The following is a 144,179-nucleotide window of genomic DNA, read 5'->3' on the forward strand; positions in this document are numbered from 1 at the left end:
CAGCCATCCACCTCAGGTTATAAGTATTGGCACTTTCCTAAATTAGTTCTAGTGAGTGTTCAGTTGGGAGCCCTGGCTCATTCTCTCTCCTCCCTCTGTGAAGTGAGGGCCGCCATCATCCCTCCACCTCATAAGGAGATGGAGGAGGGGTGCACCTGGCGTGTTCTGGGCCTGGCGCCTGAATCATGGAAATGTTATTGAGGAAGCTGATGCAAGAACTGTAACAATTCTGTATAAGATCTGCATGCAATAAAACCCAGAAAAGACATAGGCGTGTGTTTACTGGCTTCTGCTGTGCAAGGAGATGTGTCAGTATAGGCCATTCCCTGCTCAACACCGAGAATCCATACTGTCTGGAGGCGCTGCACTGAGGAAGATCAAGGTAATCTGCACACCTGTCCTGTATCTCCCCACACCATCATGGAGCACTCAGCCCTCCTGTTTGCCAACAGGTACACAACACCTAGAAATAGTCAGAAGAGCATACCCACCCCAATCTCACTTAAGGGGGGGGTACAAGGGCTACATTTGGAGGCATTGCTGAGAACGTGGCTCCCTATGCAACAGGACAGGTTTTTGCAGCAGCAGAATATGGACTTTATTGTATGTGCAACCTGTCACCACGCAGACCTCCACTCTGGCACCAGCGCGTACACGCATCCCGCTCTGTTTACAGAGTGTGTGCGCACGTGCAACTCTTCTAGGCTGCCATGGACGCACCGCGTGCACTCACGTGATGCCGTGCACCGCTCCCCAGCTGCGAGGCAACTAATCAACAGCCACTTGTCTCCTGCAGCCTATCGTGGCTCCCGCTGGGGCCGCACCTCCGCTCCGCCTCCTGTCCTATCGGCCCACTCCAGCTACTTATACCCTGCTCATGCTCAGAGTCATTGCTGAGCATAACTACTTGTAGCCTTGTGCTCCTGCGTCTGTTGTGCTTTGCTCCTGTGTTCTCTTTGTGTTTGGATTCTTCGTGTACCGACCCGGTTTGACTTCTGAACCCCTCTGGATATCGACCTCGGCTTACCCTTGACTCTTCTACCTCTCCAACCCACACCACGGCTCTATAGACTTCTACAATCCTGACCTCTCCAGCCCCAGACCACGGCTTACGGACTTTTACTATTCTGACCTCTCCAACCCAAGACCTCGGCAAGTATCTGGACTAACCCACTCTCTCCAACCAAGACCCGGCTACGTTGACAATCCGCCTGCCAGGCACGCTTCCGCTGCTGTGGGTGCGTGGTTCTGTACTTCCCCACCTCAGTACCGGGCTCCTGTCTTGCTCGTGGGCAGCTCAAGCGTTACAGATCCCTCTGGGAAAATTCCCTTGTGTTCGCTGTGTACTGAGGAGCAGCACATATCTCCAGTACAGCACAGAAGAGGTTAACTCTTGCTGGGAAGGGATTCATTAATCCCTGCTGCTGGCTCTGAGCTCGGTGAATTAAACATGTCACTGCCTATCCCACTCTGCTCTGCTCTGATAATTGCATCAAACATTTGTGTTACAACTCAAAAAGGTCAAATGAATCTGCCGTGTCCTTCAGAGCGTGTGTGCCAACATGCCAGTCATCAGGATGTTAATCCCAGGGGTGACTGAAGTGCAAGTCTCCCCCTGACAATTCTACACTTTAACCTCCACATGCACACAACAAGGTGGGCAACTATGCACACGTTGGAATCTATGGATTAATGTAGATGAAAGATAGACTTGTTGTACTGCTCTGTTATTTGGAGCAGAGCTGAGACTAGAGGCAATCCAAGCCGTTTTTTTTCCCCCTTCGTTTTTTTAATACAGGATTAAAACAGGGGGTCTCCGGAGCTGAACCCTATTCATTTCAACTCCGGGGACCCTCTGCTTCCGAATGCTTACCTCCATAGGGGGTGCTGGTAGCCACTCCAGCGTTCGCATTATGGCTGCTTTTCAAAGCGCCCGGGCCCTGCGAACCAATAGGAAGCTGTGTTGTCATCCGGTGCAGCTTCCTATTGGCCCGTGTGCCGAGGAAGCTGAAAACTGCAGAAAACTGCCGAGATACAGGCACCACCTTCGGAGGTGAGTATCTCCTGGAAGCAGGAAATAATGGCTCGGATTGCTTCTTTAAGAACAATGTCTTACACCTGTTGCAGAATGTGATACATCTTATTTTTATATGTGCACCATATAACTCTTCCCAGGGCTGCAGACAGATTTTCCAGAGTCCAGGATTAGCGTTACGACCGGGGACCCTCGTGTCGGTGGTTTTGTGAGCTTCCCCCCATTTCACACCACACGATCCCCCTCCTCTATTTCCCCCCTCTTCCATGTATTTCTACCCCCATCATACTCTTAGCCCCTCTCTTCCTCACTCACTCACACCCCTTACCTCCTCTCTTAAACCCCCTCTCCTCTCACTCTCCTCCTCCATCAATTACCCCACTCTCACTCAATCTCGCTCCCTCTATCCCCCCTCCTCAAACTCATGCCCTCCCCCCCCGGCCCCACACACACAATCCCCCCACAAAATGCATATCAAGAATCCCGCCCAAAAAAAACACATCCCCTAAATACATACAAACAACCCCAAATACATACAAAACCCCACCTCCCAAATACATACAAAAATCATCCCCCGCCCCTCAAATACATACAAAACACCCAACCCCTGAAATACATACAACCCTCCCCAATACATACAAAAAACTCCCCCCCCAATACATAAAAAAAAACCAGCCCCCAAATATGCGCACCAGCGTCACAGAGGCCCGACACGCGCCAACGTCCATGTGGGTCAGTGTCAGTGAGGGAGGCCTGCAGCTGGAGAGAGGCAGCGCCGGATGGCAACAGGGCAAAGAAGTTGGGCCAGAGTTCGAGCCCAACTTCCAACACCGACTGGACCCTGCTCAGCCACCGGGCCCGAGACACCTGTCCCAGCTCTCCCCCCCCTGTCGGCGACCCTGACTCTCACCCAACTCCTCAAATTGCACACTGGAGCAGAGGGGGTAAAAGTGGAGCAAAACACTTTTGATACATACAGTAGGGGTAGGACGATAATTCCCTGGTTTTTGCACCAACGTTGCCTTGATGCTTAGGGGAAGTTGTGTCAATGTAAAGAAAGTGCACATACAGTAGCAGTTTGTTATGACACTGCTCCATTTTCTGCTCGCGTCTGCATCAAATGTAAGAAACGGTTTCTTACATTTCCCGCAAATTGTTGGCAAGAAAAGTTTACGTAAATACAAGAAACAGAACTGATGCCGATAGATGCAGAGTTTGCGATATCTCATTATAATCAGCGCGTCATGTGACTCCTCCGTAAAACCACGGCCCCAGTGGTCACGGCTGCACGCGCACCGGAGCGTCTGGCGGCGCGTGCACCCGTTTCAGCCTCAACCTGTGGCCTGCGGCTGTGCTTGGAGTGGAGAGCAGGAGATCCGACAGGGGGAGGTGAGGGTGTGTGGTGGGTGTGCGGCCATGACATCACGTGGCTGGTTTGCCCTCATTGGTTAAACGCCGCCGTGACGTGGCCAATGCTCGGCCGCCGCGCCAAAAGTAAAATATCTTGTCTTTTGGACATGGCGGTCGCGCATCGCGCCTTGTGCGTTCGAGCACATGCACATGCCGACTGGAGCCTGCCCATAGAGGGCTGTGCTGTGGAGTGTGGCGCGCACGCCCGAGTGCGCGCAGCAACGCACACTGGGGACCTGGCCTAACTCCTCCTATTGTCACTCGCCAAATCAAAGCAGATCTCCCATTCCATCATAGATACAATCCACGTTTTACTCGGATATCATCCTATGGGTCAGAGATGGCTCACAGGAAGGATTAGAAACAAGACCGGAGAAAGCTGTCATATGTTGGCATAGTGAGTGAGAGCCTAGGACATCTTCCTCATGTCACTGCCAAAGTGAGGCAAAGGAACTTATAAAACCCAGAGCTGGAAATAGACTGACACAGACAGAGCAAGAGGAGCATCAGCTACTCAGGAGAAGGTGAGAGAGAGGCATGCAGTGATATAATGTTCCTCTCTACCCTTCTCACTTCTGTCTATCTCTCTTATTATTTCTCATCCTCTGTCTCTTTCTCTCATTGGGTGTCTCTCTCTCTCTCTGTCAGATTGAGGTCATTTTCTCCCCTTCAGAGGATTTCAGTGTGAAGAACATCTCGAGTTGTGACTACAGCTTCTGTCTCTGCACAGGGGAGAAGAGAACGGCCACCTGGGAGCTAACACCTAACACGATAGGTAAGAACAGGCAGCAGTGCCATATAATAACACCCAGACAATATAATAGCATGCAGGCTATATAATAACATGCAGAGCCATATAATAACACCCAGACAATATAATAGCATGCAGGCTATATAATAACATGCAGAGCCATACAATAACACCCAGACCATATAATAGCATGCAGGCTATATAATAACATGCAGAGCCATATAATAACACCCAGACAATATAATAGCATGCAGGCTATATAATAACATGCAGAGCCATATAATAACACCCAGACAATATAATAGCATGCAGGCTATATAATAACATGCAGAGCCATACAATAACACCCAGACCATATAATAGCATGCAGGCTATATAATAACATGCAGAGCCATATAATAACACCCAGACAATATAATAGCATGCAGGCTATATAATAACATGCAGAGCCATATAATAACACCCAGACAATATAATAGCATGCAGGCTATATAATAACATGCAGAGCCATATAATAACACCCAGACCATATAATAACATGCAGGCTAACTAATAACACACGGTGCGATATAATAACACGCAGAGTGATATAATAACACGCAGAGTGATATAATAACACGCAGAGTGATATAATAACACGCAGAGCGATATAATAACACGCAGAGCGATATAATAACACGCAGAGCAATATAATAACACGCAGAGAGATATAATAACATGATGATTGAGTTCTACAAATAACACGCAGAGCAACACAATAACATGCAGAGTGATATAATAAGGTGCAGAGTGATATAATAAAACACTGCTTGATATAATAACATGCAGAGTGATATAATAAAACAAAGCTCGATACATAATATCCAGAGTGATATAATACCATGGTGAGTGATAAAATACATGTAAAGCAATATATCAATATATTAAAATGCAGAGCAATAAAACAACATACAGTACTGAATTCTTTTTGTATCGGTTTATTTCCAGTGGAGAAGTTGCTACCTGGCAATAAAGTATTAGAGCATGATTGTGTGCCGATAATAACACAGCTGGCATTTCCTTTGACCCAGTCACAATGATCACTGGCTCATCCGCATGTTATAGTACATGCACATACATGCACATACATGCACATAAGATCAGAGACTGCAGACATTTTAATTTTATTGCAGGTGGCATTCATTTCTTTGTGCAGCATAATATTAAGTAACTCCTGTGCTGCCAGAAGAGCTAACACTGCATTGCATGCCACTCTGGCAGTCAAGTATGTTTTATTTGAGCTTATCCATTATCCATCTACAGCCTCCCCGAATGATTCCACAGGAGCTATCAGAGCCTGCACCGAATTGAGAGAAATAGTTTGATTGTGATAAGGAGCAGTTTGTGATAACCCCAGCCCCTTCTGCCCCCCTGTTTGACAGGTGTGGGTAACCCAGCCCTGCTACCAGCTCAGACACATGATGTGGATCCTGTCTCTGCTGCTCTCCCTGGGGGTGTCCCTGGCTCAGGATGTCACAGTACCGTGAGTAGAAAGGATAGTAACTAACCCGTCTCTGTGAGGAGGATTCACAGAGGATAGTCAGATTACCTGCTCAGAATTTACCTATGACCAATTTGTGTGTAATAACAGGGACAATCATTACATAGAATGAATCAGGAATGCATGGTTGAGGTGTTATTTCAGGGGCAGTCATTACATAGGGAAGAGTGAGGAATGAATTGTCTGAGTGTTATATCAGGGGCCGTTATAATATATAGTGAGTAAGGAATGCATTGTCTGTGGGTTAAATCAGGGGCAAACATCATAAGGAGTAAGAAATGCATTGTCTTTTTATAATGATTGAAGTTGGATTCTTTTTTTCTTGTTTATTACCAGAAACTTTGGACTCTTTGTCCCGTCTGTTCTGTATTATCCATCCAATGAGAAATTTTGCATTCACACTGATGGGGATCTTAGGGAATTCTCTGATATACAGATACATTTAGAGTCTTCATCTGGAAACTCAACCCTGAATACAGTTAGTCCCGGACACACCAGTCCACTACAATGTGGGACATTTGAGGTACGTTGCATCCCATGTGCAAAGAGTGACAGTATGAAACCGATTTGTCACTCCGGCTTTTCACTTCTCTGTGTATATGTGAGAGATGTCCGCTCTGGATGTGAGATATAGCTCAGTTGCCTTGATCTTTCATTCTTTACCAGTGGTCAAAACGCCTTAAAAACAAGTAGTGGTTCTGATTTCCAAACCTTGGTCATGTTGAATAGTGGGGGGGAAAAAAATCTTGTTTTAGAAAAGTCTACACAATATTTGTGCTGTAAAAACAGAGATGGAGAAAAGTGTTTTCAAATAAATCCCATTTTAATAAAACAAAAGAAGACTTTAGGCCTGTAAATAAGAATCCTCTGCACCGCTTAATATCAATACCTCCAGCAATTGGAGTTGGTGCAGTTCTTTTGTGCCAGCTCTGCTCCTATTTTGCAGGTGGGAGACATTAGTAAATAACCCCACTTGTCCTCTTACTGCCTCTAGGTTCCAGCCCCTATCGGTATCGAGGAGGAAGCCTTCATCAAGGTCCAGGGACTCAGAGCTGGAGACAGTGCATATCAGTTTAGCAAAAAAACTGTGACAATCCTCAGGAAACAAACTGGGACATTTGTCCAGACTGACAAGGCTGTGTATAAACCGGGACAAACTGGTGAGAGGAGGAGAGAGGAGAGAAAGAGAGAAGGGGTGGAGACAGACAATGGGGGAGGGGTAGAGAGATGGGGAGGAAGGGGAAGGGAAAAGGGAAAGGGAGGAAGACAGAGGGGGAGATGGAGTGGAGTTAGGGAGGAGAGGGAGAATGGAAGAGGTAGGGAGAAGGGAGAGAGGAGAGAAATGTGAGGGGTGGGAAAGAGGAAGGGGGGGGGAAAAGAAAGACATGGGAAAGGGAAAAAGGTGATGAAGGGACGATGGAGGGAGAGGAGGCTGAAGGAAAGGGAGAGACAGGGAGAGAGAAAGGGGGAGGGAGTAGAGATGTGTGAAACATTCACCGGAATTAGCGAATTACACAGCATTTGCGGCCTGGTCAGATTTTGTAAGCAATCCGTTAAGCCTTAAGTCAGGTGTATTGCACTTTTGCTTAATGTTCTAATTAATTAAAATCCTCTCTAGATTTGCTTAATTTTGAAACTTTATAAAGGGCGCACGCCATGTTTCACTCTCTGGCTGGCGATATTTTGGTAAAAGCTGGTAAAATTGTGGCTTGGCAAAACATTTCTCAAGGAAGCAAAACATTAAAAAAATCTTTAAAAAAATGCACAATTAAATAAAATACAAATCAATGTGTATCTTACCCATGCTGATATCAAGATTCATCCTCTTCATCCTGCTGCACCAGCAACTCTTGACCCATGAAGAAATGATCCTCATCTTGAAGAGCAGTATAATGTGCAGAAGTCCACGATACTCAGTTGCTAGATCTTCTTTCTTTTCTTCTTTCTTCTCTTTAACAGCTCCCGGAGATGTTGACTTGCCATCTTCTTGGGGTCAAATGAGACGTAACAGGCCTTATATAAGGCTTGTGATGTCACATTTCACTTACAAATGGTGCATCCACCGATCCGATTGGTGTATGTACCATGTGATGGCTTTCTTTTTTTTTTGTGGTGACTTCACCTTAAAGGGAGGGAAGCATACAGTATGCTACCTGATTGGCTGACTTCCCTCCCTTTAAGGTGACATCACATCCCTCCACAAAAATGGATGCCATCACATGGTACATCCACCAATCGGATTGGTGGATGTACCATTTGTCAGTCAAATGTGACATCACAGGCCTTATATGAGGACTGTCACATCTCATTTTACTCAAGAAGATGGCGTATCAACATCTCTTGGACCTGTTAAAGATTAGAAAGAATAAAAGAAACAAGATAAGAAGAAAATAAAGAAGATTTATTCACCGGGGACTCCTCTGCAAGCAACTGGGGATCGTGTATTTCTGTGCATCATGCTGTTCTTCAAGATGAGAAGCAGTGCTTCTTGGTCAATAGTTGGTGCCACAGTTGGATGGGGAGCATGAATCTTCATCCCTGCAAGGGTAAGATACAAATTGATTGTATTTTATTGAATTGTGCATTTTTATTTAGGATGTCCATTGAGTAGCACATTGGCAATAAATGCATTTTCTGTCAAATGTTTTTTCTATTTCGTTGTAATGTATTTCATTTTTTGGATTTTTTTGTTTTGTTAGATTGCTCATTGGTTGCCAATGTGGTTATCTGTGCCCCGTTGAGGGCATAGATAATCATAGTGACAATCAATGGGTTTATTGCCTACTGTGTATTGAAATGTATTGTAATGTCAATTTTATTGTGTATTTATATTTTTTTCAACACAAATGGGCAAAAGCGCTGTTAGCCACTAGCTACCAGTGCTTTTGTCCCTTTGTATGTGTGGTGATGGGGGTAGAGGGTGTGGGGGATGGGGGTAGTTCCCTGGGGTGGGTGGTTAGGCCTCCAGAGTAGGTAGGGAGGGGGGTGTTAACCACTGTGTTACCATAGCGGTTAATAACCACTAAGATTATAAAGGGGCTACTGGGCAGGAGTTCATTTTTTTATTTTACTTTTGCTGCCCATGGAAGAGAACTAGGAGGATGAGGATGTCCTTCATCCTGGCAGGGGTAAGTACAACTTTTATTTACTATATGTTGGCTGGCAGATCTGGATAATAGGCCTTTTGCTCATTACAGAGAGGGTTGAGGGGGGAGACGAAAGAGGGGTTGGGGGGTTGTTGGATGCCCATTGCTTGCCAATGTTGGTATCTGTGACCCGTTGCGGGCAAAGATTACCATAGTGACAATCAATGAATAAAATGACTATAGTATTTTTTACAGTAATGTATTTTATTGTATTGCACTGTATTGATTATTTTAATGAGCAAAAGCGCTATTAACCATCTTTGGATAATAGTACTTGTCCCCATTCCTATGTGGTGTTGGTGGTAGAGGGGGTGGGTGAAGGGGGTAGTGGGCCTGGCGTGGGTGTTTAGACCGTTGTAACCGTTAAGGTAAGGGAGGAGTTAATCCCTCCCTGGAGGCCTAACTACCCACCCTGGGACAACTATGAAGGTGGTATTTGGCCTGGAGTTTAAGCCTCCCGGGTGGGTAGCGGGAGGAGTTAACCCCTTCATTACCTTAGCAGTAACTACCGCTAAGGTAATGAAGGGGTTAACTCCTCCCTCAACCCTCCTGGTAGGCCTAACCACCCACCCTCAGGCAACTACAAGCTTTACCCACCCCCTCCACTACTAACAAACTGGGCACTGCTATTTAAGCCCTTTACCTTAGTGGTTAGCCACTAAGGTAAGGAAGCTGGGCTGTAAATGTATTTTTGTTACATACCGTAGGATTGAAGTAGGGGGTCTCCGGAGCTCATATTAATGCGAGGCAGCTCCGGAGACCCCCGGCTACAAGCCTATGTAGTAACAATACATTTTTCTTCTTCATATGCACATCGCAGATCCCATCTCACCACCCTTCATGTGGCGAGATGGTGATCAGTGAGTTGCTGCCGGGATGTGCAGCTCAGAGCTACCTGAGTCGCAGTTAGTTTTAAAAAAAAATGTGTTTGGGCATTTTTGGAGCTACTGCTTGTTTGTCTGCGCAAGAGCGCTACCGATCGGGAAGAAGCTATTTTCATGCGAGTTTAGCATGTTCATGCTCTCTGAATAGCTTCACATGCAAGCTCGCTTGAAAAGTGCTCTTACCTGTCGATAAGTCACTTATCGGTGTTTACTTAATAGGCCCCAGGGAGAGAGAGCGAGAGAGACCTTCATCCCAACTGACAAGGGCACAGATAGAAATTATGAAAGAAAGACAGAAAGAGGAAGAAAGACTTATCGTTGTAGCAACATTGGTGCATGTTTCTCTTTTATCGATGTATTAAGACACTTTGCTACAGTTATGCTTTGCGTGCACCCGCCTTAAACATGGTACATGTCAATTAAAGGAGTGTGGGAGTCATATAACGAACATATTATAATGGGATCTTCCTGCTGACAATACCCATATGACAGGAACAAGGGGCAGGTAATTTAAAATATACATTACAAATGTTAGTAAAGATCTTATGTACATAGCGAGTTATACGAAATTCAACCTTGTGGTGTCCACTGAAATCATAAGACGGCTATCTTGGGTTTGGGATGTAATCTCTCTGACATTGGCAGTGAATCACATAGGCTGCAATGCATTGAGATTCATAGGCTTTGACTTCTGCTTCTTCTGCAACAGCACAAACTCTATGTTAATGTTGTCCCCGTCTCGCCGTCTCTTTCCCTCTCTCAGTCCAGTTCCGGATTGTAACCTTAAATCAGGACTTCGAGGCAAGCAGTGAGGAGGTGAGTGGTCACTGTGATCCCAGCACTAGAGATGGGCGGAACTGTCAAAATCCGGTCCACAGAATTTCCTGGGGTTTCCCTTTAAATTCCATTCCGCAGGGTAAAATCCGTCTGCGGATTGGATATTAATCAATCCAAGCGGATTCTTTTGATGGATTATTAAGAATCCACACTCAGATTCCATATAGAATCCTCACTCAGATTGTTCAAAATCTGCACTCTCTCGCTCTGCCCTCGGATTTAATCTGACCGCGGATTAATAACAATCCGACAGCGGATTATTAATCCGCCATGTGGGTTATCAGTGAAAACTAATCTGGAAAAGGTGGATTGGCCTTTTTGAGACTAATCCGCGGAAATCCATATACCAAAGGGACCAGTTGATCTGAGGCGGGAGCAAATCTGTAAAAAAATGTCACCCATCTCTACCCAGCACCCTGACCTGGGCTCACGTAGATGGCCTTAGAGGTAGTGGCAGAGTTCTGTGAGCCTATGCGGCAGGGAAGGGAAACAGAGCAATGTCTGCAGGTCTTCATAGTACAGTATAAGCTTAAAATGATATTTTATACAGGAGTATCTCACTTCCCTGTCTGTCTCTTTTTCTTGGCAGTACCCACTTGTCGAGCTGCAGGTGAGTGCTGTGTAATTGTACTGCATGGATTTTGTAAGAGATACCCGCGGTCTCTTCATAGAGACCACTCACAACCCAGACAGGCGTGTTGTCCTACAAAGAGACTCCACACAGACCCCTCACAGAGAGCTTTAGATCTCACAACAGACACCTTGCAGTGTACCCACAAAGAGCCAGTTCCCAAGATCTGAAAATCTCTCTTGGCCCCTGTTCTGGGGCCCCTGAATACATCCCCTTCCCGACCCCACTCCAGGTATTTGCTCCAACAGGTGAGATTCCAACTTTCATGAATTTTGTCGGACTGTCACAATTTTCTGACTGGTTGGGGCAGCAAAATGACCTGAGGTTGGGGACAGTGTATCTTTCTGTGCTTTCAACTGAATTTTGCGACTGTCTGGTGTAGACTAAAGATGAACAAGGGAAAAGATAGAGAAAAGATGGAACTCCTATTATGAAGTGCACTAACAATACACCATGAGGCTATCTCATCAATAGTCATAAGGGTCTGTATGTCATTTGCTTCATAATTGGTCATTATCTCCACAGGACCCTCAGTTTAACCGCCTGGCCCAATGGACAGACGTCTCTCCCAACAGTGGCATTGTAGACCTCTCATTTCAGCTGTCTCCTGAGCCACCCCTGGGCAGCTATACCATCAAGACAGGGGCAACAAAGCACTACTTTTCTGTGCAGGAATATGGTGAGAGAAGGATGGTGTAAAGGATAAAGGAGAAAGTAGGAGAGAAAGGGGGGGATGGGACAAAGAGTAAAATATTTTTCACGAAAGATGCAGATTTGTGATTTTTTTTAAATTGTTTTTTTAAATCATAAGAAAAAATAAACCAGGTCCTGTCACATGATTCCTTACTAGGTTCAATGGTAGAGACCATAGTTTTCTAAGTCAACACAGCGGGTTCACATCCCTAGGAGGGTCAAACATATTTATTGAACTTGCAACCTGTTTATTGGTTGCCACATAAACTAAAATAAGAAGAATAAGAACAAAAATTGTGAAAATAAGGAATATAAATAATCATCGGTGCATCACTCACTTCTCTGGTAAAGATGGACCGTGGAGAGACAGTAAAACAGAATAGAGGCAAATGCTGGGGAAAGAGAGACAGAGAGGGAGGAACATGGACAAGTGAAGGGAGGGGTAGAGGGAGGGAAGAAAATGAAAAAACTTCCTTCACTGTCAGAGGTGCATGCAAGGTGTACAAGATTAAAGCAGAACCTCACTATGAAGCGTACAGTGCTATGTACTGTAGTGTTTGCGTTTTGGATTTCACCTCTGTAAATTTTAGCAGCTGTCAGAACATTGTGACTGTGATTGTGCATTAGCCTGGATTGAGATATTAATCCAGGAGAGCTTCTGTACACAATGGAGCGGACAAAAAATTACAGAAGACAAAGGGGTTAAGATGGTATGGATGTGTGCCACGTCGACACCTGATCTCTCTCTCGTCCCCAGTGCTGCCTAAGTTTGAGGTGACAATTAAAGCCCCGTCCTCCATGACAATCCTGGATGAAAACGTTGCTCTGACAGTCTGTGCACGGTGAGTCCCAGGGGAGCCCCCACCATCCCAACCAGTGAAATGAACCAATGGGATCTGACAGGCTGCAGACACTGTGACATCATTGACGTGCACCGTGACAGATGAGTCATGTTTGTTGAATGGATAATGGGCTTATTTTGCCGGGTCATTGTAACTTGTAGGCTTAGGAGTTGCGTAGTAATAATATCACTGACTTTAAAGTGTTTGAAGTGGGTGAACCCAGTATGAATGCCAGCGTCCACTCTTCTTAGGACCTTGGACTTTATGTCCCTGTGCCACAGGGAGAAAGAGAGAAGACTGAGAGGCAGAGACAGGACTGGAGGGGAGGGAGATAGAGAGAAGGGAGAGAAAGTCAGGACTGGGAGAGTCAGCACTAATACTGTATATCTATATACATATACATACATACACACATAATATAATTAGATTTTTGGTTTATTATTATCTTATATATATTATATATAGTATAATACTGTGCTATATATGGTTATTATATTTTATTATGTTTATTATATGTTATATTTAGTACAGTACAGTATACTGAAGTAACTAAGGAGAGAGAGGGAGTAAGCAGTATAAATCTTTTATTGGAACAGCAAGTAGTTTGTAACGGACGTGCTCGCCACAAACCAGGACCGGACCGCAGGGCTGAGGTGGAGATAGAGAAACACCGACCTAAGACTGCAAAGCCGGGTCCAGATTGTGGATTCCGTCGTCGTGGGTAGCCAGGTCGGGGTTGGAGATAGATAAAGGGGATATAATCACAGCTCAACCTTAATATTCAACAGTACAAACATAGTGGCGGTGCATGGGGTATAGCATATATGTTTATCAAATGACCAAGAATGGTCACAAAAAAGAAACCCACTCATTTGCACTCAGCCTATAATAAAGCAAACAGTAAGGAGGGAGCTCCCTAGTTACTGTTTGCTTTATTATAGGCTGAGTGCAAATTAGTGGGTTTCTCTTTTGTGACCATTCTTGGTCATTTGATAAACGGGGTTGGAGATAGCAGGGTATACGGCTAATTACCTTAGCGGTTAGTAGCCCCTATAGTAATTAAGAGGTTAACCCCCCTACCCTGCACCCCTCCTGGGACGCCAAAGCACCCTCCCCAGGGCAACTACCCTCACCCTCTACCCAATGATTTGCAAAGTGGTACAACATGCCAATATAATATGGGCATGATTTGCCACAAGGGCAGTCAATGGGCAACCTAAAAAAAAAAACAATCACCAAAAATACAAAGCAATAAAAAAAAACAATCACCAAAAATACATAACCATTAAATAAAAGAAGCATTAAAAATTCATAACAATTAAATAAAAACAAGGATTTGGCAAAAAATGCACTGCCCCTAAAGGGGCATAGATAAACACATTGGCAGTCAATGGGCAACCTAAAACAAAATACGCTAATAAAAAAATACAATCAATGATTTTCTTACTTTTGATGTCTTCACCATCCGATTCCGAGTCATCAAAAACCTTTTCATTCTTGACACAATCCTCCTCAACCTCTGGTAAGTCCTTCTTCTTGCTTCTTTATTCTTTTTTGTTTCTGCTTTATCTTCATCTGTACTTGTAATCCAATCGGGTGGATGTGGTCCCGTCAGCTTCTTAAACTCAAATGGGACGGGTCAGGCCTTATATAATGCCTGTGCCATCACATTTGAGTGTCAGATGGTACATACCCAATCCGATTGGATGATGTACCATGTGACAGATTCTTTTTTTTTTAAAGGATGTGACATCATCAAAAGGGAAGTACGTCACATCATTAAAAAAATGGCTTCCGTCGCATGGTACTACAACCAATTGAACTGTGAGATATACCATGTGAGGCATCACATGGTACACCCCCAATATTATTGGTTGAAGTAGCATGAGACAGCTTCCATTTTTTTTAACAGGATGTGACAAGATATTAAAGGGAGGATGTCACATCCTTTAAAAAAAATTGTTGCCATCACATGGTACTTCATCCAATCAGATTTGGGGTGTACCACGTGGTATATCTCAACAATCCGATTGGTTGAAGTACCATGTAATAGCAGCAATTTTTTTAAGGATGGGACGTACCTCCCTTTTGATGATGTCACATCCTTTAAAAAGAAAAAAAAATCTATCACATGTTACACCATCCAATCGGATTGGGGGTGCATCATCTGACACACAAATGTGACGTCACAAACTTTATATTAGGCCTGTCCCATCTTATTTGAGTTGAAGAAGTCGACGGGACCACATCTGCCCCATTGGATTACAAGTACAGATGAAGATAAAGAAGAAAAAAGAAAGAACAAAGAAGAAGGATTTACCAGATGTTGAGGAGCATTGCGTCGAAGATGAAGAGGTTTCTGCTGGACTCGGAATCGGATGGTGAAGACGTCAAAAGCAAGAAAACATTTATTGTACTTTTTTTTAAATGCAATTTTTTTTTTGAGGTTACCTATTGACTGCCTATATGTTTATCTATGCCCATTTAGGGCTATAGATAAATAGTGACAAGCAATGCATTTTTTTGCAAATGCTTGTTTTTATTTAATTGTTATGTATTTTTGGTGCTTGTTTTATTTAATAGTTATGTATTTTTGGTGGTTGTTTTTTTGTGTTGTTTTTGGTGCTTGGATTTTTTTCATTGTGTATTTTTGGTGCTTGGTTTGTTTCATTGTGTTTTTTTGATGCTTGTTTTTTTTTTAATTATGTTTTTTTGGGTGCTTGTTTTTTTTATTGCTTTGCATTTTTGGTGATTGTTTTTTTTTTAGGTTAGCCATTGACAGCCATAGTGCAACATCATGCCCATATTATATGGGCATGGTGTACCACTTTGCCAATCAATCAATGTAAAAACCTACTGGTTTTGTCAGCCATCCTTCTTTAGTGTTATTCACCCTAAAAGCACTGGGCGCTAGTACATTTTTTAAATTTGGACCTTTTTTTTAAATAACTTTAGGCCTATCTGTGAGAGTATTCCACAGTATCGGGTCTTCTTTTAAAATGTGCCAGTATATATTGATTATATTCTTGATGTCTATTGCTCTTCGATTATTCCTTGTAATAAAGGCTGTTTGAAAATCTTGGTTTAAGTAGGGAGGCACGCTGAAGCCCATCAATTCTTTCCAGAGTCTGTTTGACTGTAGATGCATCATAATTTCTATCTGGTGACAACTTGATTTTCAAATATAATTATTAGCGTCTACGTTTTAAAAAAATGTCCTAGTGTTAATCTTTTGATTTTTGATGTAAATCACCAGGTCTAAAAATTCCACCTCCTTGAAATTTAAGATTTAGGGAGTTCTTATTTGAATATTTAAAAATAAGATTCAAATCAATATGATCCCCCTTCCAGATAAAAAAAGATATCATCTATATACCTCTTCCAGAGGACCAGGTTTGCACCAAATGGGTTCTGGGACCATATGCATTCTGATTCCCAAACACCCATAAAAATGTTGGCATAACTTGGTGCGAACCTGGATCCCATTGCAGTGCCGCATTTCTGCAAAAAAAAGCTGCCATTAAAAAATAAAATTGTTCTCATCTAATAAAAATGTAACCTGTTATTTCAGAAGATTAGGGTCCTTACTTAATGTTTTGCGAAAGCGTCATGCCCTTGAACATCACTTATAGAGGTGTAGAGGGATGTGACGTCTGATGTGACTAATATATAACCTTCTTCCCATTGGATTTTACTCAGAATATCTAATATTTGCATAGTAGCTCTCAGATATGATTTAATCTCTATAACATATTTACGAAGAAAAATATCTACTGTATGTATTCTGATAAATTTTCCATAATAGTGCCAATACCCGATATGATGGGTCTTCCTGGTGGTTCTTGCAAGTTGTTGTGGACTTTTGGGAGGAAATAAAACACCAGTATAACGGGTTTATTCCTCCACATGTATACAAAGTCCTCCTCCGTCAGAAGATCACGTGATTTCCCCTCTGATAAAAGACTATTTAATTCTTCCATAAAGATTTTTGTTGGGTCCCTTTCTAATTTCCCATATGTTTTGTCATCGCTTTGAATCCTCTCAGCTTCTTTTTTGTAGTAACTTTTGTCCATTACTACAACTCCGCCACCTTTATCTGCTTGCTTGATCATAACTCTATCATCTTCTGCTAGTTGTTTAAGTGCTGCTCTTTCTAGAGAGTTAAGGTTGTTATTAAAAGGTTTCTTCTCATTTTGTAGTTTCTCAAAGCTTTTTTGTACTAAATTATGGAATGTCTCTAAATATGTTCCTTTACTAAAACTAGGGTAGAAGGTGGATCTATTTTTTAGATTAGTATGTGTAAATCTCCTTTCTACATCGTCCCTTACATTAGGGCCTATAATGTCCAGATGAATAGTGCCAGTTGTGATTAATTCTCTACTAGATACTTCTGTTTGAAGAAAAAATCTCTTTAGAGCAAATTTCCTGAGATACTTATTAGCATCTACAAACAACTTCAAACCACTAGGTCCAGTGGTTGGAGCGAAGTTAAGTCCTTTGGCTTAAACTGAATTTTGTGCAGAAGTTAAAATGGCAGTGCTAATATTAAAAATACTCATCGATGGTTTTGCTTCTTTGACCTTTTTCCTCCCTTCTTCTCGCTTTCCTCTAAACCTCTTTTCCTTTGGGGTTTTGGTGTCTGATAATCCCATTTGTGATTTCCAGGGCTGCATATGGGTTCTGATTCTCCCATTCCTTGTGATGGGAGACTTTCTCTAAAAAATGGTGGTTGGATGTTCTCCCATTGTCACTCCTGTTTTCATTCCTAGGACTATGAATATATCTACTGGATTTACTCCAAGGTCTCCCTTCATATGTCACTTCTCTTTCTTGTGATCTTTCTTTTCCTCTATATGTCCGAATCTGGGAGATCCTTCTAAAATCTTCTTTAAGTTCTTCTCTTCTCTCAAGAGATCTCCTAGGAGATCTATGTTCTCTTGATATATATTGATTATCTCTGGATGATTTGTGTTTATTTTTATAACTATCTACCTTTCTGAATAACGTGATAACACAAATGACAAACAGTTCGGTGGGGTCATGCCCCATCATTCGAGATAGCAGCAAAGTTCTCAAACCTACTACTGTAGAATAGGCCCCTTTGCATGGCATAATGTCAGCAGGAAATAGATTACCGCTGCAATACCGGCCATGTAGAGTAGTAAGATATTAATATGTGTATTACAGTTCAAATATGATGTAGTCCATTGTCTTGTAAAGCCTCTAGTTAGTCAGAGCTAGTGAGGGCTAATTGACTTAGTTTACACATGGCAGGATTGTTTGATGGTAAATCTGGGGGGCTGACATTGTACAGCACAAATGATTTCATATACTGTAGTTACATTTCACGCTTTAACATGGTTTTTATGTGTCACTGTGTGTTTATGTGACAGCTACACCCACGGACAGCCTGTCACAGGGAGAGTGACAGTCAGAGTGTGTCAGGGGACAAGAAATTATTACTGGAGATGGGCTTTGCCTCAAAATGAGACGGAGAAGCTGTGTTACACCTCTACTGAGCAGGTGAGAGACACATAGAGATGGAGAGTCAGGACTAGAGGAGAGAAAGAGAGAAGAGGGAGAGACTGAGAGGGAGATTCAGAACTAGAGGAGAGAAAGAGAGAGGAGAGGGAGAGACTGTGAGGGAGAGTCAGGACCGGAGGAGAGAAAGAGAGAAGAGGAGAAAAAGAGAGGAGAGGGAGGGACTAAGAGGGAGAGTGTTGACTGGAGGGAGGAGAGAGACTGAGGGAAAGAGAGTCAAGACTGGAGGAGAGATGCTAAGATGGAGAGTCAGGACTGGAGGGAGGGAGAGAGCGAGAGAGAGAGGTAGAGAGAAGGGGAGAGAGAGTCAGGACTGAAGAAGAGAGAGAGAGAGAGAGAAAGAGAGAGAAAGAGAGAGAAAGAGAGCGAGGAAGGGACGTAATGGAGAGAAATGGGAAATGTAAAATAAAGCAGTGGCAATGATATAGGGATGGTAGGACGGGAACGGACAGATGGACAAAGACACTGTGTCTCTCCCCTTTCCACAGAATGACCTCTCTGGCTGCCTTAAATCCACTGTGAACCTGTCCCACTTCAGAGTGAGGAATCCTAACTACAACAGCATCTTGGAGGTGGCGGCATCGCTAGAAGAGGAGGGGACAGGTGAGGGGGCATAGAAGGGAGAGAGGCGAGAGGAAAGAGGAAGGCACAGGTGAGGGGACAGATGATGGTTAAAGTGAGAGGGACAGGTGAGGGGTCAGGTGACAGGGAGGGAGGAGATGAAACAAGGAGGACAGGTGAGGGGAAAAGAGGAGAGAAAAGAGGATGGGAGATGGAAAAGTGAGGGGGGCAGGTGAGAGGACAAGAAGGGATGAGAGGATGGCAGAGGAGGGAATAAGTGAGGGACAGGAGGGACAGGTGAGGGGTGGTGAGGAAAGTGGGGGGAACAGGGGCGGTTGACAGGAGAGCAAAGAGTAGGGGACAGGTGAGAGGTCATGTGTAGGGGACAAGTGTGCAGGTCACGGGGGATATGTAAGGGGTTAGAGAAGAGGCAAAATCAGTGGTGTAGCTAGACATGCGCGGGCTCCCGGGCAAAAAAAAATTCAGGGCCCCATTATATGTGAACGTATACCATAGATTCAGGAGAAAACATTGCCTCGGTATAAATTGGAGGATATCTCTCCTCATCATCTCTGCTCAGCTCTCCCCCCTCCTCTTCCTCTCTCCTCATCATCTCTCCTCAGCTCTCCCCTGAGGACAGATGACGGGGACAGGTGAGAGGAAGGCAGGAGAGGAAACAGGAGTGATAAGGGTAGGAGACAGAGGAGAGTAAAGAGGGTGGGGTTGGTTAGAGGGACAGATGAGGTGACTGGTGATGGGGATATAGGAGAGAGAGAGAGAGGAAAGGACAACAGGGGTGAAAGAAGGCAGGTACGGTCAAACAATAAATGCCGGCACAGCGCACCCATACTGTATGAATTATTTTGGATTTTAACTAAAGAAAATCACTCTCCTCCTTCTCCCTGCCTCTGGCTGATGTAGTATGCCTTAATATGGGCATATCCATGTCACTGACCTGAGCCCGATTTCTGCTGAGAGGCAGAGAGAGAGAGGGGCAGAGACAGCAGCAAAGAGAGGCAGAGACAGCAGCAGAGAGAGGGGCAGAGAGAGGGGCAGAGACAGCAGCAAAGAGAGGCAGAGAGGGAGCAGGGAAACAAGACGGAGAGGGAGGCAGGTTAGTTTTCTTTGATTTCGGTCAGAAGATGAACACTGCGGGGATCCCACTCAGAAGCAGGTAACCCGCAGCATTAATCCTTACTGTTTTTGGGGCTGGTGCCGTCAGACTGCACTAGAGCCGCAGGTGCTCGTGACCCCAAAAACAGTAAGTCAATTTACATCACCCTAGCTTTACTAGTCAAGATGAGTTATGATGTTAATGCGCACCAGTGGCTTCACTGAGTCTCTCTTTTCCGACTGTGAGGAGTCCTGTTTCTTTACGCTTTTGTGCCTTTGGTGCGCAGGCAGCGTAACGTACAGGTCACCGTCTCTCCGTCTCTCGCAGACTTCTGCCGGACGTATATTCTGTGGTCAGTATGTTGTTCAGCAGTATGGATCTATCTACGTGGGGTGTTATTGGTATAAATGTTAAAAAAAAATTAAGTTCAAACTAATCAAGCGTTGGACCTCCCTACACCGAATGGAATCCTACACCCTATGTGCAATCATGGCTACCTGATGGACGTCGGTTTGCACATTCAAATGAGGGCATGGCTCAAAGGGAAAATAAATGAGACCAGGCCTGGCCTACTATGAGGAATTGTAGAAGTGTTTATGCATTATAAATGTTTAGCCTCTTTAGACACCCCAGTCCCCATCTGCAATGTTTTACATTCCTGGGTGAGTACCTGTTAGAATAAAAATCTACTTTCACCACTGGGGGGACAGGTGAGGGGGGACAGAAAAAGGGAGAATAGTGACATTTGGGGAGTAGTTCTTGAAGCACTAACCATAAGACACACAGAAAATAACAAATAGCAGACTAAAGGGAAGAAAGAAAACCCACGAAAAAATGTAGTATGCCTGTAAAATAAAATCTTATATTGTCAAACAGTATCTCACTCTCAATGACAATCAAGAATCACAGCATGTAACACTGAGCTTGGCACCCGGTTTCAAGTCGCCATACAGATATTCCTCAGACCGGGGTGGTACACCAGAGCGTCCGTCCATGGCTTCTACCTCGAGCACAGACCCCCTCCCTAATGAAGCCGCAATTATAGACGAAACGCATTGGAACTCTGTGGAGCCGACAGAACGCTCAGCCAGTGAGACAAGAGCGAGGCTTGACACACGGAAGTCCTTTGGCATGCCAACAGAAGGCGGGCGGAGCTACGTCACCGGAGGGGGCTTTAGCTCCAGGTAGAAGACACAGACGGATGCTCTGGTGTACCACAACGGTCTGAGACATATCTGTATAGTGACTTAAAACCGGATGCCAGACTCAGTGTTATATGCTGTAATTCTTGATTGTCATTGTGAGTGAGATACTGTTTCACAATACAAGATTTTTTTAAAGCCATACTACACTACTTGTGGGTTTTTTCTTTCATCCCTTTTGTTTCCTATTTTTTGTGTGTGTGTGTTATCCTTAGCGATTCCGGGAACTATTGGGATGCAGTACATTGTGGACTACTTTCAACCTATATTGGAAGGTTGAAATTCAGGGAGCAGCTCTCAAAGAGAACTCTATATGTGATAATATGTATATATATTTTACACTTATCATATTAAACAACTTAAATTAAGGTATTTTTAACATAACACAAGAATAATCATTTTATTTTTACACACTTAAAAATATTTTATGTTTTGCCCAAACTGATATATTTTAATACACAAATTCACTTACAGTATAGAATTATTAGATGACTGTTTTCTTTTTTGCTGGGACTAGTTAATCCTTGATAGTACTTTACTAATGACATTGTAATCCAGATTTACACAGCTTCTTGGGTTAAAAACCAGCAATGTGTAATCCATAACTCAATGACCCTTAACTGGATGTCACCCATATAAAACTGAGAATAATTCATCCTTCATTGGTAGTCAGTGACCACTCTGAGAGATAACCAGCCATTACTGGGAGCTAACCAGCCATTACCCAGACTAAGCTGTGAGTTAACAGCTAGAGTGTAGGTTAATGAATGAGAAATACATCCTACTGCTCAAAGTTAGACTCTGCCACATAACCACTAATATTAAAATGACAATTTGTCATCCTTCAACTCTGCCTAGTCTGGTATAAATTATCCACATCACACCAGGGACAATCTTAGACTTCACTCTGTCAATCTCCTGATGGGGATAGGCTGTCAGGTTCAACATGTGATCGTTTCAATGTCATCTGCAGGTGTAATGATCAATGCGACATCGAAGCAATGCCAAATTACATCCCAAATTACAAAACTTTCATTTAAGGAATCAAGGTCATATTACCAACCAGGTGCCTTATACAGAGGAAAGGTGGGTGAGGGTCTCAGTGTCACACACACACACACACACACACACACACACACACACACACACACACACACACACACACACACACACACACACACACACACACACAGAGAGAGGCTCAGTGTCACACACACACAGACAAGCTCAGTGTCACACACACACACACACACACACACGTGGGCTCAGTGTCACTCACATACACACACACAGACGGGCTCAATGTCACACAGACACAGAGACAGGCTCAGTGTCACATACATACACACACACACACACACACACACACACTCACACAGAGGGGCTCAGTGTCACACACACACACACACACACACACAGAGGGGCTCAGTGTCACACATACACAGAAATAGGCTCAGTGTCACATACACACACACACACACAGAGGGGCTCAGTGTCACACACACACAGAGACAGGCTCAGTGTCACACACACACCCACACAGAGATGGGCTCAGTGTCACTCACACACACACACAAAGTGTCACTCACACTCAGTGTCACTCACACTCAGTGTCACACAGGCACACAGAGGGGCACAGTCTCACGCACACATACACACAGAGATGGGCTCAATATCACACACACAGAAAGGGGCTCAGTTTTACTCATACAGAAAGGAGCTCAATGTCACACATACAGAGAGGGGCTGTGTTACACATAAAGAGAGGGGCTGTGTCACACACTGAGAGTCTCATTGTCACACACGTGGGGGGATTCTGTGTCGCACACGGGGAGGGCCTCATTTTCGCACACAGGGAGGGCCTCATTTTCGCACACAGGGAGGGGCTCAGTGGTCTATGCAAAGAGGGGGCCCAGTGTCATATGCAGAGGAGGGCCCAGTGTCATATGCAGAGGAGGGCCCAGTGTCATATGCAGAGGAGGGCCCAGTGTCACACGCAGAGGAGGGCCCAGTGTCACACGCAGAGGAGGGCCCAGTGTCACACGCAGAGGAGGGCCCAGTGTCATATGCAGAGGAGGGCCCAGTGTCACACGCAGAGGAGGGCCCAGTGTCATATGCAGAGGAGGGCCCAGTGTCACACGCAGAGGAGGGCCCAGTGTCACACGCAGAGGAGGGCCCAGTGTCACACGCAGAGGGCCCAGTGTCATATGCAGAGGAGGGCCCAGTGTCACACGCAGAGGAGGGCCCAGTGTCATATGCAGAGGAGGGCCCAGTGTCACACGCAGAGGAGGGCCCAGTGTCACACGCAGAGGAGGGCCCAGTGTCACACGCAGAGGAGGGCCCAGTGTCACACGCAGAGGAGGGCCCAGTGTCATATGCAGAGGAGGGCCCAGTGTCACACACAGAGGGGGCCCAGTGTCACACGCAGAGGAGGACCCAGTGTCACACGCAGAGGAGGGCCCAGTGTCATATGCAGAGGAGGGCCCAGTGTCACACGCAGAGGAGGGCCCAGTGTCACACGCAGAGGAGGGCCCAGTGTCATATGCAGAGGAGGGCCCAGTGTCACACACAGAGGGGGCCCAGTGTCACACGCAGAGGAGGGCCCAGTGTTATATGCAGAGGAGGGCCCAGTGTCATATGCAGAGGAGGGCCCAGTGTCACACGCAGAGGAGGGCCCAGTGTCATATGCAGAGGAGGGCCCAGTGTCACACGCAGAGGAGGGCCCAGTGTCATATGCAGAGGAGGGCCCAGTGTCACACACAGAGGGGGCCCAGTGTCACACGCAGAGGAGGACCCAGTGTCACACACAGAGGGGGCCCAGTGTCACTTGCAGGGAATGGGGCCCAGTGTCACATGCAGAGGGGGCCCAGTGTCACACATAGAGGGAGGCCCAGTGTCACTTGCAGGGAACGGGGCCCAGTGTCACATGCAGAGGGGGGCCCAGTGTCACACAGAGAGCGGGGGGCCAGTGTCACACGCACTCAGAGAGGGGTTCTGTGTCACACACACAGAGGGGATGTGTGTTGCATGCAGAGAGATGCTTAGTGTCACATGCAGAGAGGGGGGCTCTGTTTCGCATTCACTCAGCGAGGGGATCAGTGTCACACAGAAGAACTCAGGGCTCAATGTGGGAGAGTTGCATAGGAATTAGATTGTAAGCTCTTAGGCTGATCTGCATACCTCCTCCCTGACATCAGTTGCTGCTGCAGTCTTTCGATGGGACGCCCCTCAGTGATCAGAAGCTGCACCTCTCTGTGTCGTTCAATGAGGGGAACTTTAAGGAGACATTTATCACCGACTCTAGCGGAGAGGTGTCATTCCAGCTGGACACCTCTAAGTGGGGGACAAATGCGGTCAGTTTACAGGTGAGTAAAGTGCATGTGCTCAATGTGTGGGGCGCAACCGTGTGATACAAAAACTTCAACTCGCCCTCAAAGGAGAACCGCACTCTCCCCATAGCCACCGTCAGCGATAATGTGCAGCAGCAGAAGTCATCAACTTCATTTCATTCTGAACCATCACAGGATAACATCGTCTTATCATAGATAGAGATGAGTTTCCAATAAAAACATATATCCATTGTTAAACTGATGTTCAGTGTAATTTGCTTAGATACTCATTATGTATTTGTTTGATCCAGAGGAAAGCAAACAACAAACATTATCCAATAAAGGGAAAAATAAATTATTTCCTGAGTGGTAATGCAATCCGAGTTCTCCTGAATCAACATCTTTCCTACTTATCTGGTATAGTCCTGTATACCTTTACTGTCTAAAAAGAGGTCTACCCTTTTCTTAAAGATACAGTATATTTTGTACCTGGCATTAAAGTCTCCATCTGTAGTAAATGGCACATTGTAACTGGTCTTACTGTCGAGAAACTCTCCTTTACTGCAGGTAAAATCTCCTTTCCTCCAATCTCAGTTCATGTCAGTCAATGTCATGTCAATCTCAGTTCATGTCAGTCAATGTCATGTCAATCTCAGTTCATGTCAGTCAATGTCATGTCAATCTCAGTTCATGTCAGTCAATGTCATGTCAATCTCAGTTCATGTCAGTCAATGTCATGTCAATCTCAGTTCATGTCAGTCAATGTCATGTCAATCTCAGTTCATGTCAGTCAATGTCATGTCAATCTCAGTTCATGTCAGTCAATGTCATGTCAATCTCAGTTCATGGAGCCGTTTCATTTGCATCCCTGGAAGTTCTTTGTATTGGCCCTAAATATATTTATAAATAGTAAACATATCCCATTTTAGGTACCTCTTTTCTAATATAACAATCTTCATTTAACCAGCCTTTCCTTATACGTCAGATCTTCCATCTCCTTTATTCATTTGGTGGCTCTTCTCTGCACTCTTTTCAGGTCAATAATATCTATTTTATGGAGTGGGGCCCACAACGCCCTATTGAAGGTGTTGTCTTACGAAGGATTTATACAGTGGCACAATTATGCTCTCTCCCCTTCTATCTATGCCCCATTGTATGCATGATTGTATCCTGTTAACTACTGCCTGACATTGAGCACTATTGCAAGCCTGCTGTCTAGAAGTACTCCTAAAACCTTCTCCATCAAGTATTTACCTAATTGTGTCCCGTTTAGTTTGTAAGTAGCATTCTTATTCTTGCTTCCAAAATGCATAACCTTACATTTATATGTATTAAACCTCATCTGCCATTTCCCTGTCCTAGCTCCAAGTATTCCCAAGTCCTTTTGTAGAGATATTACATCCTGTTGTGATTTTACTACCTTACATAGAGTTGTTAGTAAAGATGGAGCCTTTGCTCTCTATTCCAACTCAAGGCCATTAATAAAAACATTAAAAAGCAGGGGTCCCAGTACGGATCCTTGAGGTTCCACTTACAACTTGAATCCGATCTGCAAAGGTTCCATTTATGACCACCTTCAAGTAGCTTCCCCACTATTGATATCAGGCTTACAGGTCTGTAATTTCCTGGTTGTGATCTAGCTCCCTTTTTATATAAAGGCATCATGTCTGCTTTACACCAATCTTGTGGCACTGAGCCTGTGTAAATTGAGCAATTAAATATTAAATATAACTGTCTGGCTATTACTGAACTTAGCTCATTAGCATCACTTGGGTGTATGCCATTGTGGACAGGTACATTATTAATACTAATTGTATCAAACTGCCTTTGCAATTCTTCCTATGTTCGCCAAATGTTAGTTATTGTTAAGGTTGGGGCTTCCTCTTGTAATGTTTTTGCAAGTGACTCCTGTCATGCATGACCAGAACTTAACACCGGGATCAAAGCACCAGACTGGAGCCAGCAAGCACAACATAAAATACAGATCAGAGCCGTACTCCCTAAAACAGGGGAATACTGGGGAATCCTAGCTGACTAGGAGCTGGGTAGGTGACTAGGCGGAAGCGAGTTTATCGTCTTGGAGGGAAATACAAATGAGCCAATGGGAGAAGCACATACCGGATAGGCAATGGCTTCCCCAGCCGGGAGGATTTCCCCCGCTGGTCTTTGGGACCATGATGTCTGGGGGAACAGCCAAATTCTCCACTTTTTGGGCCGATGGTCCCCTGGCCCGATCTCTGCCCCTGGCCTCTCTCTCTTTTTTACCCTGCACCTCTCCTCCCCCTCCAGCAATAGCCAGTTCTCCGTACAAGCAGACTACACAAGGGGTTTCTCAGTGCCGCGTGCCCAGAGACCATGGCTATGCTTTATTGTGGCATAACCCCGGTTTTAAACTTTAGTACAGTTTTATACACACAGGAATAAAGAATATAGTTACAGGGCATGCAGAGGCTACCGGGCATATAAAAACATGGTTGCACCGGGAACTGATGGCCAGATGAGCCCCAGGGAAGAACGCGTAGGGGCCAGGGACTAGGTTTAACCTTTATTATGCTGGTCATATGCCTTTATTATTTACTATGCCTTTATTTTGCTGGGCCCCTTTCTGTCACAACTCCTTCTTGGTATTATATAAGTAGACACATCATTTGTTTAATACCTCTGCCTTCTCCTTATCACCCATAATGTTTTTAGCCATCTCACACTGAAAGGGTCCTATGTACTATTTTTTTTTATCTTTTTGTTAATAATGTACTTAAATAACTTTTTTGGACTGATTTTTGCACTACAATCCCTTAAAAAAATGCTAATTCTATTGCCCTTTTGCAACTTTCGTTACATTCTTTATAATTGTGATATGATGCCTCTGTCCCTTCTGACTTTAATATTCTAAATGCCGGCCTCTTCTTTTCCATTTACTCTCCTACCTGTTTATTAAGCCACATTGGTTTGGATTTGTTTCCTTTCTATTTATTACCCAAGACTATACAGTGATAAGTGCTTTTCTAACAATGTTTTAAACACTGTCCATTTAATTAATTCATTTTTTCCTGCAGAACATAGTTCCAGTTTATTCCTGGTAAAATCCTTAGTTGCATCAAAAACGCCATTTTTTATCACATTCTGACAGAACTTCTGCTATTCACAGATCTGTCAAAAAAATCGCTTCCCATTCTTATACCATCCCTGTTGTATATATATACACTTGCTTACACTTATTTTTAGGTAATTATGCTGTTCAATTGTAAATATACCATTAAAGTGAATAATACACTTATCTCGGCTTTGTCGCTGTACTACTCTATCCCACAGTAACCAGAAATTAGGACTATAAGGTTTGAATTTGCAGCAACATAGGGTCACCACCATCAGTGGTACTGATAACAGCAAAAGACAGAAAGCCCAGGCGCTACATCCAATATGACAATTTATATAGTTAAATACTTATCTATCTTTCTTCTCATAAGTAAGAGTAATTTAGTCAAATTCTTTGGCCAATGTAATTTTAAGCCTGTAACCACGCCACAGTATACCTTTTTTTACAGGTCCTAACACTATCTGTAAACGTTCTCTTTACCACTCCGTTGGAGGAAGAAGTCTTAATACACTGGTCATTCACAGGTGCAGAGCCGACTGGGATGTGTGCAGGGTTTGGTGCAGTGACAAGGGCGGGGCATCGGCTCTTACCTTCTCAGGTGGCATCTCACCCTGCATGGTCCTGTTATTATGGCTCCAGAACATCAGATGGTGTCGTGTTGCCATGACACCGGGATGCTACGTGACGTCATGGAGCCATGCGGCATCCTTTGCCATGGCAACGCGGTGCCACAGGGCGTCCTAATGTCATGGCACCATGACGTCACGTTGCATCCCATTGTCAAGGCAACACGACGCCATTTGACGTCGCTGAGCCATAATGATGGGACCGTGCAGGGGGAGATGCCAGGATGAGATGCCGGGAGAAGTTAAGAGAGTTAAGGAGGCCCAGCGCTCTCCCTCTGGCAATCAGTTTAATTGTTGTGGAGGAGAGCATGAGGCCTCTGTAATCGCAGGGCTCAATGCAGTGGCACCAACTATTGAAAATGTTGAAATTGCCTGATGAGGTGTTATCAGCGCACACAGTACCCATGCAAGCTCAGAGTTGCACCGCCTTCACGCCGGCCCTACACAGGTCTATCAAAAGACTGGCTTGTGTTCCTCTGAGCTTGCATGGGTACTGTGTGTGCAGATAACACCTCATCAGGCAATTTCAACATTTATTCTAGAGGTTCACACAATCTGTAGCATTCTTATTCGAGGTCCCCAAATGTCATGATGGCAACGAGGAGTGTGAATCTGTTGTACTTTCCATGCTGGAAAGTGTGGAAGTTGAAGGGGAACGCAACTCATTCAGTTGTGAATATGCAAAATGAGAAGAGACACAATATAGTGCAACAAAGTCTCTATAGGTGTATCTCCAGATTCAGTAGTCTTCTATAAATTCAGAACTCACATTTTCTCTGAAACAAACGAGCATGTAACCCAAACTCAGGTGGGTAATGATGGTGGGATATATTACGTAGATCCTCCCTCTCTCTGTGTCCTAAGATTCTTGAGGATGTCTGGATGTCACTCAGAATGATACGATAACAGTCGTGTATAGATGGGAAAACGAAAAGCCAAACATAGTGTGTACCAATAAAACGTAACAATTTAATCACTAAAACCATAAAGATGTATGCTTACATTAATAAAAACATATCCTGGGCACATAGGAAAAGCGAACACTGCTTCCAGACTCTCAGCCCCTCCGCACGAATCTCCCGTTGCGTCACTTCCGGTTTACCGACGTTTCATTTCCGGTATCGCGGCGCGGTTGAACTTCACCGAATCGAGGGGATCCCAGGTGCAGACAGGTGCAGGTGAGTGGCGTCAGCAGGGCGCTTCCGACTCTACGCGTTTCGCTGGTGTCGCTTCGTCAGGAGTCCAGGATGAAATGTGAGTTCAGAATTTAAAGAAGACTACTGAATCTGGAGATACACCTATAGAGACTTTGTTGCACTATATCGTGTCTCTTCTCATTTTGCATATTCACCACTGAATGAGTTGCGCTCCCCTTCAACTTCCACACGTTCCAGCAAGAGGGATTCCTGTGGACCATCCTTCCAAGGGTTTTGAGCAGCATTTCTTTATTTTTCACTTATTTTTATTTTCACTTATTTGCACTTTATTTGCACGATATATATATACATTGTTTATTCACAGTCACTTTTGAAGTCACATTATATATCCATCACTGTTTATAATCTCTTAGAGCGCTGTTAGAAGTTTTTTCACTGTACTTTCCATGCTGCAAGCTCTGAAAATTATCTTGTTGGAGCTTTGGCGTTTCCAGTTCATTTATCACACTGCTGGGTTCCTCTGTTTGTGTCATGAGGAGCGGTTACACATTGCAGGAGGAGGGGATGGGGGGGGGGGCGATTTATGGGACCCACAAATGACGGTGACATTCCTCAAATCGTTTATCTTTCAATAATTCACCTTCGTTTTTGTAGCGTCATTAAACTCAGCCAGGTTGCACTGGCCAACATATCACCAGTGGGTGTAAAACACTCAATTAACATGACGTGATAACAGGTGGACAGATTAGGCAATGTTCCAGTATTGAAGCGCTATGTACATTAATGGCGCTATATAAATAAAGACATACAATGCAATACAACTGTACGGTGCACATATACAGATGTTGATAAATGGGTGCAAAGTGCTGCCATGGACTTCCACAGAAGTCCCCGTTCTGCATCATGCCAGGGAAGCACGGCTGTCTCGCTTATCACATTGTACCATGTCTGCATTTCAGGCGCACACAGATAAGAGGGATGAAGAGTACACTTATGGGAAAATTGCAGCTAGATATGGGCACAGCTATCTCTCGCTGGCAGACATGTATGTGGTCAGCAATAACTCTGTGCACATCCGCCCCGTCAATGGTTCAGCCGCGTGTGACAGGAACGTGTCCGTCTATGTGGATTATACCATCAGAGAGGAGCAGGGGGACGAGCTGGACTTCTTCTATCTGGTGAGGCTGAGGGGTCAATGACCAATATACATGTCTCAGGGAGGGGTTCAGTTTCAGACAGGAAGGGACTCGGTGTAACTCACAGGGACGGGCTCAGTGTCACACACACATCGAGAGGGGCTCAGTGTCACACACACATCGAGAGGGGCTCAGTGTCACACACACATCGAGAGGGGCTCAGTGTCACACACACACATCGAGAGGGGCTCAGTGTCACACACACATCGAGAGGGGCTCAGTGTCACACACATCGAGAGGGGCTCAGTGTCACACACATCGAGGGGCTCAGTGTCACACACATCGAGAGGGGCTCCGTGTCACACATATAGAGAGGGGCTCAGTGTCACACACATAGAGAGGGGCTCAGTGTTACACACATACAGAGGGGCTCAGTGTTACACACATACAGAGGGGCTCAGTGTCACACACATACAGAGGGGCTCAGTGTCACACATATAGAGAGGGGCTCAGTGTCACACACATACAGAGGGGCTCAGTATTACACACATACAGAGGGGCTCAGTGTCACACACATACAGAGGGGCTCAGTGTCACACACATACATAGGGGCTCAGTGTCACACACATACAAAGGGGCTCAGTGTCACACACATACAGAGGGGCTCAGTGTCACACACATACAGAGGGGCTCAGTGTCACACACATACAGAGGGGCTCAGTGTCACACACATACAGAGGGGCTCAGTGTCACACACATCGAGAGGGGCTCAGTGTTACACACATCGAGAGGGGCTCAGTGTCACACATATAGAGAGGGGCTCAGTGTCACACACATACAGAGGGGCTCAGTGTTACACACAAACAGAGGGGCTCATTGTCACACACATCGAGAGGGGCTCATTGTCACACACATCGAGAGGGGCTCAGTGTCACACACATACACAGAGGGGCTCAGTGTCACACGCATAGAGAGGGGCTCAGTGTCACACACATACAGAGGGGCTCAGTGTCACACACATCGAGAGGGGCTCCGTGTTACACACATCGAGAGGGGCTCAGTGTCACACACATCGAGAGGGGCTCAGTGTCACACACATCGAGAGGGGCTCAGTGTCACACACATCAAGAGGGGCTCAGTGTCACACACATCAAGATGGGCTCAGTGTCACACACATCGAGAGGGGCTCAGTGTCACACATATAGAGAGGGGTTCAGTGTCACACACATACAGAGGGGCTCAGTGTTACACACATACAGAGGGGCTCATTGTCACACACATCGAGAGGGGCTCATTGTCACACACATCGAGAGGGGCTCAATGTCACACACACATAGAGAGGGCTCAGTGTCACACACACACAGAGGGGATCAGTGTCACACACATAGAGAAGTGCTCAATGTCACACACACATAGAGAGGGCTCAGTGTCACACACACACAGAGGGGATCAGTGTCGCACACATACAGAGGGGCTCAGTGTTGCTCTTTTCCCTCTCTCCATAACACCTTTTACCTTTTCTCTCTATCAGGTCCTTGTTAATGGTAAAATTACAATTACCGGCCAACACACAGCAATAACAGCAGGAATAAACGCAACATGTAAGGTCTATCTAATACCATGTCCCCTCTCTTCTATCCCTCTCTGTCACCTGTTTGTCCTTTGTGCTCTCCCATTTTATATTGTTATTCTCTGCTTCTCTCTCTCCCTCTCTCTCCCTCTCACTTAACCTCTCCCTATCTGTGTCTGTCTCTGTGTCTCTGTCTCTCTCTCTCTCTCTGTCTCTCTGTCTCTCTTTTCCTCTCCCTTTCCCTCTGGGCCTTCTCTCCCCCCCCCCCTTTTCTCTCTCTCACCCTCATTATTTACCTTCTCTCTATCACACGTCCCTCTTTGATCCCCCACTTCCCAGTCTGTGCTGGATCCATAGAATTCTCTCTCCCGGTCCGTGATGTTTCGCCCTCCGGGAAGCTCCTGGTTTTCACTGTGTCCCGTTTCGGACATGTGGCTGCTGACACCATAACTTTTGATGTGACACCGTGCCTGAAAGATGATGTATGACATTAACAGGAGGAGTATACAGTGATGACATAGACATGATGGGTATACAGTGAGCTGCGAGATAGATTTGATGGGTATATAGGGGAGGATATAGATTTGATGGGTATACAATGGACTGTGACATATATATGATGGCTATATAGGGGCTTGTAAAATAAAGATGATAGCTATATAAGGGCTGTTACGTTGATATGAGGGGTATATAAGGGGCTGTTAAATAGATATAATGGGTAGATAGGGGGGCTGTGACATAGATATGATGGGTAGGTAGGGGGCAGTGACATAGATATGATGGTATACTGGGGCTGTGACATAGATATGAGGGGTATATAGGGGCAGTGACATAGATATGATGGGTAGGTAGGGGCACTGACAGATATGATGGATATACAGTGGGCTGGTCATATAAATATGAGGTCATGTGATTTTAGGTGAATTTGGGGTTCTCAGAGGATGAGGCGATCCCGGGGTCAAAGGTCAAGCTACATCTCGGGGCCACTCCAGGCTCCTTGTGTGCACTACGCGTGGTGGATAAGAGCGTGGTGCTGATGAAACCTGAGGACGAGCTCACAGAGACCAAGGTGACTACACAATGTTACATACAGTATAGCAGGGGTCTCAAACTCAGTCCTCAAGGGCCACCAACTGGTCAGGTTTTATGGATATCCCCACTTCAGCACAGGTGGCTCAATCAGTGGCTCTGTCTTTGATTGAGCCACTGATTGAGTCACCTGTGCTGAAGCAGGGATATCCATAAAAGCTGGCCTGTTGGTAGCCCTTGAGGACTGAGTTTGAGACCCCTGCAGTACAGCAAGGTGACAGTGACAGAGCCAGCACTCACAGAATTATTATTTACAGGTACAGAGGCACAGAATTCCATACATCCCATTATAATACCTGCTTGATGTAACTCTTCTTACTGACACTCCCCAATTCTCAGGCTGATGCCCACATTAGTGGATCGATACATTGATTAACTTCCTCTAGTATTCCCTTCATACACTACTGCTACAATTATTATCTATAGCTTATTTAAATGTTCAGATTTGTTGTTAGCTGTAACACCTTTTAAAGAAACAACACGAGCTTTCTTCATAGATGGATTATAAAGTACATAGTGTATTAAACCACATTGTTATATTTTTCATGTGTACCAAGCTTTCCAAACCTCACAGGTCTCCTCTGCATGTGTACAGAGCTTTCCAAACCTCACAGGTCTCTTCTGCATGTGTACAGAGCTTTGCAAACCTCACAGGTCTCTTCTGCATATGTACAGAGCTTTGCAAACCTCACAGGTCTCTTCTGCATGTGTACAGAGCTTTGCAAACCTCACAGGTCTCTTCTGCATGTGTACAGAGCTTTCCAAACCTCACAGGTCTCCTCTGCATGTGTACAGAGCTCTCCAAACCTCACTGGTCTGTACTGTATGTGTACAGAGCTTTCCAAACATCACTGGTCTCTTCTTCATGTGTACAGAGCTCTCCAAACCTCACAGGTCTCTTCTGCATATGTACAGAGCTTTCCAAACCTCACAGGTCTCTTCTTCATGTGTACAGAGCTTTCCAAACCTCACAGGTCTCTTCTGCATGTGTACAGAGCTTTCCAAACCTCACAGGTCTCTTCTGCATATGTACAGAGCTTTCCAAACCTCACAGGTCTCTTCTTCATGTGTACAGAGCTTTCCAAACCTCACAGGTCTCTTCTGCATGTGTACAGAGCTTTCCAAACATCACAGGTCTCTTCTGCATGATTTCTGACAAATAAGACAAGTGGACATATGTGAGGCTTAAAGATCTCTGTATTTCATTATTTCGCTTTTCAAGAGTTCTCATGTTGGTCCATTAAAAGTATTACAAACATTAACAAATCTACACCTCCAAAAACCAGCCAAACTTCTTGAACTTGGACCAACATTAAAATTGAAAAAAGGTGTGTTGCTTGTATAGTGAATGTATGTAAAAAGAGCGTTTGTATATTAAGTTCCATATACTATGCGTTGTGTGTATAGTGAGTTGCTTGTGTAATGGGTGTTTGTATAGCGAGCACTTTGTATAGCGAGCACTTTGTATAGCGAGCACTTTGTATAGCGAGCACTTTGTATAGCGAGCACTTTGTATAGCGAGCACTTTGTATAGCGAGCACTAGGTTAGTTGAAGTTTCTGTGCATAATCCAAAAGAAAGAGCCACCAACTGAGGCTTTGATCAGAAGATTCTGACACCCCAGTGAGACAAAACAAACTCAGAAAGAAAAGTAATATTGTGGGAATAATGATATAATGGCAGCAGTGCCCTTTAAAGACTTATACAAATGAAAGCAGAGCCCTAATAAAGTGTTTGATCACGTGATGAGAAGCTAACAAATCATTTATTTTATTGGTTGTATTGATGAATCTATCACTATCTTTGGAGTCTCGCCTTAATTGTGAAGATAAGAAACCAAGGTATTAGTGCGTTTCTCGTTACCAAAATATATACATATTCTGTGTATAGATACAGAACCTCTTCCATTCCAACTCCTACGGCAGACGCTACAATGGGGATTCATTGGACTACAACTTGTGCCATAACCGCAAATCCCTGCCAAATGGGGATGGCAGTAGCACTTCCACCATGACTACCTGGAATGATTATTATATGGGATATCCAGAGAAGAAGAAGGATGTGGAGAAATTAATCAAGGTTAGTGGACTGTCAACAGCATGAGATCTGGGGTGGGAATACAATGTATTTGAGGCCCCTTTAGCTCAAGGAGATGAATCCAATGTTGTGTATTGGGTGACTTTAGGAACCATTAGATTGAGCAGCCCAGGGTTTAAAGCTGCAGTTCAGTCAATATCCTGCATGTGTGTTTTTTTTAATAAATCAGTTCTGTAGTAAGAAAAAATACTTTTAGCATTTTCTGTTTTTAAAAAAAACAACTTTGAAAGACCAATTTTCTTGTATTCTATTTTAACAGCCATTTGCTAAGGCACTGCCCCTTCATGTCCTGTCACAAGCCCTGGCACACCCCTTTGTCAGGCCTGCCCTCCCTCTAGCACATGTCAGTGCAGGAGTGCTCATGAATATTCATGAGCTTCCACTGACAGACAAGCAGATTATAAACAAATCCCAGCTTTTAATATGTCACCAAATTTCAACCTATCAATACATGGAGAACGAATTGACCTGCAGCTATACAGTTCTTTAGGTAATTAGAGATTGTACACATAAAACTATTGAAGTAAAAAATAAAAAATAAAAAAGACTGAACTGCAGCTTTAATGAGCCTACACTGTAGAGCTCATGTGATGGATGAAATATAGACCCCCCAGGGCTAAATTATGGCACCTGATTGGCACAAGGACATCTCTAAGGTTAAATTGAGACCAATCCTGGCACATATATGGCTGTATTATGGCTCAGAGGAAATGTGGACTGCTACATTTTCTGACACTGAGTACACTTAATATTACATTATGTACTATCGATTATGTTTTTTTCTGTGTAGGCAGAGTACTGTGCAATTTGCAGCATCAAATACATTACTTATACCGGTGTGCACAGCAATATTGCTGGAGAATTAGGTGCAGTGGGAAGGCAGGAGAGAGGAAACTGTGTTGGTGGAAGAGCTCATTATGGGCTTTCCAGAAATCATTGCTCTTCAACTGGCTCTTGAAGAGGGAGAGAAGGGGTTTCCAAAGATGACCATGCATGAGGCCTGTGCATAGCCAACACTGTGATGGTCCCTCTGCAATGTACAGCTCTTGTTTGCTTGTTAGCAGAGTTAGACGAGAGAAAAACAGCACCTGATACAAAGCCACAAGAAATGTGATATGTATTTGTCTGCATTCAGGATTCCTAGTGTATAACCTTCTAATATATCCCCCAAACCCATCTATTCCCACCCCCACCCCACTCTAAACCTTCTTTCCCTTCACTCACTCATCCCTTTCTCAATATTCTCCCTCCCACTGAAGCCTCTTTCCCCCCACTTCTCATCCCTTTCACCCCACCCTTCCCTGCTCATCAACTCATTTCTCCCACCCGGTCACCATCCCTTCACTTTTTCCTCTCAACTTCTCTCATCCCTCCCACCCTCTCCATTTCCCTATCCTCACACTCTCTCATCCCTCGCATCTTTTCACTCTCCTCACCCACCTCCTCACCCTCTCTCATTCCTCACATCTTTTCCCTCCCGTCACCCTCTCAATTTACCTCTCCTAATTCTCTCTCATCCCTCTCCATTTCCCTCTCCTCACCCTCTCATCTTTTCCCTCCCCTCACCCTCTCTTATGCCTCCCACCATCTCCCTTTCCCTATCCCCACTCTCATCCCTCACATATTTTCCCTCTTCTCACCCTCTTTCATCCCTCCCACCCTCTACCTTTCCCTCTCTTATGCCTCGCACCCTCACCCTTTCCCTATCCTCACCCTCTCATCTTCTCTCTCCGCACCCTCTCTCATTCCTCCCACCCTCTCCCTTTCTCCCTCCTCACCCTCTCGCAGCCCTCTCACCCTCCCCCTTTCCTCACGCTCTCTCATCCCTTGCACCCTCTCCTCACTCTCTCTCATCCCTCACACCCACTCCCTTTCCCTCTCTTCTCCCTCTCTTCTCCCTCTCTCATCCCTCCCTCCCACTGTCTCCCTTTCCCTCTCCTCACCTCTCTCATCCCTCAAAACCTCACGCTTTCTGTATCCTCACCTCTCTCATTCGTTGCACCTCTCCATTTCCCTCTCCTCACCCTCTCCCTCTTCTCTCTTATCCCTTGCACCCGCTCCTCACCCTCCTCTCATCCCTTGCACCCTCCTCTCTTTCCCTCTCCTCACCCCTTGCACCCTTTCCATCTTATCTCCCTCTCTCACCCATCGCAGCCTCGCCTCACTGCCCTGCTCTCTCTTTACTGTGAACACAGGATATGGGACTCACCATTCTAAGCAGCTGGAAGATTGTGGCTCCTGTGACGTGTAAATTCGACTACTATGAAATGAGGAGCACAAGTAAGAAAGAGGCCCTGATATAACACCCAAACAAGGCATTCCTCGCTGATTCTATATAATGACTACCGCTGATATAACACCAAGACAGTGCATTCCTCACTCACTCTACATAATATCTACCCCCTAATATAACATCCAGACAATGCACCCCGCACTCTATATAATGTCTACCCCACTAATATAACACCAGACAATGCACTCCTCACTCTATATAATGGCTACCCCCTTTATACTGTATAACACCCAGACAACGCACTCCTCTCTATATAATATCTACCCCCTAATATAACACCCAGACAATGCACCCCGCACTCTATATAATGTCTACCCCACTAATATAACACCCAGACAATGCACTACTCACTCTATATAATGTCTACCCCCCTAATATAACACCCAGACAATGCACTCCTCACTCTATATAATGCCTACCCCCCTAATATTACACCCAGACAATGCACTCCTCACTCTATATAATGGCTACCCCCTAATATAACACCCAGACAATGCACTCCTCACTCTATATAATGCCTACCCCCCTAATATAACACCCAGACAATGCACTCCTCACTCTATATAATGGCTACCACCCTAATATAACACCCAGACAATGCACTCCTCACCCTATATGCCTACCCCCCTAATATAACACCCAGACAATGCATTCCTCACTCTATATAATGCCTACACCCTTTATATAACAACCAGACAATGCACTCACTCTATATAATGGCTACCCCCTAATATAACACCCAGACAATGCACACCTCACTCTATATAATGTCTATCCCCCTAATATAACAGCCAGACAATGCAGTCCTCACTCTATATACTGTCTACCCCCCTAATATATCACCCAGACAATGCACTCCTCGTTCTATATAATGGCTACCCCCCTAATATAACACCAGACAATGCCCTCCTCACTCTATATAATAGCTACCCCCTAATATAACACCCAGACAATGCATTCCTCACTCTATATAATGTCTACCTCCCTAATATAACACCCAGACAATGCACTCACTCTATATAATGGCTACCCCCTAATATAACACCCAGACAATGCACTCCTCACTCTATATAATGCCTACCCCCTTTATATAACACCCAGACAATGCACACCTCACTCTATATAATGGCTACCCCCCTAATATAACACCTAAACAATGCACTCCTCACTCTATATAAATGTCTACCCCCCTAATACAACACCCAGACTATGCACTCCCCACTCTATATAATGCCTACCCCCTTTATATAACACCCAGACAATGCACTCCTCGTTCTATATAATGGCTACCCCCCTAATATAACAGCCAGACAATGCAGTCCTCACTCTATATAATGTCTACCCCCCTAATATATCACCCAGACAATGCACTCCTCGTTCTATATAATGGCTACCCCCCTAATATAACACCCAGACAATGCGTCCCTCACTCTAGATAATGGCTACCCCCCTAATATAACACCCAGACAATGCACTCCTCACTCTATATAATTATACCCCATTAATATTACACCCAGACAATGCACTCCTCACTCTATATAATGGCTACCCCCTAATATAACACCCAGACAATGCACTCTTCACTCTATATAATTTCTACCCCCCTAATATAACACCCAGACAATGCACTTCTCACTCTATATAATGTCTACCCCCCTAATATAACACCCAGACAATGCACTCCTCACTCTATATAATAGCTACCCCCTTTATATAACACCCAGACAATGCACTCCTCACTCTATATAATAGCTACCCCCCTAATATAACACCCAGACAATGCACTCCTCACTATATAATGGCTACCCCCTTTATATAACACCCAGACAATGCACTCCACACTCTATATAATGCCTACCCCCCTAATATAACACCCAAACAATGCACTCCTCACTCTATATAATGCCTACCCCCCTAATATAACACCCAGACAATGCACTCCTCACTCTATATAATGGCTACCCCCTAATATAACATTGTTACAACAATGGGGGAAGGGAAGGGGATGAAAACCCTCGCATCAGCCTATAATTAAGTGAAATAAACAACGGTGCAATAAGGGGAGAGAACAGGATGAATACTAGAAAACAAAGACACCCTCAGGGCAGCACTCGTTGTATATGAAAATGTAGTGATGGTAGACTTAAAATTTAAATGCTTTAATTATGTTAGTTAAAATAAGTGTCAAAATCGTTGAAATAAATGAACAACTGACAGTGGTTAAACAACACACAAAACAGACAAAAATACACAATACTTAAACTGACATCTAGGGGGAAAGGTAGAGATCCTACCTATCTGCTAATTAGCAGTGATGAACAATCATTAACTGAATAGTTTGCCCCCTGGTTCAGCAATAGCAAGGTTAAAAAGCCTGTAAAATAGATACAGGTGACGGTGGACTGACATGCAAAGGTATATGCCAAAAGATGTAATGCAAAATATGCAGTAATAGAGTGAAAGCTCACTAGTGATGGTATAGTGCAGCCACAGTAAACTAAAATGTTGAAATAGCTCTGGTCGTGGAGGATCCCTAATTATGGGATAAAACAGCTTTAACTGTGAGTTGGTAAAGTAGGTGATCTAAGTGTTAATAAACAGTGCGCACAAGAGCTCACAAAGTGTGATACTTAGCTCTGGGGCACGGTTCTAGTCCGTATCCAGTTATAGCCCCCTAGTTCAAATGTGCCATTATCACGCTTATTGAAGCCTCTTAACACGCAGAAAACAAAGATAGTTGAATCTGGTCGTGGAGGATCCCTAATTATGGGATTAAACAGCTTTAACTGTAAGTTGGTAGAGTAGGTGATCTAAGTGTTGGTAAACAGTGCGCACAAGAGCTCACAAAGTGTGATACATAGCTCTGGGGCACGGTTCTAGTCCGTATCCAGTTATAGCCCCCTAATTCAAATGTGCCATTATCACGCTTATTGAAGCCTCTTAACACGCAGAAAACAAAGATAGTTGAATAGTTATAATGACTGTTGATAGCTAAGTGCACAAGAGCTTACAAAATGTAATATCCAGCTCTGGGGCACGGATCTCGTCCGTATCAAGTTATGGCCCCCTAGTTCAAATGTGCCACTATAGCAAATCCGGTAGCAGGTAGCAGAACCAAAGTGAGAAGCCACATATAGTTAGCAGAGGGAAGGAAGGGGTACATATATTGCAGTAATATGCAGCAGTTACATTTGAGTATTCAGGGTAGGGTAATAGTAAACACACCGTGCCTCTATCAAGAGTATATACCAAGCCCTCGTCAGAGCTTACGCAATGTAGTAACGCTGATGTGAGTTAGTTGCCAGCTCAAAATTCAACAGGCAGCGACACCACATAAAATACAGAGTGTCTATTGCATATAAACATTGTATCCCTTCATGCATACGTTGTATGCATATATCGGCACTTAGCAGTGCCTCTCACCCTCTGCCCGGCAAGTACACGTCAATACGTGATGACGTCAGTCCTGTAGCCGCCTCCCACCTGACGCACGTTTCGCTGGGGCGCTTTTTCAAAGGTGGTGACGTGGAGAGCTACACACAAGGTATATATAGTGTGTGTTGAATGACCAGCTAATGCAGGGCAGCTGAGTTTAACCAGTTAGTTCTATTGCAAGAGAACGGTGAAGTACTTGGTGCTGCAGACGGGACCAATTGGAAGCCTGCCCAAGCAATAAAATTGAGAACAGACAAAACGTGATATTTATTGGTTCAGAGGCTGTATGAACGCTGTGGTGTATCTAGGGGAACAGGGTCACAGAATGTGGTCATGCAGCCAAACCCTATATAGGGTAGATGTTTCTTAAATATCGGGGACCCGTGGGCCCAGGGGATTAGGTGTGGTGATATTTGCACTCTAAATAAAGGGAGAGAATAGAAAACCCTCATTAATCCCTCTAGGTGCCAAAGTACCCAATAGATAGATCCATTTGGACTCTTTCTGTAAAATGAGGCGATTCCAGTCACCCCCTCTCGGACTCGGGGGGACGCTTTCAATCCCTGTAAAGCAAAGGTTAGTAATGTCACCACCATGCACCTGATGTATGTGGTTGGCTAAAGGGGTGTCCAGATGATTCCGTATTGCCCCTAGATGTTCCAAAATACGCTGGCGGAACTCACGGATGGTCTTGCCAACGTATTTTTTGGTGCATTGACAACTGACTTGGTAGATAACCCCCTTGGTCCTGCAGTTAATAAACTGCCTGACTTTGAAACATTTGGTATTGTTCCAATTAAAGAAGGTTTTAGAAAGCGACAGATGGGTGCAGGCCTTGCATCCCTGGCATTTAAAGTTCCCTACTGATCTATTAGTTAGCCATGTACTTGATGTTAGTGGTCTTAGATGGCTATGAACTAGCTGGTCTTTGAGATTTAATGCCCTCCTGCTAACCAACGTTGGTGTAGGTCGCAGGACATCATTAAAGTCTGGGTCCTCCAAGAGGACCAGCCAATGTTTCTTCAAGATGGCATTAATCTCCGACCATTGATTATTGAAGGTACCCACAAATCTGATAAGTTTAGAGTCTTCAACTGGGGGACGATAGTTACTCAATAAAGAGGTTCTATCCGTGAATTTTGCTCTCCGATAGGCTTTTCTTATACACCGGTTGCTGTACCCCCTTTCCATGAATCTACCTCTCATCTTTAATGCTTCATCCTCAAAAGCTGTGATGGTAGAGCAGTTTCTGCGGATCCGCAGAAACTGTCCAACAGGGATACCATCCTTAAGTCGCCTTGGATGGTGACTATCATAGCGCAAGAGGCTGTTGGTGGCTGTCTTTTTCCTGTGGATTGTAGTTTCCACCTGGTCACCAGCCCCTCTAGAGATTTTAAGGTCAAGGAAGGTAACCTCCTGTGTATCGATTTCGTAGGTTAAGTGGAGGTTAAACTCGTTATTGTTGAGTATGTTGATGAATTCAATAAATGACGCCCTGGTCCCCTGCCACAGGACCAGGACATCATCGATGAAACGGACCCATAGTAAAATCTGGATGGTATAGGCTTCATTGGCTTCATGGAAGACCACCTCCGCCTCCCACCAACCTAAATACAGGTTCGCATAGGTGGGAGCGCAGGTGGTCCCCATTGCCGTGCCTCTCAGTTGGTAGTAAATGACACCATTAAAGGTGAAGTAATTATGTGTCAGTATAAAACACAATAAGTCAAGTACCAACTGGTTGTGTTTCACAAATTCACAGCTACGGCTTTTGAGGAAGTAGGAGACTGCGTCTATACCCACTTGATGTATAATAGAGGTATACAACGATTCAACATCAAGACTAATCAGTAGTGTGTCCTTATCAAGTACTATGTCATTTAGTCGATTAAGGGCGTCCTTGGTGTCTCTAAGGAACGATGGTAAACTGTCAACAAACGGTCGTAGTATCTGGTCGATGTATTTACTACTCTGTTCCGTGAGGTTAGATATCAATTTTATTGCTTGGGCAGGCTTCCAATTGGTCCCGTCTGCAGCACCAAGTACTTCACCGTTCTCCTGCAATAGAACTAACTGGTTAAACTCAGCTGCCCTGCATTAGCTGGTCATTCAACACACACTATATATACCTTGTGTGTAGCTCTCCACGTCACCACCTTTGAAAAAGCGCCCCAGCGAAACGTTCGTCAGGTGGGAGGCGGCTACAGGACTGACGTCATCACGTATTGACGTGTACTTGCCGGGCAGAGGGTGAGAGGCACTGCTAAGTGCCGATATATGCATACAACGTATGCATGAAGGGATACAATGTTTATATGCAATAGACACTCTGTATTTTATGTGGTGTCGCTGCCTGTTGAATTTTGAGCTGGCAACTAACTCACATCAGCGTTACTACATTGCGTAAGCTCTGACGAGGGCTTGGTATATACTCTTGATAGAGGCACGGTGTGTTTACTATTACCCTACCCTGAATACTCAAATGTAACTGCTGCATATTACTGCAATATATGTACCCCTTCCTTCCCTCTGCTAACTATATGTGGCTGCTCACTTTGGTTCTGCTACCTGCTACCGGATTTGCTGTAGTGGCACATTTGAACTAGGGGGCCATAACTTGATACGGACGCGATCCGTGCCCCAGAGCTGGATATTACATTTTGTAAGCTCTTGTGCACTTAGCTATCAACAGTCATTATAACTATTCAACTATCTTTGTTTTCTGCGTGTTAAGAGGCTTCAATAAGCGTGATAATGGCACATTTGAATTAGGGGGCTATAACTGGATACGGACTAGAACCGTGCCCCAGAGCTATGTATCACACTTTGTGAGCTCTTGTGCGCACTGTTTACCAACACTTAGATCACCTACTCTACCAATTTACAGTTAAAGCTGTTTAATCCCGTAATTAGGGATCCTCCACGACCAGATTCAACTATCTTTGTTTTCTGCGTGTTAAGAGGCTTCAATAAGCGTGATAATGGCACATTTGAACTAGGGGGCTATAACTGGATACGGACTAGAACCGTGCCCCAGAGCTAAGTATCACACTTTGTGAGCTCTTGTGCGCACTGTTTATTAACACTTAGATCACCTACTTTACCAACTCACAGTTAAAGCTTTTTTTATCCCATAATTAGGGATCCTCCACGACCAGAGCTATTTCAACATTTTAGTTTACTGTGGCTGCACTATACCATCACTAGTGAGCTTTCACTCTATTACTGCATATTTTGCATTACATCTTTTGGCATATACCTTTGCATGTCAGTCCACCGTCACCTGTATCTATTTTACAGGCTTTTTAACCTTGCTATTGCTGAACCAGGGGGCAAACTATTCAGTTAATGATTGTTCATCACTGCTAATTAGCAGATAGGTAGGATCTCTACCTTTCCCCCTAGATGTCAGTTTAAGTATTGTGTATTTTTGTCTGTTTTGTGTGTTGTTTAACCACTGTCAGTTGTTCATTTATTTCAACGATTTTGACACTTATTTTAACTAACATAATTAAAGCATTTAAATTTTAAGTCTACCATCACTACATTTTCATATACAACGAGTGCTGCCCTGAGGGTGTCTTTGTTTTCTAGTATTCACCCCTAATATAACACCCAGACAATGCACACCTCACTCTATATAATAGCTACCCCTTTATATAACACCCAGACAATGCCCTCCTCACTTTATATAATGGCTACCCCCTAATATAACACCCAGACAATGCACTCCTCGTTCTATATAATGGCTACCCCCTTAATATAACACCCAGATAATGCACTCCTCACTCTATATAATGGCTACCCCCCTAATATAACACCCAGACAATGCACTCCTCACTTTATATAATGGCTACCCCCTAATATAACACCCAGACAATGCACTCCTCACTCTATATAATGCTACCCCCTAATATAACACCCAGACAATGCACACCTCACTCTATATAATAGCTACCCCCTTTATATAACACCCAGACAATGCACTCCTCACTCTATATAATGGCTACCCCCCTAATATAACAGCCAGACAATGCAGTCCTCACTCTATATAATGTCTACCCCCCTAATATATCACCCAGACAATGCACTCCTCGTTCTATATAATGGCTACCTCCCTAATATAACACCCAGACAATGCATCCCTCACTCTATATAATGGCTACCCCCCTAATATAACACCCAGACAATGCACTCCTCACTCTATATAATGGCTACCCCCCTAATATAACACCCAGACAATGCACTCCTCACTCTATATAATGGCTACCCCCCTAATATAACACCCAGACAAGGCACTCCTCACTCTATATAATGTATACCCCCTAATATAACACCCAGACAATGCACTCCTCATTCTATATAATGGCTACCCCCCTAATATAACACCAGACAATGCACTCCTCACTCTATATAATAGCTACCCTCTAATAAAACACAGACACAATGCACTCCTCACTCTATATAATAGCTACCCCCTAATATAACACCCAGACAATGCACTCCTCATTCTATATAATGGCTACCCCCCTAATATAACACCCAGACAATGCACTCCTCACTCTATATAATGGCTACCCCCTAATATAACACCCAGACAATGCACACCTCACTCTATATAATAGCTACCCCCTTTATATAACACCCAGACAATGCACTAATCACTCTATATAATGCCTACCCCCCTAATATAACACCAAGACAATGAACTAATCACTCTATATAATGCCTGCCCCCCTTTATATAACACCCAGACAATGCACTCCTCACTCTATATAATGCCTACCCCCCTAATATAACACAGAGACAATGCACTCCTCACTCTATATAATGGCTACCCCCTAATATAACACCCAGACAATGCATTTCTCACTCTATATAATGCCTTCCCCCTTTATATAACACCCAGACAATGCACTCCTCATTCTATATAATGGCTACACCCCAATATAACACCCAGACAATGCATTCCTCACTCTATATAATGCCTTCCCCTTTTATATAACACCCAGACAATGCACTCCTCACTCTATATAATAGCTACCCCCCTAATATAACACCCAGACAATGCACTCCTCGTTCTATATAATGTCTACCCCCTTTATATAACAACCAGACAATGCACTCCTCACTCTATATAATAGCTACCCCCTTTATATAACATCCAGACAATGCACTCCTCACTCTACATAATAGCTACCCCCCTAATATAACACCCAGACAATGCACTCCTCACTCTATATAATGGCTACCCCCTAATATAACACCCAGACAATGCATTTCTCACTCTATATAATGCCTTCCCCCTTTATATAACACCCAGACAATGCACTCCTCATTCTATATAATGGCTACACCCCAATATAACACCCAGACAATGCATTCCTCACTCTATATAATGCCTTCCCCTTTTATATAACACCCAGACAATGCACTCCTCACTCTATATAATAGCTACCCCCCTAATATAACACCCAGACAATGCACTCCTCGTTCTATATAATGTCTACCCCCTTTATATAACAACCAGACAATGCACTCCTCACTCTATATAATAGCTACCCCCTTTATATAACATCCAGACAATGCACTCCTCACTCTACATAATAGCTACCCCCCTAATATAACACCCAGACAATGCACTCCTCACTCTATATAATGGCTACCCCCTTTATATAACACCCAGACAATGCACACCTCACTCTATATAATAGCTACCCCCTTTATATAACACCCAGACAATGCACTCCACACTCTATATAATGCCTACCCCCCTAATATAACACCCAAACAATGCACTCCTCACTCTATATAATGGCTACCCCCCTAATATAACACCCAGACAATGCACTCCTCACTTTATATAATGGCTACCCCCTAATAAAACACCCAGACAAGGCACTCCTCACTCTATATAATGTATACCCCCTAATATAACACCCAGACAATGCACTCCTCATTCTATATAATGGCTACCCCCCTAATATAACACCAGACAATGCACTCCTCACTCTATATAATAGCTACCCTCTAATAAAACACAGAGACAATGCACTCCTCACTCTATATAATGGCTACCCACTTTATATAACACCCAGACAATGCACACCTCACTATATATAATAGCTACCCACTTTATATAACACCCAGACAATGCACTCCTCACTCTATATAATGCCTACCCCCCTAATATAACACCCAGACAATGCACTCCTCATTCTATATAATGGCTACCCCCTAACACCCAGACAATGCACTCCTCACTCTATATAATGCTACCCCCTAATATAACACCCAGACAATGCACACCTCACTCTATATAATAGCTACCCCCTTTATATAACGCCCAGACAATGCACTCCTCACTCTATATAATGGCTACCCCCCTAATATAACACCCAGACAATGCACTCCTCACTCTATATAATGGCTACCCCCTAATTTAACACCCAGACAATGCCCTCCTCACTTTATATAATGTCTATCCCCTTTAAATAACACCCAGACAATGCACTCCTCATTCTATATAATGGCTACCCCCTAATATAACACCCAGACAATGCACTCCTCACTCTATATAATTATACCCCATTAATATTACACCCAGACAATGCACTCCTCACTCTATATAATGGCTACCCCCTAATATAACACCCAGACAATGCACTCCTCACTCTATATAATGTCTACCCCCCTAATATAACACCCAGACAATGCACTCCTCACTCTATATAATGTCTACCCCCCTAATATAACACCCAGACAATGCACTCCTCACTCTATATAATGGCTACCCCCCTAATATAACACCCAGACAATGCACTCCTTAATCTATATAATGCCTACCCCCTTTATATAACACCCAGACAATGCACTCCTCGTTCTATATAATGTCTACCCCCTTTATATAACAACCAGACAATGCACTCCTCACTCTATATAATAGCTACCCCCTTTATATAACATCCAGACAATGCACTCCTCACTCTACATAATAGCTACCCCCCTAATATAACACCCAGACAATGCACTCCTCACTCTATATAATGGCTACCCCCTTTATATAACACCCAGACAATGCACACCTCACTCTATATAATAGCTACCCCCTTTATATAACACCCAGACAATGCACTCCACACTCTATATAATGCCTACCCCCCTAATATAACACCCAAACAATGCACTCCTCACTCTATATAATGCCTACCCCACTAATATAACACCCAGACAATGCACTCCTCACTCTATATAATGGCTACCCCCCTAATATAACACCCAGACAATGCACACATCACTCTATATAATGGTTACCCCCTTTATATAACACCCAGACAATGCACACCTCACTCTATATAATAGCTACCCCTTTATATAACACCCAGACAATGCACTCCTCACTCTATATAATGGTTACCCCCTTTATATAACACCCAGACAATGCACACCTCACTCTATATAATGCATACACCCTAATATAACACCCAGACATTGAACTCCTCACTCTATATAATGGCTACCCCCTTAATATAACACCCAGATAATGCACTCATCACTCTATATAATGGCTACCCCCCTAATATAACACCCAGACAATGCACTCCTCACTTTATATAATGGCTACCCCCTAATATAACACCCAGACAAGGCACTCCTCACTCTATATAATGTATACCCCCTAATATAACAGACGACAGAGAAGCCCAATGCTACATCCAACATGACAGAAATACACAGTAAAATACTTATATATTCTCTTGAAGTAGGGTCATTTAGTTTAACCCTTTGGCCAAAGCGTTGTAAGCTTGCGAGCCACGTCAAGGCAGACACCTGTTCGCAAGTCCTAACACTACCAGATAAAATACTAATATACCTCTATTAGGATTAAAATTCTCATTTACCTCTATTAGGAGGGAGAAAGACCACAGTGAGTCTATATCCAGCAGAATGAGGCACTTGCAAACTAGGGAAGTGGGGAGGGGCGGGCTTAAAACCTGGGAAGGAGGAGCCACTAACCTCCACCAGCTGGAACAGCTGAGAATGGGTTAACAAAAAACACAGAACCCCAGTAAGCTCTTTTTGGGAACCCCTGAGCCCCCACAAAATATATATATGTATATGTGTCAAAATGGAGTGCTATTGAGCGTGGCATATGTATACAACAGACGACAGAGAAGCCCAATGCTACATCCAACATGACAGAAATACACAGTAAAATACTTATATATTCTCTTGAAGTAGGGTCATTTAGTTTAACCCTTTGGCCAAAGCGTTGTAAGCTTGCGAGCCACGTCAAGGCAGACACCTGTTCGCAAGTCCTAACACTACCAGATAAAATACTAATATACCTCTATTAGGATTAAAATTCTCATTTACCTCTATTAGGAGGGAGAAAGACCACAGTGAGTCTATATCCAGCAGAATGAGGCAAGTGCCTCATTCTGCTGGATATAGACTCACTGTGGTCTTTCTCCCTCCTAATAGAGGTAAATGAGAATTTTAATCCTAATAGAGGTATATTAGTATTTTATCTGGTAGTGTTAGGACTTGCGAACAGGTGTCTGCCTTGACGTGGCTCGCAAGCTTACAACGCTTTGGCCAAAGGGTTAAACTAAATGACCCTACTTCAAGAGAATATATAAGTATTTTACTGTGTATTTCTGTCATGTTGGATGTAGCATTGGGCTTCTCTGTCGTCTGTTGTATACATATGCCACGCTCAATAGCACTCCATTTTGACACATATACATATATATATTTTGTGGGGGCTCAGGAGTTCCCAAAAAGAGCTTACTGGGGTTCTGTGTTTTTTGTTAACCCCTAATATAACACCCAGACAATGCACTCCTCATTCTATATAATGCCTACCCCCCTAATATAACACCCAGACAATGCACTCCTCATTCTATATAATGGCTACCCCCTAACACCCAGACAATGCACTCCTCACTCTATATAATGGCTACCCCCTAATATAACACCCAGACAATGCACTCCTCGTTCTATATAATACCTACCCCCTTTATATAACACCCAGACAATGCACTCCTCACTCTATATAATGCCTACCCCCCTAATATAACACCAAGACAATGAACTAATCACTCTATATAATGCCTGCCCCCCTTTATATAACACCCAGACAATGCACTCCTCACTCTATATAATGCCTACCCCCCTAATATAACACAGAGACAATGCACTCCTCACTTTATATAATGGCTACACCCTAATATAACACCCAGACAATGCACTCCTCACTCTATATAATGGCTACCCCCTAATATAACACCCAGATAATGCATTTCTCACTCTATATAATGCCTTCCCCCTTTATATAACACCCAGACAATGCACTCCTCATTCTATATAATGGCTACACCCCAATATAACACCCAGACAATGCATTCCTCACTCTATATAATGCCTTCCCCTTTTATATAACACCCAGACAATGCACTCCTCACTCTATATAATGGCTACCCCTTTAATATAACACCCAGACAATGCACTCCTCACTCTATATAATAGCTACCCCCCTAATATAACACCCAGACAATGCACTCCTCACTCTATATAATGGCTACCCCTCATATAACACCCAGACAATGCACTCCTCACCCTATATAATGCCTACCCCCCTAATATAACACCCAGACAATGCATTCCTCACTCTATATAATGCCTACACCCTTTATATAACAACCAGACAATGCACTCCTCATTCTATATAATGGCTACCCCCCTAATAAACACCAGACAATGCCCTCCTCACTCTATATAATAGCTACCCCCTAATATAACACCCAGACAATGCATTCCTCACTCTGTATAATGTCTACCTCCCTAATATAACACCTAAACAATGCACTCCTCACTCTATATAAATGTCTACCCCCCTAATATAACACCCAGACAATGCGCCCTCACTCTATATAATGGCTACCCCCCTAACACCCAGACAATGCACTCCTCACTCTATATAATGTCTACCCCCCTAATATAACACCCAGACAATGCACTCCTCACTCTATATAATGGCTACCCCCTAATATAACACCCAGACAATGCCCTCCTCACTCTATATAATGGCTACCCCCTAATATAACACCCAGACAATGCACTCCTCACTCTATATAATGGCTACCCCCCTAATATAACACTCAGACAATGCACTCATCACTCTATATAATTATACCCCATTAATATTACACCCAGACAATGCACTCCTCACTCTATATAATGGCTACCCCCTAATATAACACCCAGACAATGCACTCCTCACTCTATATAATGTCTACCCCCCTAATATAACACCCAGACAATGCACTCCTCACTCTATATAATGTCTACCCCCCTAATATAACACCCAGACAATGCACTCCTCACTCTATATAATGTCTACCCCCCTAATATAACACCCAGACAATGCACTCCTCACTCTATATAATAGCTACCCCCTTAATATAACACCCAGACAATGCACACCTCACTCTATATAATAGCTACCCCCTAATATAACACCCAGACAATGCACTCCTCACTCTATATAATGGCTACCCCCCTAATATAACAGCCAGACAATGCAGTCCTCACTCTATATAATGCATACACCCTAATATAACACCCAGACAATGCACTCCTCACTCTATATAATGGCTACCCCCTTAATATAACACCCAGATAATGCACTCCTCACTTTATATAATGGCTACCCCCTAATATAACACCCAGACAATGCACTCCTCACTCTATATAATGGCTACCCCCCTAATATAACAGCCAGACAATGCAGTCCTCACTCTATATAATGTCTACCCCCCTAATATATCACCCAGACAATGCACTCCTCGTTCTATATAATGGCTACCCCCCTAATATAACACCCAGACTATGCGTCCCTCACTCTATATAATGGCTACCCCCTAATATAACACCCAGACAATGCACACCTCACTCTATATAATAGCTACCCCTTTATATAACACCCAGACAATGCACTCCTCACTCTATATAATGGTTACCCCCTTTATATAACACCCAGACAATGCACACCTCACTTTATATAATGCATACACCCTAATATAACACCCAGACAATGCACTCCTCACTCTATATAATGGCTACCCCCTTAATATAACACCCAGATAATGCACTCCTCACTCTATATAATGGCTACCCCCCTAATATAACACCCAGACAATGCACTCCTCACTTTATATAATGGCTACCCCCTAATATAACACCCAGACAATGCACTCCTCACTCTATATAATGCCTATCCCCTTTATATAACACCAAGACAATGCACTCTTCACTCTATATAATGGTTACCCCCTTTATATAACACCAAGACAATGCACTCCTCACTCTATATAATAGCTACCCTCCTAATAAAACACCCAGACAATGCACACCTCACTATATATATATAATAGCTACCCACTTTATATAACACCCAGACAATGCACTCCTCACTCTATATAATGCCTACCCCCCTAATATAACACCCAGACAATGCACTCCTCATTCTATATAATGGCTAACCCCTAACACCCAGACAATGCACTCCTCACTCTATATAATGCCTACCCCCCTAATATAACACCCAGACAATGCACTCCTCACTCTATATAATGGCTACCCCCTAATATAACACCCAGACAATGCATTTCTCACTCTATATAATGCCTTCCCCCTTTATATAACACCCAGACAATGCACTCCTCGTTCTATATAATACCTACCCCCTTTATATAACAACCAGACAATGCAAACCTTACTCTATATAATAGCTACCCCCTTTATATAACACCCAGACAATGCATTTCTCACTCTATATAATGCCTTCCCCCTTTATATAACACCCAGACAATGCACTCCTCACTCTATATAATGGCTACCCCCTTAATATAACACCCAGACAATGCACTCATCACTCTATATAATTAAACACCCCTAATATTACACCCAGACAATGCACTCCTCACTCTATATAATAGCTACCCCCCTAATATAACACCCAGACAATGCACTCCTCACTCTATATAATGTCTACCCCCCTAATATAACATCCAGACAATGCACTTCTCACTCTATATAATGGCTACCTTTTTATATAACACCCAGACAATGCACTCCTCATTCTATATAATGTCTACCCCCCTAATATAACAGCCAGACAATGCAGTCCTCACCCTATATAATGTCTACCCCCCTAATATAACACCCAGACAATGCACTCCTCACTCTATATAATGGCTACCCCCTAATATAACACCCAGACAATGCACTCCTCACTCTATATAATGGCTACCCCCTAATATAACACCCAGACAATGCACTCCTCACTCTATATAATAGCTACCCCCCTAATATTACAGGCAGACAATGCAGTCCTCGTTCTATATAATGGCTACCCCCCTAATATAACACCCAGACAATGCACTCCTCATTCTATATAATGGCTACCCCCTAATATAACACCCAGACAATGCGTCCCTCACTCTATATAATGGCTACCCCCTAATATAACACCCAGACAATGCACTCCTCACTCTATATAATGTCTACCCCCTAATATAACACCCAGACAATGCACACCTCACTCTATATAATGGCTACCCCCTAATATAACACCCAGACAATGCACTCCTCACTCTATATAATGCCTACCCCCCTAATATAACAGGCAGACAATGCAGTCCTCAATCTACTGTATATAATAGCTACCCCCCTAATATAACACCCAGACAATGCACACCTCACTCTATATAATAGCTACCCCCTTTATATAACACCCAGACAACGCACTCCTCACTCTATATAATGGCTACCCCCTAATATAACAGCCAGACAATGCAGTCCTCACTCTATATAATGTTTACCCCCCTAATATAACACCCAGACAATGCACACCTCACTCTATATAATGTTTACCCCCCTAATATAACACCCAGACAATGCACTTGTCACTCTATATAATAGCTAACCCCTTTATATAACACCCAGACAATGCACTCCTCACTCTATATAATGTCTACCCCCCTAATATAACAGCCAGACAATGCAGTCCTCACTCTATATAATGTCTACCCCCCTAATATAACACCCAGACAATGCACTCCTCACTCTATATAATGTCTACCCCCCTAATATAACACCCAGACAATGCACTCCTCACTCTATATAATGTCTACCCCCTTAGTATAACACCCAGACAATGCACTCCTCACTCTATATAATGTCTACCCCCCTAATATAACACCCAGACAATGCACTCCTCACTCTATATAATGCCTACCCCCCTAATATAACACCCAGACAATGCACTCCTCGTTCTATATAATGCCTACCCCCTTTATATAACACCCAGACAATGCACTCCTCACTCTATATAATGTCTACCCCCCTAATATAAACACCCAGACAATGCACTCCTCATTCTATATAATGGCTACCCCCCTAATATAACAGCCAGACAATGCACTCCTCACTCTATATAATGGCTACCCCTTTATATAACACCCAGACAATGCACACCTCACTCTATATAATGGCTACCCCCTTTATATAACACCCAGACAATGCACTCCTCACTCTATATAATAGCTACCTCCCTAATATAACAGCCAGACAATGCACTCGTCACTCTATATAATGCATACCCCCTTTATATAACACCCAGACAATGCACTCCTCACTCTATATAAATGTCTACCCACCTAATATAAACACCCAGACAATGCACTCCTCACTCTATATAATATATACCCCCTAACACCCAGACAATGCACTCCTCACTCTATATAATATCTACCCCCTAATATAACACCCAGACAATGCACTCCTCACTCTATATAATGTCTACCTCCCTAATGTAACAAAACACAAAAATACCCAATGCTAGTGTGGACGGACGTTCACAGAGGTACACAATTAGGAGGCTTTATAATGTGAAATTATAATAGGCTTTATTGTGCCTGTTCCTTCTCATCAGGAAAATTCTCCAAACACAGGGGGGGGGGAACAAAGCTTCCATTCACTTGGGAGTAATTCTAGTGAAAACACTATGCAACCAATTCACATCTCCCTAGTCAAGCATTTCTCCCCAGTCCCAAACATAGCATTGAAATAAGCAGATATAAGCAGTCTCTTAATAATGAAAGTCTTATCTGTTTATCAGCTGTAGAGTAAGATTCTCTGCTCTCCTGGAACCGCACGGAGCGTGCACAGAAAATCAGCATCCAGGTTTTGAAGTCTTATTTGGGCCTTGTGGTATGGAGGGAAAATCTTCTCCCTGTCCCTGCTTCAGCTCCCTTGTCTTCAGGGTTGGTCAGCATACAGGTTTAGAAGTTTCCCTTGTGTCTTGGAAGCAGCTCTGCTATCTTTGCAGCACTCAAGACAAGTGTGTCTCCAAGTTCAGCTTAGGTGTCAGCTTAAGAGTTCTCACTTCCTGTTTCAAAAGACAGGCTTTCTAACCCATCTAATTAAGGCAGGTGGTGTTTAGTAATTAACTACAAGAGGTTAACCTCCACACTGCTGGATTAAAGACACATTACTGAACAGGGATAAGTCCCCTCTTACATACCTCCCCTGTTTGTGGGAAGCTCGGGCTTACCATGGCCAAAGCCCATCCTTCCACTCTCATTCTAGATCTTTCTGTGACTTGAATGAGTGGATGGAGGAAGAGAACCTTCTGTCCCGCTGGGATTGGAGCCCTTTCTCCAGTTTATTTTTGTCTCCTCCCGAAGGTGCTTGAGATCAGCACTCCTCAGTCGCTCGAGGAGGACTTTTTCCACGTAAAGTCTTCTTATTGCTTGCGCGGTCTTGAGATTTCTGTTGCGTCGGGCACTCCTCTTTTTGTAGACCAAGTGTATGGCAACAGTTGTAGAGCCATTAGGACTAGCCCTTGGAGTTTTCTGCTCTTGAAGCGGTCTTTCTGCAGCTTCTCCACACCACGGAGTCACCACCTCAGCTTCTTCAGCTAAGGATTCTACACTCCTACCTCTGTTTGTTGCCTGTTGGGCAGCTGTAGGTTTGGCTAGTGCTTTCTTTGGTGGCTCAAACTTCGTATTTTTGTTTTGAAGTTGCGTGGAGTCCCCAACTCTCACTGTATCCTTGTCCTCACGAGCATTAGTTACTGTGGGATACTGGTGCTTGGGCAGTGCCAATACCTTTTCCCGTATTGGAGGAATCTGTATCAGAGTCTCCTTCATATTCTGGAGCTCTGTAATTTTTGTCGTCAAGGTTGCCGCTGCGTCTGTTTTCTCCTTGGTGTACTGACTCAAGGGAATGGAACAGTCTCTCTGTCTCTCTAGCTCCAGTTTCTGAGCCTTCTCACGCTCCCTCTCATACAGAGTCACCTGGTATCGAAGCTCTGCCTCCAATGATGCTCTGAAGACATGCAGCGTGGCCTTTAGCTCCTCATACTGCTCTGTGGGGACATACTGGGTATTCAGACATTCCTGCAGCGCTTGTACCTCTTTAGCAGCCTGCAGCTTTTCTTCCTGCAGCGTTTGCTGCTTCTCCTCAGCATACTGGAGGTGTGTACGCAGACCTTGCAGTTTGTTCTGCAGTCGGTGCTCTGCTTCAACCAATTCCTCTTTCAAAAGTTTATTTATTTCTTTAAGAGCCTGCAGCTCTTCATTCTTTCCCTTGACGTATTCTGTCAACTCAGAATTTTCTATTTTTAATCTTAAATTTTCTCTTTTTTCAGTCTCTGTACTATTCAGGGCTTCCTTGCAGTCCACCTTCCATTTTTGCACATCTGCTTGGAGGCGGGCTGTCTCCTGGCGTGAGACTTCCATCTCCAGGTTTAAGTTCTGAAGCTCCTTCTGAGAGACTTTGAGATCCAAGTTAAGATGTAGGATAGTTTCCCTTGAAATGTCCAGCTCCTCGGTGAGACTGTGTAGTTCCTTTCTGGAAACTTCCAGGTCTGTGCGGCAGCTGTTGGTCTCATGATGTGAGGCATCCAGTGCTCTGTGGAGTGTCTGAACCTCTTTCTGAGCTATGTCCACTTCTATCCGGCCACTGTTGACCTCCTGTCGTGAGGCATTCAACTCTATGCGCAGAGTGTGAACCTCTTGCTGGAAGACTGTCATCTGCTTCAGTGCCTCCTCATACTTCCGCTTTAGCGTAGCCACCATTTTGTCAGACTGGCTCTGCTTTACCTCCATGGCGGAAATAGTAGCCTTTGCAGTATCTAGCTCAGTCTTGAGATCCTCCAATTCGGTCTTGGCCGCAGAGTAAATTGCGAGCACAGTCTTCTGTAGCTCAGCATTATTATTTTTTTCCCCTTTCCAATTCTTCACAGAGCAGATCACAGTCATGCCTGGCAATTTTCAGGGCATCTTCAGGGCTGGTCAAGGGATTGTCACTCACTGGTTCTGGCTCCACTTCCCTGGGATGGTTGGTTGAGGGTTCCTCACTGTTGGCACCGGACAGACACTTCTTTGGGGTACACGACTTCTGCCTTGGGCCCTCTGGATATTCGGTTAACTGTGGGACGAATTCTCCATTTTCTCTAGGCTGCAGGGCAACTCGGCCCCCCTTTTTCTCCACAGGATCTGCGGACGTATCTGTTACTTCCATGGTAAGTGAAGAACCGCTTTTCTTTTTCTTTTTGATTTGGATGACACCGTCCCTTCAGGGATACTGGGGTCTCCATCTTCATTTGAAGTTTTAGCAGCTTCATTATCTACGCCAGGCTTTTCTTGCAGCTGCTTTAGCTGACAGAAATATTCGGTGATCCACTGCTCCCGCTCTTTCTCCTGCTGATCATATTCGTCAAAGGGAGCGGTCTTTTCGGTTCGTGTCGAGTTCAGACACCCCCACCATTCTTGGGGTGTTTTGTGGGTGTGACTCGGTTCGGGTTCCCCGTAAGAGATGTCTTCCTCTTTATTGGACTGGAAGGGCCACTCTTCCGTGGGGTAGGGTTCATTACAGAAACGCTGCATCTTGTCTTCCATTTTTAGGCTATCAGGTGTAATTTTCTTCCTGACCTCAGGAGGCGCTATTGCAGCTGTTGCCACTGTATTTGCTAGAACCCCCAATTGTTATAGTCCTACAGACGGGCATATTTTGCTTGTAGAGGTCATAGCTCTCACAGGCATCTCTGTAGATTTTTCTTTCTTGGGTAATTTTTTTTTTTTTTTTTCAATATCAGCAGTACTGTGCATGCATTTTCTCTTATCAGGTATACAAGATGTGCAGTTGCTAGGTAAAAAAAAAAAAAGTCTATTTGCTATACACCATTTATTTTCTAGGTGCGATCCCTCCGCTTCAGCAACAGAATTTGGTTTTCTGCCTGAGTTCAGTAATTTTCACTCTCATCTTTGGGTGTCTGTTTTGCTCCCAAGATAATAGGCATACTTTTTTTTTTACTTGCAGAAAAAAAAAACATTCTTTGCAGTGGACTTAACACTCAGCAATTGGCTTTGAAAAACTTTTCCTTTATAGGGCAATTTTACACTCAGCATTTGTTTGCTACAAATACCCCTGCTTCAGCACAGTCTTGTATCAATTTTCACACTTTTCTGCATATACTCCATTCACAGTTGGTAGCCCTATGCAGTGTGGCAACCTTTATTTGCAAAATCAGTACCACTCGTGGGTCACCATCTGTATTCAAAACAACAAACACCTGTCCCTTTAAGGGCTGACTCACTTCTTGAACCCTGACTATGGCTAGAAGGCAAAGACCCCTATTTCAATGACCATATTACACTTTGTGTTAGGCAAAATAAGGTTTAGCTACTTCAGCAGTCTCTTTTGGGTTTTTGTAAGCTTCAGTGGTGTGTATCCCTTTAATTCCAATCTCTGCTGCATGAGGTTTTTTTTTTTTTTTCAGACTGTTTGTAGGCAAAAAGCATAAAAAAAAATATTTCACATAAAAATCTCCGGTCCTTTTTAACTACAAAGACACCTCTTATCTCACTTCTGACACCATATGTGGACGGACGTTCACAGAGGTACACAATTAGGAGGCTTTATAATGTGAAATTATAATAGGCTTTATTGTGCCTGTTCCTTCTCATCAGGAAAATTCTCCAAACACAGGGGGGGGGAACAAAGCTTCCATTCACTTGGGAGTAATTCTAGTGAAAACACTATGCAACCAATTCACATCTCCCTAGTCAAGCATTTCTCCCCAGTCCCAAACATAGCATGAAAATAAGCAGATATAAGCAGTCTCTTAATAATGAAAGTCTTATCTGTTTATCAGCTGTAGAGTAAGATTCTCTGCTCTCCTGGAACCTCACGGAGCGTGCACAGAAAATCAGCATCCAGGTTTTGAAGTCTTATTTGGGCCTTGTGGTATGGAGGGAAAATCTTCTCCCTGTCCCTGCTTCAGCTCCCTTGTCTTCAGGGTTGGTCAGCATACAGGTTTAGAAGTTTCCCTTGTGTCTTGGAAGCAGCTCTGCTATCTTTGCAGCACTCAAGACAAGTGTGTCTCCAAGTTCAGCTTAGGTGTCAGCTAAAGAGTTCTCACTTCCTGTTTCAAAAGTCAGGCTTTCTAACCCATCTAATTAAGGCAGGTGGTGTTTAGTAATTAACTACAAGAGGTTAACCACCACACTGCTGGAGTAAAGACACATTACTGAACAGGGATAAGTCCCCTGTTACAGCTAGATTCAATGTGAAAAAATAGATAGTTAAATACTTCACTGTTAGTATTCTCATGAGTAAGGGTAATTTAGTTAAACTCTTTGGCCAAAGCGTTATAAGCCTGCTGCCACTTCATGGCATGACCAGTATGCAGGTCCTAACAGCAGGGCCGCCAACAGAAATGATGGGGCCCAGGACAAATGAGCCCCCATAGCGCACCTACTGCGGACAAAAATTTTTAGCACACAACTTTTCCTTAACTTTTTTCTTGTTAATAAAAAAACATTACAATGCAATCTATTTATTTTAATATTTTCAACAAAAGACAAAGATACCCAACGCTACATCCTATGTGACAAAAGACCTGGGGGGGGTTCAGTATGGGGCTGGGGTGTTCCCTACCTGTCTTCTGGGTTAGGGGGGATTCCGATGTCTCCTGTGTGAAGCTTGTGAGTCAGATCTGGAAGAAAGCAGTATAGGTTATTTCGGTGTAGGTATAGGGCAGTTAAGATAAGACAGAGAGTGTGGGTGAAAGAGAGAGACATAGAGTGGATGTGGGGGCTGGGTGGGTGACGGGGTGGGTGGGTGACTGACTCATGGGTGACTGACACTTGGGTGGGTGACTGACTGACACTTGGGTGGGTGACTGGCTGACACTTGGGTGGGTGACTGGCTGACACTTGGGTGATTGACTGACGAGTTGGTGACAATGACTGACTGTGGGTTGGTGTCTGTATTCATTCACAGATACACACACACACATACTCCCTCTCAGACACTCTCCCTCTCAGACACGCTCCCTCTCACTCTCTCCCTCTGACTATCTCCCTCTGACTCTTTCCCTTTCTCTCTCAGACTCTTTCCCTCTCTCTCTCAGACTCTTTCCCTCTCTCTCTCATACTCTTTCCCTCTCTCTCTCAGACTCTTTCCCTCTCTCTCTCAGACTCTTTCCCTCTCTCTCTCAGACTCTTTCCCTCTCTCTCTCAGACTCTTTCCCTCTCTCTCTCAGACTCTTTCCCTCTCTCTCTCAGACTCTTTCCCTCTCTCTCTCAGACTCTTTCCCTTTCTCTCTCAGACTCTTTCCCTCTCTCTCTCAGACTCTCTCCCTCACGCTCTCAGACTCTCTCCATCACGCTCTCAGACTCTCTCCCTCACGCTCTCAGACTCTCTCCCTCACGCTCTCAGACTCTCTCCCTCACGCTCTCAGACTCTCTCCCTCATGCTCTCAGACTCTCTCCCTCACGCTCTCAGACTCTCTCCCTAACGCTCTCAGACTCTCTCTCCCGCTCTCTGACTCTCTCTCCCTCTCTCTGACTCTCTCTCTCTCTCTGACTCTCTCTCTACCTCTCTGACTCTCTCTCCAACTCTCTCTCACTTTCTCCTTCTCAGACTCTCTCCCTCACAGACTCTCTCCCCCTCTCTCTCAGACTCTCTCCCTCTCAGAATCTCTCACTCTCTCTACGACTCTCCCTCTCTCTCTCAGACTCTCTCTCTCCCTCTCAGACTCTCTCTCTCCCTCTCAGACTCTCTCTCTCCCTCTCAGACTCTCTCTCTCCCTCTCAGACTCTCTCTCTCCCTCTCTCCCTCCCTCTCACTCTCTCCCTCCCTCTCACTCTCTCCCTCTCAGACTTTCTCTCTCCCTCTCAGACTCTCTCTCTCCCTCTCTCAAACTCTCTCTCTCTCAGACTCTCCCTCTCTCTCAGACTCTCCCTCTCCCTCTCAGATTCTCTCTCCCTCTCAGACTCACTCTCTCCCTCTCTCAGACTCTCTCTCTCTCCCTCTCAGACTCACTCTCTCCCTCTCTCAGACTCTCTCTCTCCCTCAGACTCTCTCTCCCTCTCTCTGACTCTCTCTCCCTTTCTCTGACTCTCTCTCCCTCTCTCTGACTCTCTCTCCCTCTCAGACTCTCTCTCTCCATCTCAGACTCTCTCTCTCTCCCTCTCAGACTCTCTCTCTCCCTCTCTCAGACTCTCTCCCTCTCTCAGACTCTCTCCCTCTCTCAGACACTCTCTCTCTCAGACACTCTCTCTCTCAGACACTCTCTCTCTCTCTCTCTCTCAGATACTCTCTCTCAGACACTCTCTCTCTCTCAGACAGTCTCTCTCTCAGACACTCCCTCTCTCAGACACACTCTCTCTCACAGACACTCTCTCTCTCTCAGACACTCTCTCTCTCTCTCAGACACTCTCTCTCTCTCAGACACTCTCTCTCTCAGACACTCTCTCTCTCTCTCAGACACTCTCTCTCTCAGACACTCTCTCTCTCTCTGAGACACTCTCTCTGAGACACTCTCTCTGAGACACTCTCTCTCAAACACATTCTCTCTCACACACTCTCTCTCTCACACACTCTCTCTCACTCTCTCACAGACACTCTCTCTCAGACACACACACTCTCAGACACACACACACACACTCACAGGCACACACACACTCAGATACCCACATACAGACTGTCACGCTGTGCAGCCCGCAGACCAAGCCAGTCCCCTGTACTGAGGTGGGATGTTGAATATACACACCGACAGCAGAGGGAGCTGGTCCGGGATGTGGTTGTAGCATGGCCAGGCCTGGGTTAAGATTTAGAATAGTCGTTGTACTTGCCGAGTTCAGGAGTATAGAGAGTTCCGTAGTCAAATCCGTTTCCGTGTCCAAGGGTCTGAGAGGTAAGAATCGTGATGGGTAAGCCGAAGTCGGGAGCCAGAGAGGTAAGTCAGACAAGCCGGTTCAAATCTGTAGGGGTAAAGACAAGCAGGAGCACGACACAGTTTCCAGGCTACACAGGAAGCAAGGAGCTATGCAGAGCAAGGAAGTGAAGGCAAAGCAGGATATGTAAAGCGACAGTGACCAATCCGAACGAGGGGCATGGCGGAGACATGTCGAGGAGCTGCTCGTGAGTGGCTGAGAGACCAGAAAATAGTAGAGCCCAGTTGAGAGTCTGTAACACCAGTGCCAGAATCCAAGATGGTGACGGCAGAGTTCAAGGTATGCACTGGGCGGCGGCATGGGTAGCGACGGGGGGCAGGGGCAGCAGCCGCTGCAGTACTGGTAGTGGGTAAGAAGGAGTCACGCCGCAATGGACGTGGCCCCCGATTCCTTACAGTACCCCCCCTTCAAGATCGACCTCAGGACGATCCATCCAAGGCTTCTGTGGAAATTTCTTGTGGAAGCGGTCAAAGAGAACTTGAGCATGGATGTCCTCCTTGGGTACCCAAGAGCGTTCCTCTGGGCCATGACCCTTCCAGTGAACAAGGAATTGTATCTTTCCTCTGGATACACGAGAATCCATGATTGTCTGGATTTCGAATTCAGGATGTCCTTGGACCGTGACTGGTTCGGGTTTATGGGTCTTAGCAGGGAACCGTTTGCTCTGGACGAATGGCTTGAGCAAGGAAACGTGGAACACGTTTGGAATCCACATGGAAGACGGAAGTTGCAGATGAAATGCCACAGGATTGATTTGTTCCTGGATCAGAAAAGGCCCTAAGAATCGGGGTGCCAATTTCGGGGTTGGAGACTTCAACTTGATGTTCTTGGACGAAAGCCAAACTCGGTCCCCTGGCTTGTAATTAGGGGCCTATTGACAACGGTGGTCTGCCTGAGATTTGAATTTCTGAGTGGCGCTAAGAAGCGCAGACTGAATCTTGATCCATGACTTCTCAAGAGTAGTTACCCGTTCATCAGCCGCCGGCACTCCTATCGGAATGTTTGAGATTGGCAGTTGATTTGGGTGGAAACCATAATTCACGAAGAACTGGGTTTCGTGCGTGGATCCATTACGTAGTGAATTGGTTGCAAATTCTGCCCAAGGTAGCAGGTCAACCCAATTATCATGGGAGTCGGAAATAAAACACCGTAGGTATTGTTCCAGCGTTTGATTTAGTCTGTTTGCCCATTAGTCTGGGGGTGATAGCCTGACGAGAAGGATAGCGTCATGCCAAGCCTCTTGGAGAAAGACCACCAAAATTTCGATATAAATTGCGTGCCTCGGTCCGAGACTATGGATGTAGGTATCCCATGGATGCGAAACACCTCCTTGGTGAAGATATCAGCTAGGGTGGTCGAGGAGGGAAGTCCTTTGAGTGGAACAAAGTGGGCCTGTTTTGAAAAACGGTCAACGATGACCAAAATGGTATTCATCCCTCTGGAAGGGGGTAGATCCACAATGAAATCCATTAAAATATGTGACCATGGACGTTCAGGTACTGGCAAGGGCATGAGCAAGGCTGAGGGTCTTTGATGAAGAGTCTTGTTTTGTGCGCATACTGGACAAGCACTAGTAAATTCATGAACCATCTTTGCCATATTAGGCCACCAAAAAGTACGCTTGATAAGATCCAAAGTTCTTTTGAAGCTGGGATGGCCGACTGAACGGACAGAGTGGCCCCATTCTAGTATCTTTTGATGAAACCTGGGTGCGGCATAAAGAGTTCCTTTCGGTACCTCTAGACCACTCGGAATTTGTGTTTGAGCTTCAACGATCTTTTTGAGAATGTCAAATGAGTTGGCGGAAATTATAAACTTAGAGGGTACGATAGTTTCAGGGGTTTCTTTGGATCTTTCCTCAGGAGAAAATTGTCGGGACAAGGCATCAGCTTTTGTGTTCTTAGAACCGGGAATATAAGACAGAATATAATTAAATCTTGAGAAAAATAGTGCCCAACGGGCTTGACGAGACCCCAGACGACATGCATTTTCGATATAAAGAAGATTTTTATGATCGGTCAATATAGAAATAGGTTCGCGGGAACCTTCCAGGAGATGTCGCCATTCCTGTAAGGCCATCTTGATAGCCAAGAGCTCTCTATTGCCAAAAGCATAGTTCTTTTCAGCGGGCGAAAACTTCTTTGAAAAAAAAACCGCATGGATGAAGCTTATCTTGAGGGAAGAATCTCTGGGACAGGATGGCGCCTGCGCCACAATCAGACGCATCAACTTCGAAAGTAAAAGGAAGACTAATATCGGGATGTCGCAGAATGGGTGCCGAGACGAAAGCTTGTTTCAGGGTTTGAAGGACGAGACGGGCTGCGGAGGCCATACAGACGGGTCAGCTCCCTTCTTGGTAAGGGCCGTAATGGGAGCCACAGTGGTGGAAAATTTTTGGATGAATTTCCTATAGTAATTGGAGAAGCCCATAAAACGCTGGATGGCTTTGAGAGAGTTGGGCTGAGGCCAATCCAAAACAGCCTTAAGTTTTTCTGGGTCCATTGAAAATCATTTATCTGAAATTATATAGCCTAAGAAGGCAGTAGAGGTTTGATGAAAAAGACATTTCTCGAGCTTAGGGTAGAGATTATTGACACGAAGGCGAGCGAGAACGAGCCTGGTATGCTGGACATGATCTTGAAGATTTTTAGAAAAAATTAGGATATCATCCAGATAGACGATTACAAAAGAGTTGAGAACATCACGGAAGACATCATTCATAAAATCCTGAAAAACAGCAGGAGCATTGCATAAGCCGAACGGCATTACAAGATACTCGTTGTGGCCGCTTCTGGTATTGAAGGCAGTCTTCCATTCATCGCCTTCTCGGATGCGAACAAAATTGTAAGCTCCTCGGAGGTCTAGCTTGGAAAAAAAATTTGCCCCTTGAAGCCTATCAAAAAGTTCGGAGATCAGCGGAAGGGGGTATCGATTCTTGACTGTGATGAGATTGAGCCCTCGGTAATCAATGAATGGTCTCAGGGATCCGTCTTTCTTTTTGACAAAAAAGAAACCGGCACCAGCGGGGGACGAAGAATTACGAATGAATCCTTTTTCAAGGTTTTCATTGATGTATGCTGCCATGGCTTCAGTTTCAGGGAGAGACAAGGGGTAGGACTTACATTTCGGAAGAACAGCGCCGGGAACCAGATCAATGGGGCAATCATAAGGTCTGTGAGGAGGTAGAACCTCCGATTGTGTCTTGCTAAACACGTCGATGAAATCCGCATATGCTTCAGGAAGAGCGGAATCATTAGCCGGGGGCGTTTCCACTCCCGCGAGGACTGTGGTAGGAGAAATGACCGGCAATGGTGAGGCGTCTGAATCTGGCTCCCACTGAATTGTCTTGCCATCCCTCCAATCAATGCGTGGGTTGTGCTGCTGTAGCCAGGGTAATCCTAGGATAACTGGAATGGCAGGAGAGTGCATCACGTCAAAGGATATGATTTCGGTATGAGTACCGGCAGAAAGGGTGAGAGGAAGAGTCTCTAACGTGATGAAGGCAGATTGCAAAGGACGACCATCAATAGCCTCGAGGCCAATCGGCGATTTCTTAGCGACGAGCGGAATCTTGTTATGAGTAGCAAAATCTTGATCCACAAAGTTACCACCGGATCCTGAATCAAGAAAAACAGCGGTGGTTACGAGAAAATTCGGACCTTCAAGCGAGACTGGAAGCATAATTCTCTTAGGGAGTTCCTCTTCAGAGATATTGACCCCAAAATGAGTCCGTCTTGCCCCATTGGTCGTGTTTGTTCTTTGGGCCTTAAAGGACAAAAAAGTACCGTATGCTCAGGACATCCACAGTAGTAGCAAAGGCCCTCATTCCGGCAACGAGCCCTTTCGGCAGTCCTGTCGGTATTACGGAACTCTTGACTGGCAATCTGCATGGGTTCCTCAGCGTCTAGAACAGGGCGAATAGCTGGGAAGGACCTGGGAAGAATAGGGTCAGAAGAGAAAATTCTGGGACGCTGGCGTTCATGACTGCTCTGTTGAAGGCGCTGATCCACTCGTATGCATTGTGCGATCAATTCCTCCAATCCCTGGGGCCTGGGCTGGACTGCAAGTTCATCCTTTGCAGAGTCGGACAAACCTTGCCAAAACACAGCAATAAGGGCTTCTTGGTTCCAATGCGTCTCCGCCGCGACAGTCCGGAATTCCAATACGTATTTGGCTACGGACCTACGACCTTGAGACAATTGAACAAGAGAAGCAGCGGCAGTATCTCTGCGGGTGGGAATATCGAATACCTGCTGGAATTCTTGGCGGAAGAGCTGGTAATCCTGGGTGATTTCCGCACTCAACTCCCAGATGGGAGAGGCCCATTCCAAGGCGTCCCCTGTTAAAAGAGAGTAAATATAGGCTACCTTGGTGCGTCCGGTGGGGAACAGGCTGGGAGAAATCTCAAACTGTATTTCACATTGGTTCAAAAACCCACGACAGGCTAGAGGGTCACCCGCATATGCTTTAGGCGTAGGAGTCCTGAGTTCTAATGGCCGGTCGCCACCCTGCGCGGCTGGGGCCGGAATAGGCTGTAGGGAAAGCTGTTGTACCAGGCTTGTGATCTGAGTTCCCAAAGTATTAATGCAATGCGCCAGTCCCCTGATTAGTTGGCCCACCTCAGTCAGGTCTGTTTCTGTTGGGCTCTGCATAATGTCACGCTGTGCAGCCCGCAGACCAAGCCAGTCCCCTGTACTGAGGTGGGATGTTGAATATACACACCGACAGCAGAGGGAGCTGGTCCGGGATGTGGTTGTAGCATGGCCAGGCCTGGGTTAAGATTTAGAATAGTCGTTGTTCTTGCCGAGTTCAGGAGTATAGAGAGTTCCGTAGTCAAATCCGTTTCCGTGTCCAAGGGTCTGAGAGGTAAGAATCGTGATGGGTAAGCTGAAGTCGGGAGCCAGAGGGGTAAGTCAGACAAGCCGGTTCAAATCTGTAGGGGTAAAGACAAGCAGGAGCACGACACAGTTTCCAGGCTACACAGGAAGCAAGGAGCTATGCAGAGCAAGGAAGTGAAGTCAGAGCAGGATATTTAAAGCGACAGTGACCAATCCGGACGAGGGGCATGGCGGAGGCGTGTCGAGGAGCTGCTCGTGAGTGGCTGAGAGACCAGGAAATAGTAGAGCCCAGTTGAGAGTCTGTAACACCAGTGCCAGAATCCAAGATGGCGACGGCAGAGTTCAAGGTATGCACTGGGCAGCGGCATGGGTAGCGACGGGGGCCAGGGGCAGCAGCCGCTGCAGTACTCGATTCCTTACACCCACACTCAGACACATACCCACACTCAGACACACACACACACAGACACTCAGACACAGACACACACACACACTCAGGCACACACTCACTCAGACACACACACTCACACACACGCACTCACACACACTCACACACACTCAGACTCTCTCTCTCCCTCTAAGACTCACTCTCTCCCTCTCAGACTCTCTGACTCAGACACTCTCACTCTCAGACACTCTCTCTCAGACACTCTCTCAGACACTCTCTCTCTCAGACACTCTCTCTCTCAGACACTCTCTCTCTCAGACACTCTCTCTCTCAGACACACTCACAGACACTCTCTCTCAGACACTCTGTCAGACACTCTCTCTCTCTCAGACACTCTCTCCACACACTTTCTCTCACTCTCTCTCTCTCACACAGACTCTCTCTCACTCTCTCTCTCTCACAGACACTCTCTCCCTCTCACAGACACTCTCTCTCACTCTCTCTCTCTCTCACACAGACACTCTCCCATAGACACACACACACTCAGGTTCACAAACACACTCTCAGACACACACACACACACACACACTCAGACACACACACAGTCTCAGACACACACACACACACACACACTCAGACACACACACACTCAGACACACACACACACACACACACAATCAGACACACACACAATCAGATACACACACTCGGACACACACACACTCAGACACACCCACACAGACACACACACTCAGAAACACACTCCCAGACACACACACTCAGACACACACACACTCAGACACTCTCACATACACACAGGGGAAATCGGAACGGGCGGGGTGAATCAGAGCAGGGGGGATATCGGAATGGGGGAGGGAAATGAGAACAGGGGGGGGAATCGGAACGGGGGGTGATCGGAGCAGGAGGGGGAATCGGAATGAGGGGGATCGGAGCAGGTGGGGGGGGGAATCAGAGCAGGGGGGAAAGGGGGAAGCGAGAGTGGCATGGAGCAGTACTCACCTGACTTGCTCCATGCAGGAAAGGGTGGGCTTCGCTATGCAAGCTCAGATAGAGCTTGCGTGGGCCATAAAAAAATCCTGGCAGCGTGCCAACACGCGCCAGCCAATCAAGAGACGGGGAGTTTTTGTTTTTTTTTGGCCGAGACGCGCACGCTGCCTGGCACATCGCGAGCGCGCAAATCCTGTCACCCCGTGGTGACCGGCGACGGGATTTATCTCACGGGCCCGGGACGCCAGTACCCTCTGTCCCCCGCTGTTGGCGGCCCTGCCTAACAGTACTTGTGAGTATTCTCATTTACCTGTACAGTGGAGGGAGAATGGTCTTAATAGACCTGTACTGTACAGGAACATGGGAAAACCTGCTACTTTAAAAGTGGGGAGGGGTGAGCTTAAACCCTGGGAGGAGGGGCCACTAACCTCCAACCAACTGATACCAGTTGCAGGCTTATAACGCTTTGGCCAAAGGATTTAACTACATAACCCTTACTCAGGAAAATACTAACATTGACGTTTTTAACTATGTATTTTGTCATATTGGATGTAACATCGGGTATTTTTGTCTTTTGTTATATACATTTGGCCACGCTCAGTAGCACTCCTTTTGACACACACACGCGCGCACACACGATGTGGTGGGTTCTGGGGTTAAAGCTTGCTGGAATTGTGTGTTCATTAACCCCTAATAAAAACTCAGATAATGCACTCCTCACTCATTCTATAGACTGACTGCCCCTGATTTAACACGCAGACAATGTATTCCTCACTCTATGTAATCACTGTTCTGTACAGGTCCAAGTGTTGTGATGGAAGTGACTTCAACTTTTAGGAGTTATCGTCAACATGATACAATTCCTGAGACCTCGAAAGTCCGTACTTTTTTCCCAGAGACCTGGATTTGGAACCTGGAGCCGATTTCGTGAGTAGCTGCCCACCCATCTATCCATTATCGCATATGGTTGGGGGCCACCGTCCCTGCTTTATAGGTCTTCCTGACCAAGGGTCTCCAAATGTATTACATGGGAACACTGGGAATATGACTTGTGGGTGTGGAATCACACAGGAGTGACACCCTGTGATTGCTGTGTTAAAGGACCAACGTGTTCTAATGGCAGTGACATGTTTCAGGGGTCACATCTGGGTGATTGATGCCTTTGTTCACTAAAATCTGATGTCAAGATTTATTTTGTAATCCTTTTTTTCAAGTTAGTTTGCAAACATGATGAGCTGAGATGTTGAAGGCGTTTGACCTTCTCTGGCTACTTCCTCTTGTCTGATGTCATTATGTTCAACAAGACTTTGCACAGCCATAGCCCCTATCCCCCCCACCAAATATCTTTATTGATTCTCCGATAAGGACAGGGTGGGAGAAGGGGAAAGAAAACACTTGATTGAAAAACACTCCCCCATCCAAGGGTGCTGAAGAAATTCAACTTGTCATTAATTTCCAGAGAAGCAAAATCTTTGTTTTATCATACGTAGGATAGTTGAGGCACGGGTGCGCAAACTGGGGAGCGTTACCATGGCAACGTGACGTCACATGAGGGTGGGAGGGCGCGAGCAGGGGGGACAGCATGCAGGGGGAAAATTTGCGCACCCCTGAGTTAAGGGGCCCCAATCAGATGATTACATTCCTGACAGTGGGATACCTTCTGGCTGGCTCTGTGGGAGGGCACAAGTCATTGTTTTTTTATCCGTAGTTCCTCCGGCACTGCAGAAATCTCCGTCACTGTGCCAGACTCCATCACTGAGTGGAAAGCCATGATGTTCTGCACAGGAGTGGGACGCTTCGGCCTCTCGCCCACAGTCTCCCTCGTAGCTTTCAAGCCGTTCTTTGTGGAGCAGACCCTTCCGTACTCTGTTAAACGGGGGGAGACTTTTATCTTGAAAGCCTCTGTCTTCAACTACCTGAGTCAGTGCATCAAGGTGACTAGCAGTGCGCTCCGGCTGTACTTTCCACGCTCCGCCTCTCGGCCATTATACGCACGTTTAACCCTTTCTATAAAAAAAAAAAGCTCCATCTTCACATGACCGCAAAGAAGGGTCTCAGAACAGGGGTGGGAGTGGGACACCCGAATAAAGTGATGGAGAAAGGAGAGTGAAAGAAACAGGGAGCAGATAGAACAGGAGAGAGAGAATGAAAGCGAGAGAGAGCGATGGGAAGAGAAGAGAGAGAAAGGAAGAGAGGAGATAAAGGAATACAGGTTCATCATCTGTCACTTCTTTCTCTTACTCTCCTATTCTTTAATGCTCTCTCTTTTTATGTTTCTCTCCAATTTTCTCTCTGTTCCTCTCTACCCTTCCCACTTCTGTCTATCTCTCTTATTATTTCTCATCCTCCGTCTCTTTCACTCATTGGGTGTCTCTTTCTCTCTCTGTCAGATTGAGGTCATTCTCTCCCCTTCAGAGGATTTCAGTGTGAAGAACATCTCGAGTTGTGACTACAGCTTCTGTCTCTGCACAGGGGAGAAGAGAACGGCCACCTGGGAGCTAACACCTAACACGATAGGTACTGTAAGAACAGGCAGCAGAGCCATATAATAACACCCAGACCATATAATAACATGCAGGCTATCTAATAACACGCAGTGCGATATAATAACACGCAGAGTGATATAATAACACCCAGACCATATAATAACATGCAGGCTATCTAAAAACACGCAGTGCGATATAATAACACGCAGAGTGATATAATAACACGCAGAGTGATATAATAACACGCAGAGTGATATAATAACACGCAGAGTGATATAATAACACGCAGTGATATAATTACACGCAGAGTGATATAATTACACGCAGAGTGATATAATAACACGCAGTGCGATATAATAACACGCAGAGTGATATAATAACATGCAGAGTGATATAATAACACGCAGAGTGATATAATTACACGCAGAGTGATATAATTACAAGCAGAGTGATATAATAACACGCAGCGCGATATAATAACACGCAGAGTGATATAATAACACGCAGAGTGATATCATAACACGCAGAGTGATATAATTACACGCAGAGTGATATAATTACAAGCAGAGTGATATAAAAACACGCAGAGTGATATAATAACACGCAGTGCGATATAATAACACGCAGAGTGATATAATAACACGCAGGGTGATATAAAAACACGCAGAGTGATATAATAACACGCAGTGCGATATAATAACACGCAGCGCGATATAATAACACGCAGAGTGATATAATAACACGCAGAGTGATATAATAACACGCAGAGTGATATAATTACACGCAGAGTGATATAATTACAAGCAGAGTGATATAAAAACACGCAGAGTGATATAATAACACGCAGTGCGATATAATAACACGCAGAGTGATATAATAACACGCAGGGTGATATAATAACACGCAGAGTGATATAATTACACGCAGAGTGATATAATTACAAGCAGAGCGATATAATAACATGCAGAGTGATATAATAACACGCAGCGCGATATAATAACACGCAGAGTGATATAATAACATGCAGAGAGATATAATAACACGCAGAGAGATATAATAACATGCAGAGTGATATAATAACATGCAGAGAGATATAATAACACGCAGAGAGATATAATAACATGCAGAGCGATATAATAACACGCAGCGCGATATAATAACATGCAGAGCGATATAATAACATGCAGAGCGATATAATATGATGCAGAGCGATATAATAACATGCAGAGAGATATAATAACACGCAGGGATATAATAACATGCAGAGCGATATAATAACATGCAGCGCGATATAATAACATGCAGAGCGATATAATATGATGCAGAGCGATATAATATGATGCAGAGCGATATAATAACATGCAGAGAGATATAATAACATGCAGAGTGATATAATAACACGCAGAGTGATATAATAACACGCAGAGCGATATAATAACATGCAGAGTGATATAATAACACGCAGAGTGATATAATAACACGCAGAGCGATATAATAACATGCAGAGTGATATAATAACACGCAGAGTGATATAATAACACGCAGAGCGATATAATAACATGCAGAGTGATATAATAACACACAGGGATATAATAACATGCAGAGCGATATAATAACACGCAGCGCGATATAATAACATGCAGAGCGATATAATAACATGCAGAGCGATATAATATGATGCAGAGCGATATAATATGATGCAGAGCGATATAATAACATGCAGAGAGATATAATAACACGCAGAGTGATATAATAACACGCAGAGTGATATAATAACACGCAGAGCAATATAATAACATGCAGAGTGATATAATAACATGCAGAGCGATATAATATGATGCAGAGCGATATAATAACATGCAGAGAGATATAATAACACGCAGAGTGATATAATAACACGCAGAGTGATATAATAACACGCAGAGTGATATAATAACACGCAGCGCGATATAATAACACGCAGAGCGATATAATAACATGCAGAGCGATATAATATGATGCAGAGCGATATAATAACATGCAGAGAGATATAATAACACGCAGAGTGATATAATAACACGCAGAGTGATATAATAACACGCAGAGCGATATAATAACATGCAGAGCGATATAATAACATGCAGAGCGATATAATAACACACAGGGATATAATAACACACAGGGCGATATAATAACATGCAGAGTGATATAATAACATGCAGAGCGATATAATAACATGCAGAGCGATATAATAACACACAGGGATATAATAACACACAGGGATATAATAACACACAGGGATATAATAACACACAGGGATATAATAACATGCAGAGTGATATAATAACACGCAGAGCGATATAATAACATGCAGAGCGATATAATAACACGCAGAGTGATATAATAACACGCAGAGAGATATAATAACATGCAGAGCGATATAATAACACGCAGAGCGATATAATAACAAGCAGAGTGATATAATAACATGCAGAGTGATATAATAACACGCAGAGTGATATAATAACACGCAGAGTGATATAATAACACGCAGAGTGATATAATAACACGCAGAGTGATATAATAACACGCAGAGTGATATAATAACACGCAGAGAGATATAATAACACGCAGAGTGATATATTAACATGCAGAGTGATATAATAACACGCAGAGTGATATAATAACACGCAGAGTGATATAATAACATGCAGAGTGATATAATAACACGCAGAGTGATATAATAACACGCAGAGTGATATATTAACATGCAGAGTGATATAATAACACGCAGAGTGATATAATAACACGCAGAGTGATATAATAATATGCAGCAATGTGTTGCCGGTCTTACATCAGGAAAGCGGTTGATATTTTAATTAATGAAGACTGAACGTTTCCCTGTGTTCAATGCCAGGAAAGATAAACATCACGGTCACATCCGAGGCTGTGAGCAGCAAAGAGCTCTGTGGAGGGCAGGTGACAGTGGTACCTGTAAGAGGGCATAGAGACTCGATGACCAAACCTTTACTGGTGGAGGTGAGGACTGTCTATTAACCTGGAACACGGAGTAATCTAGGACATACCCACCGCTCCCAACACATTCACTGAGTGGGAGGTCACACTGACACTGGCATGGTATCTCCCAGTGGGGGGCATGCAGTCCTTAGACTGAGTTGTATTATCTCTCACTCAGCTCTGTAGTTTTTCGACCCTCTGGAATTGAGGGGATTAAAAGGAGATGGATCTAATCTTGTTTCCTGCTTTCTTTTTTTGCAGCCTGAGGGGGTCCTAGTGGAGCAGACTCATAACTCCCTGCTGTTATGTGAAGGTAGTAGAGAGCTGACCTTATAAATAGGGTGTTCTGAAAAGGAGAACAGTAAACTGTGGGAGGTCTTCTTATAATAGGGATTTGCTTTTAAACAGGGCACATTAGGACTGTGAGTTGGTGATGTTGTTAGAGGGGTGCTTAGAGTATTAGAATATGGTATAATAGGGGGTTGAGGTTTTTGAGGGAGCCTTCCATAAGAGAGGACAAATGGTCGATGAGGAGATGATGGTGTACGAAGAGCAGAGGGATTTTTGAGATAATGGGATGTTGCATTGTAGAGGACTTTTTAACGTGTTGTACGTAGAGGGATCTGAGTTTTAAGAGGTGTTAAGATTTAGGAGATCTTCTTATATTGGGGGTGTTGAGTTTAAGGAGATGTATTTATCTTCCAGGGAACACTATATCAGAACATGTGAGCCTTGAACTCCCTCAGACATGGGTCAAAGGATCAGAGAGAGCATCATTCAGTGTCTTTGGTAAGAAGGGAAGGACATGGGCCGTCCGTCTAACTTACATCATTACACTAGCGTTGAAAAAAGACACACCCATTGAGTTCAACTTATGTTAAATATAATTGGCTGATATACTCATTCTATATTTGTATTTATATTGATCCAGAGGAAAGCAAACAAAAAAACTACAGTGAAACATTAGTCAATTCTGTATCATAAGGGGGAAAAAATATTCCTTTCTGAGTCCAGTAAGGGCAATCAGATTTCTCAATGGATCACCATCCTTCCTATGTATAAGTTATTTGGTATATCCCTGTATACATTTCCTTTCTAAAAAAGAAAAGGTCCAACCTTTCAACGATATCTCTGGTACCTGACATCCCAGTCTCCATCGGTAGTAAATTGTAACTTCAAACATTATCACATGGTTTTATTTGTAGTCATAGGATTATCTTCCATTCATAACCATGTCTAAACAGTGGATATCGGGAAGTTGCTAAGGAGTGCAGTGACGTGGGCAGGCAGGATTAGGAGATATGCGGTTTTGAGTCCACGCTGATCTCAGACAAATCGCGAGTGGTGTAGCTTGTGCCAACTCATTGTATACTCTCACTTAAACAAGAAGACTTTTTTTCTGAGTATGTTTCTGATATCCTTGTAGGTTCAGTTAGTTCTTGCTATTAACCGTCCGATAATTATACACAGATAAAATTATTTATCAGAAAGGAATGTGTCATCACTCTTACAGTGTAAATAAATATACATACTGTATATATGTAACCACTTGTGTATAACATTTAATAAGGCATTGCTTGGAGCTGTGGGCACTGCCATTTCCCATAAGTGTGAGTCTTATTTCCACACTAGGGGACATAATGGCATCAGCACTAAATAACGTGGAGAGTCTGCTGGTCATGTCATCTGGCTGTGGGGAGCAGAACATGGTACGCTTTGCCCCCAATATCTTCATCCTGCAGTATCTGGAGATGTCAAATCAGCTCACCCCCCAGTTTAAACAGAAGGGGCACGCATTCCTAACAGGAGGTCAGTCTGATGTGTACCTGTGCATGTGTGTACTTGTGTGTGTTTGTGTGTTTGTATAAGAGGTTCCTGGTCCCTAGACTGAGGGAGGGGTTAAGGGTTCCCGGGCCCACAGAGTGGGGAACCGGTTAAATGGATCCTGGCCCCCAGACTGAGGGAGAGTTTAAGGGTTCCTGACCTCACATACATGGAGAAGTTAAGTGTTTTCCTGACCGCACAAAGCGAGAGAGGGGGATACGGATGCATTCACTGGATTTAGGGTTACTAGAACATTAGATAGAAAGAGGCACATTAGGGATGCAAAGTGTTATTTTAGGATGGGTGTTCATATAAGAGGTATTCCTCCTGTTAGAAGGGGTACATTGGGGATAGATATGCTATTATAAAAAAAGGTGATCCCAAGAGGTTTCCTGGCCCCACAGACTGAGGGTGAGGTTAAGGGTTCCTGGTCTAACAGATTGAGAGAGAGGTTAAGTGGTTTCCTGGCCCCACGTGTTTCTTGGCCGTGCAGAATAAGGGAAGCTTTGCAGGGTTACTGGCTCTCTGTTCTCCTCAGGATACCAGCGGGAGCTGCAGTACAAACACGCTGCCGGGTGTTACAGTGCGTTTGGAGAGCATGACAAGGAAGGAAGCACTTGGTGAGTATGGCCATCGTATGGTCTAGAAAACTACAGACTCTTTTTCTGAGAGCTCAGCACAGGCGTTTTGTGGGCCCTCCTGGGCTCTGAGTATTGGACAGGTAATGGTAGCATTTTTGGAACAACAGCAATGATTCATAGTAGTAGAAACTTTAAAGTATGCACAAATCAACTGCTTCCTAAATGCCTCTCATCCTTTCCCTTCCCTTCCTTTCCTTCACCTCTTCCCCCCATTTTCTTCCATATTCCTTTCTCTTCTGATATTTCTCTTTCACTCCAACTCTTTCTACCCTGCCTTTTGTCATGCTTTTTCCATTCCCCTTACTCTCTTTTCATGTCCCCCTCTATATCATGTCTCCTCTTCAACTCCTCACTTATGTAACCTCTCTCCCTCCTCCTCATCCCCTCTTTATCCCCTCCCCACTCTGTTAACTCTCTCCATTTTCTCTCTCCCGCTCTATATTCATTTCCCCCCCTCATTTCTGTCTCTCTCCCATTCCAACTCACCCCTCCCTCTTTCCCTTCTTCACTTTCTCTCCCCTCTTCCTCCACCCTTTCTTTTTCACTTCCTCTCCCTCCAGGCTCACAGCCTTTGTCATTAAATGCTTTGGTCAGGCCAGACCTTTCATCTTCATAGACGAGCAGAACATAAGAGATGGGATCAAGTGGTTGGAGAAACAGCAGAAGCCCAATGGCTGTTTCCAGACCAGTGGTCGTCTTTTAAACAATAACATGAAGGTAGGTCTGTCGGACAGCGCCTCCCTGCTGTCCATAGTAAGGATTGCTCAGATCCAGAGATCTTAGGGGGATTCACTGTTACGTATTCCACCATAGGTAGCAATGAATATACACAATAGGTGGCAAATCAGTATATGGGGATTCTGTCTTCATACCATAAGATCCAGCAACCCTGAAATATATGGATGTAATTGTGATTTAATCCATAGTTACCTGTAAGGTGATATCATTGTAATGTACTACTCAATAACTGGTAATTGTTCTGTCCCAGGGCGGGGTGGATGATGAGGTTTCGCTCACAGCATATATCGTGGCTGCTCTAATGGAAATTAGCATGATGCCCAATGTAAGTATGAAAAATTATCTCTTAAAAGAACATTCCCCCTCCAACATTGCTGGATCACCTCTTTTATAATAACATATTCCATTCCCAATTTACCCCTTATAACAGGAGGAATACCTGTTAAATGTACACCAATCCTAAAACAATATTTTACATTCCCAAAGTGCCTCTTTCTATCTAATGTTCCAGTAACACTTAATCCATTGAGCACATCCTAATCCCCTTGTCTCCTCTGCATGACATGGGCTTTATAAAGGATGAGGCCCCTTCTCCTGTTGTTGATCTATAAGCTGTGTGTTGAATACAGGAGACCATGGTGGAGAGAGGTCTGCAGTGTCTCAAAAATGCATCCCTGGAAAAAGCCAGCACCTACAAGCTGGCCATTCTTGCTTACGCATTCACTCTGGCTGACTTTACGCACCCGAGATCTGAGCTTCTCCTGAAACTAGAACAGCAAGCTGTCAAATCAGGTACAAGGTGTTCTTTGGGCTACCCGATCAGACTGGACATGCCATCATCTCTGTCTAAACAGAATAGAATGTCTTAAGGACTGTCCATTTACAATAGGGTTTCCTACGGGCTGTCCAATAATATTGTAGGAGCTATAAGCTTTGTCCAATAAGACACAGTGTATCCTTAGAGCTGTTAAATAAACATTGGAAGGAACAAGTAGTGTCACAGAGATTCTGTGAAGGTTTGACACATGCACATTTCCCTCTCTTTCTGTACTTGTATTTAATCTATTTCCCCCCGTTCCCTTTTTTATTCCTTGCTGCTCCTCCACTTCTTTGTTCCTCTCTCCCTCCCTCTGCTTTTCTGCTTTTCTGTTCCTCTCCTATCTTTATGAAGCTTATCTATCAATCTGCACTGCTCCAAAACTGCTCCACGGCGTAAGTGTTACTTTATCATCACATTGAGTCCCTTTGTGTTCAGTTTCATCTCCAGTACTAGTGTGAATTGCCACCAAACTTACCATAACAGAACATGCATTACATTTGACCCAGAGAAGGGGATAATATTGTATCAGGGTACATAGTAATACTGTTTGGTAACTACCTGCTTGATACATTGTCCATAACTGTTTATTTTATCCTCCTGACCTTACCTGCCAGGTACTGTTTAGTTCCTTGCTCAGTCTCTGTCAGAGATATAATGGAAGAGACCCGCTACTTATTTAGTAAAAGGAGCAAACTCTGGTTCCAAGAACTTCCAATTTGTGCTGAGAAGATACTGATGAAGTAATATTGCTGAAATGAAGATAATGTTGATATATTACTGAAATGGACTGGGGGGGGGGGGGTCTCTGGAGAAGGATTGAAAGCGATGTTCAGTTTCCATTTTGTAAAATCTGTTATGTCCTTAGTATCCATTTTGTGTGTAGGAATGTGTGTCTGGTGTAGATGGGGGTTTCGCTTCTAAGTAGATTTACGACTGTGCCTGAAGTAACGCCCATATTCCTAGTGAGCCGTTTCTATCTGCATTCTACCCGCGCCCTACCCTGCTTGCAGTGCTCCACTGATTCCTCTCACGAGGTCACCTTTTCTTGTTTTCAGAGATTTAAGCCAGTTCTAACAGGTCTAATGAGCTGTAAAATGATTGGTTTAAGAATTAAGGAGTGGTTAGTATAATCTGCCTAGTAACACATTTTGAACAAAGGAACCAGAAATGTATAAAAGAGTCTGCTTGGACACTCCCTGGCAGAGAGTCTTATAGACTTTTGAATGAGTATGATCATGCTTTGCAATAAACTACTTATTATCAAATGAACCCGTTTGCCAGTTTGGAACATTGACAATACAGTAAGGCAGGGTTAGGATCAGGGTACTTATTCTTGGGAATAAAGTGAATCACGCAGAGTGAGTAGCAAATGCAGGATTTATTTAACAGACTGAGCAAAGGCACATCATTGCACAACTTCTTTTGAAGATGGGGTAAAGCACTGGACCCAGAAGTTCGAGCCAGCAGCTGAAGGGACTTTCTGGTCCAAGCCCAAGTCTGTGGACGTAGAGTTGACATCATATGTACTTCTGAGCATGGCCTCAGCGAGACAAGTACTCAGCAAGGACCTTGGAGATATGATGCCAATTGTACGCTGGTTATCAAAGCAGCAGAATGCGAATGGAGGTTTCTGCTCCACGCAGGTAATTCAGTTATTACCATACGTGTTACAGTATATATTTATATAGTGTCAACCATATCCACAGAGCAACACCTTATAACCTTACAGGTCATATAAAATGCAAAAGAATGATAACCAGTGGAAAGGAAAGGGTGTTTATGCTGCTAGATGGAGGTGCATTGTACTGCAATGCCACATGTAACTAAATGCCCCCTCTGGCAGGTGGAGATCTCTCTTTTATTGCACAAATCCAATAAAGACATACGTTATAATATGCACAATTCTATTTGTATTGGACATCTATATTGACCAATCATCTGACAGTTGATAAAAAAAATGTATCCTAATAAACGAAGATGTGCAAAACATTACAAATAGAAATATACAAAGACAATTAGATTACAAATATCAAAATATACAGTACCAAGCTAACACCATGGCAAAATAAACTCTCGATAAAGGGCCATTTTTAGCCCAAAATCTAATTGTCTTTGTATATTTCTATTTTTAGTTTTTGTACATGTTCATGTATTATATGAGAATTATTTATTTTTCAACTGTCAGTTGATTGGTCAATATATATATATATATATATATATATCCAATACAAATAGATTTTCGCATATACTAATGGCTTCTGTCTTTATTGGATTTTTCTGCGCTGTCCCTACGTGTTCTTTAGATAATTGATGGTGGCAGAGAGGGATTGCCACATGGATTTTGTGTCACTTATTTGTTATTTTAGATTAAAATGAAAGTATATTTAGTGGCTCTTTATAAGATGTTTTGTAAGTGTGTATAGTCCTTATTTTTATACTCTGTGTTAGTGCACTATAATTATCACATAGCTTGAGCCTTTGATAATGTGGTTCAAAGATCGTTGGCCTCTTGTTTATCTAGAGTAGGCTCTTCTGCAATCAGACACAGTACGACAGCTTTTTTTTAATAACACTTTGACCCCCACAATGATAGCATAAATACATGATTAGGAACACACATGTACAGTTGTACAGCTAATCATACCAAAAAGTGGAGACATGTGGAGCTGGAAGGAGAGAGCCCTGAGCGGAGCACACTAACTCTGTATAATGTCTTCCTTCTGGTATAACTCCCAGGACACCGTTGTTGCCCTCCAAGCCCTGACTAAGTTTGCATCGTTGACTTTCTCCAACGCTGGGAGTGTGACAGTAATGGTCACACAAGAAAAGGGGTTTCAGAAGCAATTCCACGTACATAATGGTAACCGCCTCCTCCTGCAGAGAGCGTCACTGCCAGACATTCCTGGGGAATACACAGTGACAGCCACAGGGAACGGCACTGCTTATATACAGGTGAGGCGTGACTCACTCTGACTGTCTCTTTCTGTCACATCTCTCCCTCTTTTTATTGGTATAATGTAGGTTTGTTAAACCTCTGATCGCTCTGATCCTCGCTTATTATCTTAATGTTTCCTTTATCAGTGTGTCCCAGCTGCAGAAGTGGCAGAAATACCAGACTAAGGGGCAGCACTATGATTATTTTTCACATACTCTTTTAATGCCTCTCTCTCTCTCTCTCTCTCTCTCTCTCTCTCTCTCTCTCTCTCATCTACTTCTGTTATTTGTCTATCATCCATTCATCTATCAATCATCTATCTAGCCATCTAGTATCTATCAATATATCGATCGTTCTATAAATCAATATACTATCTATAATATATCCAACTATTATCTATTATCTATCATCCATCTATCTTTGATAAAGCGCCAGTGACGGCGGGAAACGCGTTAAAGGTGCCTTTTGTATTTTTCTTCTTAGGGCAGTATGCCTCAATAAATTTTATTTTATACGATCCTGCCTCCAGTTCTCTCAATTTGCAGTGCTCTCCGGATCATCTTTTTTCTATTATCTATCACTCTATCTATCCACCTATTAGCTATCAATCTATCCATATATTATTTATATAGCCACCTATTATCTATCTGTCATCTATATTTAGTATTTATTTATAAAATGTTTTACCAGGAAGTAATACATTGAGAGTTACCTGTCCTGGGCATAGAGTTAAGATGGCAAACATTACATGGTTACAGATATCTATCTATTATCTATCCATCTGTCATTTATATATCCATCTATTATCTGTCTATCATCTATTATCTATCTATCCATCTAGTATCTATATCTTCATCTATTATCTATGTATAGACCTATTATCTATCCATCTGTCATTTATATATCCATCTATTATCTATTATCTGTCTATCATCTATTATCTGTCTATCATCTATTATCTGTCTATCATCTATTATCTGTCTATCATCTATTATCTGTCTATCATCTATTATCTGTCTATCATCTATTATCTATCTATCATCTATTATGTGTCTATCATCTATTATCTATCTATCCATCTAGTATCTATATCTTCATCTATTATCTATGTATTGACCTATTATCTATCCATCTGTCATCTATATATCCATCAAATTATCTATCTATTCACCTTTCTATTATCTCTATCCATGTTCTATGTATCTATCCATCCATTATTTATGTCTATCATCTCTCAATTCGGTATGTACACATCTCTCTATTAATTCCCTGCAGATAACTGAGCGATATCACACTCTACCTCCAGAACGAGATGCGGCCTTTAACCTGACTGTTGTGGCTGAGTGCATACAGAGCACCTTATTGCAGATTGTAGTTGAATTCTGGTAAGAGTCAAGAAACACCAAACTGATTGTTAGTGATTTGTGAATCATTCTCTCGCAGTCCCAAAAATGTGGTTGAATTATTCATTTGTCTAAAATTATCCATGTAATTACCAATGATAACGAGAAGTATTTCACTATAGAAAGATAGTGGGAAATTTTGAGCTCGTATGTAGAGATGCGTGTATCATGCAGTCCTATTTCCAAACACAAGATTAATCTCCAGATGATCAATTTAATTTATAAAAGATTGTGAATTAAGCGCTTCTCGCTGGCTTCAGAAGCTATTGTCGCAAGCTTAGCAATGCAACGTCTTTGTTTATTTTGTGCAGAGAAATACAAAGCATCCTATTAGGAAATATGGGTAATCCAAAATGAATTGGCAAAAAAAACTGATTCAAGAAAAAAGAGGAAGAGAAAGTGTGAACGGAAGAGATAGGAAGCGATAGTGAAGGAGAGTTATAGATAGATAGTGGAGATGTGTCAGTATTCCCTTGATGTCACTGCAGGTACAGCGGGGAGCGTTCCTCCTCTAACATGGCCCTGGTGGAGGTCAAGATGATGTCTGGATATGTTCTCCAAAAAGAGTCCATAGACCAGGTGAGACCAGGTCATGATGTCACTGTGATAGGGAAGCTCCTCTATAATCAGAGCTTCAGGCATCACACAGGAGCCGGTAGGTAACCTCATCTTGTATTCCTCAGTTGAAGAAGAACCCACTGGTGAGAAGGGTGGAGACTAAAGAGGACATTGTGACAATCTACTTAGAAAAGGTAAGAGCTCCAAGTGTCAGTGTGTCAAACAATGATGATAGGAGTTGCAGTTTACGGAGCAATTATATGGGGCAATAGGAGGAATTATAGGGTGTGGTTATATGGGGCAATAGGAAGAGTTATAGAGAGGATATATGGAGCAATAGGGGGAATTATAGAGAGGATATATAGAACAATAGGAGTTATAAATTGTAAGGAGCAGTTATATGAAGCAATCAGGGTTATAAGTAGAGGTTATATGAAGCAGTAAGAGGAGTTATAAGAAGTCATATGGAGCAATACCAGTAGTTATAGGTAGTACTGCACCGACACACTTTATTCGAGCAAATACCCAGTATGTACCTGGCAGAAACCTGGAATGCGCCGCTCCTCACCTCTGACAAGCCCCGTTGTGTTTGCCTTCCCAGCCTGGGTTCATGCCTGGCTGATGGGCGGCTGATCTGTTAAATGATAATGATTAGGATTTAATAGGCTAATGCTTCGTGTGTCTGCCATATGGCATAAATTCATGAATTGTAATGCAGTATATATATATATACTGTGCAGTATTGCAGCCAGCGGGAATAAAATGCTTCAATCCCAGCTTAGAAAATACCTCAATGCACTCGGGCAGAAAACAGTCACAAACCTCAATACACCCGGGTATACCCGAATTCGTGGGACTAGCCAAGCTCGAATAAAGTGTGTCGCCAGTGTAAATTGAGAAGTTATAGGGAGCAATACCAGTAGTTATAGGTAGTAAATTGAGAAGTTATAGGGAGCAATAAGAGGAGTTATAGGTAGTAAATTGAGAAGTTATAGGGAGCAATAAGAGGAGTTATAGGTATAAATTGGAGACTTCCGGGTATTGAATACAAATCCTACATCCCTCACACTCAAATTCCTGTGATGGAAGATTTGAGGTCAGTATGTGTGCTCTGAGATGGACTATGAGTTGGATTACCCCTTTTTCCTCCATTCCCTCTCAGGTGACTGCTCAAATACAGACCCTGGTGCTTCGGGCCGAGCAGCAAGTCCAAGTGATGAACCTAAAACCTGCAATTGTGACAATCTTTGACTACTACATGCCAGGTAACCTATCTCCTTAGCATCGCACTTCATTACCTTCCTCAGCTCTGCTTCAGACTTGCTGTGTGACCCAGTATGGTCATATTAGCCTGTCTGACCCCTGCTTGGCCTCCGGCTCTCTGTTACTGCCATAAGAATCACTTTCCCTCCTGTATTCTTACCGCTCTGCCTCTGTATGACCTTGGGTACAATCACTTTACCTCCTGTCACTCTCACTCTGTCTCTTGCTCTCCTTGTGACCCAAGCAGTCATTTTACCCAGTATGACTCCTGCTGCCTCTGTGTGTGACTATATCCTGTGACTATGCCCCCGTATAACCCCTGCTGTGCTGCTGGCTCTGTTTGAACCTGAACAGAGTATGCCTCCTGCTCTGCTGCTGCCTCTGCGTGTTCTGAATCATGACTGTTTTCAATGGAATAAAATGAGAATCTAATGATATTTGTGTCTTTTCAGATGAGAAGAAAACAGTAAAGTACCTGATCGACTGCCCCTAAGGTAATTAATACCCATCCCTTACTGCCCCACATACCATTAACACGTTCAGAACCAGAGAGGCCAGCATTGCACTTCATGTTATCATATTGTTTGCAGGCTCCTCTTCCACTGAAGGCTCAATACCAAATAACAACCTAATGTCCCATTTTGTCGTTTCCCAGAGATTTTTCCCTGCAGAGCATCATGCTTTCACTGCGTCTCTGCAGAGCGTCGCTCCAATAAACCTTCCCACGCTGAACATTCCTGTAAATCATCAGTCGCCTACCTCCTCCTTGCGGGGGAGATCTCAGTTACCCAATTGGTGAACATGTCTGCAGAGCATCGCAGTCTGCTTTAGAAAATCTCTCCCGTATGAAATTGCCTGAATTTGGGAAATGATAAATCTACAGAAATCAATAAACACTCATTGGGCTAAATTCTGCAGAGCTAAATGTCTTCCTAACGTGGACTGCCAGGGTTATCATCATGCATACTCAGAGCCAGACCCAGAGAGCTCCATTAAATCAGGGCTCATAACATCATGTTACCTACATCAGTTACAGACACTATTTTCCCAGAGGTATCCACAAAGCTAATTATATGCATAAAAAGCCGCTGTTGTATATAGGCTTAACATTACATTATTGTAGTGTAATGAGAGAAGGGAGTTCAATTTTAGTTGAGTGCCCATTAACTTGTATACATCCCCAAACACTCCTTATACCCCTCTCTCTCTCTCTGTCTCTCTCTCCCCTTCCTTATAAGAGGAGTTATAGGGAGCGGTTATATGGAGCACTAGAAGTTATGAGTGGTTATATGGAGCAATAGGAGGAGTTACAGGAAACAGTTTTGGAGCAATAGGAGGAATTATAAGGAGCGGTTACATGGTGCAATGGGAAGCATTATAGGGAGGGGTTATATGGGGATGCAGGAAGAGTTATAAGGAGGGGTTACATGGAGCAATAAAAGGAGTTGTATGGAGGGGTTATATGGAGCGGTTATATAGAGTTATAGGGAGCTGTTATATGGAGCAATAGGAGGAGTTATAGGGAGCGGTTATAATGTTAAAAATCAGATACATTGTTTAACCTCTTGTCCCATATAACAAATTCCAACTGTACAGCCATATTTTAAAGATTGTTGTAATTAATGGTTACAGTTTGTCTCTGAATCACAACCACCACAAAACCAAGGAGCGAGGGATTTACCAGACTGCAATAAAAAGTGTGAACGTATCGTCCGAGCGAAACAAAGAAAATAAACATTTCCTGGGACACAGAGGGTGAAATTGCAGCTTTAATAAAGTGTGTGAATCCCTCTCCTTCCCACACCTGCCGATTTGTACATCTCCAGCATAAAGCAACACCAACACCCAGCATTTTACCCTACTGCACCCTCCAAACACTTTGCTTCTCCGAGTCTGGGCAGCAATATGCACCTGTGAAAATCACAATATCCCTGAACTAGTTGTAGAGAACGGAGCAGCAGAGGCATTAAGGTACCATTACATCATAGACATAACAGTCATTACCTGGACTTAACCCCGTGCCTCCTGGAAGAGTTTGCAATGCGGTACACAGTATATATGTAATGCGCAGAACAATGACTTGCAGCTAAAGGGAGATTTGCAAGAGCGAGGTTAGCATTGTAGCAAGAGGACAGCAGAAAGTACCTACAACTATTCCCTTTTCCCCCGGAAGAGCCTGCACTGCAATATATACATGTAATATACAGAGTCATGCGTTGCAAGCACCTCTGCCAGTGAAGGGGTTAACACTTCCCTAATAAGTGCAAGATATAATTTCATAGAGGTGTCTGCGGAGCATCTACATCTGCACAGGCTCTGCGGTGTGCTGCAGATACTCTAGCAGGTATGGGGCGAGGCTGAAAGGGCCCTTGCACCCCCCTCCAAGATTCGCGTTGCACCAAAGCGGGTACAGGAGGCGTCTTCTCGAGTCCTTCTAGGGGTAGAGAAAGGGAAAGAGGAATGAGCGAGACAGAAGAAGAGAAGGATTATTCCATTATCGTGATATTACGCCAATCAAAAATACCAGCGCAAAATGTGTATCAATCTGAGAACAAAACCAGGCGTGTCACATAATCCCATATATACTCCCATCTATAGTAAGGCATAATACTTTAGCCCAGATTCTGCACCTGTGGAGTAACTGGCAGCATCCCTACTACTAGATACAATTCAGAGCCCCCAATCTAGGATAATTCTGGTAATTATTACATTTAGCCTTTCCCCATCCTGTTACTGTACATGCAAACACCCCTCTCTTCTCCAACAACATCCTGCCGCTAAACTTCCCTCAATCTAAGTGCCTGCGACCCAGCATAGAACCGCATGGCAGAAAGAATCAGTCTGCAGGGGCTTCTGGGACAGGAAATAAGAGCCACCACCTCAATGCTAGAGCAGCAATTATTAAAGCCAATTGTTTGGAAGTCACGGGGGGTTTTAGGAACACAATTGGCAATTCAGTTCAAAGCAGATTACCAACTTAATTTTACTGGAGCATTGCTACAAAGAAGCAAATGGTGTCATTACTGAGCTGAGTGCATCACTTTGTGGCAACGTAGTACCAAGGTGCCCTCCCTCCAGTGGGTGTTTGGGGACTCAATATACTGTAGGAGCATTAAGGGGCCGAGTTATAGGGAGCCGTTTAAGAGCAGTTAGGGGACGAGTTATAGGGAGAGGTTATAAGAACAGTTAGGGGACGAGTTATAGGGAGAGGTTATAAGAACAGTTAGGGGAGGAGTTATAGGGAGAGGTTATAAGAGCAGTTAGGGGAGGAATTATAGGAACATTAGGGGAGGAGTTATAGGGAGCGGTTATAGGAACAGTTAGGGGAGGAGTTATAGGAACATTAGGGGAGGAGTCATAGGGAGCAGTTAGGGGAGGAGATATAGGAACATTAAGGGAGGAGTCATAGGGAGCAGTTATAAGAACAGTTAGGGGAGGAGTTATAGGAACATTAGGGGAGGAGTCATAGGGAGCAGTTATAAGAACAGTTAGGGGAGGAGTTATAGGAACATTAGGGGAGGAGTTATAGGGACAGTTAGGGTAGGAGTTATAGGAACATTAGGGGAGGAGTCATAGGGAGCAGTTATAAGAACAGTTAGGGGAAGAGTTATAGGAACATTAGGGGAGGAGTTATAGGGAGCAGTTATAGGAACAGTTAGGGTATGAGTTATAGGAACAGTAGGGGAGGCATTATAGGGAGCAGTTATAAGAACAGTTAGGGGAGGAGTTATAGGAACATTAGGGGAGGAGTTATAGGGAGCAGTTAGGGGAGGAGATATAGGGAGTAGTTATTCTGTCTCTGTGTCCAGGTTCAGGTGATGTTGCAACCTCTGCTCCTGAGAGATCAGCGCCAGATATAACATAAGATTAACAAGAGTCATACATCTGCCACTGGTGCAAATTGATAGAGATGAGAAAGTATGCTGCGGGTTTTGCGCAAAGTGCATCATCTTTTTATGCGCCCCATGTGTGTATTAGGTCAGGTTTCCCCATCTTTGTCTGCTAATAAACTCCCTTTGTGCAATATACTTTTAATGCAATAAGGCACCCAGGAGTTACCTTACCCTTCAAAGGAATTGTTATATTAGAGGTGGGCATGAGAGCGTGTCTTACCTCAAGGGCAGGAAGGGAGGTAAGTGCGCACTGAACTTTCCTCTGATACGACAAACAAAAAAACATGACATTAAATATTACATTAACTGTACATTATTTGGAGTCATCTTAAGTAAGGGTCAACATGTGGTGGTATTGAGCGGTATAGAGTACTAATACTTTTATTGCTAAGCCCACAGCAACTCTACATCTTTATGTGAACACTTCCAGCCTTCCTGTAACACAGGGGCTCTAGCCACTTCCAGCGTCACGTTGCAAGGCCGGCATCCAACCTCACACTGAGGAGACCCAAAAGGTTGAAACAGCTGTCTGTGAGTAGGGTTACTGGCTATGCACTTCTTTAACCCAGGCTGTGCTGAAACGGTGTGTAATGCAGCAGGCATACGCTTATAGGGATCCATGTTAAAATGGATAAGAAGTAAAAAGTGACTCGCTGAGTGCTCATTTGCATATCATTACCCAGAATCCCTGGCTGCAGTGAGACACGTGAATGTGCTCACAAGTGGTATTTTTATTTGCCATAATACAATCCAAAGAGTTTTGCCACAATATCTTTTTTTTTATTACTTTTTTTTATTTAAATCACACATAGTACCTTATCATGTATTATAATGTGCAGTAAAGTTTATTTTTAATTTCTATACATTTTTTCTAGTCTTCTTGTTTATTTATTTATTGATGTACTTATTTCTACACAACAGTCTTACCTGGCTTGTAATAGTCGCACACTTTCACATTTGCTGGTTGCAGTTTTCCAACAACATCATCTTGCTTCAAAGTGAGTGAGTAATCTTGAGAACTGTGCCCAAGCTGAAGAGGGAGTGAGAGGGAGTGAGAGAGAGAGAGATCACAGAAAGGAGCATTTAAAGCTGCAGTTCAGTCAATATCCTGCATGTGTGGTTTTTTTAATAAATCAGTTCTGTAGTAAGAAAAAATACTTTTAGCATTTTCTGTTTTTAAAAAAACAACTTTGAAAGACCAATTTTCTTGTATTCTATTTTAACAGCCATTTGCTAAGGCACTGCCCCTTCATGCCCTGTCACAAGCCCTGGCACACCCCTTTGTCAGCCCTGCCCTCCCTCTAACACATGTCAGTGCAGGAGTGCTCATGAATATTCATGAGCTTCCACTGAGTGACAGAAGCAGAAGAAAAACATATGCCAGCTCTAATTATGTCACCAAATTTCACCTATCAATACATGGAGAACGAATTGAGCTGCAGCTATACAGTTCTTTAGGTAATTAGAGATTGCCCACATGAAACTATTGAAGTAAAAAAATAAATAAAAAAATAAAAAAGACTGAACTGCAGCTTTAAGGCTCTGCCTGCTCAAACATCTGTGATCATTCTTATGATCACTCAAAGTCTCACCAACACGCGTCTTACACTGACAGTTTCCTTAAGAGAATCATTCCTGTTATAATGAAACCGTCTTCACAAAATATGCAGCAGAAATTAATCACTTCCTCCAGGAGGAACCCCTGCTATAAAAACATCGCTCCATATAAGAACATCTCCACGGAACCCAGATGTGCCCCTTCGTATGGGAAGAACCTCAGTTATAGGAACACCACTCTTATTACTGCTCAACATCCACAACAGCTGTTCCGACCTTAAATCTAGGTCCCGGGAAAAACTCAATCAGTTATATTGCTGCAGCCTCATGCTTCTACACTTAGCAGAGGTATACAGAGGTATACAGAGGTATACAGCCTTCATAGAGGACCGGCAGTAAATACAACCTAAGAGTCAGGGGTCCAATGAAGCTAATCAGCGAAAGTCACTGTGCAACGCGAACGGACCACGCCACTAAGAGTAAACAATGTACTCGATGTGGCAGTGCCTTCAGTATGAACGGTAACACCTGATAAATGCTCCTTCCAAATCTCACCGTCTAAAGTGGCTACATAGTGTAGTAGCAGTCCCCTGCTTGCTCTAAATCAGGCCTGCACAACACGCGCCCGCCTCCACTCATTGTGCGGCCCGCCTCCACTCATTGTGCGGCCCGCCTCCACTCATTGTGCGGCCCGCCTCCACTCATTGTGCGGCCCGCTTCCACTCATTGTGCGGCCCGCCTCCACTCATTGTGCGGCCCGCCTCCACTCATTGTGCGGCCCGCCTCCACTCATTGTGCGGCCCGCTTCCACTCATTGTGCGGCCCGCCTCCACTCATTGTGCGGCCCGCCTCCACTCATTGTGCGGCCCGCCTCCACTCATTGTGCGGCCCGCCTCCACTCATTGTGCGGCCCGCCTCCACTCATTGTGCGGCCCGCTTCCACTCATTGTGCGGCCCGCTTCCACTCATTGTGCGGCCCGCCTCCACTCATTGTGCGGCCCGCCTCCACTCATTGTGCGGCCCGCTTCCACTCATTGTGCGGCCCGCCTCCACTCATTGTGCGGCCCGCCTCCACTCATTGTGCGGCCCGCCTCCACTCATTGTGCGGCCCGCTTCCACTCATTGTGCGGCCCGCCTCCACTCATTGTGCGGCCCGCCTCCACTCATTGTGCGGCCCGCCTCCACTCATTGTGCGGCCCGCCTCCACTCATTGTGCGGCCGTCCTCCACTCATTGTGCGGCCCGCGACGGCTTTCCCCGTCCTCCTCCCTCCCGAGCCTCCTCTCCCGGCGGCGGGTCCCCCCTCCTTTCCCGGCCGCGAGTCCCCCGCTCCTTTCCCGGCCGCGAGTCCCCCCCTCCTCTCCCAGTCGCGAGTCCCCCCCTCCTCTCCCAGCCGGGAGCCGCAAACCCGCTCTCAGGACTGCACGAGTGTGCTAGTCCTGCCTGCTCCGTTAGGTGCCGGGGGGAGGTGAGGTGCCGTTGTGGGGAGGTGAGGTGCCGTTGTGGGGAGGTGAGGTGCAAGGGGGGGAGGTGAGGTGCAAGGGGGGGTGAGGTGCAAGGGGGGGTGAGGTGCAAGGGGGGGGTGAGGAGCAAGGGGGGGTGAGGTGTAAGGGGGGTGATTAGAGGTGCAGGGGGGTGATTTGAAGTGCAGGGGAGGGTGATTGGAGGTGCAGGGGAGGGTGATTGGAGATGCAGGGGGGTGATTGAAAGTGCAGGGGGGTGATTGGAGGTGTAGGGGGGTTGATTGGAGGTGCAGGGGAGGGTGATTGGAGGTGTAGGGGGGGGTTATTGGAGGTGTATGGGGGTTGATTGGAGGTGTAGGGGGGTCATTGAGGTGCAGGGGAGGGTGATTGGAGTTGCAAGGGGGAGAATAATGTGAGGTGCAGGGGGGAGAGTGGTGTGAGGTGCAGGGGGGAGAGTGATGTGAGGTGCAGGGGAGAGAGTAATGTGAGGTGCAGGGGAGAGAGTGATGTGAGGTGCACGGGGGAGAAGGATGTGAGGTGCAGGGGGGATGTGTGTGGTGTGCAGGGGGGTATTGTGTGTTTGATGTGGAGGGGGAGTATTATGTGTGTGGGTGAGGGGGAGGGATGGGGGTATCGCAATGGTTGATAGTGAGGGCTTCTGGGGGAGATATGAGAATGATGATGAGGGGTGGTGGGGGAGATATATGAGGATGATGATGATGATGATGAGAGGTGCTGGAGAAGAGATGATGATGATGATGATTTTACCCGTGCGGCCCAAATTTTTTTTGCTTGGAGCAGTTCGGCCCTTCTCGCTTTTCGAGTTGTGCAGGCCTGCTCTAAATAGTAGCAGTCCCCTGCTTGCTCTAGAATAGTAGCAGTCCACAGCTTGCTCTAGATAGTAGCAGACCACTGCTTGCTCTAGATAGTAGCAGTCCCCTGCATTGCAGAAGTATGTTGCCTTGCCACTAATTAGTGTGGAAAACGATACTACGCAGCACGGTATGTAACAGTCTAAATGCCACCATAAGTACTATATCTAATGCTAAGTTGAGCAGCTACAAGTAGTGTTGCACAACAAGCTGAAACACCAGACACCAGCTTAGCCCTAAACCTGCACGATAGCTATCAATCAACAGCTATCAACCTAGTGGTTTGCAGGCATTTCTACCATGGCCATCAACAGAGGTGGTATGCAGTGTGGGATGCAGTGTGGGATGCAGTGTGGGGTGCAGTGTGGGGTGCAGTGTGGGATGCAGTGTGGGATGCCTAGATTTGGAATACGTGGATGCTAAGGGAACTTCTATACCAACAATCTTTGTGTTTTAGTCTCTCAGACACTCACACAGGTGGTTTATACACACCGACCTAATTACAGTGTATACTCTTCCTAATAATCAACTCAGTGAACAATATCCTTGATCACTAAGCAGGCACCCAGGCATTACAAATTATCACCTTTTTATTTTTACTTTGTACAGTGTCTTAGTTTAAATATGTGCCAATACAACCCCATTTATTTTATGTTATAAGTTTCAATTTAGTATTTTAAAATGACCATTATTCCTAGTTAATATATTAGGGGCAACTGTATGTTCAGCCATCAGGGTGACCTACCCCAAAGCCAGTCTCGTTGATATTTGATAACCAACATCTTTCAAAATATAGGAGAGTGCACTGTAATGGGTTCTTGGGTATTCCTCCATCTCTGGTAACAATACCTACATTTTCTCTCTATGTGCATTAACCATAACCCTAGTGCCCCCATTTGTACATATACTTGGCAGAGTGGGTGGGTTCTTTCTCTGGTTGCCCCTCTTATACTGTACACCTCCTCAAAGCTCTGATGTACCTCTTCCTCTTCCTATGGGAATAACCCCTGTTATAAGACATCCGCTCTTATAAGAACGTTGGCATCCCATGACAGCCACAACACGGATCTTCCTGCAGGAGGAATCCTAAATATGAGTTTCTCAGGGAACATCCCTCACCTCGTCTAGATAGATAGTGACCGAATTTTGCTGAATGTTGACTCTCATGACAAGCGGCATCTTCAAGAGCTGTAGAAATAACAGAGTGGAAATCAACCCAAAGATCTTACAATCCAACAGGTCTGGTGGAAGATGCACCTTAGTGAGCAGCAGAGAGTTGAGAGGTGAGTATGCATGTGAGAGAGTAATAAGGTCACTGTTGTGTTGCCAGCGTCAGTCCATGTCATCATGAGTATCTCATCCAGTCCTTAATCTCAGACCCATGGCCCATGGAAATGCCAAACTGTTGTGATCCAGAATGCACTTGGGTTAGCGCTAGTAAAGTATGGTCTGGATGTGCATCTCACGAGGACACAGAACGGTCACTGTAATGGTTAAAAAGTCTGAAGGTTTTTTTTTTACCTCTATGGCTGTGTCTTCCCTTGGGCTGAATCCTGACAACATATCCACTTCTATAAGAACCATGTTAGAGACATTCCGTGTCCTGGTGTAACTACAACAAAAGAGTGATAATACCCTACCAATAGGAACATCTCCTTACCACCCCACACATGACCACTGTAATAACAGTGCCTTAAAAAGAACATATCCTTATATCTGCTACATGTGGAATAGAGCCCATGTTATGGGAAATCAATATTACAGCAACATATTGTAAGAAGTATAAGAACACCAGTCTTACAGTACAAACATCTCCTTACAAACTCTTATTGAGGTATGGATCTCCACTATAAAAACACCAATCTTATAAGAAGACCAGATGATAACCTACTGTTACAAGAGGTCTCCCTGTTGTAAGAACTTCCTCATTATAAGAACACCCGCCTTATAACTGCTCTATATAAGAGGTATCCCTTATATACGGATGTTACCTGACTGATATAATGAGAGTCTCCAGCCGTATGCTCTGATTGGTGCATTCTCTGGGTTCTAATCTGGCACTCAGGTTAAAAGTGGCCTTCTCCATTTGCGGATAAACATTGTATCTCAGGACAACCTGCAGGGCACATGGGGTGTGGTGTTAGGTGGGGAGAGACAGAGAGACAGAGAGACAGAGAGAAAGAGGGAGAGAGTGTATGTGAGAGAGAGAGAGAGAGAAGAGGGAGAGAGTGTGTGTGAGAGAGAGAGAGAGACAGAAAGAGGGAGAGAGTGTGTGAGAGAGAGAGAGAAAGAGAGAGAGAGTGTGAGGGAAATAGAGGGAGAGAGAAAGAAGGAAAGAGAGAGATAGAGGTAAAGAGAGGAAGATACTGATAGGAAGAGAGAGATGCTCAGTCACCTGAATATAGACACAGCCGATCCCCGTAACCTGAAGGGAGTAACTCCCAGGTACATCTGGCAGAGCCTCTCTCTGCAGGAGGAGCCGGTTATATTTATCCACGTGGAACTGCTTCTGAAAACTCATCGCTGTTTGGACCGTCACCAACATGTTCCCTTTGTCATTAAATGTGACCCGTGTGTATTTGGCCAAAGCCTGAATAGCCACAACTGTATCCTGTGATGGGAAGAGGGGAATGAATGGGTTGATGAAGCAGCCCCTCAAATTGTAAAAACGGTTGCAAACCGGAGACAAAAACAGCATCAAATTTACTAGGGAAAACAGCACGTTGAAAGCCATAGGGTTTTGTTTTTTAATAAATCAGGTACAAAATGTTATTTGTATTTATTTATGTAAGTGGCGCATGTAAGACATAATACAGGGAGGATATACTGAGAGGGATAGGCACATAATACATGTAAGTAACATTGGGAGAAAGGCTTTCCTGCCCTGAAGAGCTCACAATCCATTTAACGAACATTTAGTGCTCTATTTACTAACGACTCCTGGCTGCAAAACCCGAGCAAGGATTTCTCAGAGATAAAATTCCAGTTGCTTGTTTCACTGAATTTGCCCTAGTTTTGCAGCTGGGAGTTTTTAGTAAATAACCCCCTTAGAATGCAAGCTCTTTGGGTCAGAAATTAATATACAACATTTATACCAGCAGTTTGTCACAGGTTTTGCAGAGACTTGGAGACTTTAATTCATAACTCCAGAGTATTCTTGCACTCCCTGCATGTTAGAACAAGGAGAGAAAGAACCCCTATATTGGGAGCACACAATGGCTAATGATACTGATGTGAGAGTAAAGTATTAAAACCTAATACAGACACAATGTACTGAATTTTATGTAGGGTGGATTGGGGTAAAAAAAACTTTATTGGGAGAAATCCTCAAATAAAATATATTGTCTCTATAAATAAATCCTATCTAAACGGCGAATGAAAATACGGTGGAGGTGGGGTGGATCAATGGGATATAGTAATCCAATGTAGCTACAGGCTATCTAGGTATCTTGAATAGGATATAGGTAAGTATGTGCCAAGTTATAGTCAAAACCGCATGCAATATTAATGAACTAGCTATTATAATCCAGTTCTGCGAGTCCAACAAATTGGCAGGTAATGAGTCACTGCCTAGATGTTTCTGAGAACGTCTTTTGCCCGGAGCCCTCTCTGCAATAAATAGCTAAATGCTGCTCATATCATAGCTGGCTCTAAAGTTTATAAGCACAATACATATGATAGAGCTATGGAAAATCAGTGCTGCGAGTCTAATAGATGGGCAGCATTGATCTCTGCCCAGGTGTTGGTAGACAACGGCTTGTGCCCAGTATCAATTGCCCTCACAACTATAAATAGATAACAGGCTATCATGTATCAACAGCAATCTGATTAAATGACAGTATGTAAATAACTGTCCAGTGTTCAAAGCTTTGTTACCTGTGTGGATGAGAAGCCTCCGTATGGGTTCTGCTGCTTGTTGAGCCAGTTCACAATCTCAGAGGCTTTGCTGAGCTCTTCTGCCTGCACCGTGGGGCCAGAGATCAAAGCCAGCAGCACATAAGAGGTTAACTCCACATTGGCCGACCCTCCACTTTCCCCCTCTGATGACTGAAGCATGTACATCCAGTGCAGCTGCCCCCCTAATGACAGAGAGTCAGGAGAGGGAGAGAAAGAGGGACCAAGAGTAAGAGACTCAGAGAGAGAGAGAGAGACAGACAGAGAGAAACAGAGATGCAGAAAGGGAGATATATGGGCCTATTCTAGTAGCACCGAAGTGTCACACACTGCTTGTAAAGTGCGCTTTAGAAGCAGATTGGCGCGCTTTGCTATTCTGTAAGCCCTTCTCGCATGTTAAACCGCATTTAAACAGCTTTTTTAGAAGCGGTTTCACTCCGGCTCTGCCAATCCAATCGGTTTGTCAAAAAAGCCTCAAACTCGCATTTTTTGCCCACAACTGCTATTCTCGTAGCTCCGTTCTGCAACCGCTTATAAAAACTCGCATTTTTTTAAACACCACCTAAAGGCTGACGAGACTGGTATTGCGAGTTACATCCAGAGCCTGCAATATGGGTTTGACAGAGAGCGAAACCCATAAGTCAGACTGGGGACGGAGTTAGCACCAGCTCAGGTCATTCCCCCAGTTTATTAAAACAAAACCAGAAAGAAAGCCATTCTTGGACTTCGGCTCAACTTTTGTTGGGATCGACTCGAACTTCCCAATGAGCTTCGAAGTTTGTGAAGCGCGGATTTTGAACCTGTGTAACCTACACATGCTTGTGACGGTAGGGAGTAACCAGGCTCTCAAATAAAGGTTAAACCTGTTTTGGTTACCCCTGACCCGTGTATAATGGTCCAAGTGAGTTAGCTCATGGGCCCAGTAACATTGTATCTTTACCATGTGTTACCTGTAATCAAAGTATTTTTTGTGTTTTTACCTTTCTGGGCATGCCAGCCAGCAGGGATTGCTAAGGGATGAGTTTCAGGGGGGGTGTTTTGTGGAGGAACCGTTGACAGAATGTGCCTAGGAGGTTGGGGTCGGGAGTTGTCGGTTCCCCTATAAATGTACCCGGGAGACATGCCTGATTCTCGGATACATGTAGGCACATTGTCCTGGCAATATCTCCCTTGAAAACGCAAGTGCGACTCACCCCTAGGGTACCCTGCTTCAGCAAAGCTCAGAAAAGTGAATGAGGAACAGGGATGAACAGGTATCCCTGTAGCTGAGGGAATCCCTAGGTTAAGGGGGTTACCCCAGTTAGTGCCAAGGTGGCACAGAACCTGTATTGGGTTTGTGGATGCCCCAACCAAATATGAGATACCCCAAAATGTATGCTGTAATAAAGTATGTGTTATGGTGTTTTTACATGTACTACAAGACTCTATGCCGTTAGCTGGGGCACATATTTAAGGTGCCAGCTAGTCTGCATAGAATCCATGGATGAAAGAGGAGACTGGATTTTGAGCGGTGTCGGGGTGCTAAGTGGACGGGGCAGGGCGGAGTACTGAGTCCGGAAAACAGAGACCCCCTGTATGGGGCCAACTGGCCTCCCTTGAACCCCGGGCTGGTGGCTCATCTGTAGGTTCCAAGAGCAGCAGCCCGGCTCTTGCAAAGTCTTTGCTTCTCCTGGGGCATTACACAACGAGGGTAGAATAAGCTCACTTACAGTGCGCTCGTAGAAACCAGTCCCTCATACTCACATTTTGAGGAATCCCGAGTTCCAGCAGTGCTGCTGTGATGTACTCAGAGAGAGACACATCGTCCTGCACTCCATCCTGAAAATAATACTGGTTAAAACCCAAAACCAAGCCAGACTTGTCCTGTTCTGTTCACAGTGTCACCACCAGGGGAGGGATGTCATAGACTCCATGTCCCATAAGTCCCTTGTGTCCGTGTCACTGTGATGGGAGGGACAAATTCCATATCCCATACGTTCCTTCTGTCTTTGTCATCCAGCAGATACACTGGACAGATACACTCCACCTCCCATACTTTAGGACTCTTCTGTCCATATCACTGTGCCACTCTCTGCTAGATTCAAGGAATCGATAAAGCATGGAGTCTGTCCCTCCAGTGTCACTGTATCATTCTGTGACGGAAGGGACAGACTGCCTGTGTCATTGTGTCACCAAGCAGTGGGAGGGACAAATTCCATCCCGTATACTATCCCGTATACTATACTTGTTGCTGTCACTCAGTGATGGGAGGGACAGGCTCCATATCCCACAGGTCCTCTGTTGTCTGTGTCATACTGTGGTGAGTCACATGATACCCCTGTCACCATTTCACCTTCATGAGAGTGTGGAAGAGTTTCCCACTGCTGATGAAACAGCCCCCAGGCAGCTGACGGGAGCGGAGCCAGCTGACGGCCTTACTGATCACTGCATCATCGATAAAAATGTTACCCTTCGCCTGCGAGAAACACTTAACCACAAACGCAGTAAGCCTGCAATGGAAGAGAGAGTGCAAGAAGGAGAGGGAGGGAGGAAGAGGAAGAGTAAGAGGTGAGGGGTGAGGAGAGAGACAGAGATATGAAAACAGATGAGGATAGAGTGAGAAAGACAGGTCGAGAAAAAGAGAGGGAGCGATGAAGGGAAGAGGAGAGAGAGGTGAGGGGATTAGCCCCACTGATTAGAAATGGGGGATATGTGGAATGAATTTAAAGGGAGGTCTAGTGACCCATAACCCATAACTCACCAGGTGCTGCCAGCACCATCACTTTCACCAAAGGCGCTATATGATCCATCAGCATGTTTATAGGTGAGTTCCCTCTGATATCCTGCCGGGCGAAGAGAGGGGAATAGAGAGATAATGTGAGACAGAGAGAGGTAGAGAGGAATAGGAAGAGACAGAATGGGAGAGAGAAATCATGAGGCAATGAGAGGAAGAGAGAAACATATATATAGGGGGTTATTCATTAAACTACAATAGTGGGCACTATCACACAAACTCCAGTTGACTTGAAAGTAGTATGTGTGAAAGTTATAGGGAGCAGTTCTATTTAATATTCAGTGCTGAGAAAAAGTTTGGGAACCCCAAAGGATTTTCACAGTGTTAGAAATCTGTTTATTATATTAAAATGTGTGAATGAGAAATTATATCAAGACAATTGAATGAGAATATGTTTTAAGGTTTAGAATTCAAATGTAGCCAAAACAGATGAATAGCAGTTAACGTTTAATGCATAAAAGATGTTGGAGGTTGGCTTAGAGATAGAATGTCATGCCTAGTTTGAAGTGGGTATAGTTCTTTGTTAGGTAAACCGTGAGGAGAATGGGTGCGGAGTTAGTGATTAATAAATACAGTTGCATCTGGGTTCAGCTCTCTCTGTCTGCATTAAACATTTAAGTAGCATGTGAGGGACAAAAGGTTTCTCTCTCTTCTCTCTCTCTCTTTACCATCTGAAAGAAAGAGCACATGTTATCATCATTGATTGAACGTCCATGTGTAAGTAATGCTATAAGAATAAACCATAACTGTGTCTTCTGAACAACGATTGTCTGAAGTATTGGAATCTTATTAACTAAGAATAAAATAATTATTCTAACACACATATTTCACACCTAAAATGTTATTAGATCTTAATCTAAGTCCTAATAATTGATAAAGATAGCCTGATAAAACAAATGGCACAAAAACATGATACTTTTCCAACATTTATTTATCCACAAATGATTTAACATCCATGTGGGATAAAGTATGTGAACCTTTAGATTTAGTACCTGGTGGCACCCCCTTGAGCAACAATGACTTCAACTAAGTGTTTCCTGTAACTGCTGGTCAGGCTCTCACATCGGTTTTGAAGAATTTTGGGCCATTTCACCTCACAGAACTGCGTCAACTCCGTGACATTTGAGGGCTTCCTTGCATGGACAGCTCGCTTCAGGTCCTGCCACAACAGGACGATGGGTTTAGGTCCAGACTTTGACTTGGCCATTCTAAAACGCTGAATTTCTTCTTCTGCATCCTTTTGTAGATCTGCTTGTATGTTTAGGATCATTGTCTTGCTGCATGACCCACTTTCGTTTCAGCTCACAGCCGAATGGTCCTACCTTCTCCTCTAGAATCTTCTGATACAATCCAGAATTTATGATTGTGTCACTGATAGCAAGCTGTCCATATCCTGAGGAAGCAAAGTAGCCCCAAACCATCACACTCCCACCACCATGCTTGACAGTTGGGATGAGATTCTTCTGTTCGAACGCAGTGTTTGGTTTTCGCCAAACATAAAATTTCTCGTTGAGGCCAAAAAGTTATACCTTTGACTCGTCTGTCCAGAGTACATTGTCCCTGAAGTATTGTTGATCGTCTATATGCTCTTTGGCGAACTTCAGATGGGCAGCGACGTTCTTTTTAGAGAGCAGTGGTTTCCTCCTGGCTATCCTCCCATGAACACCATTCTTGTTCAGTCTTTTTCTGATAGATGAGTCATGAACACTTACATTAGCCAAGGCAAGCGTGGCCTGTAGATCTTTCGATGTTACTCTGGTGTTCTCTGCGACTTCCTGATGATTTGCTGGTTTGTTCTTGCAGAGATTTTGGTTGGACGACTACTCCTGGATAGAGTGACTGTTGTCTTGAACTTTCTCCATTTTTAGACTATCTGTTTGACAGTGGATTGTTGGAGCACCAAACCCTTTCTAGACTGATGAGCATTAATAACTGCTTTACTGAGGTCCTCAGAGATTTCTTTTGATTGTGGCATGACGTGTTTCCCCACATCTATATGGTGAAAACCAAACTCACAAAGTTTCTGATCTTTATATAGGATGGGGCCTCCCAAACTCACACCTGAAGATCTACCTAATTATTTAAACACCTTATTCTAATTATCCACTTTAATGTAGCTGATAAAACCAGGGTTTCACTTACTTTTGCACATACCCTGGCTCTTAATCACTCATTGTTTGTCAAATTCATGCATCCTTTTGTTTCAAAAGACATGGAATTGGTTAATATTAACCCTACTGGATATTTAAGGAAAGACCGGTTTGGATTAAAGGAGGAACAAATAACAGGGTGCAAATATGAAAAGAGGGGAAAAATGAAAAGAGGGGAATATAGTGCAATAATGTATGCTACAAAATGGGATATGAATACAAAATGGGAATAATCCCACCCACATTTAATCCAAATGAATCAGGCAATTTGGGGGAAGACCCCTTTGCAACCAAACAACAACACGTCCTCCAACAGCAGGTAAATGGACCACATTTTCCTCAAACAGGTGAACGGAGAGAAATATGGTGCAAAAGAGTTTACTATATAATGCTGAAAGTGAAAATACACTTACGCAAAACAAGTAAGCCCACGACGTCAATTCCTGAAAATGGCTGCCGCTGGCGCAATGCACAAAGGTAAGATGCTGGAAGATGGAAGTTTGAAGGGGTTTGGTTTCTCTCTCTTCATTTGTTTGAGGAAAATCTAGTCCATTTACCTGCTGTTGGAGGGCGTGTTGCTGTTTGGTTGGAGAGGGGTCTTCCCTTAACTGATTCATTTGGATATAATGTGGGTGGGAATATCCCCATTTTGTACCATACATTATTGCACTATATTCCCCTCTTTTCATTTTACCTGAGGATATGTGCGCCCTGATATTTGTTCCTGCTCGAACCAAAGACACATGGAAAGTCTTTTTTTTTCGGAGCTGCACTATCCTGTATGGTTGTAATATTTACACTTTTATCACAATTGTGCACTGCACACATTTTTCACTTAAAGTATGATTTGTGCTTGTTTCCTTCTGGTTTTGATTCAAGAAGGTTGTGAAAAAACTATGGAATTTCCGTAATTATCATTAGGGTTCACAAACCTTTTATCGCCACTGTGTGTGTGTGAGTGTGTATATGTATGTATGTATTGTGACAGAGTCACTGTGTAAGCCAGAGAGAGGTGCAGTGCGTGTTTTCCAGCATGCAGGAGGTTAAACTCCTCTGGAGAAGCTAGCTGCACCTGCAGTTAATGAAAACAGAATGAACTGATTGAAATGGGGTTTAAAAGGAAGCAGTAAGCTGCCTGCCAAGAGAGAGACTTTCCCCAACTAGGAAGGACACTAGTTAGAATGGTTCACCAGGCCTGCTGGGAGAGCCTGGAACCCACACCCAGGAAGAGAATCGCCACAAGAGCGAACAAGCCTGCTGGACGCAGCCATGTCTTCAAAGAACCAGCGTTCCAACCCTGCTGAGGGAGCAAAGCTGTGTTGCAGTATCCAGAAGGGATTGTCTGGACTCTCTTGGGATAGAGTCCACCAACCACAGAGGAGGACTTTATATTTCATTCCAGACATTTGTGTTGATTGTTTAAACTGGAAGTGACCTAGCTACCCAGGTGGTTAGTTAGGGAAATGTTGTGTGGTTAGCCTCCCTACCGTGGAGTAGGTTTTTATTTTATGGTTTGTTTGCGTTGCCTTAAAGGGACAGCGTGTCCATTACTTTGTTGTGGAGAAATAAACCACCAACGGGGTTGTTAAAGTCTTAAAGATGTTATGTGGACTCTTACTGACCCTATCGTGAGGCTGTACTGCCACAGTATATATGTATGTATGTACTCTATCCGCTTTCCCTTCAGCTCTACAGGTAGCCCTGTGTCAGTATGTATATACATATGCACAAATATATATAATCACCGCTCTGCAGGTATCCTATGGCTTTGGCTCCCAGCTCATCATTCAGTTGACCCGTGGCCTGCAGATATTGCAGGACGTATATGATGGGAGCAAAGGTCAACATGTTCTGCTCGCCACAACCAGACGGCATCGTAATCAGATGGTCCAGGTTCTGCAGGGCCGTCCCAAGAAGGTCACCTGGAACACACAGCTATCTGTCACAGTGTGTGATACACAGCTATCTCTCTGTGATGGTGTGTGATACACAGCTATCTGTCACAGTGGGTGATACACAGCTATCTCTCTGTGACTGTGTGTGACACACAGCTATCTCTCTCATGGTGTGACACACGGCTATCTCTCTCATGGTGTGTGACACACGGCTATCTCTCTCATGGTGTGACACACGGCTATCTCTCTCACGGTGTGTGACACACGGCTATCTCTCTCATGGTGTGACACATGGTTATCTCTCTCACGGTGTGTGACACACAGCTATCTCTCTCATGGTGTGACACACGGCTATCTCTCATGGTGTGTGACACACGGCTATCTCTCTCATGGTGTGACACACGGCTATCTCTCTCACGGTGTGTGACACACGGCTATCTCTCTCATGGTGTGACACATGGTTATCTCTCTCACGGTGTGTGACACACAGCTATCTCTCTCATGGTGTGACACACGGCTATCTCTCATGGTGTGTGACACACAGCTATCTCTCTCACGGTGTGACACACAGCTATCTCTCTCACGGTGTGTGACACACAGCTATCTCTCTCTCACTGTGTGACATACAGTTATTTCTCACAGATGCACAGCTATCTCTCACCCATTACTGTGATATAAGCGCTCTCAGCGTCTGTGGGACCTGCAGAGAGAACAATTCCCAAACGTCCGAACCTGGAGCTGAGAGAGGAGGAGAGACGGGGTCTTAAGCTCTGCCACTGACTATATCTGTGAACCTGGGCAGAGTCACATTACTTCCCTGAGTCTTGTTCTGCCCCCAGCTCTGCCACTGGCTAACATGACCTCAGGCAGAGTAACATTTCCTCCCTTTGCCTGATGCTAACTCCAGCTCTGCCACTGACTGTACCTGTGACCTCAGGCCGAGTACAAAAAAGAAGAAGCAGGCACACGGTCTTACTCAAAAGGAGGTTTAATATGCCATAAAGTATTTGACTGCCGAAACGTTGGACTTTATGGCATATTAAACCTCCTTTTGAGTAAGACCGTATGCCTGCTTCTTCTTCTTTGTACTGGAACATTTGGGACTACAGGAGCTCCCCAGGACCAGCGCACCGGCAGCTAAGTACCCCACCTCTATTACCATTGATATTGAGTGCGTGTCTCATCCTCTGCCTCAGGCAGAGTAACATTTCCTCCGTTTGCCTGATGCTAACTCCAGCTCTGCCACTGACTGTACCTGTGACCTCAGGCAGAGTAACATTTCCTCCCTTTGCCTGATGCTAACTCCAGCTCTGCCACTGACTGTACCTGTGACCTCAGGCAGAGTAACATTTCCTCCCTTTGCCTGATGCTAACTCCAGCTCTGCCACTGACTGTACCTGTGACCTCAGGCAGAGTAACATTTCCTCCCTTTGCCTGATGCTAACTCCAGCTCTGCCACTGATTGTACCTGTGACCTCAGGCAGAGTAACATTTCCTCCCTTTGCCTGATGCTAACTCCAGCTCTGCCACTGACTGTACCTGTGGCCTCAGGCAGAGTAGCTTGTGCCTCGGCGTGTGACGCATTCTCACTTTCTAGGCAGTAGAAGAAATTTCGCGTGATCTCCTTTCTGATGCCCCCGGGCTGGGAGAGAGAAAAAGTGACAAAGAGAGAGAGGGTGAGAAATAGAGAAATAAATGGGGGCGGGGGGGGACAGTGTGAGAGAGGAAGTGAGAGAAATAAAAAAAAGAGGGAGGAGACAGCAGAAGAGAGAGAAGGGGAGAGACAAAGGGGCAATGAGTGAGGGAGGAGAGAATGGAAAGGGAGATAAAGGGAGACCGAGGGTGAATGGGGGAGAGGGTGAGAGAGAGGGAGAGAGAGAGACGGTGAGAGAGATGGTGAGAGAGAGGGAGAGAAGGAGGGGGAGACAGAGAGAGGAGAGGGAGAGAGAGAAGGAGAGGGAGAGAGAGAAGGAGAGAGAGATACAATGTGAGAGACAGACAGTAGTGAGTGAGACTGACCTTGACTAGTAGTTGTCTCTGCACTGTGTCTGTTTGTCCACTGGGAGGCAGCACTGGCATCTGTCCATTGCAGGGCTCCTCGCTGCTCACTGCCTCAGCCTTAACTGTGAGTGTCACCAAGCCTGGGGACCCATGGGGCACAGGGGTCATATGACTGAAGCTGTGGCACTTGCCAGTCACCCCCCTCCACTCCCCCCCCCCTCCCCCTAGAGACCATAAATGCAATAAGGCACTATGAGGAATTATACAAGAGGAGTAATCAGTGCGCAACCATAAACAGTGCTGTGAAGGGTGTGAAAGTGCACTAAAATAATATACAAAATAATACGTGAACTGGTGAAAGAAGCGTCTGCAGCTGAATGAGGGGTGGCTCAGCACCACCAGGAGCTAAAACAGAGAAACAATAGAAAACAGCGCACAACACTCATAGTGAAGTAAATCAAGGATAAAAATGTATTAAATATCCAAGGATAGGTAATGTGCGTACATCAGGGAAATAGTAAAACAGCATTTCATGGGACAAGTTACCCATACACCACACCAACATGAAGATCTGGGCAATCACGGATCATCAGTCATCAGGCTCCCAGGTAAGGACAATCACAGGTCACCACATGATGAAGAGGCATTTGGAGCCTTGAAACATGTTGGAATTAGCTTTCATTCAAGATACTGAGTTTACATCTAGTCCCCCAAGCTCCTATCATTCCACCCTGCTCCCCCTTACAGATCCGTCAATTTCGGCGCGACGCCCCTTAGTGACGTCACTTGAGCACCGACGGGAGCCCCATAGCTACACGTGGAGTCAGTTTGCCGTGGTAGAGATGGATTGAGACTAGCCTCTGGGGGACTTTGATATTTGGGACTTGATTGCTGCCCTCACCGCACCCCACCTGTGAACCAGCTTCATCACTGTGGTGACCTGTGAGTGTCCTTACCTGTGGAGCCTGATGACTGATGATCCGTGATTGCCCAGATCTTCATGTTGGTGTGGTGTATGGGTAACTTGTCCCATGAAATGCTGTTTTACTATTTTCCTGATGTACGCACATTACCTATCCTTGGATATTTAATACATTTTTATCCTTGATTTACTTCACTATGTGCGTTGTGCGCTGTTTTCTTTTTGTTTCACTATGAGGAGTTATCTTCTGAATGTCAGGATCTCACCCCAGAGGTGGCTGCACCAATGTCAGAATTTCCCCCAAAGGTGGCTGCACAGAGGTCCGGATCCGACCCCATAGGCAGCTACAGTTTTGACATGAGCCCACCCCAAAGGTGGCTGCACTTTTTTCGGGATCTCACCCCAGAGGTGGCTGCATCAATATCAGGATCTCACCCCAGAGGTGGCTGCCCCAATATCAGGATCTCACCCCAGAGGTGGCTGCACCAATATCAGGATCTCACCCCAGAGGTGGCTGCACCAATATCAGGATCTCACCCCAGAGGTGGCTGCCCCAATATCAGGATCTCACCCCAGAGGTGGCTGCACCAATATCAGGATCTCACCCCAGAGGTGGCTGCACCAATATCAGGATCTCACCCCAGAGGTGGCTGCACCAATATCAGGATCTCACCCCAGAGGTGGCTGCACCAATATCAGGATCTCACACCAGAGGTGGCTGCACCAATATCAGGATCCCCTGTACACATACATTATAACATTATTATTTTAATTACCGACTTTGGTGGCAGTGACGTCCCACTTGAAGGTGACCGCACGGGTGGCACAGACACAGCTGGCATAGTGACAGCCCGGACACTGTGTTACCTGCGCGTTTGGGGGACTGGGAATTGTCACCTGTACCTGAGGGTGCAAAAAAAAGACACCTGGTTAACCCTCAACTTGCCAGATACCGACTTGCAGGGCCCCATGTGAAGTCTAGAAGCTCTAAGAAAGTGCCCGTACCTACAAAACACTCACCAGGCAAAGAAGGGGACGACGACGGAGGAAGAGCCAAGAAATGGGGGCACAGAGACATTAACAGAGAAGGGTGGGAGGCGAAGAACTGAAAAGAAGAGAGAGCAGGAAGAATGAGAGAACAGAGAGAGGACAAGAGGTGGAGGGAGGCAAAAAGAAGGCGAAAGGGACAGAAAGAAACTGGGAGAGCCGGAGAGAATTGGAAGGGGAGAGCAGGAAGGGGCAGGCAGTGAAGCAGAGCACAGAGAGAGGCTCATTCATTCAACTGCAATCATCTCATTCCTTCATATTCATTAAACCAGGCGTACTCAACTCCAGTCCTCAAGCCCCCCTCCCCCCAACAGGTCAGGTTTCCAGGACATCCCAGCTTCACCACAGGTGGCTCAATCAGTCCCTGCTTCAGCACAGGTGGCTCAATCAGTTGCTCAGTCTTTGACTGATTGAGCCACCTGTGCTGAAGCTGCGATATCCTGAACACCTGGCCTGTTGGGGGGCTTGAGGACTGGCGTTGAGCTCCCCTGGGATAGGTCACAGAGAGAGCGCTGCGCTGTCACCTTGATGCACTGATTCAGGTAGTTGAAGACAGAGGCTTTGAGAATGAAAGTCTCTCCTCGCACCACAGAGTACGGCAGAGCGAGCTCCACAAAGAAAGGCTGGAAGGTGCGAAGGGAGGCCGGGGAGGAGAGGCCGAAACCGCTGGGCCCCATGCAGAAGGTCATGAAGTTCCAGTCAGTGATGGTGTCCGGGACAGTGACAGATATGTCTGCACTTCCAGACTTACTGAGAAAGAGAGAGCGAGAGAGGAGAAACAGATGCGTGTGAGAGAGACAGAGGTGTTGGGAGAAAAAGAGAGAGGAATAGGGAAGGATTAGAGGAGATGGAAGATTTAAGTGAGAGAGAGATGGAGAGGCACAGATAGAGAGAGAGTAACGGAGAGAGTAATGGAGGGATGGAGAGAGAGAGGGAGGGAGTAAGGGAGAAACTAATAGAGTGAAGGAGAGGGAAAATATATGTGAGAGAGACAGATGTGAAAAGAGGGGAGAGACAGAGGAATTGGAGGAGCGAGGTGATGTATGGAAGAGAGAGGTGGAGATGCATTGAGGGTCAGACATATTCCACAGTGCGGTACAATGGGGGTACAGAGCTATGTACATTACTAAAACATAAACAGTTACATACAGGTGAGGACAAACATGCAAAAACAGATACAGAGAGGTGACGAGAGTCCAGCGTGTGAGGAGCATGCACTCTAGAGGGAATGAGGGACAATGACGAAACAAGAAGGTATGGTGGCTGCTTATTGTAGGATAAGGTGGGACTTAAGTTAGACCAGGGGAGCGCAAACTTTTAGCGCTGCGCCCCCCTGCCAGCTCCCACTTGCACTCGCACCCCCCTTACCTTACTCGGCAGCGTCATATGACAACGCGGGGTCACGTGATGTCACATGACCCCGTTGTCATGGAGACGTGCATGTGACGTCACCCCGTATTACACAGCGGCGTCATTTGATGCCGCATTGCCATGGCAACGTGTCACAGCAGCCTTCAGAAATATGGTAAGTAGAGGTTGCAGAGGCCTCACTCGATCCCTCGGCATTTAATTTAAATGCCATGGGGAAGAGCGCAGGGCCTCTGCAACCGCCCGCGCCCCCCAAAAAAAATCCTGCGCCCCCCCAAAAAACTCCTGCGCCCCCTTGGGGGGCATGCCCCCCACTTTGCACACCGTTGGGTTAGACTGTGGCCCAGTCTCACAGCTGAAGCCATTAAGGTTTTGTTTTTGTTATTTTGGGGGGCGGAAATTGGTCCAGATGCACAGGTGGACCCAGTGAGTTTGGAGGGGGGGGGGGGGGTTGGATTTTAGAGGTACGGTGATTGGGAGAGTCTGATGGTGCATGGTAGGATATTCCAGAGAGAGAGCAGCACGGGAGAAGTCTTCCAGGCGGAAGTGAGCGGAGGTAATACAGTGGGAGGAAAGGCATGTGCCATGGGCAGAACATAGGGGGCGTGTAGGTATTCATTCAGATTAAAGGGGAAGGGGGGCAGTGGTGTTGAGACCTTGATAAGTCATTACTAGGGTTTGAAATTGAATTTTAGAGGCTATGGGAAGCCAGCGTAGGGACGTGAGTAGTGAAGTAGAAGTGGAGCGGTGAGTGAGGTAGATGAGTGTAGCAGCAGCATTTTGTATGAGTCGGAGTTGAGAGAGAAAGACAAGGGGAATGTCAACTAAGAGAAGGTCGCAGTAATCGAGCTGGGACATGAGGAGTGAGCAGATTAGGATTGTAGCTGCATCATGAGTGACAAAAGGGCGTATGTTGGTGAGATTTTGGGCGTATGTTGGTGAGATTTTGGGCGTATGTTGGTGAGATTTTGGGCGTATGTTGGTGAGATTTTGTAGTTGCAGATGGCAGGACCGTGTGGGACTGAATGTGAGGAGTGAAGGAGAGATCAGAGTCAAAGATGACCCCTAGACACCGGGCTTGAGGTTATGAGGAGATTGTGGTATTATTGACAGTGAGGGAGAGTTTGGGAATAGCACTCAATAGGATAAAATGTTTTAAGTTGCTTTTCTCATGGGGGCTCTTAGGGGCAACTTGAAACTAAGTTACAGGATGCATATGTTAGCATAAGACTTGTCTTTCCCAGGTTCAACTCTCTTCCCCACACATTGTATTTTGCTGATGCCATGCTCTCTAACTCAAATTCTGACAGGTGTGACATCTTCTTGGCCTTGTCTGTTTTTCTAGCATTCAGAATCCAGTCTCCCCTGGTTTCCTGTCCTAATTACGTCCTCTGATCTTTTTCTACGTTTCTAATCTTCCTGAGAAACAAATATGTAATTTAGTCGGCAAAAGCAAGGTAGCTAAGACAATGATGTACATCTCTTGGTTCTGAGGGTATAAAAAGTGAGCTGTGTAAGGCATAAATCACTGCCTTCTTAGATACTTACTACATTGAATAGAAGTATCTTATATGTTGTATCATTGCTAAAATCGCTGAGCTGATTGAAGAAATAAAGACTGTTGATTTGAACTGCAAACCTGATTACTGTTTATTACATTGAAAGGTTTTTCTATCAGACGTGAGCAAGGAGAAGGCTGCATCAGACAGGCCAATGGAGCGGACACTGTTTAAGAGATGGGGGCGATCAACCGTGTCGAAGGCAGCAGACAGATCAGGAGAATTAGAAGGGAGAAATGACCCATAGATTTAGCTGTGAGTAGGTCATTGGTCACTTCTGTTAGTGCTGTCTGGGTGAAGTGTAGAGGACGGAAACCACATTGTATAGAGTCAAGCAGGGAGTTGGAGGAGAGAAAGCGAGTCAGGCGTTTGAATACATGTAGCTCAAGTAGCTTGGAGGCAAAGGGAAGAGACAGAGGGTAGTAGTTTCTGGAGGACGATGAGTCAAGTGAAGGTTTCTTAAGGATTGGCGTGATGAGAGCATGTTAGAAAGAAAAATGGGAATATGCCAGAGGCGAAAGAGAGGGTAAAAAGCTGAGTTAGGGTGGGGATTAGTGTGCCAGAGAGGATGCAGAGGAGATGTGAGGGAATAGGATCAAGGGGGCAGGATGCAGGGCGAGATGATGAGGAGCATGGTAACCGTATCCTCGGTCCCAGGGGGAAATGAACTGAGGGTGGATTTAGGTGTGCAAGTGGAGATACTGTAGATGTTGTGTGTGGAACTGTACATGAAGAGATGTCATGCCTGGTTGACTTCATCTTGTCTGTGAAGTAGGTGGTGAGATAGAGATGGAGATGTAGTGGGAGAGAGAAAAAGAGAGGAATTGAGAGGTAAAGATGAAGAAGAGAAAAAAGTAGAGATGATGTAGGGTAAAAAAAAAAACAATGAAAAACCACAGAGGGGGAGAGAAAGAATGATATTAACGGTGATAAATTATCTCTCATTAATAGCTGTAAGTTGTACAGGTTAGATATGTAAGGAAATGTGTGACTATTCTTTCAGTACCTTCTCTCTCCACCTCTAGGTTATCTCCTCCTTAGGCCTGGGACCCGCTGCGCCCAGCGGCGCGGGCGGCCGCACGAGCGTTCCCCACCAGCAGGGGAATCCTCCCGAGCCGGTCCCAGTCCCCCCTCATGCTGTGACGCGTCAGCCGCCAGGGGATTCAAGAGAATTGTAATCCCAAGCGTCGACGCGTCACGTGGTGTGGCTGTGAGCCAATGAGGAGGAGAGGCTTCGGGAGGAGGAGAGGCTTCGGGGAGCGGGGAGGAGAGTGTGGAGGGAAAGCAGCATGAGTGCCTGTCTGTGTGTGTGTGTATGTGTGTATGTGTGTGTCTGAGTGCCTGTCTGTGTGTATCTGAGTGCCTGTCTGTGTGTGTGTGTATGTGTGTGCCTGAGTGCGTGAGTGCGTGAGTGCCTGCCTGTGTGTGTGTGTGTGTGTGTGTGTGTGTGCATGAGTGCCTGTCTGTGTGTCTGTGTGTGTGTGCCTGAGTGTCAGCGTGTGAGTAGGGCAGCCCGCAGCAGCTCCCTCCTGCAGCCTGGGAGCCCGAGCCCGTGGAGGGGGGGCGGGTAGCGGGTCCCCCCGCTTAAACCACGCCCCTCCCTCCCACTCCAGCCCCGGCTCCCGCTCCCTACAGACCGCATATCGCGGTCTGTGTCTGTCAGCGCCCCGCCTGTCTGCAGTGCGGGCGCGCTGACTGAGGGAGCGGGGCCTTAGCCTTACATCCCTCTCCTGGCTTCCCATCAAGTTTTCAATCACCTACAAAGTTCTCCTTCTTACATTCGCTTATCTGCTCCTCCCTACATATCTGCTCCTCCCTATATATCTGCTCCTCCCTATATATCTACTCCTCCCTATATATCTTCTCCTCCCTATATATCTACTCCTCCCTATATATCTGCTCCTCCCTATATATCTGCTCCTCCCTATATATCTGCTCCTCCCTATATATCTGCTCCTCCCTACATATCTGCTCCTCCCTACATATCTGCTCCTCCCTACATATCAGCTGCGATAGCGCCGGATCGACGATCACGCACAGGAGCCCCATTTAAGTCAATGGGGCTTTCCATGTGAGATTGCTGATGCAGCGCTATTTCAGCTTCTTGAATAGACCCCTTGATCTCTCGCTCTGTCCCTGCTCGTCTGCTGCACTCTGCTCATAACTGTCCCCTTTCCACCCCTTTCAACTCTACTGCTCTCGCTCACCTTTTTCCCTCACTGTCCCTTACCTGTGGAGCCATGCACGTCTCCCCCACCTTTAAGTCAAACTGTAAAACTCACCTCTTAAATTAAGCATTTCAATAGCCTGGACTCATGGCTACTGTACTACACACACAGTCTATTGTGGCCGAGCACTGCAATCTACTGCACTTATTCCCTCACCTGCTGTCTCTGTAAGTCTCCCATATACCACTTAGACTGTAAGCTCTCCAGGGCAGGGATTTCCTTTCCTATTGTCTGATTTTGTTTGTTGCACTTATTGTGTTATAATTCCCTGCACTGTATTATCTCTTTTGTATAGCGCTGAGTACACTGTGGGCACTATATAAATAACACTATACATACTGTACATACAGTATGCCAACAATTCTCTACAATTCACAGATGTGGAATCTGTCTGCACTGTTCCAAGATTATCCAAACCCCCCTCCCCTCACTATCAGCAGATCTGCAAAGCTCCAGCTCAAAACGTCACCTTCTAGGGTGACGTACTCCCTCAAAGGGACACGGACGGAGAGAAAGAGGAGGATAAGTGAGGGAAAGACTCAGAAAAAGAAGACAGACATACAGCGGTGGGGAGGGGTGGGGACATCGATCATGACATTCAGAGCGTCTACCAGTGAATAGAGGGACCCCCTTACAACAGATGTGAGCTGCAGCTCGGAGCCAAAACAAGACAGAAACTACAGCACAAAGAGGAAAACTGAAAGAGAAGAAAGGGGGGGCAGGAAGATGAAAAGAGAGAGAGAGGTAGAACTGGGGGGAAAGGGGGAGAAGGAGAGAAAAAGGATATGTTGGTCTAGGGTGGGAAGGATAGGGGGGGTATGGAATGGGAGTGATAGGGGTTGGAGCTCTTTACCTTATAGGCACGAGGTCCCAGATCCAGGTTTCAGGGAAGTAACGTCGAATCGTCTCCCCCAAATCAACACTGGGCAGCTGAGGTTCTGCGACCATAGGGAGCGCTAATACAACTGGGGGAAAAGCATAGAGATAGCTTAGTGGCAGCCCACCCTCTACAAACAAGAGATAGCTCAGCACCCATCTACAGGCGAGAGATAGCTCAGCACCCATCTACAGGCGAGAGATAGCTCAGCACCCATCTACAGGCGAGAGATAGCTCAGCGCCCATCTACAGGCGAGAGATAGCTCAGCACCCATCTACAGGCGAGAGATAGCTCAGCGCCCATCTACAGGCGAGAGATAGCTCAGCACCCATCTACAGGCGAGAGATAGCTCAGCATCCATCTACAGGCGAGAGATAGCTCAGCACCCATCTACAGGCGAGAGATAGCTCAGCACCCATCTACAGGCGAGAGATAACTCAGCATCCATCTACAGGCGAGAGATAACTCAGCATCCATCTACAGGCGAGAGATAGCTCAGCACCCATCTACAGGCGAGAGATAACTCAGCATCCATCTACAGGCGAGAGATAGCTCAGCACCCATCTACAGGCGAGAGATAGCTCAGCACCCATCTACAGGCGAGAGATAGCTCAGCACCCATCTACAGGCGAGAGATAGCTCAGCACCCATCTACAGGCGAGAGATAGCTCAGCACCCATCTACAGGCGAGAGATAGCTCAGCACCCATCTACAGGCGAGAGATAGCTCAGCATCCATCTACAGGCGAGAGATAGCTCAGCACCCATCTACAGGCGAGAGATAGCTCAGCACCTATCTACAGGCGAGAGATAGCTCAGCACCCATCTACAGGCGAGAGATAGCTCAGCACCCATCTACAGGCGAGAGATAGCTCAGCACCCATCTACAGGCGAGAGATAGCTCAGCACCTATCTACAGGCGAGAGATAGCTCAGCACCCATCTACAGGCGAGAGATAGCTCAGCACCCATCTACAGGCGAGAGATAGCTCAGCACCCATCTACAGGCGAGAGATAGCTCAGCATCCATCTACAGGCGAGAGATAGCTCAGCACCCATCTACAGGCGAGAGATAGCTCAGCACCTATCTACAGGCGAGAGATAGCTCAGCACCCATCTACAGGCGAGAGATAGCTCAGCACCCATCTACAGGCGAGAGATAGCTCAGCACCCATCTACAGGCGAGAGATAGCTCAGCTCCCATCTACAGGCGAGAGATAGCTCAGCACCCATCTACAGGCGAGAGATAGCTCAGCACCCATCTACAGGCGAGAGATAGCTCAGCACCCATCTACAGGCGAGAGATAGCTCAGCATCCATCTACAGGCGAGAGATAGCTCAGCACCCATCTACAGGCGAGAGATAGCTCAGCACCCATCTACAGGCGAGAGATAGCTCAGCACCCATCTACAGGCGAGAGATAGCTCAGCATCCATCTACAGGCGAGAGATAGCTCAGCACCCATCTACAGGCGAGAGATAGCTCAGCACCCATCTACAGGCGAGAGATAGCTCAGCTCCCATCTACAGGCGAGAGATAGCTCAGCTCCCATCTACAGGCGAGAGATAGCTCAGCACCCATCTACAGGCGAGAGATAGCTCAGCACCCATCTACAAGCGAGAGATAGCTCAGCTCCCATCTACAGGCGAGAGATAGCTCAGCACCCATCTGCAGGCGAGAGATAGCTCAGCTCCCATCTACAGGCGAGAGATAGCTCAGCATCCATCTACAGGCGAGAGATAGCTCAGCTCCCATCTACAAGCGAGAGATAGCTCAGCTCCCATCTACAGGCGAGAGATAGCTCAGCATCCATCTACAGGCGAGAGATAGCTCAGCACCCATCTACAGGCGAGAGATAGCTCAGCTCCCATCTACAGGCGAGAGATAGCTCAGCACCCATCTACAGGCGAGAGATAGCTCAGCACCCATCTACAGGCGAGAGATAGCTCAGCTCCCATCTACAGGCGAGAGATAGCTCAGCTCCCATCTACAGGCGAGAGATAGCTCAGCATCCATCTACAGGCGAGAGATAGCTCAGCTCCCATCTACAAGCGAGAGATAGCTCAGCACCCATCTACAGGCGAGAGATAGCTCAGCTCCCATCTACAGGCGAGAGATAGCTCAGCACCCATCTACAGGCGAGAGATAGCTCAGCTCCCATCTACAGGCGAGAGATAGCTCAGCTCCCATCTACAGGCGAGAGATAGCTCAGCATCCATCTACAGGCGAGAGATAGCTCAGCACCCATCTACAGGCGAGAGATAGCTCAGCTCCCATCTACAGGCGAGAGATAGCTCAGCTCCCATCTACAGGCGAAAGATAGCTCAGCATCCATCTACAGGCGAGAGATAGCTCAGCTCCCATCTACAGGCGAGAGATAGCTCAGCACCCATCTACAGGCGAGAGATAGCTCAGCACCCATCTACAGGCGAGAGATAGCTCAGCTCCCATCTACAGGCGAGAGATAGCTCAGCACCCATCTACAGGCGAGAGATAACTCAGCTCCCATCTACAGGCGAGAGATAGCTCAGCACCCATCTACAGGCGAGAGATAGCTCAGCACCCATCTACAGGCGAGAGATAGCTCAGCACCCATCTACAGGCGAGAGATAGCTCAGCACCCATCTACAGGCGAGAGATAGCTCAGCTCCCATCTACAGGCGAGAGATAGCTCAGCACCCATCTACAGGCGAGAGATAGCTCAGCACCCATCTACAGGCGAGAGATAGCTCAGCAACCATCTACAGGCGAGAGATAGCTCAGCACCCATCTACAGGTGAGAGATAGCTCAGCAACCATCTACAGGCGAGAGATAGCTCAGCACCCATCTACAGGCGAGAGATAGCTCAGCAACCATCTACAGACGAGAGATAGCTCAGCACCCATCTACAGGCGAGAGATAGCTCAGTACCCATCTACAGGCGAGAGATAGCTCAGCACCCATCTACAGGCGAGAGATAGCTCAGCACCCATCTACAGGCGAGAGATAGCTCAGCACCCATCTACAGGCGAGAGATAGCTCAGCACCCATCTGCAGGCGAGAGATAGCTCAGCACCCATCTACAGGCGAGAGATAGCTCAGCACCCATCTGCAGGCGAAAGATAGCTCAGCACCCATCTGCAGGCGAGAGATAGCTTAGCACCCATCTACAGGCGAGAGATAGCTCAGCACCCATCTACAGGTGAGAGATAACTCAGCACCCATCTACAGGCGAGAGATAGCTCAGCACCCATCTACAGGCGAGAGATAGCTCAGCACCCATCTACAGGCGAGAGATAGCTCAGCACCCATCTACAGGTGAGAGATAACTCAGCACCCATCTACAGGCGAGAGATAGCTCAGCACCCATCTACAGGCGAGAGATAGCTCAGCAACCATCTACAGGCGAGAGATAGCTCAGCACCCATCTAGAGGCGAGAGATAGCTCAGCACCCATCTACAAGCGAGAGATAGCTCAGCACCCATCTACAAGCGAGAGATAGCTCAGCACCCATCTACAGGCGAGAGATAGCTCAGCACCCATCTACAGACGAGAGATAGCTCAGCACCCATCTACAGGCGAGATATAGCTCAGCATCCATCTACAGACGAGAGATAGCTCAGCACCCATCTACAAGCGAGAGATAGCTCAGCACCTCTCTATCACTGAGAGATAGCTCAGCACCTCTCTGTCACCGAGAGATAACTCAGCACCCTCTATCACGAGATAGCTTAGCTCCCCTCTACAAGTAAAAGATAGTTCAGGCCCCCTACACAAGTGAGAGATATCCCAGACACCATCTACTACGAGAGATAGCTCACCCCCCTTGTATCACTGAGAGATTGCACAGTCTCCCATCACCAAGCATTAGCTCAGCCGCCCTCTATCACAGAGAGATTGCACAGCCCCCCTCTACCACAAGACAGCTCAGCCCCCACACTACCATGAGACAGCTCAGCCCCCCTCTACCATGAGACAGCTAAGCCCCCACACTACCAGAAAAGACAGCTCAAACCCCCTCTACCACCGAGAGATTGGGTAGCCCATAACAAAGAGATAACAGAGTCTCTCTGCCCCCCTCACTCATTACTGAGAGATAGCTTAGTCTCTCTGCACCCCCCCCCCCCCCCCCGTATCACTGAAGGATAGCTCAGTTTCTCTGTCTGCCCTCCCTAACCCTTAGGGGCATAGCTCAGTCTCTCCCCCCACTCCCACCCCCTAACCATGAGGGGCATAGGTTAGTCTCTCTCCCCACTCCCACCACCACCAACCTCATGGCTGTAGCTTAGTCTCTCCCCCCACTCCCACAACCCCCCACCCCTAACCCTCAGGGGCATAGCGTAGTATCTCCCCCCACTCCCACCACCATAACCGAGAGACAGCTCAGTTTCTGTCTCTCACTTTCCGGTCGTCTCAGAAATATTTCGCATCGGGGCATTTGAGTCTTTGGCTTCATAATTAAAGTGTTTGTCAGGATCTTCACCCCAATGTCCTGCGAGTGAGGAAGGAAGAACTTGTGAGGGATAGGAAGGAGAAAGAGAGAAGAAAGGGCGAGATAGAAAGGAGGCAGAGATATCATGGGAGAGGGGATCTAGGAGGAAGGGGAGACAGATAGAGGAAGATGGGGCAATAGAGAGAAGGGAGGAGGGGACGAGATATGAGAGTAGGGACGGTGAGAGAGAAAAAGGAAAGAAAGAGGGATGGAGGGTGGATATGTACAAAGAAGGACAGGCGGACCTTGAATAGGCTCAGCACGTCCAGCTCATTCGTTATCCATGACGGCCACCACCTGGATACTGCAATCTCCGAGGGGAACCTGCGCATAGGTATGGGATCCCATCCCCAGCATGGGTTAGGCACATCCTCGTCCACCTGCGATGGGTACCCAGAGCGAACCGAGTACGGGAACAGACTGTATACCTGGGCACAGAGTCCAATGTATATAACCACTCTCAAATACTGTCTCTCTCCCTGCCTTTCTCTCGCCAACTCCCTCTCTTTCCTCCTCCCACCTTCTCTTTCTATTTCCCCCTTTCTGTTTTTTCCTCACCTTGTTTCTCCCTCCACCATTCTCCCTTTATCTTTTTGTCTAGCTCTCACCATCCCCCTCTTTCTCCCTCTCCATCTCTCTCCCCATCTCTTTTTCTCTACCCCCCCCCCCCCCCCGTCTCCTTTTTTTCCCCTCTCTCCCTCTCTCTCTTTCCCTCACTCTCACCATCTCTGCTGTCAGCTGTTCTTCTGGGTATGAGATCTGGACGCTCTTATCCACAGCTCGCAGAGCGCAAAGAGACATTGGCGACGCAACGAGATGTAAAGAAAGCAAAGACCGCGGGAGGGCTTCTGTGCGGGGAAACTTCAGGGCAACCTGTGGCAGCGCAGAGCAAATGGTGTTTGCAATGCAGAGTAAGGTGTGTGCAGAGCAAAGAGTGTGTGTGCAACGCAGAGTAAGGTTTGTGCAGAGCAAAGTGTGTGTGCAACGCAGAGTAAGGTGTGTGCAACGCAGAGTAAGGTGTGTGCAGAGCAAAGAGTGTGTGTGCAACGCAGAGTAAGGTGTGTGCAGAGCAAAGAGTGTGTGTGCAACGCAGAGTAAGGTTTGTGCAGAGCAAAGAGTGTGTGTGCAACGCAGAGTAAGGTGTGTGCAACGCAGAGTAAGGTGTGTGCAGAGCAAAGAGTGTGTGTGCAACGCAGAGTAAGGTGTGTGCAGAGCAAAGAGTGTGTGTGCAACGCAGAGTAAGGTGTGTGCAGAGAAAAGTGTGTGGACAGAGCAAAGTATGTGTGTAAACCAGTGTAAAATGTGTGCATGGTGCAGAGCACAGAATGTGCGCCGCACAAAGTGTTTGTGCAATGCAGAGCAAAGTGGTGTGCAACGCAGAGTAAGGTGTGTGCAAGACAGAGTAAGGTCTGCGCAGCACAGAGCATAGGGTGTGTGCAGCACAGAGCAAAGGGTGTGGCAATGCATAGCAACATTTGCACAAAGCAGAGCAATGCGTGTGCAGCGTAAAGCACTGTGTACAGCGCAGAGCAATGTGTGCGTGTATCTATACAGTTATATGTCTGTGCGAGTGTCTATATGCAAACATGTATATCTCCCTCACCTTGTTGGGGAAGCACATGTTCACCTTGAAGTGCAGTCTGTCCGCGGTGACCTTCCCATTATCTAGCAGGATGTAGCCCAACATTTTGGGGGAAGGAGTAAAGTCTGACGTGAAGGTGACAGGGACAGCCAGGACTCCCTTCACAGCTAGACAGAGGGAGGGGTGTCACCTACTGTCTCAGTGACACTGACTCTCTGTGACCTCTCCGTGTATTAAGAACATTAAAAACTGTGAAGGTGGGACTAAAGCACCGAAACATTGACAGATATTTGAATAAACAAACCTTTTAATGACAACTGGTGTGCCGCAATATTCTCTCGCGTTGGAGCCATTACAGCAACAGTAACTGTGCCAGTAACGCACCCAGCACTAGACATAGCAGCAATGTTTGCTGCTACTATTATACTGTATATTTCTACTACTATACAAAGCGATCTCCCTGTGTATTAGACTGACACCTTGTGTTTACTCTGTGTATTGCAGGTGGTATATTCAGCGATGTAACACTGACACTGTGGTTACTCTGTGGGTTTCAGCATGAAAATGCAGGTTCTTTGGCTTTATGGACTAGCTTTTGACCATCTGGATGTAGAAGGCCTAGTGCAAACAATCCAAGGGTTGCATCCCACTACCTGTGATTTGAACCCAGTCCCAACACGTCTTCTCTTAGACCGCGGCCATGCTAGGCGCTTGCACGCTCCTGCAGCAGAGGCGATGTGGCCTAGCGGGAGACACGATGGGGTAGCGTGGCAGAGGTGTACCCGTGACGTCACAGAGCTGGTTCGCCCTCATTCACGTGACCCGTCCGTCAAATAATTTTGTTGCACGAAAAGCAGTCGCACCCGCACTTACGCGCGCTCTATGACCGTCCTTATTGAGGACGGCCTTTTGCTTGTGCCGCCGCGCTAAGCATGGACATGGCCTTCATGAAATCGGGCCAGTGTCTGCCAAAATAGTCCTGTGCTCTTTGCAGATGGGGATCTTTCCCAAACCGCTGAAGGAAGCAGTCCTCAGACCTCTTCTAAAAAAAGCCTGCATTAGAGCCGGATTGCATGGCTGATTACAGGCCTGTCTCATACCTTCCTTTCCTAGGGAAAATTATTGAGAAAGTGGTGGCAACCCAACTGGAAAGACGTCTATCAAGGCATGATATTTATGACCCATTCCACTCAGGATTCAGAATACGGCATAGTACTGAAGTAGTCCAGAAAGAAGAGAAGGTAAGGGAGTGGTTATGTAGCAGTAAGTCACTGGGGGTAGACACAGTAACAAATAATAGATCACTGTTGTGAATAAAATATTACAAGTGTTGGTAGGTAAAGTAGAGTCTTCGAAAATGAGGAGGGCATATAGGATTACATATGCTGATACAGTTCTAATGCACAATATACACAATAAAATTATCCCTTTGAAGGGCACTCACATTTGTTTGTGCCCTATAGGCTCATAATGGTATCTTTGATACTCTGTCCTCCGACACTGGATCCTGGTGCTCGTCTTTGCCGGTAGATTCACCTTGTAGGAATGTGGTTGTTCCATGTCTGAAGCTGAGTGATTATAGCAGGACTTTTATATATATTTTTTCTGCTTTTATTCAGATTTTTGTATTTTTGATTCTGTATTGGTTTTATTACTATTTACTGTGATTTACTGTGCAACCACTAGGTGGTGCTACCACATTTATTTATTTTGTGTTTGGGAAGCGCCGAATAGTCGAATTCTCTTTTTCCAGTAGTACGGAAATAGCTCTGGTTCGTCTGCTAAGTGATCTCCTGATGGTGAGAGACAGAGGTGACTGTTCGATCTTGTGCCCTTTGACCTCTTTGCAGCATTTGAAACCAAGGGATTTTAATGGAGCGCCTAAAGGATTTCTGTGGACTGGGTGGCACAGTTCTTAGCTGGTTCAGGACCTTTCTCACTGGCAGGTCACAGAGAGTATATTCAGGTATGCATCATGTAACACTGACACCCTATGGTCACTGTATATTGCAGGTGGTATATTCAATCATGTAACACTGACACATTGTGGTTACTCTGTGTATTGTAGGTGGAATATCCAATCATGTAACACCGTTACCTTGTGTGATAATACTGTATGTGTATTGCTGGTGGTATATTTCATAATGTAACACTGACGCCCTGTGGTCACTCTGTGTATTGCCAGTTTGCACTTACGGTTCCTATTGGTAATGGGAATTAATCTTTGTCCATGAAGCAGAATCCCAGCTTTACCGACCACCTGAATATGAAATGTAAAAAACTCTGATTTAGTTACATAGCAGATGAGGTTGAAAAAAGACATACGTCCATCAAGTTCAACCTATGCAACATTTAGACGACAGATACCTTATCCTATATCTATATTTACAGTATATTGATCCAGAGGAAGGCAAACAAAAAAAAAACAGTGACATATCATCCAATGATATCTCATAAGAGGAAATAAATTCCTTCCTGACTCCAATAATTGGCAATCGGATTACTCCCAGGATCTTACTGTAAAGAAGCCTTTCCTCTGTTGCTGGTGAAATCTCCTTTCCTCCAACCTAAAGGGATGGCCCAGAGTTCGTCCTTTGTGCTGCCCGTGGGATGAATAGTTCTTTTAAAAGCTCCTTGTATTGTCCCTGAATATATTTGTATATAGTTATCATATCCCCTCTTAGACACCTCTTTTCTAATGTAAATAAATCACATTTAGCTAGCCTCTCCTCATAAGTTAGATTGTCCATCCCCTTTATTAATGTGGTAACTCTTCTCTGCACTCTAAGGAGTGGTGCCCACAAGTGTACTCCATATTCAAGCTGTGGTCTTACTAATGCTTCATAAAGGGTCAGAAACATATAACATCCAAACAATGCATTCCTCACTCTATATAATGACAGCCCTGATATAACACCCAGACCATGCATTCATCACTCTATATGACTGCCCTTATATAGCACCCAGTAAACGACTGTCCCTGATATAACACCCAGTTCATGCATTTATCAATTTATGTAATGACTGTCCCCTTACGATATAGTTGAACGTCACCATGTTGTTCCCCACATTCAGGTCCGCCTTACTCAGCTCATACTCCACACGTATGTGCACTGTGTACCCACACGGGATAGACCCAAAGATGGGTTGAAGTCTCAGGTAAGACTGGGCGGCGCTGTAAAAAGGCTGCACAGTGTGATACGCATTCGGATACAATGGCACCGCAGTGGTGTCGCTCGCTGTGGCTGTGCCATTGAAGTAACCCTGAGAGAGAAAGGTAACGAGAGATGTCAGAGAGAACGAAGGGGGGGAGGTGAGAGAGACAGAAAGGGGACAGGGGACTCGGGTACAGATGTGAGAGGGATGGGGGGAGAGAGAGGGGAACAAGGAGAGAGAGAAAGAGAGAGAGAGAAAGAGAGAGAGAGAAGAGAGAGAGAGAGAGAGAGAGAGAGAGAGCGAGAGAACGAGAGAACGAGAGAGAGAACGAGAGAACGAGAGAACGAGAGAGAGAACGAGAGAACGAGAGAGAGAACGAGAGAACGAGAGAACGAGAGAGAGAACGAGAGAACGAGAGAACGAGAGAGAGAGAGAGAGAGAGAGAGAGAGAGAGAGAGAGAGAGAGAACGAGAGAACGAACTGGAGGAGATAGAGAACTGGAGGAGAAAGGGAGAGAGAAATAGGGAGGGATGGGGACAGTGAGAGAGAGAGACCTGAGTAGACAGGTAGACAGGTAGAGGGACAGGGTGTGAGAGGAATAGTAGACGAAGGGAGGGAGGGTGAGAAGGAAAGAGGGAGGTAAGGTAGGAGACGGAGAAGGATAGACAGACAGAGAGAATGGGGATAAGAAAAGGCCCAGGATATGAGAGAGAGAGAGAGAGAGAGAGAGAGAGAGAGAGAGAGAGAGAGAGAGAGAGAGAGAGAGAACGAGAGAACGAACTGGAGGAGATAGAGAACTGGAGGAGAAAGGGAGAGAGAAATAGGGAGGGATGGGGACAGTGAGAGAGAGAGACCTGAGTAGACAGGTAGACAGGTAGAGGGACAGGGTGTGAGAGGAATAGTAGACGAAGGGAGGGAGGGTGAGAAGGAAAGAGGGAGGTAAGGTAGGAGACGGAGAAGGATAGACAGACAGAGAGAATGGGGATAAGAAAAGGCCCAGGATATGAGAGAGAGAGAGAGAGAGAGAGAGAGAGAGAGAGAGAGAGAGAGAGAGAGAGAGAGAGAGAGAGATGAGCCTCACTCACCCCTCCCATCACAAACATGATACAATGCAACATGGCACGCACAGCTCACAATCTAATATGTATGTGACAGGTTATAACAGGGGAAAGATATTACAGCGTCAGACGCTCCTAGGGCCAAAGTAACCAGTGACATATTTATTAGGCTAAATGCAGCTGACTGACATATTTGTGAACATTTCCCTGGTAAACAGAAGCTTTGGGAGGTTTTTACAATCTTTATCAAAGGTCTTTTGGTAATAAGCATGCTGTGCGTCAGTCCTCAAATCTACAGGTAAATGGTTCCTTTTGTGTTATTCTTTGTTTTGTAAAATAACTATGAATCTATCACAAACAGATAAAAAGAATCTAAGTATGAATACAGCACACTGGAGTAAGGGGGAATATATTCATTTATCACAGGATACAAAGAAGTAACATTGTTATTTTAAAGGAGCAATCCAAGCAATATTCTGCCTGTGTTTAAAAAAAAAATCAGTTCTGTAGTATTAGATAATACTTACTACCTTCTTTTTATTTTTTTATTCAACTCTTAATGCCATTTTTAATAAGTTTTAATATACTGAGCATCCTTTGATTTCTATAGCACGTTTAGCCACCTCCCCAGCAGTGCAAGATCTTTGTAACACTTTCCTGTTTGTGATAATTTGTTGCCAATATTCCCAGCAGTTTGAGCTGCAAACTCTAACAATAGATAATGTTACCTTAGTAATATAAGGATACATTGTAGCAGCTGAGTTACACTGACTGAAGGATTGATTTGAAATGGAAAGGCGGCCATTTAGTGAACCCTGGGAAGCAGGATCTTTGCTGATTGATCACGGGGGGAGAGCGAATCAATCAGCAGCTTAGGTAATTAATTTTCAATAAAGGTAATCAACATCTTCATATATTAAAACAAATATTTTAAGCTGCTTGGATTGTTTCTTTAAAGGTGAATGAATCTGTCTTCGGAAGCTAGTTACACGGATAAGGTGTTTCATTTGTTTCAATGCGTGTTACTTAGGCCTTTAAATGCTGGTGTGTGAGAAGGGAGCCCAGAGCTGCCCCTGCCACCTCCTTCTCACCTGTGCCCTTCTCTTCCACATCTGCTCGCATCATTATTTGGTAACTGAAGAACCTAGAATCTGTCAGACTGAAGAGACTTGAATTGAGTGACGCAGAGATGCAGCCGCTGAAGTCAGTCTGCGAGGTGGAGAGAGAGAGAGAGACAGGGTCTTATTCAGGTCGCTCCGATAAACTCGCTGCCATATCCATCGGGTTGGCATGTTCCTACCTCACGGTCTGACATTTGTGTTATCACAGTAACGAGTTATCGCAAGTCAGATACCGCTTGGTAGGAATATGCCACACCGATTGGTTTAGTAGTGTTTTTTTCAGAGTTCTGCCTGTGCGATCTGCCTGCAGTCAGTAAGAGCTGCTCAGAGAGAGCTGCAGCTCCCTGCACAGCTCTTACAGGCGATCGCCCTGTTTTTATTTAAATGTTATTAACATATTATTGAAGCAGGGGATCTCTGGACCTGACCCCCATTCATTTCAGGTCCGGGACCCCCTGCTTCCTGAGTTACAGGCCTCCATAGGGAGTGCCATATCGCCTGCAAGTTGCAAAGTCCTGGTAACGTGACGCAGGAGAACTACACTTGCACGAGATACTGGCACCCCACAATGGAGCCTGTACCTTGGGAAGCAGGGGGTCACCTGACTTGAAAATAATGGGGGTTAGGTCCAGAGACCCCCTGCTTCAATCCTATGTTAATACAGTTAAAATAAAAACAGAGCTTCATTGCTTTAGCGGCTAACCTCTAAGGTAATGAAGGGGTTAACTGCCACTACCTGGTTTGTTGGTGGTAGAGGGGGTGGGTGAGGGTTATAGTTGCCCCATGGGTGGGTGATTAGGCCTCCTGAGAAGGATTAACCCCTCCCTTACCTTAGCGGTTACAATAGGCCTAGGCCTAAATACCTACACTGGGGCAACTACCCCCTTCACCCACCCCTTCTACCACCAACACCACACAGGAATGGGGAAAAGTGCTATTAGGCAAAGATGGCTCACAGATGGCCACACTGGCAAGCAATGGCCACCCAACTACCCCCACCCCCACCCTCCTCTACCCCCAACCCTTCCCCCCTCTCTCACCACCCCCCCCCCCCCCCCCCCTCCCAAACACACGCACACACTGTAATGGGCAAAAGGTCTATTATCCATATCTGGATAATAGCGCATTTTCCAATTAAAAATAAAACATTAGCCAACATATAGTAAATATAGTCCTCATCTTTGGCCTACGTGTACTCCTTGTTCTCGTGGACAGGAACAGAAAAATAAAAAAAATAACTACTGTCCCGTAACCCCTTAATTTTGCTCAGCAGTTTTTATTCGCTATGGTTAACCCCTCCACCTCCCCTCCCCCCACTGTGTATTTTTCCATTGCCAGGATGAAGATTCATGCTCCTCATCCAACTACGGCACCAACAACTCTTCACCCACAAAGCAATGATCCTCATCGTGAAGAACAGCAGGATGCACAGAAATCCACGGTCCTCAGTTGCTTGCAGTGGAATTCAAGGTGAGTAGATCTTCTTTCTTCTCTTCTTTTCGTCTTTCTTCTCTTTAACAGGTCCCACAGATGTTGATCCGCAGTCTTATTGGGGTCAAATGAGATGAGACAGGCCTTATATAAGTCACATTTGACTGTCAAATGGTACATCAACCAATCCGATCGTTGATGTACCATGTGACGGCTTTCCTTTTTGAAGTGAAACTTCTTTAGTGGCACCTCATCCCTAATGGGACAAAAATGGATTGTAGGGACAGAAAATGAAACGGATGTGACGTCAAAGTGCTGACGTCACAGTGCTGGCAGATGAGGCCGGGCTGTGTTCTGGCAAATCACATGCGGCGGCGGCGATAGCCGCCAGCGCCGCTCCTAATAGGCGCCGCTCCCCCCACACGGCCGATGACATAACGGCCGCCATTCCAACCATTCCCCCCACACCGTTCCCCGCCCGCTGCCATCTAACTGCCGCCGCATACCCCACACAGCCGCTGACATGCGGAGGCACCGCTCTCCCCCACCCGCTCAACATTTACTTTAACGCTCCTCCACACCGGCAGCTGTCCTCCTCAACGCATGCGCAGAGGCTCTGTCCATAGCCATGTTGTGGATGGCAGGTTTCGTGGGGGTGTGATTGGCAGAGGGCGCTGCTGCGAGGCAACCGGTGATTGGCTGTCGCGTCCCGCCGCTGACGATTGGTTGAGGGGCTGTCAGTCAGTTAAGGGGTCCCTTAATTCCCCCCATCCGGCACGGGCTCTGCGGTGCTGCCCGCCGTGGAGTACGCTGCTCGGTGGTGGGGTAGCTATCTGAGGCCGAGGCTCCACCCCCTGCCCTGTCGCTCTTGCTTCGGTAACGGGAGGAGGGGGTAACGGGACCACTGTGTCGCCGGGGGGGCTGGGAGTCCGCAGCTCCGTGTCCGCAGCTCCGCCAGGGGTAGTGGGAGTCGGGAGGAGGGGGGTAACGGGACCACCGTGTCGCCGGGGGGGCTGGCTGCAGCAGGACACACAGCCGTGTCCGCAGCTCCGCCGGGGGTAGTGGGAGGTGGGAGGAGGAGGGGGGGGGCACAACACAGAGAGACATTCACACAACACAGAGAAAGAGAGACATACACTGATTGACACACACACACACACTGACTCACACACTGACTGACTCACACTCACACACTGACTGACTCACACTCACACACTGACTGACTCACACTCACACACTGACTCACACACTGACTCACACTCACACACTGACTCACACTCACACACTGACTCACACTCACACACTGACTCACACTCACACACTGACTCACACACTGACTGACTCACGCGCACACACTGACTGACTCACGCACACACACACACACACTGACTGACTCACGCACACACACACACACACACACTGACTGACACAAACACGCACACACACTGACTGACACACACGCACACACACTGACTGGCACACACACTGACTGGCACACACACTGACTGACACACACGCACACACGCTGACTGACACACACATGCACACACGCTGACTGACACACGCTGACTGACACACACGCTGACTGACACACACGCACACACGCTGACTAACACACACGCACACACGCACACACGCTGACTAACACACACGCACACACGCTGACTGACACACACGTACACATGCTGACTGACACACATACACACACTGACCGACACAGAGAGACCTTCACACAACACAGAGAGAGAGAGACATACACTGACTGACACTCACACAAAAACACACACTGACTGACACACACACACACACACACACACACACACACACTGACTGACACACACACATGCACACACTGACTGACACACATGCACACACTGACTGACACACATGCACACACTGACTGACACACATGCACACACTGACTGACACACATGCACACACTGACTGACACACATGCACACACTGACTGACACACATGCACATACTGACTGACACACATGCACACACTGACTGACACACACACATACATACTCACTGACTAACACATACACTGACTGACACATGTGTGCCAAGCACGCGCGTTATAAGTCAATTTCTGCGACAAAAGTCAAAGAAGTTTCACTTACTATGCGCGTGCACAGCACACACAGCTTTTTTTTTTTTAATGATGAGACGTCACCTTAAAGAGAGGAAAGCCAGTCAATTAGGTAGCATATTCTTCCTTCCCTTTCAGATGACATCACTTCAGGAAAAAAATGGAAGCCATCACATGGTACACCCACCAATCAGATTGGTGGATGCACCATTTGACAGTCAGATGTGACGTGACAGGCCTTATATAAGGCCTGTCACGTCTCATTTGACCCCAAGAAGATGGTGGACCTGTTCAAGAGATGAAAGAAGAAAAGAAATAAGATAAGAAGAGAAGAAAAGAAAGAAGATCTACTCACCGAGGATTCCTCTGCAATCAACTGAGGATCATGGACTTCTGCGCATGATGCTCTACTTCAAGATGAGGCTCATTGCTTCGTGGGTGAAGAGTTGGTGCAGCAGTTGGATGAGGAGGATGAATCTTCATCCCAGCAAAAGTTAGATACACATTGATTGTATTTTATTTCATTGTATTTTTTTTAGGATGCCGATGCCCATTGATTGGAAATATGTTTATCTATGTCCCCTTTGAGGGTATAGATAACCACAGTGACAATCAATGCATTTTTTGGCAATTTTTTTAAAATGTAATTGTAATACAGTATATTTTTTTATTTATATATATTTTTTAGGTTGCCCATTCATTGCCAATGTGGTAATCTGTGCCCACATTGTCGGCATAGGTTACCACAGTGACAATCAATGGGTTTACTGCCTACTGTGTCATCTATTGTACTGTTATATCAATGTTATCTTATTGTTTATTTCTTTTATTTTGAAAACAATATGGGCAAACGTGCTATTAGCCATATTTAGCTACTAGAGCTTTTGCCCATTTGTATGTGTGGTGATAGAGGTTGAGGGGTGATGGATGAGGGTAGTTGCCCCAGGGTGGGTGGATAGGTCTCCTAGGTGGGTAGCAGGGGGGGTAAACCCCTCTATTACCATAAAATAAAAAAAGAGAGAAAATTCGCGCCAAAAAAGTTTTTTGCCTACTATTTAAGGTATGGCTTCAGTCCTTTCCACAGAATGATTCCGCTGCCTGAGTCTTTCAGAGGTTATTCACCAACCTCTGTATGAGTATGGGTAGAAAAGGGGAAATGTCCTCGGGCGCGTCACTCTGCTCCCAGCTCCACGACGTATGTTACGTGAAAAATAGAAGAGAAAGGGGAGGGCCACAATAAAAAACAACTCCAAGTTATACACACTTCTTATTTTTAGAGTGGGAAGGGAGGGGTGGTAGGGGAAAACAGGGGAAGAATGATATTGAACACACTTTTAGGGTAGAGACACACTCACATGAAATTTCTAATATCATGAGCTGGTATTCTCGCCTCAGCATGTAATGACATAGGTTGTAGATGAGGAAGTGCCCTCTGGTATCTTCCTTGACAAAAAATAAAAGGGAAAAACAAAATAGTGTAATACAATTTAATTAGACAATGGGTGCATGAGATTTAAAACTTACAAGCGACCGATATTTTCAAGCATAGAAAGGAGATGTCGCCGGGCTCCACAGTATATCCCTCTCTGGGTTGCAGTGTTGCTTCTCGGCTGATCCCTGCTGGCAGAAGGTCTTTGTATCTGTATATGGGGATAATTCTGGCTGCAGTATGGATACTTAAGGCCCGTGCACAGGCTATGTTCTCCTCCGGCCGCCTATCTCCTCCACAGATGTAGTCTTCAGCTTCGTTACTCCGTTGCGCGTGCGCATGCGCAGACGGCTAGATGCTGGGCCAGGATACAGGGAAAGAAAACTCCTCGCTACGGTGGCTTGGAAGGACCAAAAAACGTCAGACGCGTTTCGCCAATGCTTCCTCAGTGACGTTGGCAGAGTCAGGGTAGCTGCAGTCTTTTATATCTTGGGAGTTCTCCGGTTTAACCTTGAGTGTACTGGTTATTCTCTAGGCACTTGGGATGTTCTATATGGCTAATCTGTGTCATACGTCCCTGTATCCTGGCCCAGCATCTAGCCGTCTGCGCATGCGCACGCGCAACGGAGTAACGAAGCTGAAGACTACATCTGTGGAGGAGATAGGCGGCCGGAGGAGAACATAGCCTGTGCACGGGCCTTAAGTATCCATACTGCAGCCAGAATTATCCCCATATACAGATACAAAGACCTTCTGCCAGCAGGGATCAGCCGAGAAGCAACACTGCAACCCAGAGAGGGATATACTGTGGAGCCCGGCGACATCTCCTTTCTATGCTTGAAAATATCGGTCGCTTGTAAGTTTTAAATCTCATGCACCCATTGTCTAATTAAATTGTATTACACTATTTTGTTTTTCCCTTTTATTTTTTGTCAAGGAAGATACCAGAGGGCACTTCCTCATCTACAACCTATGTCATTACATGCTGAGGCGAGAATACCAGCTCATGATATTAGAAATTTCATGTGAGTGTGTCTCTACCCTAAAAGTGTGTTCAATATCATTCTTCCCCTGTTTTCCCCTACCACCCCTCCCTTCCCACTCTAAAAATAAGAAGTGTGTATAACTTGGAGTTGTTTTTTATTGTGGCCCTCCCCTTTCTCTTCTATTTTTCACGTAACATACGTCGTGGAGCTGGGAGCAGAGTGACGCGCCCGAGGACATTTCCCCTTTTCTACCCATCCTCTATTACCATAGCAGTTAATAACCGCTAAGATAATTAAGGGGTTACTGGTCCTTAATTAGGTTTGGTTAGGTTACTGGCCCTGTTAGTTTTTTTAATTTTAATGTTCCTGCCCACGGAGGACGAGGAGGATGCACGGAGGCCAAAGTTTAGGATAAGGATGGCCTTCAACCTGGCAGGGGTAAGTATATTTTATTTACTATACAGTATGCTGGTTAATGTATTATTTTTAATGGGCAAATGCGATTCTTTCCAGTTTTGGATAATAAGCCTTTTGCCCATTAGAGTGTGTGTTGGGGAAGGAGCCATCTTTGGCTAACAGCACTTTTGCCCATTCCTGTGTGGTGTTGGCGGTAGAGGGGGTGGGTGAAGCGGGTGGTTGCCCCAGGGTGAGTGTTTAGGCCTTGCGGGGAGGGGGTGGTTAACCCCTTTATTATCTTAGCAGTTGTAACTGCTAAGGGTGAGTTGTTAATCCCTCCCGATAGGTCTAAACACCCACCCTGTGCAACTATAAAGGTGGTATTTGGCCATGCTAGATGGTTAGGTCTACCTGGTGGGTAGTGGGCAGGGTTAACCCCATATCTTAGCGGTAGTAAGCGTTAAGGTAAGGGAGGGGTTTAACTACTCCTGCAACCCTCCCAGTAGGCCTAATCACCCACCCTGAGGCAATTAAAAGCTTCACCCACCCCCTCTACCCCCACAATCTGGGCACTGTTATTTAACCCCTTCATTACTTTAGCTGTTAGCCACTAAGGTAATGAAGCTGGGCTGTAAATGTATTTTTATTACATAGGATTTAAGTAGGGGGTACCCGGAGCTGCTATTAACAGCTTCAGAGACCCCTGACTTCAATCCAATGTAGTAACAATACATTTTCTCCATCAGATGCACATCGCGGATCCCATCTTGATCAGAACATGTGGATTATAGCCACAATGTGAATCTCGGAGCTACATGAATAGCTCGATTTCTCAAAAAATGCGTATTTGAGCATTTTTGGAGCTACCGCTCGATTTCACTGAGTGGGAGTGCTACCGATCAGGAAGAAGCCGTTTTCAAGTGAGTTTGGCATGTTATTGTAGGTCTCAGAATAGCTGCACATGCAAACTCGCTTGGAAAGTGTGCAGAACTCCTGTTACTTTAAGTCACTTATTGTATTACTGAATAGGCCCCACAGAGCGAGAGAGGCAGACAGAGAGCGGAATAGAGGGAGAGGAGGAGACAGAGAGCGGAATATAACGAGGGGGAGAGAGTCAGGGAGACAGAGAAAAAGAGAGAGAGCAGAATAGAGAGTGACTGTGTGTGTGTGTGTGTGTGTGTGTGTGTGTGTGTGTGTGTGTGTGTGTTTGTGTGTGTGTGTGTGTGTGTGTGTATACACAGAGAGACGAATAGACAGAGAAAAAGAGAGTGAGAGGCAGCACAAAAGAGTGAGAGAGTGCCAGATAAAGATGTGGCAGTCCTGGCCTCACAGGAGTTAGGTTACCCATAATAAATTCCGCAGAGTATATGAGGGAAACCAAACCCAGTGCATCATCCCCTGAGGTGGTAATCATTTAACGGCAACCCTCCTCCTCCTCACTTACCTGTCCCTCCAGATGGTAACAATTGTCATGTGGTCCCTGCAAATTGGAGCCACTTCTCTCCTTGCAAAGCGTAATCGTCCCGTTTCCTTCCACGCCTTTCCCATACGTGTATCTGCAGCCGTAGGGTGAAGACACCTTTACTCTCCATAAACACACCCCCCCCTTACACGCGTGACCAGCATACCCTTGATCTTCACCCAGTCAGTGACCCTTAACCTCTCCCCCAGTCAGTGATACCTTAGCCTCTCCCCAGTCAATGACCCTTAACCTTTCGCCCTGTCAGTGACTCCTTAGCCTCTCCCCAGTCAGTGACCCTTAACCGGTCCTCCAATAAGTGAACCCTTAACCTCTCCTCTAGTCAGTGGCACTTAGCCTCTCCCCCAGTCTGCAGTTCGGCAGCCCTAGCCTTAACCTCTCACCTGCCACAAACTTTCACTGGAAAAGATTTATCCAAAGCGAATATTTGAGACGGTTTTTCAATTGTGACTTCAAAACGGGGGAGCACTGCCAGGGAGGGAGAGGAGAAAGTGAGAGAGACGCACAGAGAGGACAGCAAGACACACACACAGAGGAGAGCAATACAGGGGGTGTGAAAGAGAGAGTGGAGAAAGAGTGAGACAGAGAAAACAGCATCATCACGCCCATCCTTCTGTATGGCAGTGAGGTGCAGGGTCCCGTGACTAGGGTTGCCAGGTAGCTTCTCCGAAAATACTGGACTCAATGGTGAAAGGTGCATCAGGTCACTATGTCCAGGGAGAAAAATACCGGACACATACATGCCCAGTATTACAGAACCTCTCATTTTTTACTGGACAGAGTATCCAATACAGGACAGTCCAGTTCAATCCCGGCACCTGGCAACCCTACCGTGACATACCACAACTTCACAAAATGGGATACCAGCCCAACCCAAATACTGCATCTGGAATTCTGTAAACACGTTCTCCAAGTACACAGGAGTACGTCAACCAATGCCGGGCTGAGCTGGGCCGCTTTCCTCTACTGCTCACTGTGCAGAAGAGAGCACTGACATTGTGGGCCCACCTAAACAGCAGCCACCCACAGTCTTAGTCAGTGGCGGATTAAAAAATATGCCGCCCTTAGGCACATACCTGGTGCCGCCCATCACCTCCAGCGTCATTTGACGCCGGACCATCCCATTGCCATAGCAATGCGATGCCGTGTGACATCAGTTGCTGGCCACGCATGCGCGATCTCGCTTGCTGGCCACACATGTTCGATTGGCGCTTGCTGGCCGTGTATGCGCACGAGCGAATGGCAAATGCAGATTGTGCAAGCCCCCCCAAATTTTGCCACCCTAGACCTATCGGGCCTAGTTGGAAATCCGCCCCTGGTCATACTGCAACAGAGCAATAAAAAAGAGCAATGAAAAACCAGGACCTCCTCACTAAACCCTGTGCCATCAAACAACTTGTCCTCTCTCTCCCAGAACAAAACCCCACACAGATCAACAACCTGCCGAAAAAACAAATCAACTCAATCGCCAGCGAAATGAAGGAGCAGTATGTGACTATGTGGGAAAAGGATATCCAGCGCTCAAAGAAGCTGGAGACCTACCACAGCCTACAGAGAGAATATGCTCTGGCACTCTACCTACTGAAGGTAAAAGGCCCAAAGGAAAGTCAGACCTTGGGCCAGTACAGAATGAGCGCCCACAGCCTGGAAATAGAAACAGGCAGACACAGACATAACCGAAAGCCCCGGGAGATGAGACTGTGCCAGCAATGTGATCTAGGAGAGGCGTGTGAGAGAAACAGACATAACCGAAAGCCCCGGGAGATGAGACTGTGCCAGCGATGTGAGCTAGGAGAGATGTGTGAGAGACACAGGCAGACACAGACAGAACTGGAAGCCCCGGGAGATGAGACAGTGCCAGTGATGTGAGCTAGGAGAGATGTGTGAGAGAAACAGATATAATCGGAAGCCCCGGGAGATGAGACTGTGCAGCGATGTGAGCTAGGAGAGATGTGTGAGAGACACAGGCAGACACAGACAGAACTGGAAGCCCCGGGAGATGAGACTGTGCCAGCAATGTGATCTAGGAGAGATGTGTGAGAGACACAGGCAGAACTGGAAGCCCTGGGAGATGAGACTGTGCCAGCGATGTGAGCTAGGAGAGGCGTGTGAGAGAAACAGACATAACCGAAAGCCCCGGGAGATGAGACTGTGCCAGCAATGTGATCTAGGAGAGGTGTGTGAGAGAAACAGACATAACCGAAAGCCCCGGGAGATGAGACTGTGCCAGCGATGTGAGCTAGGAGAGATGTGTGAGAGACACAGGCAGACACAGACAGAACTGGAAGCCCCGGGAGATGAGACAGTGCCAGTGATGTGAGCTAGGAGAGATGTGTGAGAGAAACAGATATAACCGGAAGCCCCGGGAGATGAGACTGTGCCCGCGATGTGAGCTAGGAGAGATGTGTGAGAGACACAGGCAGACACAGACAGAACTGGAAGCCCCGGGAGATGAGACTGTGCCAGCAATGTGATCTAGGAGAGGTGTGTGAGGGACACAGGCAGACACAGGCAGAACTGGAACCCCCGGGAGATGAGACTGTGTCAGCGATGTGATCTAGGAGAGGTGTGTGAGAGACACAGGCAGAACTGGAAGCCCCGGGAGATGAGACTGTGCCAGCGATGTGAGCTAGGAGAGGTGTGTGAGGGACACAGGCAGACACAGGCAGAACTGGAACCCCCGGGAGATGAGACTGTGTCAGCGATGTGAGCTAGGAGAGATGTGTGAGAGAAACAGACAGACACAGCCCCGGGAGATGAGACTGTGCCAGCGATGTGAGCTAGGAGAGATGTGTGAGAGAGACAGGCAGACACAGACAGAAAAAGACACAAAAAACACAGCGCACGATGCTCATAGTGCATTAAAAATTATATTGACATAAAAAATATTAAAGGTGAGTATTAAGCATACATCAAAATAGTAATAAAGGCAATTTTGGGATAATGTTACCCAACACCACGTGGAAGCCGGATCAGATGTCCTCACATAAGGATGGAGGCTGGTTCCTTTCACACCGGTTCCTGGTCAGGTAAGTGGGAAGTCTTTGTTAGTCCTTGCTCCCAAGAGTAAATCAACACGTTTGCAGCTCTGTCCTCGATCGCTGCTTTAGACGAAGCTCCACACCAGCTGAGATCCTCTCTCACACCCCTCCGTTGGAACGCTTCCGGGTTGGTGACGTCACCGCGGGGTTTCTCGCCGATACTGGCGCCGGTTACACTGGGTATGCTCATCGTAGTAAGGCAGTGAAGTTGGGAATAATACTGCTCTAAACTCTCCAACGCGTTTCGAAACCCGTAGGTTTCTTCATCAGGGAATAAATGTATAAATGAAAATACTTGGGTTTTAAATACCCCACGCCATGACCCCATTGGTCCAATCGGTTAATTTTTCCACCAATGAGAGAATGGCGGGGAGGAGTCAAAGTACCCGGACTGCACGCCCAAACTGTTGTCAATGACAACATAACAAAAACAAAATGAACTTTATTAACAAGCAAATACATGGACACAAATGTGCATAAACAATATTAGAACGCGATAGGTGATTCTAAAACCAAAGAGAGGAGTATTAATGCATAGAAAAGATATTAGCAGCATATTGGTGGCGCATTCAACCTCCCATCATATCACCTTTCTTGAAGGAAAAGCACGAAAAATAGGTTAATATAGACTTGTAGAAATTCTAATTAAAAACACAATACACCATGCTAAAAAACGCATGCTATATTTTGGCATACATAAACGAAGGATGATATATGCCTAGCACAAATTTTAAAAGGACAAAGAGGCAAAGGTTAAAATATTAAAATATATAGTTGAAACTAATAAAAAGTTAATAATATAGTCAGGCATAATTCTCAAATCTCATGAGGACAAATCAATATAGAGACCAAATATCTATATCCTCATTTAGACCTCCTGGATGCAAAGTATCAAGTTTATGTATCCAGAAGGTCTCCTGTCTAGATAGTTCTTTGACTCTATCTCCCCCTCTTCTATTCCTTGGTATATATTTGATACCCTTGAATAGAAGGGAGGAGGGGTCACTATTGTGACATTGTGCATAATGTTTCGACAGGCTATGCTTCATATACCCTATTCTAATGTTACGCAAATGTTCTTGAATGCGAATTTTTAATGGACGTTTAGTACGTCCCATATATAATAGGCCACACGGACACTCTATTAAATATACTACATGGTCTGTGTTACAATAAATAAATATGAAGCAAAGCCTGTCAAAACATTATGCACAATTATGCGCCACCAATATGCTGCTAATATCTTTTCTATACATTAATACTCCTCTCTTTGGTTTTAGAATCACCTATCGCGTTCTAATATTGTTTATGCACATTTGTGTCCATGTATTTGCTTGTTAATAAAGTTCATTTTGTTTTTGTTATGTTGTCATTGACAACAGTTTGGGCGTGCAGTCCGGGTACTTTGACTCCTCCCCGCCATTCTCTCATTGGTGGAAAAATTAACCGATTGGACCAATGGGGTCATGGCGTGGGGTATTTAAAACCCAAGTATTTTCATTTATACATTTATTCCCTGATGAAGAAACCTACGGTTTTCGAAACGCGTTGGAGAGTTTAGAGCAGTATTATTCCCAACTTCACTGCCTTACTACGACGAGCATACCCAGTGTAACCGGCGCCAGTATCGGGTGCTTTCCCTGGCCTTGCGGTTGCTTATCGCATGCGCTGTCAGCGGGCCGTCAGGGGGCGGGGCTGGGGCGGGCCGGGGGTGGGCCGGGGGCGGGCGCGTCACTGGCCGGGGGCGGGCCAGTGACATCACGGAGCTGGTTCGCCCTCATTGGGCGAACCGCTCACGTGACCGGCCTGTCGCGCCGGCAAGCGGGGGAATTTTACATTCCCCTAAGACCTGCGCTTCCACAAGCGCGCAGAAGCGCAGGTGAGCCCCTACTAAAGCCGCTCTAATTGCGGCAGTAGGGGCTCAGTGCTGAGCGGGAGCGCGCCTCAGCATGCTTCCGCCAGCAAGCGGTAAACATGGCCGAGGCCTAACATAGAGTCAAGAGAAAGAGTGACAAACTGGAGACATGAGGGGGGAGAAAGTACGAGAATTCAGCAGCAAAAACAGAATTAACAAGAAAACACTCGTGAAAAAGCCTGATGAAAAAATAGCAGCAAAATAAGACAGTGCCAGAGAACAGTGCAAAGCAAGGACAAGGTGCAACATGTATAGTGTGCAGCGTCAAGCATTAACAGGATGTGAGACCAACACGCCATGTTACTCCAGCACATCCGTCCCTGTTACTACAGCACATCCCTCCCAGTTACACCAGCACATCCCTCCCTGTTACTACAGCACTTCCCTCCCAGTCCCTGCTACCCCAGCACAACACTCCCTGTTACTCCAGCACATCCCTCTCTGTTACTCCAGCACATCCCTCCCTGTTACTCCAGCACATCCCTCCCTGTTACTCCAGCACATCGCTCCCTGTTACTCCAGCACATCCCTCCCAGTTACTACAGCACTTCACTCCCAGTCCCTGTTACACCAGCACATCCCTCCCTGTTACTCCAGCACATCCCTCTCTGTTACTCCAGCACATCCCTCTCTGTTACACCAGCACATCCCTCTCTGGACTCCAACACATCCCTCCCTGTTACACCAGCACATCCCTCTCTGTTACTCCAGCACATCCCTCCCTGTTACTCCAGCACATCCCTCCCTGTTACACCAGCACATCCCTCTCTGTTATTCCAGCACATCCCTCCCTGTTACACCAGCACATCCCTCCCTGTTAATCCAGCACATCCCTCCCTGTTACTCCAGCACATCCCTCCCTGTTACACCAGCACATCCCTCCCTGTTACACCAGCACATCCCTCTCTGTTACTCCAGCACATCCCTCCCTCTTACTCCAGCACATCCCTCCCTATTACACCAGCACATCCCTCCCTGTTACTCCAGCACATCCCTCCCTGTTACTCCAGCACATCCCTCCCTGTTACACCAGCACACCCCTCCCTGTTACACCAGCACATCCCTCTCTGTTACTCCAGCACATCCCTCCCTCTTACTCCAGCACATCCCTCCCTGTTACACCAGCACATCCCTCCCTGTTACACCAGCACATCCCTCCCTGTTACTCCAGCACATCCCTCCCTGTTACACCAGCACGTCCCTCCCTGTTACACCAGCACATCCCTCTCTGTTACTCCAGCACATCCCTCCCTGTTACTCCAGCACATCCCTCTCTGTTACTCCAGCACATCCCTCACTGTTACTCCAGAACATCCATCCCTGTTACACCAGCACATCCCTCCCTGTTACTCCAGCCCATCCCTCCCTGTTACTCCAGCACATCCCTCCCTGTTACTCCAGCACATCCCTCCCTGTTACTCCAGCACATCCCTCCCTGTTACTCCAGCACATCCCTCCCTGTTACTCCAGCACATCCCTCCCTGTTACTCCAGCACATCCCTCCCTGTTACTCCAGCACATCCCTCCCTGTTACTCCAGCACATCCCTCTCTGTTACTCCAGCACATCCCTCCCTGTTACTCCAGCACACCCCTCTCTGTTACTCCAGCACATCCTTCACTGTTACTCCAGCACATCCCTCCCTGTTACACCAGCACATCCCTCCCTGTTACTCCAGCACATCCCTCCCAGTTACTACAGCACATCCCTCCCTGTTACACCAGCACATCCCTCCCTGTTACTCCAGCACATCCCTCCCTGTTACTCCAGCACATCCCTCCCTGTTACACCAGCACATCCCTCCCTGTTACTCCAGCACATCCCTCCCTGTTACACCAGCACATCCCTCTCTGTTACTCCAGCACATCCCTCCCTGTTACACCAGCACATCCCTCCCTGTTACTCCAGCACATCCCTCCCTGTTACTCCGCACATCCCTCCCTGTTACACCAGCACATCCCTCCCTGTTACACCAGCACATCCCTCCCTGTTACACCAGCACATCCCTCTCTGTTACTCCAGCACATCCCTCCCTGTTACACCAGCACATCCCTCCCTGTTACACCAGCACATCCCTCCCTGTTACTCCAGCACATCCCTCCCTGTTACACCAGCACATCCCTCCCTGTTACACCAGCACATCCCTCCCTGTTACGCCAGCACATCCCTCCCTGTTACGCCAGCACATCCCTCTCTGTTACTCCAGCACATCCCTCCCTGTTACTCCAGCACATCCCTCCCTGTTACTCCAGCACATCCCTCCCTGTTACACCAGCACATCCCTCCCTGTTACACCAGCACATCCCTCCCTGTTACACCAGCACATCCCTCCCTGTTACACCAGCACATCCCTCCCTGTTACTCCAGCACATCCCTCTCTGTTACTCCAGCACATCCCTCCCTGTTTCTCCAGCACATCCCTCCCTGTTACTCCAGCACATCCCTCTCTGTTACTCCAGCACATCCCTCCCTCTTACTCCAGCACATCCCTGCCTGTTACACCAGCACATCCCTCCCTGTTACTCCAGCACATCCCTCCCTGTTACTCCAGCACATCCCTCTCTGTTACTCCAGCACATCCCTCCCTCTTACTCCAGCACATCCCTCCCTGTTACACCAGCACATCCCTCCCTGTTACTCCAGCACATCCCTCCCTGTTACTCCAGCACATCCCTCTCTGTTACTCCAGCACATCCCTCCCTCTTACTCCAGCACACCCCTCCCTGTTACTCCAGCACATCCCTCCCTGTTACACCAGCACACCCCTCCCTGTTACACCAGCACATCCCTCCCTGTTACTCCAGCACATCCCTCCCTGTTACTCCAGCACATCCCTCCCTGTTACTCCAGCACATCCCTCCCTGTTACTCCAGCACATCCCTCTCTGTTACTCCAGCACATCCCTCCCTGTTACTCCAGCACATCCCTCCCTGTTACTCCAGCACATCCCTCCCTGTTACACCAGCACATCCCTCCCTGTTACTCCAGCACATCCCTCCCTGTTACACCAGCACATCCCTCCCTGTTACTCCAGCACATCCCTCCCTGTTACACCAGCACATCCCTCCCTGTTACTCCAGCACATCCCTCCCTGTTACTCCAGCACATCCCTCCCTGTTACTCCAGCACATCCCTCCCTGTTACACCAGCACATCCCTCCCTGTTACTCCAGCACATCCCTCCCTGTTACTCCAGCACATCCCTCCCTGTTACACCAGCACATCCCCTCCCTGTTACACCAGCACATCCCTCCCTGTTACTCCAGCACATCCCTCCCTGTTACTCCAGCACATCCCTCCCTGTTACTCCAGCACATCCCTCCCTGTTACACCAGCACATCCCTCCCTGTTACACCAGCACATCCCTCCCTGTTACTCCAGCACATCCCTCCCTGTTACTCCAGCACATCCCTCCCTGTTACACCAGCACATCCCTCCATGTTACTCCAGCACATCCCTCCCTGTTACTCCAGCACATCCCTCCCTGTTACTCCAGCACATCCCTCCCTGTTACTCCAGCACATCCCTCCCTGTTACTCCAGCACATTCATCCCTGTTACTCCAGCACATTCATCCCTGTTACTCCAGCACATCCCTCCCTGTTACACCAGCACATCCCTCCCTGTTACTCCAGCACATCCCTCCCTGTTACTCCAGCACATCCCTCCGTGTTACTCCAGCACATCCCTCCCTGTTACTCCAGCACATCCCTCCGTGTTACACCAGCACATCCCTCCCTGTTACTCCAGCACATCCCTCCCTGTTACTCCAGCACATCCCTCCCTGTTACACCAGCACATCCCTCCCTGTTACTCCAGCACATCCCTCCCTGTTACACCAGCACATCCCTCCCTGTTACTCCAGCACATCCCTCCCTGTTACACCAGCACATCCCTCCCTCTTACACCAGCACATCCCTCCCTGTTACACCAGCACATCCCTCCCTGTTACACCAGCACATCCCTCCCTGTTACTCCAGCACATCCCTCCCTGTTACTCCAGCACATCCCTCCCTGTTACACCAGCACATCCCTCTCTGTTACTCCAGCACATCCCTCCCTGTTACACCAGCACATCCCTCCCTGTTACTCCAGCACATCCCTCCCTGTTACTCCAGCACATCCCTCCCTGTTACACCAGCACATCCCTCCCTGTTACACCAGCACATCCCTCCCTGTTACACCAGCACACCCCTCCCTGTTACCCCAGCACATCCCTCCCTGTTACCCCAGCACATCCCTCCCTGTTACACCAGCACATCCCTCCCTGTTACACCAGCACATCCCTCCCTGTTACACCAGCACATCCCTCCCTGTTACTCCAGCACATCCCTCCCTGTTACTCCAGCACATCCCTCCCTGTTACACCAGCACATCCCTCCCTATTACACCAGCACATCCCTCCCTGTTACTCCAGCACATCCCTCCCTGTTACACCAGCACATCCTTCCCTGTTACACCAGCACATCCCTCTCTTTTACTCCAGCACATCCCTCCCTGTTACACCAGCACATCCCTCTCTGTTACTCCAGAACATCCATCCCTGTTACACCAGCACATCCCTCCCTATTACTCCAGCACATCCCTCCCAGTTACTACAGCACATCCCTCCCTGTTACTCCAACACATCCCTCCCTGTTACTCCAGCACATCCCTCCCCGTTACTCCAGCACATCCCTCTCTGTTACTCCAGCACATCCCTCCCTGTTACTCCAGCACATCCCTCTCTGTTACTCCAGCACATCCCTCACTGTTACTCCAGCACATCCCTCCCAGTTACTACAGCACATCCCTCCCTGTTACACCAGCACATCCCTCCCTGTTACACCAGCACATCCCTCCCTGTTACTCCAGCACATCCCTCCCTGTTACTCCAGCACACCCCTCCCTGTTACACCAGCACATCCCTCCCTGTTACTCCAGCACATCCCTCCCTGTTACACCAGCACATCCCTCCCTGTTACTCCAGCACATCCCTCCCTGTTACTCCAGCACATCCCTCCCTGTTACACCAGCACATCCCTCCCTGTTACTCCGCACATCCCTCCCTGTTACACCAGCACATCCCTCTCTGTTACTCCAGCACATCCTCCCTGTTACTCCAGCACATCCCTTCCTGTTACACAGCACATCCCTCCCTGTTACACCAGCACATCCCTCCCTGTTACACCAGCACATCCCTCTCTGTTACTCCAGCACATCCCTCCCTGTTACACCAGCACATCCCTCCCTGTTACTCCAGCACATCCCTCCCTGTTACACCAGCACATCCCTCCCTGTTACACCAGCACATCCCTCCCTGTTACACCAGCACATCCCTCCCTGTTACTCCAGCACATCCCTCCCTGTTACTCCAGCACATCCCTCCCTGTTACTCCAGCACATCCCTCCCAGTTACACCAGCACATCCCTCCCTGTTACACCAGCACATCCCTCCCTGTTACACCAGCACATCCCTCCCTGTTACACCAGCACATCCCTCTCTGTTACTCCAGCACATCCCTCCCTGTTACTCCAGCACATCCCTCCCTGTTACTCCAGCACATTCATCCCTGTTACTCCAGCACATCCCTCCCTGTTACTCCAGCACATCCCTCCCTGTTACTCCAGCACATTCATCCCTGTTACTCCAGCACATCCCTCCCTGTTACACCAGCACATCCCTCCCTGTTACTCCAGCACATCCCTCCCTGTTACTCCAGCACATCCCTCCCTGTTACTCCAGCACATCCCTCCATGTTACTCCAGCACTTCCCTCTCTGTTACTCCAGCACATCCCTCCCTGTTACACCAGCACATCCCTCCCTGTTACTCCAGCACATCCCTCCCTGTTACTCCATCACATCCCTCCCTGTTACACCAGCACATCCCTCCCTGTTACTCCAGCACATCCCTCCCTGTTACTCCAGCACATCCCTCCCTGTTACACCAGCACATCCCTCCCTGTTACTCCAACACATCCCTCTCTGTTACTCCAGCACATCCCTCCCTGTTACACCAGCACATCCCTCCCTGTTACACCAGCACATCCCTCCCTGTTACTCCAGCACATCCCTCCCTGTTACTCCAGCACATCCCTCCCTGTTACTCCAGCACATCCCTCCCTGTTACTCCAGCACATCCCTCCCTGTTACTCCAGCACATTCATCCCTGTTACACCAGCACATCCCTCCCTGTTACTCCAGCACCTCCCTCCCTGTTACTCCAGCACATCCCTCCCTGTTACACCAGCACATCCCTCCCTGATACTCCAGCACATCCCTCTCTGTTACTCCAGCACATCCCTCCCTGTTACTCCAGCACATCCCTCCCTGTTACTCCAGCACATCCCTCCGTTACTCCAGCACATCCCTCCCTGTTACTCCAGCACATTCATCCCTGTTACACAAGCACATCCCTCCCTGTTACTCCAGCACATCCCTCCCTGTTACTCCAGCACATTCATCCCTGTTACACCAGCACATTCATCCCTGTTACACCAGCACATCCCTCCCTGTTACTCCAGCACATCCCTCCCTGTTACACCAGCACATCCCTCCCTATTACACCAGCACATCCCTCCCTGTTACTCCAGCACATCCCTCCCTGTTACACCAGCACATCCTTCCCTGTTACACCAGCACATCCCTCTCTTTTACTCCAGCACATCCCTCCCTGTTACACCAGCACATCCCTCTCTGTTACTCCAGAACATCCATCCCTGTTACACCAGCACATCCCTCCCTATTACTCCAGCACATCCCTCCCAGTTACTACAGCACATCCCTCCCTGTTACTCCAACACATCCCTCCCCGTTACTCCAGCACATCCCTCCCCGTTACTCCAGCACATCCCTCTCTGTTACTCCAGCACATCCCTCCCTGTTACTCCAGCACATCCCTCTCTGTTACTCCAGCACATCCCTCACTGTTACTCCAGCACATCCCTCCCAGTTACTACAGCACATCCCTCCCTGTTACACCAGCACATCCCTCCCTGTTACACCAGCACATCCCTCCCTGTTACTCCAGCACATCCCTCCCTGTTACTCCAGCACACCCCTCCCTGTTACACCAGCACATCCCTCCCTGTTACTCCAGCACATCCCTCCCTGTTACTCCAGCACATCCCTCCCTGTTACTCCAGCACATCCCTCCCAGTTACACCAGCACATCCCTCCCTGTTACACCAGCACATCCCTCCCTGTTACACCAGCACATCCCTCCCTGTTACACCAGCACATCCCTCTCTGTTACTCCAGCACATCCCTCCCTGTTACTCCAGCACATCCCTCCCTGTTACTCCAGCACATTC

General features: G+C 45.9%; 2 protein-coding genes across 2 annotated transcripts; one reads left to right on the forward strand and one right to left on the reverse strand.

Annotated features, from left to right (window-relative positions):
* Positions 1–3,889: 3,889 nt before the first annotated feature.
* Positions 3,890–85,142, forward strand: LOC142501952 (alpha-2-macroglobulin-like protein 1). Its single transcript, XM_075612583.1, has 38 exons — positions 3,890–3,969; positions 4,094–4,220; positions 5,618–5,718; positions 6,073–6,259; positions 6,731–6,896; positions 10,530–10,582; positions 11,193–11,213; positions 11,760–11,913; positions 12,685–12,769; positions 18,163–18,292; positions 18,799–18,913; positions 22,161–22,273; positions 24,385–24,552; positions 30,356–30,574; positions 32,064–32,133; positions 32,442–32,584; positions 33,022–33,171; positions 35,081–35,269; positions 37,483–37,567; positions 69,364–69,490; positions 70,272–70,497; positions 70,954–71,080; positions 73,946–74,067; positions 74,308–74,359; positions 74,752–74,835; positions 75,679–75,855; positions 76,409–76,490; positions 77,072–77,228; positions 77,500–77,574; positions 77,879–78,041; positions 79,498–79,712; positions 80,806–81,021; positions 82,280–82,389; positions 82,896–82,986; positions 83,091–83,159; positions 84,128–84,230; positions 84,681–84,722; positions 84,884–85,142. Exons 3-37 carry the CDS (start codon positions 5,654–5,656, stop codon positions 84,719–84,721), a joined length of 4,350 nt encoding a protein of 1,449 aa, XP_075468698.1. The 5' UTR covers positions 3,890–3,969; positions 4,094–4,220; positions 5,618–5,653; the 3' UTR covers position 84,722; positions 84,884–85,142.
* Positions 85,143–85,809: 667 nt separating this feature from the next.
* LOC142501953 (alpha-2-macroglobulin-like protein 1) lies at positions 85,810–98,924 on the reverse strand. Its single transcript, XM_075612584.1, has 11 exons — positions 98,647–98,924; positions 98,239–98,395; positions 97,650–97,724; positions 95,889–96,091; positions 94,408–94,623; positions 94,004–94,128; positions 93,534–93,624; positions 93,132–93,200; positions 89,049–89,151; positions 88,342–88,383; positions 85,810–86,662 (listed from the first exon to the last, which is right to left on the reverse strand). Exons 4-10 carry the CDS (start codon positions 96,072–96,074, stop codon positions 88,343–88,345), a joined length of 831 nt encoding a protein of 276 aa, XP_075468699.1. The 5' UTR covers positions 96,075–96,091; positions 97,650–97,724; positions 98,239–98,395; positions 98,647–98,924; the 3' UTR covers positions 85,810–86,662; position 88,342.
* Between the last annotated feature and the right edge of the window lie 45,255 nt (positions 98,925–144,179).

The sequence above is a fragment of the Ascaphus truei genome, chromosome 8 (genome assembly GCF_040206685.1).
Source record: "Ascaphus truei isolate aAscTru1 chromosome 8, aAscTru1.hap1, whole genome shotgun sequence".
NCBI classification, from domain to species: Eukaryota; Metazoa; Chordata; class Amphibia; order Anura; family Ascaphidae; genus Ascaphus; species Ascaphus truei.

What these genes read in the sequence shown, in the direction of transcription:
- LOC142501952 (XM_075612583.1), top strand. Translation starts at nt 5,654, where the DNA reads ATGATGTGGATCCTGTCTCTGCTGCTCTCCCTGGGGGTGTCCCTGGCT. An exon ending in GTATAAACCGGGACAAACTG is followed by an intron (nt 6,897 to 10,529) that starts GTGAGAGGAGGA and finishes TCCCTCTCTCAG; the next exon opens with TCCAGTTCCGGATTGTAACC. An exon ending in CCAAACCTTTACTGGTGGAG is followed by an intron (nt 74,068 to 74,307) that starts GTGAGGACTGTC and finishes CTTTTTTTGCAG; the next exon opens with CCTGAGGGGGTCCTAGTGGA.
- LOC142501953 (XM_075612584.1), bottom strand. Translation starts at nt 96,074, where the DNA reads ATGTACATGCTTCAGTCATCAGAGGGGGAAAGTGGAGGGTCGGCCAAT. An exon ending in TCGGCTGTGTCTATATTCAG is followed by an intron (nt 94,129 to 94,407) that starts GTGACTGAGCAT and finishes TGTGCCCTGCAG; the next exon opens with GTTGTCCTGAGATACAATGT. An exon ending in ACTCTCATTATATCAGTCAG is followed by an intron (nt 93,625 to 94,003) that starts GTAACATCCGTA and finishes CTTTTGTTGTAG; the next exon opens with TTACACCAGGACACGGAATG.